The sequence below is a fragment of the Triticum dicoccoides genome, chromosome 6A (genome assembly GCF_002162155.2).
Source record: "Triticum dicoccoides isolate Atlit2015 ecotype Zavitan chromosome 6A, WEW_v2.0, whole genome shotgun sequence".
NCBI lineage: Eukaryota > Viridiplantae > Streptophyta > Magnoliopsida > Poales > Poaceae > Triticum > Triticum dicoccoides.
In genome coordinates this window covers 341,314,485-341,458,663 of record NC_041390.1, presented here as the reverse complement: position 1 = coordinate 341,458,663, position 144,179 = coordinate 341,314,485, and positions in this window count along the sequence as shown.

The window sequence follows — 144,179 nt, the reverse complement described above, 5'->3', positions numbered from 1 at the left end:
TTTTAGGAATCATGGAAACACTAGCACCCAAATCACATAAAGCATAGCATTCATGATCTTTAATCCTAATTTTAATAGTAGGTTCCCACTCATCAGGAAGTTTTATAGGAATAGAAACTTCCAATTCAAGCTTTTATTCATACGATTGCATTAAAGCATCAACGATATGTTTAGTAAAAGCTTTGTTTTGACTATAAGCATGCGGAGAATTTAGCATGGATTGCAACAAGGAAATACAATCTATCAAAGAACAATCATCATAATTAAATTCCTTGAAATCCAAGATAGTGGGTTCATTGCTATTTAAAGTTTTGACCTCTCCCATCCCACTTTTATCAATTTTTGCATTAAGATCTAAAAACTCCGAATCATTGGGACGCCTTCTAACTAAAGTTGACTCATCTCCAGTCCCGTCATTATCAAGATTCATATTGCAAAACAAAGATTTAATGGGGGACACGTCAATAACTTTTAGATCTTCATCTTTATTATCATGGAAACTAGAAGAACACGCTTTCACAAAGCAATCTTTTTTAGCACGCATCCTAGCGGTTCTTTCTTAGCACTCATCAATGGAAATTATCATAGCTTTGAGAGACTCATTGATATCATGCTTAGGTGGAATAGATCTAAGTTTCAAAGAATCAACATCAAGAGAAATTCTATCCACATTCCTAGCCAACTCATCAATATTAGACAACTTTTCTTCAATCAAAGCATTGAAACTCTTTTGCCAACTAATAAATTCTTTAATATTAGATTCAAAATTAGAGGGCGTATTATTATAATTTCCATAAGAATTGTTATAGGAATTATCATAATTATTAGAGGAATTGCTAGGAAACGGCCTAGGATTAAAATTATCTCTATGCGCGTTATTACCAAAATTGTTCCTACCAACAAAATTCACATCCACAGATTCATTATTATTCTCAACCAAGGTAGACAAAGGCATATCATTAGGATCAGAAGAAACACTCTTATTAGCAAATAATTTCATAAGTTAATCAATCTTTCCACTCAAAACATTGATTTATTCTATAGCATGCACCTTTTTATTAGTAGATCTTTCAGTATGCCATTGAGAATAATTAACCATAATATTATCTAGGAGTTTAGTAGCTTCTCCTAAAGTTATTTCCATAAAAGTGCCTCCCACAGCCGAGTCTAAAAGATTTCTAGAAGCAAAATTCAATCCGGCATAACAAAATTGTATAATCTTCCAAAGATTCAAACCATGTGTAGGGCAATTACATATCATTAATTTCATCCTCTCCCAAGCTTGTGCAACATGTTCATGATCAAGTTGCTTAAAATTCATAATATCATTTCTAAGAGTGATGATCTTAGCGGTAAGAAAATACTTACAGATAAAAGCATCTTTGCACTTATTCGATGAATCGATACTATTTTTAGGCAAAGACGAAAACCAAGTTTTAGCACAATCTCTAAGAGAAAAGGGGAATAGCTTTAGTTTAACAATGTCATTATCCACATCTTTCTTCTTTTGCATATCACACAAATCAACAAAGTCGTTTAGATGGGTAGCGGCATCTTCACTAGGAAGGTCGGAAAACGGATCTTTCATGACAAGATTCAGCAAAGCAGCATTAATTTCACAAGATTCAGCATCGGTAAGAGGAGCAATCGAAGTGAAAATCACACAATTTAGTATTGTTTTGAGCCATCGTGACAAGCAAGCAATCCAACACACAAGCAAACAAGAAACAAGCAAAAAGAGACGAACTAGAGAAGAGAAGGGGAACGGAAGAAGAGTGCGATTAAAACGGAAAGGGTGAAGTGGGGGAGAGGAAAACAAGAGGCAAATGGCAAATAATGTAATGTGAGGGATAAGACTTTGTGATGGGTACTTGGTATGTCTTGACTTGTGCGTAGACTCCCCGGCAACGGCGCCAGAAGTCCTTCTTGCTACCTCTTGAGCACTGCATTGGTTTTCCCTTGAAGAGGAAAGGGTGATGCAGCAAAGTAGCGTAAGTATTTCCCTCATTTTTTGAGAACCAAGGTATCAATCCAGTAGGAGGCCACACGCAAGTCCCTCGTACCTACACAAAAAATAAGAACCTCCCAACCAACGCGATAAAGGGGTTGTCAATCCCTTCACTGTCACTTACGAGAGTGAGATCTGATAGAGATGATAAGATAATATTGTTGGTATTTTTATGATAAAGATTAAAAGTAAAGATTGCAAAATAGAAGGTAATAGAAATAGCTTGTTGACGGAAGATTAATATAATGGAGAATAGACCCGGGGGCCATAGGTTTCACTAGTGGCTTCTCTCAAGATAGCGTAAGTATTACGGTGGGTGAACAAATTACTATCGAGCAATTGATAGAAAAGCAAATAATTACGAGAATATCTAGGCATGATCATGTATATAGGCATCATGTCCGTGACAAGTAGACCGACTCCTGCCTGCATCTACTACTATTACTCCACACATCGACCGCTATCCAGCATGCATCTAGAGTATTATGTTCATAAGAACAGAGTAACACAAGGTAAGATGACATGATGTAGAGGGATAAACTCAAGCAATATGATATAAACCCCATATTTTTATCCTCGATGGCAACAATACAATACGTGTCGTTTCCCTGTCTGTCACTGGGATCGAGCACCACAAGATTGAACCCAAAGCTAAGCACTTCTCCTATTGCAAGAAAGATCAATATAGTAGAACAAACCAAACTGATAATTTGAAGAGACTTGCAAAGATAACCAATCATACATAAAAGATATCAGAGAAGAATCAAGTATTTTTCATAGATAGACTTGATAATAAACCCACAATTCATCGGATCTCGACAAACACACTGCAAAAAGAGTTACATCGAATAGATCTCCAAGAAGATCGTGGAGAACTTTGTATTGAGATCCAAAGAGAGAGAAGAAGCCATCTAGCTAATAACTATGGACCAGAAGGTCTGAAGTGAACTACTCACGCATCATCGGAGGGGCCATGGAGTTGATGTAGAGGCACTCCATGATCAATGCCCCCTCTGGTGGAGCTTCGAAAAAGGCCCCAAGATGGGATCTCTTGGGTACATAAGGTTGCGGCGGTGGAAATAGGGTTTCGTGTTTCTCCTGGATGTTTTCAGGGTATCTGAGTATACATAGGAGTAAGAAGTAGGTCGGTTGAGCCACGAGGGGCCCATGAGGGGGGAGGGCGCGCCCCCTGCCTCGTGTCCTCCTCGTTTGTTTCTTGATGTCTACTCCAAGTCCTCTGGATCACGTTTGTTCCAAAAATCACGTTCCCGAAGGTTTCATTCCATTTGGACTCCGTTTGATATTCCTTTTCTACGAAACACTGAAAAAGGCAAAAAAAATAGCATTTTCACTAGGCCTTCGGTTAATAGGTTAGTCCCGAAAATAATATAAAAGTGTATAATAATGCCCATTAAACATCCAAAACAGAATATATAATAGCATGGAACAATAAAAAATTATAGATATGTTGGGGACGTATCAGGTTCTGGTAACACAGATCTCACTTGAGGTTGGGTGTGTGTGTGGCTCCAACCCCGCTGGTTCTGCGGCCTCCGTGGCGGGGTTGAGCCTCCCGTCCTTGGATGGCGTGATCTGCTCCGGATCTAGAGCCGAAGCAGTTGCAGTTTCTATCTCCTGGGTGTGGTTTGATGATAGATTTAAGTCATGTTCATCGTGGTGACAGGGAGCGGCTACTACCGCGGTCTCGAATCCGTCGAAGATAAAGTCTCCATGGATGTCCGTGACATAGTTCAAGCTTCCAAATCTGACCTGATGCCAAGGGGCGTAGCTATCGATCTGCTCTAGATGGCCAGGCGAGTTCGTCCGTAGTTCTGTCCGGGGAGGAAAGTTTCTCCTTGGGCAATGTTGTTGTAGATGATTGACGGGGCCATCGAACCTCTTGACGACGACACAGCAGAACTCTCAATGAAAGCACCAATGTCGGTGTCAAAACCGGCGGATCTCGGGTAGGGGGTCCTGAACCGTGCATCTGAGGTTGATGGTAACAGGAGACAAGGAACACAATGTTTACCCAGGTTCGGGCCCTCTCAATGGAGGTAAAACCCTATGTCCTGCTAGATTAATATTGATGAGTATGAGGGTTACAAGAGTTGATCTACCATGAGATCGTAATGGCTAAAACCCTAGAAGTCTAGCCTATATGAGTATGAGTATGATTCTCTGCCTCTATGGACTAAGCCCTCCGGTGTATATAGACACCGGGGGGGCTAGGGTTGTACAAAGTCGGTTACAGAGAAAGGAATCTTCATATTGGGACACTAAGCTTGCCTTCCACGACAAGGAGAGTCCCATCTAGACACGGGTGAGAGTCTTCGGTCTTGCATCTTCAGAGTCCATCAGTTCAGCCCACGTACCATAGTTCGGACGCCCGAGGACCCCCTAATCTAGGACTCCCTCAATGAGCACACCATTCAACCACTTCCTGTGATTGCACTGTGCAACACGACTCCTCCTGATAACTTGCATCCAAATGAAACTTGAAAGACGGCCATGGTGAAAGTGCAACTATCCCTGGGTGGTTTTGGTAATTCCTAACAGCATATAGCTCATTGAACTGATGCTATTTGAAGATGATCATTTTAGAAAGTTCAATGATTGGCATGGCATGGACTAGGAATGTGGACCCCTCAAAATGCTAAGGACACATATTGGCTCAAGCTCAAGACACTACATTTTCATTTTAGTGATCCAAGATCGCATTGAGTCCATAGGAAAAGCCAATACTATTAAAAGGGGATGAGGTGTCTCTTAATGGCTTGCTTGCTCGAAATGTTTAGTGATATGCTCCAAAAGCCCTCAACCACTTTCTTATATCCACATATGTCCCAAACCAAAAGTGAAACTCGGCCCCACCAAAATTATCTATCCGGCACGGCCGAGTTCATTTGACATAGCCACTGCCAGAAACCCTAGTCACTTCGGTCTCACAGATAGGGATATCAATCTCACCGAGATGGGATTGTAAACTCTCTGTTTCCCTTCGTAACGTTTTGGTCCAACCGAGATGAGCGATCGGTCCCACCGAGTTCGCAATGCAAACTCTTTGTTTCCCTTCCTTAACATTTTGGTCTAACTAAAATGAGCTATTTCGTCCCACCGAGTTTGCCTGACCAACTCTCTATTTGCCTATTACAAAAATCGGTCTCACCGAGTTTATGTGATCAGTCTCACCGAGATTACGTTATGCTCTAACACTAATGAAATCAGTCCCACCGAGTTGACATGTCGGTCCGATCGAAAATCCTAACGTTCACATTTTGAACTAAATCGGTCTGACCGAGTTTTATGATTCGGTCGCACCGAGTTTGGTAAATTGTGTGCAATGGTTAGATTTTGTGTGGAGGCTATAAATACCCCTCTACACACTCTTCATTCATGGAGAGGGCCATCAGAATGTGCCTACACTTCCAGCATACATTTTCTGAGAGAGAACCACCTACTCATGTGTTGAGACCAAGATATTCCATTCCAACCACAAGAATCTTAATCTCTAGCCTTCGCCAAGTTGCTTTCCACTCAAATCATCTTTCTACCAAATCCAAATCCGTGAGAGAGAGTTGAGTGTTGGGGAGACTATCATTTGAAGCACAAGAGCAAGGAGTTCATTATCAACACACCATCTTTTGCCTTTTAGAGAGTGGTGTCTCCTAGATTGATTAGGTGTCACTTGGGAGCCTCCGTCAAGATTGTGGAGTTGAACCAAGGAGTTTTTACGGGCAAGGAGATCGCCTACTTCGTGAAGATCTACCCTAGTGAGGCAAGTCCTTCATGGGTGATGGCCATGGTGGGATAGACAAGGTTGCTTTTTCATGGACACTTCGTGGGTGGAGCCCTCCGTGGATTCGCGCAGCCGTTACCCTTCATGGGATGAAGTCTCCATCAACGTGGATGTACGATAGAAATAGCTATAGGAACCACGCCAAAAATCTCCGTGTCTACATTACGTTTGCTCCCTCCAAACTCCTCCCTTTACCTTCATGTGCAATGATTTACATTCCGCTGCTATACTCTTAGAATTGCATGTGTAGGTTGATTGCTTGACTCGTACTAAGTTGCCAAAATCTACCAAGACTTAAAATTGGGAAAAGGATAGATTTTTATTTTGTCAAGTAGTCTAATCACGCCCCTCTAGACATACTTTCGATCCTAGAAGTGGTATCAGAGCTTTGGTCTCCATTTTCCTTGATTTCGATTGCTTTGGTGATCATAGCCTTGGTTTCACAACCTAGGAGAGTATGGCATCTAGAGAGGGAATTTACCACTTTAGAGGTCCTTACTTTGATGGTACTAATTTTTCTAGTTGGAAGCATAAGATGAAAATGCATATACTTGGAAAAAAAAACCGCCGTTTGGGTTATTGTGTGTATTGGCTTGCAAGGTGAATTCTTTGATTGGAGAGAACCAAACCATGAAGCTACCGTGGAAGAGTTTAAGATGTTGCAATACAACGCTCAAGCTTGCGATATCCTCTTCAATGGATTGTGCCCCGAAGGATTCAAAAAAATCAGCCGTCTTGAGAATGCAAAGGAAATTTGGGATACTTTGATTGATATGCATGAAGGTACCAACTCCATCAAGGAATCCAAATTGGATGCACTTCAAAGTCAACTTGACAAGTTAAAAATGAAGGATGGTGAAGGTGTCGCTAAAATGTACTCTAGGCTTGCTCTCATCACAAATGAGATTGTCGGCTTAGGAAGTGAAGAGATGACCGATAGATTCATCATCAAGAAGATCCTAAGAGCCTTGGATGGAAAATATGATACCGTGTGCACATTGATCCAAATGATGCCCAATTACAAAGATCTCAAGACAACGGAAGTGATTGGAAGAATTGTTGCTCATGAGATGTCACTCAAGGATAAAGAAGAGCTTCACAATAAGTCTAGTGGTGGTTAAAAAGCCTCATGTGATGCTCCTACATCATCAAGGGAGAAACAAACCTGCAATGAGGAATTGAGCCTAATGGTGAAGAACTTCAACAAGTTCTACAAGAGTAGAAACAAGGAAAGAAGTTCCAAGTCAAGGTCCTACAATGACAAAAGATCTTTGAGTCATGAGCGTTATTGCTATAATTGTGGAAGACCCAGACACTACTCAAATGACTATACGACCCCTACAAAAGAAGAGAAGATTCACCCAAGAGGAGAAGTAGAAGAGAAGAATCACCTCTAAGAGAGAGAAGGAGTAGAGATGATCGTTATGAACGAAGAACATCTCAGAGAAGCAAGGATTCGGAAAGGAAGGAGAAGTCATCAAGGAGCTACACAAAACGAAGACATCAAGCTCATGTTGGTGAACGGGTATCCGGTTCCGACTCTGACAATCACTCCGAGAGAAGTTATCACTCTGACTCTGAATATACTCAAGATGAAGGTGTTGCCGGTCTAGCACTTGTGTCAACCAACTCCTATTACATATTTGACTCAACAAATGAAGGAATTGGAAGATGCTTCATGGCTAAAGGCCCAAAGGTATCACACCCCGAGTATGTTGATTTCAATAGTGATGAAGATGATTTGCTAGGTGATGATGATTTACTTGTTGACAACTCTAGTGATGAAAACTATGATGGAATTGCTATTAATCATGCTAATCAAGATAAAATGAATGGTGATGATAAGAAGGAGATTGAGCATCTAACTAAAGAACTAAACACTCTTAAGTTAGCTCATGAAACTACCTTGGAAGACCATCGAGAACTTTTAAAGACTCATGAGAAGCTATGCTTTGAAAAGCTCAACCTTGAGCAATATCATGGGTTCTTAAAAGCAATCAATGACGATCTTCACAAGAAAAGTTCTTCTTACATTGCCAAGCATTTACTCTTGTCTACTTACATGCCACAAGTAAAAACTAGCAACAAGAGTAAGAAAGATTCTTCCTCTAGTAGTAACAATAATCATGTTAAATCCAATATTGTTGCTTCTAGTAGTTCTATTGATTCCACTAATGATTCTCTTAGCCAAGTTACACTTGAGCTAGAAAATAGCTTATTAAACAGAATTATAGAGGAAGGTGTTACAAGAGCCTTGTCGGGAGTAAGCAATTTGAGGAAATTCTACACAAGGAAGGAAGGCACCGGAAGAATCAAGGTGTTGGTTTTGAACAAAAGTTCAATGACAATGGAGTTGAGTGGGAAGAAGATCAATACCCTAAGACGAAGTTTGTTCCTCAACAAGAGAAGTATGATCCGACTTCTTTCAAGGGGACACAAGCTCAAGATGATCTTCCACCACAAGATCACAAGCAAAAAGGCAAGGACAAGCTTCAAGAGGAGATTGATGCATTTGAAAAATCTCCCAAGGCCTTGGTCAAGTGGGTTCCCAAGACTACACCAAGTTCTACCTCATCAAGTACGACTACAACTCCAAGGATTCCCATCAAGATGATGTGGATCCCAAAGAAGAAGAACTAGAGAGTTCTTGAGTGTGACTCTGCCAACATACTTCACTCATATCATTTTGGCGAGGACAAGTGCAAACAACTTCCACATCTTGCACTAGTTCAAGGAGTCACAAACCCTCTTGTTGGTAATACAAGGGACAAGGTAACCTAATGCTTTCATGGACATCATCTTGTGTGAAATTCATTCTATGTCCATGGATATGTTTGTTTGTTCCTTGTGGGACTAACCATGTAGGTATTGGAAGTGCAACTCACTACAATGGATTTCTCCAAATGATCTACATCAACTTTGAGCATCCACATGTTCAACAACTACATGAAGTCATCATCGACAAAACCCAAGGTTAGTTCATCCCTCTTAGGGGGATATCACATCTAGGGGGAGCTTTACTCTAAAAATTGAGCTAAATCAACTCTAATGGTGTGAACACAACAATGCTTTATGTAAAAGTGGTAACCCCACTTGTGCTTAAATGATGAGTATGACCTATGATCAAATGTTCTCATTTGACTCTTCAGTCAATATATAGTCATTGACAATTGCTTGATAGATGCTAGAGTATTTGTGCATGCTTTGCCACATATTTCATTTGCCATTTTATTGTGTGAGCATGTTGATTGCATATTTTACTCATTCGAGGACATCCATTTGTTGCTTTGATTGTTTGGTGCTTTTTCTTTTGCCAAATGGATGGACAAGAATGCCTAAGAACTTCCACTAGCTATCTATGCTTTTCTCGTCTCAAACTCTATTCATGCTACATCACAAAGTTTGATCAAGTCAGATTCGAACCACTCTGTGTGAGGAGCACTCGGAGTCCCGATTCGTCATAGACTTAAACTTCCAAAACCTCTCTGTGCATTTCGGTCTGACCGATCCATCCACTTCGGTCACACCGAGTTCACTGAGTTGATCTAGGTTTTCAATCTCGGTGCAACCGATTAGAACTTTTCGGTCACATCGAGTTGTAGTAACCGCTTGCGATTCTGCCTCTCGGTGCCACCGAGTTGTTCCACTTGGTCACACCGACAGGGTGAGGATATATATACCAACGGGTGAGATTTTGGAAATTTCTTCAAAACCCCTCAGCCCGCGCGTGTCCTGCTCTTCCGCCTCAGGTCTCCGGATCGTCTTCTCATCACCAGTGATCTCCCACCGCTAGTTTCCATCACCGTCAACGGATTTCAACGCTGTCGTTGCCACCGTAGCAAACTCACTGCCGAACTAGGGTATGAGTTTGACCCCTTGTGCATTATTTTTACCTCCGATTCTAAGCACAAGGTCAATGTCATGTTTCTTAGCACATTTGAGATCATCCCGTCCAGCAGAACATCCCATAGATTAGATTTGATTCAAAAATTTAGGGTTAGGTTTCACCCGAACTCATCTCGGACCGACCGAGTTGTAGAAATCGGTCTAACCGATTTGGCTTAGGCCATAGCACTTGCACTTTTTGGTCTGACCAAAAGTTCCAAATCGGTGTGACCGAGTTCAACTCTCAGTGAAACCCTAGCAATCTCGGAGTCACCAAAATATGTCTCGGTCTGACCAATTTCACTAGTTTAGACTCCAAAAGTTGCTTCAGTGTCACCAAGTTTAACAAATCGGTAGCTCCAAAATTCTTTCTGGGAAAACTAAAACTAACTTTTTGACACATTTGTGTTGCAAAACCTCTGCACTTTGTGATGCTCATCCACTCTACCTCATCTATATCTATTCACAGGGTCTGCTGTCAGTTTGCTTTGCCAGTATGTCTGATCAGAGTGATAGCCAGAACAAGTCAGAAGAGCAAGTGAACATTAGTGAGGGCACTAGTCCCTCTAGCAGCTATGATGATGGTAGAAGGAGCACTCCAAGCAATTTGCCCAAAGCAGCTACTAGGCAGAGAAAGAAGAGGAATTCTAACTCAAAGGATGAGGAATATGTGGCTGCTAAGGAGGAAGTGAGCTCCAATAATAAAGTGTTGAAGAAGGAATATGGAACTGTTGCTGCAACAAAACCTGGTTTGCACAAGAAGGCACCATCCAAGAGGATTCCCATGTCAAAATCCAGAGCCACCACTCATGAGACCTCTAAGTTAACTGAAGAGGCTGCTGGTGAAGGCAGGAAAAGGAAAGAGCGGGTCAAGAAGACCATTGCCAAAGTTATTGGCAGATCATCTATGATGAGAGATCCAGCTGAAGATGACGAAGAGGAATAGTATGCTGCACCAGCATCCAAGTCTCAAAAGCTGATGGGGGATGCCATCAAGTCTGGGGCTGCCCCTTCCAAGCCCAAGACTGCCCCCAAAGCTTCTGCTCAAGATTCAAAGACTTCAAAGCCCAAGAGGAGCACAAGGAACATTCTAGCTGCTGAAAAGAACAAGGACCCGGTGCCTGAGATGGATGAAGAAGAAGATGTTGAAGCCCAAGTGCTTAGGAAGCTCAAACCAAAAATTCTAGATCATGATGACAGCCATCCAGTGGAAGAACATATGAGCATCAAGAAGGATGCAGGTCTCAGACTTTGGAGACAAAGTGACCCTTATGTTGTGAGGAGAAAGACTGATGTGGACTACAGGTTCCATACCAAAGAGCAGCAACATTTCTATGAAACCATATTGCTTGACAAGAAGCCCATAGTTTCTGATATGAAATGGGCTGATTTGGAGTACATCGATGAGAATAGGGATCATTTTCTAGGAGTGCATGAAAGTTTCAAGTCTTGTGGAGTAGATGACTTTGTGGGTCAGAAACTCACTAAGTGGAATGATGAAGATATTATGCAACTCTACTCCATAGCACACTTCTATCCAGATGGAAGAATAGTTTGGATGTTTGAAGGTACAAGGTACCAATCTACTGTTGATGAGTGGGCCAAATTGATCAATGCCCCTGAAGAGCATGAAGATGACTTGGATCTCTATGCCAAGAAGAAGAAAGACCAAAACTCAATGGTGAACATATACAAGGGGATTCCAGACAAAGCTTTGGAAACTCATAAGATTTGGTCTATTCACTATTTGTTGTCTGGATTAGCTACAATCAACACCATTCTAAGGCATACTTTATTGCCAAAATTTGGAGATCACAAGATGATGAGAGGCCATTCATTTAACTTGCTACAACTATTTGATGTGCCCCAAAAGTTTAAAGTTGTGAGCCTGATTGTGGAAACAATCAAGTGGACAGCTGCAGATCAGAAGAGATCTTGTGGGTATGCTCCACATATTCAGGTGCTCATCAACTCCAAGATGGGCACATGCACATGTCTTTTGGAGAATGAGCATCTACCCTCGAGACCAAATTTTCAGGACAACACGGTTGTCATGAATGAAGAATAATCCACTTCTGTGAAAGCAGAAGAAAAGAGAGAGAAGGCAAAATCTAGGAAGGTTGCAAAGATGCCAAGTGTAGAAGAGGCATATCAAGTGTTCCTAAAGTCAAAACAAGATCAGCCTGCTTATCTAATTCAAGCAAATTCGAGGATTGAGAAGGTCTTGGCCACCCTGACTCTAAATCAGGAGAGCTTGGAGAGGATAATTGAGACAAAGTTCTATGACCTTGATCTTAAAGTGACTGAGATACAGACATCTGTTGAGCAGCTCCAAGAAGAAGCTGAGGAGAGGAAAGGGCAGGCTACCACAGATGCTTTTCAAAGAGTGCCCAGAGGTTAGAGGTCTGCTGTAGTGCCCATGGCTGACACCAGAGCTACCACATCAGCACCAGTAGCCACAGCTTCAATGCCACCTCCAGTTGCCACTCCACTGGCTCCAACAACTTCTACAGATGCTTTCATCCTTGGAGTCCTCTCAACACTACCTTCTGAAGATCAAGCCTAGAGAGACACATAGCACTATGCATTTTCAAACTTTTTGGTAACTTGTTGCCAAAGGGGGAGAAATGTATAGATCATAGGTTTCGAGAGAGTGTGTTTTTGCTTCGTGTTTTTGCTTCTTTTATCTCTCTTTCTATTTGGTTGATACTCTTGTGTGTGCTTGTTTGATACTTTATGTCTGTGTGTGGGATATTTGTATGATCATGTGTTTGATCATATTCTACCTTAATGCTTGCTTGGATGATATTATCTTTTATATCTCTTGTATGATCATTCACTTTGCTTGGTGATGAGTGCATGTTTTTACTTTCGATCATTTTGAGCGCTCCACCAAGATGTATGTGACATGGAAGAGTAACCCATGATCCTAATCGGTTGTGCATTTGCATTCAAAAGAAAAATTTTAATAATGCACAAATTTAGGGGGAGCTCTTGCTTATCACATACTTCTCAAAGCGATGATGCATTTAAAACTTATTATCATTTGTCGAAGCTTTGATCTATATGTTGTCATCAATTACCAAAAAGGGGGAGATTGAAAGTGCAACTGTCCCTGGGTGGTTTTGGTAATTCCTAACAACATATAGCTCATTGAACTAATGCTACTTCAAGATGATCATTTCAGAAAGTTCAATGATTGGCATGGCATGGACTAGGAATGTGGACCCCTCAAAATACTAAGGACACATATTGGCTCAAGCTCAAGACTCTACATTTTCATTTTAGTGATCCAAGATCACATTGAGTCCATAGGAAAAGCCAATACTATTAAAAGGGGAGGAGGTGTCGCTTAATGGCTTGCTTGCTCAAAATGCTTAGTGATATGCTCCAAAATCCCTTAACCACTTTCTCATATCCACATATGTCCCAAACCAAAAGTCAAACTCGACCCCACCGAAATTATCTATCCGGCACTACCGAGTTCATTTGACATAGCCACTGCTAGAAACCCTAGTCACTTTGGTCTCACCAATAGGGATCTCGGTCTCAGTGAGATGGGATTGCAAACTCTCCGTTTCCCTTCGTAACGTTTCGGTCCAACCGAGATGAGCGATCGGTCCCACCGAGTTCTCAATGCAAACTCTCTGTTTCCCTTTCGTAACATCTCAGTCTCACTGAAATGAGCGATTCGGTCCCACCGAGTTTGCCTAACCAACTCTCTATTTGCCTATTACAGAAATCGGTCCCATCGAGTTTATGTGATCGGTCTCACCGAGATTACATTATGCCCTAACCCGAATGAAATCGGTCCACCGAGTTGACATGTCGGTCCCACCGACAATCCTAACGTTCACATTTTGAACTAAATCGGTTTGAACAAGTTTTATGATTCGATCCCACCGAGTTTAGTAAATTGTGTGTAATGGTTAGATTTTGTGTGGAGGCTATAAATACCCCTCCACCCACTCTTCATTCATGGAGAGAGCCATCAGAACGTGCCTACGCTTCCAGCATACATTTTCTGAGAGAGAGAACCACCTACTTATGTGTTGAGACCAAGATATTCCATTCCAACCACAAGAATCTTAATATCTAGCCTTCCCCAAGTTGCTTTCCACTCAAATCATCTTTCTACCAAATCCAAATCTGTGAGAGAGAGTTGAGTGTTGGGCAGACTATCATTTGAAGAACAGAAGAAAGGAGTTCATCATCAACACACCATCTATTACCTTTTGGAGAGTGGTGTCTCCTAGATTGGTTAGGTGCCACTTGGGAGCCTCCGTCAAGATTGTGGAGTTGAACCAATGAGTTTGTACGGGCACGGAGATCGCCTACTTCGTGAAGATCTACCCTAGTGAGGCAAGTCCTTCGTGGGCGATGGCCATGGTGGGATATACAAGGTTGCTTCTTCGTGGACCCTTCGTGGGTGGAGCCCTCCGTGAACTCGCCCATCCGTTACCCTTCGTGGGTTGAAGTCTCCATCGACATGGATGTACGATAGCACCACCTATCAGAACCACGCCAAAAATCTCCGTGTCTGCATTGCGTTTGCTCCCTCCAAACTCCTCCCTTTACCTTCATGTGCAATGATTTACATTCCGCTGCTACACTCTTAGAATTGCATGTGTAGGTTGATTGCTTGACTTGTGCTAAGTTTCTAAAATCTGCCAAGACTAAAATTGGGAAAAGGCTAGATTTTTATTTGGTCAAGTAGTCTAATCACCCCCCCCCTCTCTAGACATACTTTCGATCCTACACATGGTCTAGGCCTGAACATGTGTCTGATGCATCTGTTCCTCACTCGCACATGTGACGCACACTCATATGGCATAGCTCCACGCACGACAAGGGTACTGGACCACATGTTTGTTCCTCCATACCAAGGAGCATCCTTGAGTTTCCATTGTAAGAGACAGTAAACATTTACATCTTGCTGGTTCCCAGCCTCCAATTACAATTTGCCAAATAAGCATGAGGCACTACCACACAAATACTTGCGCTGAGTGCCCCCCCTTATATATGTCAACATAGGTGGAAGTCATCCGGTGTTGTACTAAATTATCTTCATCTACTTTCAGATATGTTGGACCAGAACCAACTTCAAAGTAATCCCAGAATTTTTGAAACTCCTCGGTTGATATAAGATGTTGACACTCACAAGTTCCTGAAGCTTCACTGCTAGACATATGTAGTTTCATAGTGCTGAAATTGCCATTCCTACTGGCTCCCAGTTGTTGCACCATATAGCAGGAATACATATGTAGTGTCATAGTTGTAACGCCCCAAGACCGGAGCTGCAGATGCCTTCCTTGTTTTTCCGAGTTTCGCCGTGGGTTTCATTTGTGCTTGCTCTTTTATTTTTTGCATTGCATCATGTCATCATGCCATCACTCTGTGCAACTCAAATAAATAAACCGTATGGATATTTAATCCATTTAAATCGAGGGAATTCACTTGTGATTTATCTTTATAACATATTAAAGCCTCTCAATACTATTAGGGAGCTATGATAAAAATTATTCCTTTATTTTGGAATTCACCTTCACACACTTGCAAAATCCCAATGCTTTAGTCATCACGACTCTTGGCCTCTAACTTTGCCATATGTCCTTTCGTCATTTTCCGGAGCTCCACCTAAATTCTCAACATTTTTGGGCACTTTGAAAAACATGTCCCAGTTCAAACCTTTTGAATTAAATTCAAAGGAATTTGAATTTAATCTTTCAAACTTGACCTTTTCTACTTTCCCAGACCGTGCACATTTTTCCGAGTCCATGGAAATTATCCCCGTGCCCAAATTCTTCCTCTAACCTTCTCTTCTCTCTTTTCCCTTCTCTTATTTTCTTTGTTTTTGTAAAGGGAAAGAGATGGGAGAGAGAAGAGCCCGGCTGGGCCTCCCAGCCCAGCTGCAACCTGCCAAGCCGGCTCCATCCGTGCTGGTCCATTTGGCCCAAGGCCTCCCGCAGCGCACTGCAAATCTAGGCCTCCCACGCCCCTCAAAAAAAAAAAATCTAGGCCTCCCACTCGATCCCCTGCGCCCGTCCTCCTCATTCCCTCGCGCCGCCAGGGAACCGCTCTTCCCGATCCCCTTTCTCCCTCTCGATTCTTTCCCTCGCTCGCTACCTCTCCTCTCCCTCTCTCTGGCACCCGCGCCCGATCCATCACCTTCCATCGCGCGCCACCGCCTGGAGTTTCACCGCCGCCAAGCGCTGCCAGCTCCTCCTCCACCTCGACCTCCTCCCTGAGCTGGAGCCTCTCCTCCGTCCCTCTGTGCCGCCTCCCTTGCAGCGCCCATCTCCTCGAGCTGCTTCATCGCCAGCGTGCCCCCGTTGCCCGGTCGCCGGACCTCACCGGCGCCGTCCTCCGAGCGCCACCCCTGCCCCGTGCTCTACCTCCTCCCTCTGCTCCATGTCCGCTGCACCACCCTGGGTCTCCGTCGGTGTTGGCCTCTTGCGTCGCCGGTCTGCCTCCCCATCCTTGCCAGAGCAAGCTCACCGTCCGCCACCTCACGCCCAAGGACACACCATCCTCGACCTCCTCCTAGCACCCGCCGACCACCTCTGCTCCGTTCCCTCCACTGCACCGCGGCCGGCCCTGCCTCCTTGTCGAGATGCCGGAGCGGTAGTCGCCCGAGCTCTCCCTCGAGCGTGCCTCGCTCCATCGATTCTTCTGCCCGAGCCCCATTGCCTACTATCACGGGATCGTCAAGATGCAGGTCAACCCCGTCAAGATCCGGCTAGCCTCCGCTGCCCTTGCCCTTTCCCGGCCGGTTCTGACCCCGGCGACCCATCCCCGTCGGAGTTGACGTCCACCACCAAGTACCACGACGTACGGTGCCCGAACGTCAACAGCAACGGCGCCAAGTTCCACCACCGACCACCGTTTTGGATACGTCAAGACCCGGACTGACAAGTAACCCAACGTCATGTGTACAACGACCGTCGCCGAAGACCCGGGTAGCAAAAACATCAAGTACCTATGACCGAAGAACGTCAAGTACCTCTCCGAAAAAACGAACATGTACCACTACGTACGGAGGCATCGGATCCGTCGAGTCCAACAACAAATGTGTACAACTATCGGTGACCCCGAACGACTACGAAACGTGAACCTCTACTTCCCCTCCAAAACGTGTCCCACTACCGTCGCCGTGATCGTGAGAACCTCTACCGTCGAACCTAGAGCATGCGAGAACGACTACTTCCTCTACTTCCTCTGCGAACCCGAACCGCTTCAAGAATGCACCTGGAAGGTATAACCGCCGAGACGATGAACCGTGGACGAAAGCATGTGTTGTACGAGATGCATGTTTAGTTGTGTGTTTTCGCCCGTGAACGTTAGTGGTTCCTCCTTGTTGCCATGCCGTCGCTGACTCGTGGGAACCCTATAACCGGGATCACCCCACCCTCTTTTGCACGCTCCCGCCACACTTTCTTTTGCACCGACGTCTCAATGAGTTGTCGGAACCGGAACGTTGCCGTGGCACCGTTTCGTTATCATCATCGTGGCACCCCTTTCTTTCTACCACGGTGACAAATGCTTCTTAATGCTCTTGTCAACTTTTAATAAAAACTGCATAAACTTGAACATGTCATCCGCATCATGTTAACAACTTTAAGATGTTTAAAATTGTTGTTTGCTTCAAATTGCTAAATAACATTGGGGATTTTCCGGAATTTTATTTGTTATTTCTGGCCTCATTTAAACTTGCCTAGATAGGTAGTTTTCATTTGCTCCACCCTCTTGCCATGTTAACCAACATTTAATATTGTTGAGTACCTAACCAGGAGTGAACTAAATAATTGATGTGGTGTTCCGTCAATATGCAACTCGTTGCATATTGGGCTCCACTTAACTTGTAGTTTTGTTTGTGCACTTTGCCATACCATGCCTCATTAAACCGGACATGCATCATACTCGGTTGTGCATCATGCCATGTTTATGTGTTGGTTGTTTACTATGTTGTGTGCTTCTTTCCGGTGTTGCTTCTTCGGGTTGGGTCCGATAATGTCGCGTTTGTGAGGATTCGTTCGACTACGTCTGTTTGTCTTCATCTTGGACTCGTTCTTCTTCCTTGCGGGATCTAACCCACCTTGCATGCTAGTTGCTCGCTCTTTTGATATGCCTATGCTGCAATACCTACCACTTGCTACATCATGCCTCCCATATTGCTAAGCCAAGCCTCTAACCCACCTTGTCCTAGCAAACCATTGTTTGGCTATGTTACCGCTTTGCTCAGCCCCTCTTATAGTGTTGTTAGTTGCAGGTGAAGATTGGAGTTTATTCCAGGTTGGAACATGATTATTGTTGGGATATCACAATATATCTTATTTACCTAATGCATCCATATACTTGGTAAAGGGTCGAAGGCTCGGCCGTATGCCTGGTGTTTTGTTCCACTCTTGCCACCCTAGTTTCCGTCATACCGGTGTTATGTTCCTTGATTTTGCGTTCCTTACACGGTTTGGTTATAATGGGAACCCCTTGACAGTTCGCCTTGAATAAAACTCCTCCAGCAAGGCTCAACATTGGTTTTACCATTTTCCACCTAGCCTTTTCTTTCCCTTGGGTTCTGCAGACTCAAGGGTCATCTTTATTTAAACCCCTGGGCCAGTGCTCCTCTGAGTGTTGGTCCAAACTAGAGCACTGTGCAGGGTCATCCGTTGGCAACTTGGGTTACATCGGCTCCTGTACGCTTAGCTTATCCGGTGTGCCCTAAGAACAAGATATGTGCAGCTCCTATCGGGATTTGTTGGCATAGCGGGTGGTCTTGCTGGACTTGTTTTACCATTGTCGAAATGTCTTGTAACCGGGATTCCGAGCCTGATCTGGTCTTCCTGGGAGAAGGAATATCTTTCGTTGACCGTGAGAGCTTGTGATGGGCTAAGTTGGGACACCCCTGTAGGGATTTGAACTTTCAAAAGTCATGCCCGCGGTTATGGGCAGATGGGAATTTGTTAATGTCCAGTTGTAGAAAACCTGAAACTTATCTTAATTAAAATGCATCAACCGCGTGTGTAGCCGTGATGGTCCCTTCTCGGCGGGGTCCGGGAAGTGAACACGGTGTTGGAGTTATGCTTGACATAAGTTGATCTAGGATCACTTCTTGATCATAGTTTATCAAACGTGCTTTGCCTTCTCTTCTCGCCCTCTTTTGCGTATCTTAGCCCCCATATATGCTAGTGCTTGCTGCAGCTCCACCTCATACCTTTTCCCTACCTATAAGCTTAAATAGTCTTGATCGCAAGGGTGTGAGATTGCTGAGTCCCCGTGACTCACAGATACTTCCAAAACCAGCTTGCAGGTGCCGATGATATCGTGCAAGTGACGCAACAGAGCTCAAGGAGGAGCTCAATGAAGATTGTGTTTGTTATGTTGTTCCGTTTCCAGTTGATCAGGAGTGGAGCCCAGTTGGGACGATCGGGGATCTGTGTAGCATTTGGGGTAGTCTTCTTTTATTTTGGTTCCGTAGTCAGATCTTGATTGTATCTAGATGATGTAATGCTATATTCATGTATTGTGTGAAGTGGCGATTGTAAGCCAACTCTGTACCTCTTTTCCTTATTCCTTACATGGGTTGTGTGAAGATTACATCACTTGCGACATTGCTTACAATGCGGTTATGCCTCTAAGTCGTGCACACGTGGGAGATATATCCGCATCGTGGGCGTTACAAGTTGGTAATCAGAGCCTTCCCCGACTTAGGAGCCCCCTGCTTGATCGAATCGCTGGCGTTGTTGAGTCTACAAAAATGTTTTGAGTCTTTTAGGATTATATATATGAGAGAGTAAGATTCTTTTTACTCCTCGGTCCCTTCGTCGCTCTGGTGAGGCATCCTGACGTAGAGTTTTGACTCTTCTCTTCTCAAATTTCACTAAAAAAAATTAGGATCATGCGGGTATCTTGGAATCGTTCCGATGGTTTCGTTACGAGAACATTGTTCTTGGTGCCTCCTGGCATTTAGGGGTTGTGGCAGTGTCCTGGGGAGTTGAGCTCTGAGGTGTTGTCGTCACAATTTTATCGTTGCAGTTCTGTAATACCTGAGTTTCGCCGACATCGAAAATCTCTTTTATGCAGTTGTTGGTGAGATAACCTCGATGCCACCAAGTACTGGGGCGGGAGTTCGGGAGTATTGCCATAACTCGTATGACGGATGCTTTTCGAAGGTTAAGGTAAATGATTTCCGAAGGTTTTTGGTTATGTGTTGAAGGATGGATACAGATGGATGTAGGATTTGCTAGTTTTGGGTGAGATATTATGCTTCCCCTGTATCCCCAACACCTGATTGGATAAACCGGAAAGTTTCAGGAGTTTATAAGTGGGAATTCAAGTAGCTACTAGGATATCTTTCCGACAGATGTATGATATGAAATTGGGGTTCGACGTCTAGTGGTCCGGCTATCCACGATTGGTTTTACAGTGGTCTCGTTGTGTCTTAAAGAGTCCTTGGCTATGCTGACTCAGGGACGCTTCGTATGTGATGTGCACTGCCTTGTACATGATGGTGATTTACGATCGAGCCCGTGTAGGCCCCACCATGAAAACTTCAGACGAAATCTCAATCATATGTTTGTTCCAGCTTATTCTGCAAGTCAATCCTTTGTTTTGTTTTCAGTTGTGGTATTCGAGTTGCTTCGAAGTCAAATGTTGATTCCATACCTTTCCTAAATGGTGTTCTCATATTCCTATGTGAATACTAATCCTTCTGGATCATCGAGATTGTCATGTTAATTCTTTTTCAACCAGTGTGCTTCTCTTCAAGCGAATCCGTTCATTTTCAACATCTGCAAGATTCAATCTCAGCCTTCTCAATGGTGTTACCTTCATCCGTTCCAAGTTGACTTTATTTTTCCCACCCTCCCATCCCTTTTTATTCAAGGACTCAGATGTCTTAATCAAGTATCCATTTTGGTCATGTGAAGTCTCTCCATTCTTTTCCGTCAATATTCTTATCCGGTGATTCTCAAGAAGATGCTAACGGAGCTTCAAGTTCATCATTCTTCGTTTCTTTTGTCTTCTCCGGTGGATTCATTTCAAGCTTTGTATTGAGCATAGTCTTTTCATTTTGCCCAATGCTTTTCGTATGACCGGTGCTCCTCATAATCATTCCCCGCTTGCTATTCAATTGTTCCGGAGTGCTGAGGATATCTCGAAGATTCATGTTTCCACTACGCATTCGATCAACCTATTCCGAGGTTGTTATCTCATGCAAGCCATTTATTTCAACCGGTGCAATCTCTCTTTTCAAGCAATCGTTCAACGGTGTTTCTTTTGAGTGGGCCCTAACCCACAGGTCTTTTTCCAATATCTTACCTGACTCTTCTAATTCTACCGGAGTTATTCTCAAATTCATTTCAAAGTTTGACGTAAGAATGAATTATCATTAGTCATATGTGTTTCTCCAAGATCTTTCAAATTCTTTTCATCGTTGGTTCAACCTTTCTAAATCCCGGAGTATCTCAACAGTTCTTGGTGGTGTTTCTCCTCGTCATTCTTGGATTTTGAAGACCGAAGAAGAGTTTTTCCTCCATATCTTATCTATTCTCTCAAAGATTCATGGTTCTAGCTTGATGTCATCCTCTCATAATTGTTTTCGATTGTGAGAATTCTTTTCACCTATCCAGAGCATTTCATGAGTTTTTTTCGTTTCTTTCCTCCGAAGGCCATCACTTCAGAAGAATTATTCATTCTAGCTTTCAGCTCTCATTATCCATCTTACCGGTGCATCGTTCAAATATTCTCTAATCAGTTCGTGATCTATTCGTTTCACTTGTATCTAAATTCTCTCAAGTATCTTCGTTCATTTCATAATTCTTCCCGGTGTTTCTTTATCTTTTCTTCGTTCATTTTCAGTTCTTACCGATGGTTCGTTCAAGATTTCTCTTCCTTATTTATCTTATCAATTCATTCTTTGGTTCAAAGCCTACCGGTGGTTCGTTGAAGCCTTTTCTCAAGTTGCGCCATATCTATCTTAATCCTTTCTACGAGAATAAGTAGTGTGCCAAATCCATTGTTTGACATCAATTTAATTGGTGAAGGATAAGCATAATGTAATTCTTATTCTTGTTTCATTGAGTAAATTCAATTCCTTATTCTGGAGGTTCATCATATCACATTCTTGGTTCGAGAGGCTTATCTTTTCTTTTCCAAGAGTTCCAAGCTCTCGCAATTATATCACCATGGAGATTCATCTAAATCATTGCAAGGATTCACCTTGTGTTTTCAACTTCTCTTTCCTTTCGCTTGATCATTCTTTTGTTACCGGAGTTCTTCATGGAGGCTCTACATGATGGTTCATAAAGGATTTAATTCCTTCTCGAAGTGTTCATCAAGATTCTTTTTAGAGGAGCTCAAGCATTCTTAATCTTGCAATCCGGAGTGCAATTCTTTCTTCCGTATCATTGGAGGTGGTATTATGCCATTCTTGATAATTTGAATTCATGTTTCATGATTCACATGTTGTTAAGAATGAGGTATTTTAAATCCATCAACCTCTTCATTGGAGTTATCTCGTGTCATATTTCACCTAAAGCCTTCCGTAAGGATTGTTGCTATTTATGGTGCTGATAAATGACCCAAGTTCTTCTTTTATCCTCCCGGTGAAATAAGTTTCTCGTCTCCTTGTTCATATCAATCCAAGCTATTGTTCCCGTTAGTGGCAGAATTTCACCTCATAGTTTTGATATGTTCTCCATAAGCCCACTACAACCTTGTTCTTTTCGTTGTTGGTTTTCCAACAATTCTGTTCGACCTTTCTCCTAAAGATGCTTTCAAGCTCATTCGAGGTAGAAGATTTTGTTCCCCTCTGTCCATTCCATTCCATTCTTTTATTTCTTCCGGAGGCATTATGATGTGCTCTCTTCGACCCAGCATCTTCTTTTGTCAAGATTATGTTCCTTTCCTTTACTTATCCATTTAACCGGAGTGTTGTGCCCTCTGCTCAAGTTCTTTTCTACTTATCTAGTTTTTGCCTCCCTTCTCAACAGGAGTGTTGTCCGAATTTGTTCTTCATTGTTCCTCTTTCTTAACGGAGTGCTCTCAACTTTGTTCTTCTCCGTTGCATTCTTTCTTTCAATTTGTTCAACATCTCAAGGTTCATTGGCTTCACTCGTTTGTCAAAGAAGCAACTTAGTTTTACCTCTTCTCTTTCTCTTCCGTTTTTCCCTCCGGTGCCATCCTAGATCTCGGGACGAGATCCTCTCATAGTGGTGGAGTGTTGTAACGCCCCAAGACTGGAGCTGCAGATGCCTTCCTTGTTTTTCCGAGTTTCACCGTGGGTTTCATTTGTTCTTGCTCTTTTATTTTTTGCATTGCATCATGTCATCATGCCATCACACTATGCAACTCAAATAAATAAACCGTATGGATCTTTGATCCATTTAAATCAAGGGAATTCACTTGTGATTTCTCTTTATAACATATTAAAGCCCCTCAATACTATTAGGGAGCTATGATAAAAATTATTCCTTTATTTTGGCATTCACCTTCACACACTTGCAAAATCCCAATGCTTTAGTCATCACGACTCTTGGCCTCTAACTTTGCCATATGTCCTTTCGTCATTTTCCGGAGCTCCACCTAAATTCTCAACATTTTTGGGAACTTTGAAAAAACTGTCCCAGTTCAAACCTTTTGAATTAAATTCAAAGGAATTTGAATTTAATCTTTCAAACTTGACCTTTTCTATTTTCCCAGACCGTGCACATTTTTCCGAGTCCGTGGAAATTATCCCCGTGCCCAAATTCTTCCTCTAACCTTCTCTTCTCTCTTTTCCCTTCTTATTTTCTTTGTTTTTGTAAAGAGAAATAGATGGGAGAGAGAAGAGCCCGGCTGGGCCTCCCAACCCAGCTGCAACCTGCCAAGCCGGCTCCATCCGTGCTGGCCCATTTGGCCCAAGGCCTCCCGCAACCCACTGCAAACCCTAGGCCTCCCGCTTGATCCCCTGCGCCCGTCCTCCTCATTCCCTCGTGCCGCCAGGGAACCGCTCTTCCCGATCCCCTTTATCCCTCTCGATTCTTTCCCTCGCTCGCTACCTCTCCTCTCCCTCTCTCTGGAACCCGCGCTCGATCCCATCACCTTCCATCGCGCGCCACCGCCTGGAGTTTCACCGCCGCCAAGCGCCGCCAGCTCCTCCTCCACCTCGACCTCCTCCCTGAGCTGGAGCCTGTCCTCCGTCCCTCTGCGCCGCCTCCCTTGCAGCGCCCATATCCTCGAGTTGCTTCATCGCTAGCGCGCCCCTGTTGCCCGGTCGCCGGACCTCGCCAGCGCCACTCCTGCCCCACGCTGTACTTCCTCCCTCTGCTCCACGTCCGCTGCGCCACCCTGGGTCTCCATCGGCGTTGGCCTCCTGCATCGCCGTTCTGCCTCCCCATCCTTGCCGGAGCAAGCTCGCGGTCCGCCACCTCGTGCCCAAGGACGCACCATCCTCGACCTCCTCCTAGCACCCGCCGACCACCTCTGCTCCATTCCCTCCACTACACCGCAGTCGGCCCTGCCTCCTTGTCGGGCTGCCGGAGCGGTAGTAGCTCGAGCTCTCCCTCGAGCGTGCCTCGCTCCATCGATTCTTCTGCCCGAGCCCCATTGCCTACTGTCACGGGATCGTCGAGATGCAGGTTAACCCCATCAAGATCCGGCTAGCCTCCGTTGCCCTTGCCCGTTCCCGGCTGGTTCTGACCCCCGTGACCCATCCCCGTCAGAGTTCACATCCACCACCAAGTACCACGACGTACGGTGCCCGAACGTCCACCACAACGGTGCCAAGTTCCACCATCGACGACCGTTTTGGATAAGTCAAGACCCGGACCGACAAGTACCCCAACGTCATGTGTACAACGACCGTCGCTGAAGACCCAGGTTGCAAAAACGTTAAGTACCTATGACTGAAGAACGCCAAGTACCTCTCCGAAAAAACGAACATGTACCACTACCTCCGGAGGCATCGGATTCGTCAAGTCCAACAACGAATGTGTACAACTATCGGCGCCCCCGAACGACTACGAAACATGAACCTCTACTTCCCCTCCAAAACTTGTCCCACTACCGTCGCCATGATCGCGAGAACCTCTACCGTCGAACCTAGAGCATGCGAGAACGACTACTTCCTCTACTTCCTTTACGAACCCGAACCGCTCCGAGAATGCACCTGGAAGGTATAACCGCCGAGACGATGACCCGTGGACGAAAGCACGTGTTGTATGAGATGCATGTTTAGTTGTTGTTTTCACCCATGAATGTTAGTGGTTCCTCCTCGTTGCCATGTCGTCGTTGACTCATGGGAACCTCGTAACCGGGATCACCCCACCATCTTTTGCACGCTCCCGCCACACTTTCTTTTGCACCGACGTCTCAATGAGTTGTCGAAACCGGAACGTTGCCGTGGTACTGTTTCATTATCGTCGCCATGGCACCCCTTTCTTTCTACCACGGTGACAAATGCTTCTTAATGCTCTTGTCAACTTTTAATAAAAATTGCACAAACTTGAACATGTCATCCGCATCATGTTAACAACTTTAAGATGTTTAAAATTGTTGTTTGCTTCAAATTGCTAAATAACATATGGGGATTTTTCGGAATTGTTGTTTGTTATTTCCGGCCTCATTTAAACTTGCCTAGATAGGTAGTTTTCATTTGCTCCACCCTCTTTCCATGTTAACCAACATTTAATATTGTTGAGTACCTAACCGGGAGTGAACTAAATAATTTATGTGGTGTTCCGTCAATATGCAACTCGTTGCATATTGGGCTCCACTTAACTTGTAGTTTTGTTTGTGCACTTTTCCATACCATGCCTCATTAAACCGGACATGCATCATACTTGGTTGTGCATCATGCCATGTTTATGTGTTGGTTATTTACTATGTTGTGTGCTTCTTTCCGATGTTTCTTCTTCGGGTTGGATCCGATAACGTCGTGTTTGTGAGGATTCGTTCGACTATGTCCATTTGTCTTCGTCTTGGACTCGTTCTTCTTCCTTGCGGGATCTCAGGCAATATGACCATACCCTCGAAATCACTTCTATCTTTGCTTGCTAGTTGCTCGCTCTTTTGCTATGCCTATGCTGTGATACCTACCACTTGCTACATCATGCCTCCCATATTGCTAAGCCAAGCCTCTAACCCACCTTGTCCTAGCAAACTGTTGTTTGGCTCTGTTACCGCTTTGCTCAACCCCTCTTATAGCGTTGTTAGTTGCAGGTGAAGATTGGAGTGTATTCCATGTTGGAACATGATTATTGTTGGGATATCACAATATATCTTATTTACTTAATGCACCCATATACTTGGTAAAGGGTGGAAGGCTCGGCCTTATGCCTGGTGTTTTGTTCCACTCTTGCCGCCCTAGTTTCCGTCATACCGGTGTTATGTTCCTCGATTTTGTGTTCCTTACGCGGTTGGGTTATAATGGGTACCCCTTGACAGTTTGCCTTGAATAAAACTCCTCCAGCAAGGCCCAACATTGGTTTTACCATTTGCCACCTAGACTTTTCTTTCCCTTAGGTTCTGCAGACTCAAGGGTCATCTTTATTTAAACCCCCGGGCCAGTGCTCCTCTGAGTGTTGGTCCAAACAAGAGCACCGTGCAGGGCCATCCCTTGGCAACTTGGGTTACATCGGCTCCTGTACGCTTAGCTTATCCGGTGTGCCCTAAGAACGAGATATATGCAGCTCCTATCGGGATTTGTCGGCACAACGGGTGGTCTTGCTGGACTTGTTTTACCATTGTCGAAATGTCTTGTAACCGGGATTCCGAGCCTGATCGGGTTTACCTGGGAGAAGGAATATCCTCCGTTGATCGTGAGAGCTTGTGATGGGCTAAGTTGGGACACCCCTGCAGGGATTTAAACTTTCAAAAGCCGTGCCCGCGGTTATGGGCAGATGGGAATTTGTTAATGTCCGGTTGTAGAAAACCTGAAGCTTATCTTAATTAAAATGCATCAACCGCGTGTGTAGCTGTGATGGTCCCTTCTCGGTGGGGTCCGGGAAGTGAACACGGTGTTGGAGTTATGCTTGACGTAGGTTGATCTAGGATCACTTCTTGATCATAGTTTATCGAACGTGCTTTGCCTTCTCTTCTCGCCCTCTTTTGCGTATGTTAGCCACCATATATGCTAGTGCTTGCTGCAGCTCCACCTCATACCTTTTCCCTACCTATAAGCTTAAATAGTCTTGATCGTGAGGGTGTGAGATTGCTGAGTCCCCGTGACTCACAGATACTTCCAAAACCAGCTTGCAGGTGCCGACGATATCGTGCAGGTGACGCAACAGAGCTCAAGGAGGAGCTCGATGAAGATCGTGTTCATTATGTTGTTCCGTTTCCAGTTGATCAGTAGTGGAGCCAAGTTGGGATGATCGGGGATCTATGTAGCATTTGGGGTAGTCTTCTTTTATTTTGGTTCCGTAGTCGGACCTTGATTGTATCTGGATGATGTAATGATATATTCATGTATTGTGTGAAGTGGCGATTGTAAGCCAACTCTGTACCTCTTTTCCTTATTCATTACATGGGTTGTGTGAAGATTACCTCACTTGGGACATTGCTTACAATGCGGTTATGCCTCTAAGTCATGCTCCGACATGTGGGAGATATAGCCGCATCGTGGGTGTTACAATAGTGCTCATGTTCGGAACAACTGTCATTCCACTAGTGATCAGTAGCTTATCCTGCTGAAGTGCCATCGGAGCCAAAGTGTAAGCTAGCCACTCCTCAAAGAATAAATAGTTGAAACCAATGGTTAGAAGTGTAACTTGGTTGATGCGAACAATTTCTGTACTGTACTCACAATGGCCAATGTGGGAGTGTGTTAATGTATCCCTTCTCAATGCAAAATGAAGGCATTCCTTAAATCCCTCGTGACTTGGAAATTGCCAGTGCACTGTCATGGTCACAATCTGGGTTATATAGACAGGCTCATTAGTGCTCCAGAATTTATCAACACTAAAATTGGACACCCATGTCATGGCTGCATCAAACTTGTAGTGCTTCTAGTAGGAATTCTCCTGCTTGTATATCTTGACCGATGATTCAGTGAACTCCTTTCAGAATCTGCTATCACCTTACAATAGACTTGCACCAAATTAAAGAAGTTGAACCCATATTGTTGATTGTTTGTGTTGCACCATAAGATATTGTGGTTTAGCTCTACTGGATGCCAAGACATACATCCACAACCCTCACTCTACTTAATATGAAAAGGTAACTGGGAAGGCCATTGTTGCTTGGAAAATGTGGATATATATTCCTTGTCATTGTCGGATTTAGGGTTCCGCAGACCCTTGAGAGGTTCGAACATTGGGTGCATGTGAAGAACTCGTCCTCCCCAACCTGCCTGCTCGCTGATCCCACAGCCTAGCTCGACGAACCCAATGGACAAGAGACACAAGAGTTTACCCAGGTTTGGGCCACCTTGCAGGGTAAAACCCTACTCCTTCTTTGTGGTGGATTGGCATCGAGGGGCTGAGGATGAACTAGTACAGTGGAGAACAACCTCAGGAGGAGAGGTGTTCTTGCACTTGATGAGCTGGTGGGTGTGAGGACGATCGGAATGATCGGTCCTCCTCTATGGTGGTGGTGGCTAAGTCCTATTTACAGTGGCCTTGGTCCTCTTCCGAAATGTAAGGCGGGAAGGGATCACACAACGGCCAAATTCAAAGGGAGACAACTAGTACATGCTACCTTGACAAAAGTAGTCTTCACCTACAAAAGCTCCTGGTTGTGACGCCGCGGTGGGCTCCTCGATGACCTGTGTCCTGCCGTCCTGGCGGTCTTGGTCTTGTTGCACCGGAATGGAAACCTTTAGCTGATCCCTCGGGACTCCGCGCATGCACTTGCCTCTTAGCACCTAAGAGGAAAGTGGTACTATGTGCCCACTGGCGCCCGCCTGGCCTTCTTCATCATGGCTCGCGTCATTCGAACCTCACGAGGTGCACCTTGCATTGATATCTCCGCTCCTCAGGAGCCAGACTGGGGAAGCCACCTAAGGGAGTCCTGGATTAGGGGGTGTTCGGGTAGCTGGACTATACCTTCAGCCGGACTCCTGGACTATGAAGATACAAGATTGAAGACTTCATCCCGTGTCTGGATGGGACTTTCCTTGGCGTGGAAGGCAAGCTTGGCGATGCGGATATTCGAGATCTCCTACCATTGTAACTGACTCTGTGTAACCCTAACCCTATCCGGTGTCTATATAAACCGGAGGGTCGTAGTCCGTAGGCAATCAACTCCATACACAACAATCATACCATAGGCTAGCTTCTAGGGTTTAGCCTCCTTGATCTCGTGGTAGATCTACTCTTGTACTACCCATATCATCAATATTAATCTAGCAGGAGCAGGGTATTACCTCCATCGAGAGGGCCTGAACTTGGGTAAAACAAAGTGTTCCCTGCCTCCTGTTACTATCCGGCCTTGACGCACAGTTCGGGACCCCCTACCCGAGATCCGCCGGTTTTGACACCGACATTGGTGCTTTCATTGAGAGTTCCTCTGTGTCGTCGCCTTTAGGCCCGATGGCTCCTTCGATCGTCAACAACATACGGTCCAGGGTGAGACTTTTCTCCCCGGACAGATCTTCGTCTTCGGCGGCTTCGCTCTGTGGGCCAATTCGCTCGGCCACCTGGAGCAGATCGAAAGCTATGCCCCTGGCCATCAAGTCAGGTTTGGAAGCTTAAACTACACGGCTGACATCCGCGGAGACTTGATCTTCGACGGATTCGAGCCACAGCCAAGCGCGCCGCACTGTCTCGCTGGGCATGATATAGCTCTGCCGCCGAACAGCGCCTTGGAGGCCGTGCATGCATTGGTTTCGACCATTGATTCGGAGCCTACTGCGTCGATCGAGGATCAGCGGTTGGATGCTGCCTCAGGGGCTGCGATCTCAGAGGCGATCGAGCCGAACTCCAGCCCCGCACTCCGCATGGCCCGTGACTCCGAGGAGCCGGATTCATCTCCGAACTCCGAGCCCCCCGCGCCCCTGCCGATCGAATCCGATTGGGCGCCAATAATGGAGTTCACCGCCGGGAACATATTTCAGCACTCGCCCTTCGGCGACATCCTGAATTCTCTAAAGTCTCTCTCTTTATCAGGAGTGTCCTGGCCGGACTACGGTCAGCGAGGGTGGAATACGAACGATGAGGAAATTCAAAGCCCACCCACCACCCACTTTGTAGCCACTGTCGACGATCTAACCGACATGCTTGACTTCAGCTCCGAAGACATCAATGGCATGGACGACGATGTAGGAGACGAACAAGAACCAGCACCTGTAGGGCGCTGGAAGGCCACCTCGTCATATGACATATATATGGTGGATACTCCAAAAGATGGAGATGGCAACGGAACGGCGGGGGATGACACCCCCAAGAAACAGCCAAAGCGCCGGCGTCTGCGGCGCCGCTCTAAATTCCGCCAAAGCAAAAACGGTGATTCCGGTGCGGGAGATAATACTACCCCGGATAGCGCCGAAGAACACCCACCTCAGCAAGATTCGGCACAGGAAGAGGGAGAAGCCAGCCCTCATGAGAGAGCGGCAGACCGAGAGGTCGAGGATGATAACTATACGCCTCCCTCCGAAGACGAGGCAAGCCTCGATGACGATGAATTCGTCATACCATCAGACCCTGCCAAACAAGAGCGTTTTAAACGCATGCTTTTAGCCACGGCAAGCAGCCTCAAGAAAAAGCAGCAACAGCTTAGAGCTGCCCAAGATTTGCTAGCTGACAGATGGACTGAAGTCCTTGCGGCCGAAGAGTATGAACTCGAACGCCCCTCCAAGAGTTACCCGAAGCGCAGGCCGCTACCCCGATCAGAGGAGGAAGCACCTACATCACCAGCGCATGACATGGCAGACCGGCCACCTCGCGGCCGCGACAGAGAGGCCTCTCGACCCTCCACCCAAGCCATGCCCCGACGCCGCTCAACTAAGGCATGGGAAAATGCGCCCGACCTGCGAGACATACTGGAGGATAAGGCAAGACAAACAAGATCGATCTATGGATCGCGCAGGCGCCCTACGGCATGTGACAATGATCTTCACTCCGGATACAACAAATCCGGCCGGGCCGAACACAACAGACATAGCTCTTCCAAGCTGCTTCGTGATATAGCCCAGCACAGAGGCGCCGCACACCCGCTATGCTTCATGAATGAAGTAATGGATCATAAAATCCCAGAGGGTTTCAAACCCGTAAACATCGAATCATACGATGGCACAACAGACCCGGCGGTATGGATCGAGGATTACCTCCTTCACATCCACATGGCACGCGGTGATGATCTAACGCCATCAAATACCTCCCGTTCAAACTTAAAGGACCTGCCCGGCATTGGCTTAACAGCTTGCCAGCAGACTCAATCGGTTCTTGGGAGGACCTGGAAGCCGCATTCCTCGACAACTTCCAGGGCACTTACGTGTGACCGCCGGATGCCGACGACTTAAGCCACATAATTCAGCAGCCAAAAGAATCGGCCAGACAATTCTGGACACGGTTCCTAACAAAGAAAAACCAGATAGTCGACTGTCCAGATGCAGAGGCCCTAGCAGCCTTCAAGCATTAAATCCTCGACGAGTGGCTTGCCCGGCACCTGGGACAGGAAAAGCCGAAATCTATGGCAGCCCTCACGACACTCAGGACCCGCTTTTGCGCGGGAGAAGACAGCTGGCTAGCTCACAGTAACAACTTATCAAAGAACCCTGGTAATTCGGATACCAAGGACAAAAGTGGCAGGACACGTCAGAATAAGCAAAAACGCCGCGTTAACAGCGACAGCAATGAGGACACGGCAGTCAATGCCGGATTCAAAGGCTACAAATCCGGTCAGCGGAAAAAGCCATTCAAAAAGAATACTCAGGGCCCGTCCAGTTTGGACCGAATACTCGATCGCTTGTGCCAGATACATGGCACCCCCGAAAGGCCAGCCAACCACACTAACAGGGATTGTTGGGTGTTCAAGCAGGCAGGCAAGTTAAGGGCCGAAATCAGAGACAAGGGGCTGCACAGCGATGACGAGGAGCCCAAGCCGCCGAACAACAATGGACAGAAGGGCTTTCCCCCACAAGTGCGGACGGTGAACATGATATACGCAACCCACATTCCCAAGAGGGAGCGGAAGCGTGTGCTATGGGACGTATACGCGATAGAGCCAGTCGCCCCAAAGTTCAACCCATGGTCCTCCTGCCCGATCACTTTTGATCGAAGGGACCATCCCACTAGCATCCGTCATGGCGGCTTTGCCGCATTGGTTCTCGACCCAATCATCGACGGATTTCATCTCACAAGAGTCCTCATGGACGGCGGCAGTAGCCTGAACCTGCTTTATTAGGATACAGTGCGGAAAATGGGCATAGATCCCTCGAGGATTAAGCCCACAAGAACAACCTTTAAAGGCGTTATACCAGGTGTAGAAGCCAACTGTACAGGCTCAGTAACACTTGACGTGGTCTTCGGATCCCCGGACAATTTCCGAAGCAAAGAGTTAATCTTCGATATAGTCCCGTTTCGCAGTGGCTATCATGCCCTGCTCGGACGAACCGCATTTGCAAAGTTCAATGCGGTGCCGCACTACGCATATCTCAAGCTCAAGATGCCAGGCCCTCGAGGAGTAATTACGGTCAATGGAAAAATCGAACGCTCCCTCCATACGGAGGAGCATACGGCAGCTCTCACAGCGGAGGTGCAAAGTAGCCTTCTCAGGAAATTCTCCAGTCCGGCCATTAAAAAGCCAGACACTGCCAAGCGCGCCCGGAGTAACCCACAGCAGGACCGCCTGGCACACTCTGAGCAAGCGTAGCAATGCGGCCCCAACCCCAGCTGTCGCGACATGGCGAAACCAGTACCTCGTGTACATAACTACGCCCTTGAAATACCATGGGCACAGGGGAAGGGGCACAATAACGGCACGCCCAAAATACGGCTTAAAACGTACTAGGGGGTGCCGGATTCTTTTTTTATTTTTTTTCTTACTTTCAGGACTCCATACTTCGGACGACCTGTTCGGCAATTCGACTGTCGCACAAACGATGCAAGATCCAGGGAGGCAGACAAGCCATGCCGCATTATGGAACTCCCAGGTGGTCTCTGTTACGAGCGGTATACCTATTTTAAATACAATTCCGCGGCATGCCCCTGGTCAGGACATACTGAATAGTCCAATATCTTTTGCTTACCGCACTATTTGTATCGTTCGGCTTTGATAAATAGCCTCTCTATAAACAATGCTTAGCTTTTTATCTATTTTTTGCATTACTCCCTTTTATATATGTTCATTAATGACATGTTGCACCCGTACACTGTGGTACGGCAAGTACGCCAGGGGCTTCAGTACCCTTTAATATGGTGTGAGAAGTCCGTACACTTTCACAAGTGTGGCACCCCGAACTTATAGCACTATATGCATCGGCTCCGAATCATGATTTGGGTCAATAGTTGGGTTTGCCCGGCTCCTAGGTTTTGGTGCCTTACGTTCCGCTATATCGGCTAAGGTAGCACTAGGAGAACCACTGCGATTGTGCCCCGGTTGAGCTGGGTTAAGCACCTCAGTGGAGAAAGCTAAAACTGACTGTCATGATGAGGCGAGAGACCGGTCGATGTTCGAGACGTTTTTCGAGTCCCTAAAGACTTATGCCGCTTCGAGCGAGGAGCCGGATTTGTCCGGCCAAGGCATGGATAGCGCCCCGAACTCGGTCTTCCGAACTAGGGGCTTCGCCGAAATTTAAAATTATAAAGTTCTATGGCTAAGTGAGAGTGTTCAAGCATTATAGTGCGATTTCCTAGTTCGTTGTGCTGAGCGCCTCCCTCGAAGGACCCAACTATGGGAAAAAGAGCGCTCAGGTTTATCCCGAACACCCCAGCACTAGTGGCATGGGGGCAAAAGCCGACGACTGGCCATCTCTCATTTTTTTGATAAACGGCCGCACAGAAAATAATATTTTAAATTCAACAAGCATTGCTTAAGCGCCTATGAACAAGTTTTCAGCGCAGAGGATAAAAACGAGCGAGTTTATTCAAAAATTACATCCTTGGTACATTCATCCGCCACAAGGCGGGCACCCGCAAGAACATCCTTATAGTAGTTCTTGGGCTTGCGATGCTCCTTCCCCGGCGGCGGCCCGTCCCTCACAAGCTTTTCACCGTCTAGCTTACCCCAGTGCAGCTTTGCACGGGCAAGGGCCCTACGGGCACCTTCGATGCAGACGGAACGCTTGATGACCTCGAGCCTTGGACATGCCTCCACCAGCCGCCGCACCAGCCCGAAGTAGCTCCCAGGCAGGGCCTCTCCGGGCCACAGCCGAACTATGAAGCCCTTCATGGCCTGTTCGGCCGCCTTGTGGAGATCGACCAGCTGTTTCAGCTGGTCGCTCAAGGGCACAGGGTGTCCGGCCTCAGCATACTGAGACCAGAACACCTTCTCCGTAGAGCTGCCCTCTTCAGCTCGGTAGAATGCGGCGGCGGCGGATAGGCTGCGGGGAAGATCTGTGAATGCCCGTGGAGAGCTCCGGATTCGGATAAGTAACAAGTAGTTTACTCTTATATTTCTGCTTTGCATAAAGAATGCCTTACCCGCTGCTATCTTTTTCACCTCCTCCAACTCTTGGAGGGCCTTTTGGGCTTCGGCCTTGGCAAACTTGGCAGTCTCAAGGGCCGCCACGAGCTCGGACGCTTGGGTCTTTGACTCAAGCTCCAAACTCTTATGTTTTCTCATGAGAGCCTGAAGCTCTTGCTGCACCTCGCCGACCTGAGCCCCAAGTTTCTCTCGCTCAGTGCACTCCGCGGCCGTTTTCTTTTTGGCCTCGGACAGCGCCTGCTTGAGGGTCGCCACCTCAGTCGTGGCCCCTATAATAAGCAGTGCAATCCTGTTATTTTTTGCAATCAATCCTCGAGCTGCCGCTTGGCAAGGCCGAGCTCTTGCTCGGTCCGCTCGAGGTCCTGTATTAGGACACCCACCTCCGCAGTCAGTGCGGCGGTGGATAGCAGCGAAGCCTGCATACGCATATTGACTCTTTTTGTTAGACTCCTGCGAAAATTAATAGATCCTCTATTCGGCTTTTCCTTCCGAACGCCAAACAGAGCATCAGGGGCTACTGTCTATGCGGTAATATTTTTTACATATTTTTACTTACCTCGAAGCCTGTTAGAAGGCTAGCGCAAGCTTCAGTCAGTCCGGTCTTGGCGGACTGAACCTTCTGGATCACCGTACTCATAATAGTACGGTGCTCCTCGTCGATGGAGGCGCCTTCAAGCACCTCCAGCAGATTGTCCGGCGCCTCCGGTTGGACGGAGGCTGCCGGCTCAGAAGGCTTGCTCCTCTTGGAAGGAGTTCGCCTGCCGCGGTCCGGAATTGTTGAAGATTCCGGCACGGTGTCCGGCTCAAAGCCGGACTTGGAGCCCTGGGGGGTCTTGTCCCCTTTACTCCTGGAGTCCGGGAGGTTGCCTTGCGGCTCCTCCAGGACCACCTTCTCCTGCCCCGGAGCTTGTCACGACGCCAGTTCGGTGTCGTCCGCAGTGCGGGGGGAGACAGCGGGCGGAATGGAGTTCACGTCCGATGAATCCAGGGAGCCGCTCGATGACTCGTTGAGTTCGGCCCGGGGCGGGCTGGATAATTATGATCGACATTAGGGAAAGCTGTGCAACAAAGGAACATCATGAGTTATTCTGATATCCGAACTTACGATTTTGCCGGACGCTTGGCTCTATTTGGCCACTCCTCTTTGCCCTCTTCAGCGTCGGGGGAGTAGTCCGGCGGAGGGGTCTTCCTTTTCCTAGACCCCTCAGCCTCCCTCGTTGGGGCGGCCTTCCTCTTCTCTCCTCCCTCTGCTGGGGGGGAGAGTTTTCTTCTTCCTCCTCCTCATTTTCGCGGGAGGAGGGCATCTCGGACTCGTTAGATGACGAGTCCGACGCCACCACATTACGGGCACTCTTTCGAGTCCCCGTGGCCTTCTTCATCTTGGCCTTCTTCTCCGGCACCACGTAAGGCGCCAGAACCAGCAGCTTCACTAGGAGAGCAGGGGCTGGGTCTTTGGGCAAGGGAGCCGGACATTTAATCGATCCGGACTTCGCCCGCCAAGCCTGTCAAAGGTAAGGGAGTTTAGATCCCGCATAGAGTCAAACTATGAAAAAACTTAACATCCTGTAAAAGTTGAAAATAGCTTACCTCGCTAGCGTGACGCTGCGAGCTGTATCCGCGGTCCTCGGAAGCGGATGTGGGAGCCTCGGCGCCTTTGGTTAGCACCCTCCAGACGTCTTTATATGTCGTGTCGAAGAGCCTGTTAAGGGTTCGGTGCTGCGCCGGGTCGAACTCCCACAGATTAAAATCCCGTTGTTGACACGGGAGGATCCGGCGGACGAGCATAACCTGGACTACATTGACGAGCTTGATCGGCTTGCTCACCAGGGACTGGATGCATATCTGCAGTCCGGTCAGCTCTTTTTCATCGCCCCATGACAGGCCCGTCTCTTTCTAGGACATAAGCCACGTGGGGGTCCGGATCGGAACTCGAGGGTTGCGATCCATTTCGGATCGCGCGGCTCGGTGATGTAAAACCACCACGATTGCCACCCCTTCAGGGTCTCCACGAAGGAGCCCTCGAGCCGTAGGACGTTGGCCATCTTGCCCGCCATGGCGCCTCCGCACTCCGCCTGGCTGCCGCGCACCACCTTGGGCTTGACGTTGAAGGTCTTGAGCCAGAGGCCGAAATGGGGGCGGATGCGGAGGAAAGCCTCGCACACGACGATAAACGCCGAGATGTTGAGGACGAAGTTCGGGGCCAGATCGTGGAAATCCAGGCCATAGTAAAACATGAGCCCCGGACAAATGGGTGGAGTGGAAAACCCAGTCCGCGGAGGAAGTGGGGAAGGAATACTACCCTCTCATGGGGCCTTGGGGTGGGGAGAAGCTGCCCCTCCTCGGGAAGCCAGTGCGCGATGTCTTTGGACAAGTATCCGGCCTTCCTTAGCTTTTTGACATGGCCCTCCGTGACGGAGGAGATCATCCACTTGCCCCCCACTCTGGACATTGCTGGAGAAGGTTGAGGTGGGAAGTGCGGTCTTGGGCGCTGGAGCTCGAGTGTGCAGGAGATGGATAGGCAAAGGAGGAAGAAGGCGTAGGTAAAAAGGTGGATCCTTATCCCCTTATATGGGCGGATGTGGTTGTGCGTCCCCACCAGCCTAGTAAAACTCGCTTGTCTCCCAAGCACCGTGATAAATGGCGCGGTTAGGGTTACCCACGTCCGTATTGATGAGAATCTCGTAAAGGGGGTACACGATCTCTGCTTTGACAGGACGTGCCAAGGAAACCGCCTCGCGAAACATGCTGAGGTGGAAAAGTAAAAATGATTCGAGTAAAGGACTTGGTCGTAGTGTGATGACGCACTGCGGAATACGTCGGCAAATTTGATTTGTGTTAATATTATTCTCTCTATGGCAATATGTGGAAATTTATTTTGCAGAGCCGGACACTACTCTTGGTGTTTACAATCTTCTATCAAGGACTTGGAGGAGGAACCCGCCTTGCAATGCCGAAGACAATTTGCGCGCTGGACTCGTCGTCATTGAAGCCTGGTTCAGGGGCTACTGAGGGAGTCCTGGATTAGGGGGTGTTCGGGTAGCCGGACTATACCTTCAGCCGGACTCCTGGACTATGAAGATACAAGATTGAAGACTTCGTCCCGTGTCCGGATGGGACTTTCCTTGGCGTGGAAGGCAAGCTTGGCGATGCAGATATTCGAGATCTCCTACCATTGTAACCGACTCTGTGTAACCCTAACCCTATCCGGTGTCTATATAAACTGGAGGGTTGTAGTCCGTAGGCAATCAACTCCATACACAACAATCATACCATAGGCTAGCTTCTAGGGTTTAGCCTCCTTGATCTCGTGGTAGATCTATTCTTGTACTACCCATATCATCAATACTAATCAAGGAGGAGTAGGGTATTACCTCCATCGAGAGGGCCCGAACCTGGGTAAAACAAAGTGTTCCCTGCCTCCTGTTACCATCCGGCCTTGATGCACAGTTCGGGACCCCCTACCCGAGATCCGCCGGTTTTGACACCGACACCACCCCCCAGGGAGGTCTTGGTGTCGTCCGCCTCACGAGGCTTGGCCCCTCGCGAGGGTATTGAGTTGTCGATGCTGAGGTTGGGTCATATCGGGCCATTGACAGAGCCACGCCATGGGCTGCAGGCAGGCAAGTCTGGGTACCCCCATTCCCAGAACGTCGACAGTAGCCCCCGGGCCCAAGGCACGCTCGTACTTGGCTTTGAGGCGAAGCCAAAGGGCATTTGCGGAGCACCGCGGGCCCTAACCGCTTGGTGGCCTTGGTCGATCTGTGGTGATTAATGGGACATGGGCGCCCCCACTTCCCCATGCAGCCTTGATATTCACCGGGCTCGACGGCCACTATTACCCATGCAGCTCTGCCTTCATCACTTGTTGTGCGCTCCCTTGACTTCTCCACCTTCCCGAGAAACAGCAGCTCCTTTCAAGGATTCTATGCCTGCACCGGTCCTTCCCTGTCGCTATGGTGCCGCGGTTGAAGAAGAAGGGGAAAACCTGCGCTTCGGTCGAGCCTCCGCCAGCATTCAAGCCCGCCCTCGAGCGGTCGATGGTAGTCAATTAAGATGGGCTGGACAAGATCTGCCCAGCGCTAGCTGCCAGTTCCAATGAGTGGAAGGCGACTATGGTTTGGCTTGCTTCCCGGGCCATGGTCGATATTGCAGCCACTGAGATCCCCATCCATCTTCATGTGCTCCTGGCTAGCCTGATCCCCCCTTTCTTTGATTTCTACAACGCCATACTCTCGCATTACCAAGTCCACGCGCTGCATCTGGATCCTCAATCCATCATTCTCCTTGCCGTCTTCGCCTTCGTCTGCGAGGTCATGGTGGGCATTGCCCTTCCGTGGCCTTGTTTCATCATTTCTTCTCGCTTCACCTGGTTGACGCCCGCCGGCACTCAGGGTGCATGGCCTTTCAGGTCGTAGTGGCGAGAGCCGGCTCGGGCATCGACTTCGAGCTCTCGCCAGCTATAAGTGGATTCCGGAAGCGGTGGGTGTTCGTGGATTTTGGCGTGCTGAACTTCGTGCTCTTGCTTCCACGGGTGTCGGCCGTACCCAGCTCCGGCTGGGGACACACAAAGCTCGTCGACCATCGGCTTGCTCATGTCTGGCGCCAGCTGGCCAGGTTGAAGAGGCTCGGGGTGACGGTGCCCATGGTGGTAAAGGAGTTCGTCCAGTGCCGCCTTGCTCCGCTTTAGCGTCATTCTCGACGGATGTGGGCCTTCACTGGAACCGGGGATCACATGAGGCTCCAAGTGTCCGCGCTTCCTCCCGAGACATTGTGCACGGTGCTCGAGCTCTTGACGGGCAACCCAGTGCCAACCACGCTTCCGGAGGAGGGCTGCCTCTTGTACTGTTGCTCGAATAGGGAGGAGTTCATGAAGCAGATGCCCCTTTTTGATGAGTGGGGGCTGTGCCTGGCTAGCATTCACACTTCATAAATTATTTCTTTTATCATTTACCTACTCGAGGACGAGTAGGAATTAAGCTTGGGGATGTTGATACGTCTCCAACGTATCTATAATTTATGAAGTATTCATGCTATTATATTATCTGTTTTGGATGTTTATGGGCTTTACTAAACACTTTTATATTGTTTTTGGGACTAACCTATTAACCGGAGGCACATCCCAAATTGTTGTTTTCTTGCCTATTTCAGTGTTTCGAAGAAAAGGAATATCAAATGGAGTATAAACGGAATGAAACCTTCGGGGGAGTTATTTTTGGAATAGAAGCAATCCAAGAGACTTGGAGTAGACGTCAGGGAAGCTTCAAGGAAGCCACGAGGCAGGGAGGCATGCCCTACCCCCTGGGCGCGCCCCCACCCTCGTGGGCCCCTTGTGGCTCCCCTGACCGACTTCTTTCTCCTATATATGTCCATATACCCTAAAAACATCAGGGAGCAGAATAGATCGGGTGTTTCGCTGCCAGAAGCGTCCGTAGCCACCGAAAACCAATCTAGACCCGTTCCGGCACCCTGCCGGAGGGGGGAATCCCTCTCCGGTGGCCATCTTCATCATCTTGGTGCTCTCCATGACGAGGAGGGAGTAGTTCACCCTCGGGGCTGAGGGTATGTACCAGTAGCTATGTGTCTGATCTCTCTCTCGTGTTCTTGAGTGGGCACGATCTTGATGTATTGCGAGCTTTGCTATTATATTTGGATCTTATGATGTTTCTCCCCCTCTACTCTCTTGTGATGAATTGAGTTTTCCCTTTGAAGTTATCTTATCAGATTGAGTCTTTAAGGATTTGAGAACACTTGATGTATGTCTTGCACGTGCTTATCTGTGGTGACAATGGGATATCATGTGATCCACTTGATGTATGTTTTGGTGATCAACTTGCGAGTTCCGCGACCTCGTGAACTTATGCATAGGGGTTGGCACACGTTCTCATCTTGACTCTCCGGTAGAAACTTTGGGGCACTCTTTGAAGTTCTTTGTGTTGGCTGAATAGATGAATCTGAGATTGTGTGATGCATATCGTATAATCATACCCATGGATACTTGAGGTGACATTGGAGTATCTAGGTGACATTAGGATTTTGGTTGATTTGTGTCTTAAGGTGTTATTCTAGTACAAACTCTATGATAGATTGAACGGAAAGAATAGCTTCGTGTTATTTTACTACAGACTCTTGAATAGATCGATCAGAAAGGATAACTTTGAGGTGGTTTCATACCCTACAATAATTTCTTCGTTTGTTCTCCGCTATTATTGACTTTGGAGTGACTCTTTGTTGCATGTTGAGGGATAGTTATATGATCCAATTATGTTATTATTGTTGAGAGAACTTGCACTAGTGAAAGTATGAACCCTAGGCCTTGTTTCCTAGCATTGCAATACCGTTTGTGCTAACTTTTTTCATTAGTTACCTTGCTGTTTTTGTATTTTCAGATTACAAAAACCACTATCTACTATCCATATTGCACTTGTATCACCATCTCTTCGCCGAACTAGTGCACCTATACAATTCACCATTGTATTGGGTGTGTTGGGGACATAAGAGACTCTTTGTTATTTGGTTGCAGGGTTGCTTGAGAGAGACCATCTTCATCCTACGCCTCCCACGGATTGATAAACCTTAGGTCATCCACTTGAGGGAAGTTTGCTACTGTCCGACAAACCTCTGCACTTGGAGGCCCAACAATGTCTACAAGAAGAAGGTTGTGTAGTAGACATCAAGAAATTTTCTAGCGCCGTTGCCGGGCAGGTGGGTGCTTGAAGGTATATCTTTAGATCTTGCAATCGAATCTTTTAGTTTCTTGTTTTATCACTAGTTTAGTTTATAAAAGAAAATTTAAAAAAATGGAAGTGAGTTTGCCTCATACGCTTCATCTTCTTAATATTTTTCGTGAGAATGATGGAAAGGAAAATTGTGCTCAAGTGCTAGAAGAAGAAGTCTATAAAATGTTTGGCACTAAATCTTTGAATGATGAGCATCTTGCAATGTTGTTAGTATGAACTCCTTGAATATCCATAGTACTAATGATGATTGCACTAGTCATGATGAAAATGTCTCTTATAAGCATGTCAATTTTTGTGGAGTGCATAGAGTTTGCAAGTACACACCAAATAGGGAAGATAGATTTTGCAAGAGGCATAGGTATTTGGAAACTAAGTGGTTGCAAGAAAGTCTAAATGTTTGTACTGAAAATTTAAACTTTCTTAGCCGTACTTGTGAACTTTGCAATGAACATGGTCATTTTAAGTCTCCAATGCAAATTGTTTCATGATCGAATCGCGTCCAAGAATTGTGATGACTTGATTTCCCTTGCATATCATAATGAACTTAGTTTGCTTTTGGGTTATGAAGAAATGAAACATATAACTAAGGATCTCCAGAATTTGTCCTTGATAAAGTTCTTGATTTTGATCTAGAAGGAATTTTTATGTATTGTGCGGTGAATTGCATTGAAAATCCTTATATTGCCAATTACATAAAGACAAGAAAACAAATAGAAGATGAAGAGAATACCAACAAAATGGAAGAGACTTCCCAACATCCTCCAATTATTTCTTATGATGAATCAGGTAACGAGGAGGAGCCTCCTATTAAACCAATCTCATTAATAAGTAGCTCAAAAAGAGGGTTAAACCCACACATGATGTGAAGAAGAAAAAGAAAAGACAGAGAAGCAAAGGTAGAAAGGTATCCCTCCCAAATGATGTTGCTCCTATTACTCATTGTGATAATGATAATTGCTATACTATTGGTGCTATCCATACTATTAATGATGAGAGTGATTATGCTTATGATATGAAAAGGCCCAAGCTTGGGGATACTATGTTTTATGAGAATGACATGTTTGAGAATATATTTGCTGCAATTAATGTTTGTCCCAAGATTGGGGATGCTATGTTTAATGAAGATGATATTTCTAGCCTCCCAAGTTTTGATATGCAAATTTGTTATGATAATAGCATGCCTCCTACTTACGATGATTACATTGATGAAAGTGGGTTTGGAAGAGTGTCAACTTTAGGAAGTAATGATCGCACTATTTTGGAGGATGTTGAATCTTATTGTGATAATTATGAAACTGGATTTGGAGAGGTCATGACTTTATTTAGTAATGATTCCACTATCTTGGAAGAGGTTTCAATTGATTATGATGAGAACAAAGTTGCTACTTATGATGATTATTGTGATGATACTTATGCTATAAAAAGTAATGATGATTATATTTATAAAACTTTTCATGATTATGATTACCCCTTTTCTGAACATTACTCTTTTAATATGGAAACAATTTATAGTATTCAAGTTTCTTATGATACTCCCACTATTCCGAATGAAAAGAATTTTGCTTATGTGGAGAGTAATAAAATTTCTATGCTTGTGGCTTATGAAAAGAATGATTTATGTGATAGTTATATTATTGAATTCATTCATGATGCTACTGAAAACTATTATGAGGGAGTAATTTATGCTTGTAGGAATTGCAATAATACCAAGTTTCCTCTCTATGTGCTTAAAGTTTTCAAGTTATGCTTGTTTTGCCTTCCTATGCTAGTTGAGTATTGTTCCCCTAAGTTGCTTGATAACAAAATCCCTATGCATAGGAAGTGGATTAGACTTAAATGTGCTAGTCATATTCTTCATGATGCTCTCTTTATGTTTCAATTCTTATCTTTTATGTGAGCATCATTGAAATCATCATGCCTAGCTAGGGGCATTAAACGATAGCGCTTGTTGGGAGGCAACCCAATTTTTATTTTTGTTCCTGTTTAGTAATAAATAATTCATATAGCCTCTGTTTGGATGTGGTTTTATGCTTTTAATTAGTGTTTGTGCCAAGTAGAACCTTTGGGAAGACTTGGGTGAAGTCTTTGCGATCTTGCTGTAAAAAACAGAAACTTTAGCGCTCACGAGTTTTGCTGCCATTTTTTACTGGAGCATGCGATTAGGTTGATTCTTTTTGAAGATGATTAATAGACAAATTCTTCACGTCCACCAGTTTATTTGATAATTTTATGAGTTCCATAATTATACGTTTGATACAGATTACTACAGACTGTTCTGTTTTTGACATATTCTGTTTTTCGTGTGTTGTTTGCTTATTTTGATGAATCTATGGCCAGTAATAGAGTTTATGAACCATAGAAAAGTTGGAATACAGTTGGTTTTACACCAATATTAATTTATAATTAGTTCACAACAGTACCTAAGTGGTGATTTATTTTCTTATACTAACGGAGCTTACAAGTTTTCTGTTAGGTTTTGTGTTGTGAAGTTTTCAAGTTTTGGGTAAAGATTCGATGGACTATGGAATAAGGAATGCCAAGAGCCTAAGATTGGGGATGCCCAAGGGACCCCAAGGCATCCCAAGGCAATATTGAAGGACAGCCAAGAGCCTAAGCTTGGGGATGGCCCGGAAGGCATCCCCTCTTTCGTCTTCGTTCATCGGTAACTTTACTTGGAGCTATATTTTTATTCACCACATGATATGTGTTTTGCTTGGAGCGTCAATTTATTTTGTTAGGATTTTCTTGCTGTCATTTAGAACGATGTTTTGCATCTTTTATTTCAATAAAAGTAGCATTGATAGTCTTTACTATGCCTATTTTACAAGTATACATGTTGCTGTTTGAAAACAGAAAGTTTTCCGCTGTTGCAAAAATTCCCTAGAAAATTCAGAATGTGATAAAATGTTGAAACCTTTTGCATAATAAGATATGATAAATTTACTACAATGGTAATTTTCTTTCATAATTTTTGGATCTAGGTAAGTAGGGATCTTGCTGCATTCTTTACAGACTGTCCTATATAGGCAGATTGCTGTTATGTTTGCATTGTTTGCATATGTTTGCTTGTTTAATGATTCTATTTGAGGATATGACTATTAAATATGCAGAGGCATTTCGTATGCAATGTTTAATAATAATTTTAGTGATTTGCTATAGTAGAGTACGATAAGGTTTTTGCATTGGTATATACTAACTTATCTCACGAGTCCTTGTTGAGTTTTGTGTGCATGAAGCTTTTGAGATTTAGGCAGGCCGTGATATGAGAGGAATTAAGGAGACACAAAAGCCCAAGCTTGGGGATGCCCAAGGCATCCCAAGATAATATTTCAAGAAGTCTCAAGCATCTAAGCTTGGGGATGCCCCGGTTGGCATCCCACCTTTCTTCTTCGACCACTATCGGTTAGTATCGGTTGATCCTAAGTTTTTGCTTCTTCACATGATGAGTGCTATCCTTGAATTGTAGTTTTATTTTGTTTTGCTTGGTGTTTGAATAATATCTCAAGATCTGAAATCCTTAAATGGGAGATGCTACCTCTTGAGCACTGTGTTGGTTTTCCCTTGAAGAGGAAAGGGTGATGCAGTAAAGTAGCGTAAGTATTTCCCTCGGTTTTTGAGAACCAAGGTATCAATCCAGTAGGAGATCACGCTCGAGTCCCACGCACCAACACAAACAAATAAGAACCTCACAACCAACGTGATAAAGGGGTTGTCAATCCCTTCACGGTCACTTACGAGAGTGAGATCTGATAGATATGATAAGATAATATTTTTGGTATTTTTATGATAAAGATGCAAAGTAAAATAAACGGCAATAGAAATAGCTAAGTGTTGCAAGATTAATATGATGGAAGATAGACCCGGGGGCCATAGGTTTCACTAGTGGCTTCTCTCAAGAGCATAACTATTATGATGGGTAAACGAATTACTATCGAGCAATTGATAGAATTGAGCATAGTTATGAGAATATCTAGGTATGATCATGTATATAGGCATCACGTCCGCGACAAGTAGACCGAAACGATTCTGCATCTACTACTATTACTCCACACATCGACCTCTATCCAACATGCATCTAGAGTATTAAGTTCATAAGAACAGAGTAATGCTTTAAGTAAGATGACAAGATGTAGAGGGAATGGCCAGGACCTCCACCACAAGCTCCGCCTGCTCTGTACAACTTCCAGGAGTGGTTGGCAAATGAGGGACTGCAGGTTCAGGATGGTATTCACCCTACTGATAACATGATGGACAGCCCAGCTGCTGCATGGAATGATTCTATTTCTCTTCACAGCAGTTCTGCATCCAGCTCGGGGTCTGAGGCCTTGGTTCTTGTCCCTGTTTCCATCATGCAAGCTCTGCAGAGAAACAACTCTCTTGTTTTCAGTCCTGCTGCTTCTCAAGACCTGGTGGCTCCTCAAGGTTTCACTGACACAACTACTGGCTCTGAAACTCAATCGCACAATCTCCAGTTCAACATTCAGGTTTCAAATGCTGGTATTAACATCAATTTCTCTGCTGACAATGACTTGATCAACTCTATGCTATTGAATGAACCCTTGTCATATGTTCATGTTACCAACTTCTTGTCAAGCAGAATCATGCCCACTTTGGCCACTTTTGGGCCTTGGGCACAGGGTTATGGTATAAGGGCGGCTAGTCTGAATATCTAGCTTGTGATGACCACAACTGACAGTGGACAGATTGATGCTTCTGCTACTGTCTCCTGCTTTGATGCAACAGGTACTTATAGTTCTTCCACTCAGGTTTGGCTCATTGACAATAGTGTGTCCTCCAATGCTCAGAACAGCAATGTGACTATAACTGAATTTCCTGAGATTCAGTCCTCTGCTGACATATCTACTGCCTCACTGGTTCCTTCTGATGGCGTGGATCACTCTGACTCTGCCCTGGTATGCAGTGGATCCTTGGCCAGAGTGCCTAGGAGCAGACGCAGCAAATCCAAAGCCCCAATTCCTGTCTCACAAGTTCAACGCTATAGCCGATCCAACAAGTACGATGGATTTAAAGTGCCTCTCATCACTAACAGCAAGGCCAAGACATCAAAAGTTAAACCTAGGATCATCCCCAATGTGACATCTGCGGTGGTTATCACTGAACTGTCTGAGGATCAGGATGCCGATGTGCCACCACCACTGTCAATCTCGGAGATTCAGACGATTGGATCTCACCAGTGCGCAATCCCTCCTGAAGAGCTTACTGAAGAAATGCTCCTGGATGAGCGGGTGGGTGGTCCCTCTAATGCTTAAGTTTTACTGCTTTTCATTTTAGCTTGTAATGGTACTCCTTTCAAATTGAAACGTCCTCTGTTGGAATGTCTGGGGCCTAAACTCCGATCCTAAGCTTTTGGCACTTTCGAACGCTATTTCATCTAGTGGTTGTGCTGTGATTTGCTTGCAAGTAACTAAAAACCCCTCCTTTGATAATATGTTCCTTAAATCTTGTTGTCCTAGAAGGTTTGATAAATTTGCTTACATACCCTCTCGAGGGGCCTATGGAGGTATTGTGACCATTTGGAACAGCTCCATCTTTACTGGTACAGTAATTATTGAAGAAGAATTTGCACTAGTTATCAAATTCAAGTCTACTCAATCGGCCCAAGAATGTACTCTTGTGAATATCTATGGGCCTTGTCAAGGCGATTTATGTGTGGATTATACAAACTGGATTTTAAACCTAAATATCCCCATCACTGAAGATTGGCTACTCATTCGTGACTTCAATTATATTTGAAGCCCTACAAATCGTAATAAACCAGGAGGTAACATTAATGACATGATCACGTTCAATGATTTCATTAGATCTCAAAGCCTCATTGAACTTCCAATAAAAGGCAGAGCATATACCTGGAGTAATATGCAGGATGAGCCCTTGTTAGAACAACTTGATTGGTTCCTCACCTCTAATAACTGGACTCTTTCATACCCAAACACCATGGTTAAACCCCTAGGAAAACCTATTTCCGATCACATTCCTTGTGTCATCACTATAGAAACATCTATACCAAAAAGTAACTTGTTCAGGTTTGAGTCTTTCTGGGTGCAGCATCCTGGGTTTATGGAATTGGTTTCTGATGTTTGGACTAGACCAGTTAACTCTACAAATGCTGCCACAATTCTCTGCCGAAAATTCAAAATGCTAAGATATAAACTCAAGCACTGGAGTAAAAATATTTCGAAGCTTAACACTGCCATACAGAATTCTAACTCCACTTTGGCAGATCTTGATGCTCGAGAAAACAAAAGATCATTAACTATTCCAGAAAGCAATTTTAGGAAAATCCTGAAGAAGCACATCCTTCTGTTATTAAATTACCAGAAACAATATTTGAAGAAGCGATGTACCATCCGTTGGGTTAAATTTGGGGATGAAGACCCAAAATTCCTTAAAGCACTTGCATCCGAGAGATATAGAAGAAATGCAATCACTTCTCTTCGGCTTGATAATGGTACAACTGTGGAAGACCATGCAGGAAAAGAGGCCCTAATTTATCACGCATACAAAGAAAGGCTTGGGACCTCTGGTAATTACCAAATGAAATTCGATCTTCCCAATATCATCAAAAGAAGAGAAGATTTGGATCAACTCACAACACCTTTTTCAAGGCAAGAAATTGATGATGTCATAAAAGAAACGCCAGCTGATAGAGTGCCTGGCCCGGACGGTTTCATGGGACAATTCATTAAATCTTGCTGGCACATCATTAAGGAAGACTTCTATAGGCTGTGTGACCAGTTCCATGAAGGGACTCTAAATTTGGAAAGCATCAATGAAGGCTTCATCACTCTCATACCTAAGGTTTCTTCACCTGAAATAGTAAATGACTTTCGGCCTATCAGTCTTTTAAATTGCTATCTCAAAGTGATAACTAAGCTTCTTGCCAATCATCTACAAAAAATCATTCTAAAAATAGTTCATCGCAATCAATATGGTTTCATTAAGCGAAGAACTATATAAGATTGTCTCGCTTGGGCCTTTGAGTATATCCACCAGTGTCAAACCTCCAAGAAAAAAATCGTACTTCTCAAGCTTGATTTCGCTAAAGCTTTTGATACAATACAACATAGTGCTATGCTTCAAATTATGAAACATATGGGATTCAACGACAAATGGCTGTCTTGGATCACAAACATATTCTCCACTGGGAAATCCTCGGTACTTCTTAATGGTGTCCCAGGCAGACAATTTGTTTGCAAAAGTGGTGTCCGACAAGGAGACCCCCTGTCCCCCCCCCCTCATCTTTGTCATCGCCGCGGATCTGCTTCAAGCTGCCATTAATGATGCGTTCCGACAGGGGAAGATCAGCCTGCCTTTTAATAGGCAGGGTCAGCATGATTACCCGGTTATTCAATATGCTGATGACACAATAATTATCATGCCGGCGTGCCCAAACCAAGTACACACTATGAAAGGGATCCTCAATGCTTTTGCCATCTCCATTCGACTCAAAATAAACTTTCATAAATCAACACTTATACCAATAAACTGTGAGGATGATCTTACAAGTGAGCTAGCTGGCATTTTTGAATGTAAGATTGGAAACATGCCTTTCACTTACCTTGGTCTACCCCTTGGCACTAATAAACCCTCCATTCGAGACCTAATGCCACTGGTGTGCTCTGTTGAACGACGAATGACTTCTACTTTGGCGATGATGTCGTACGGAGCAAAGCTATCTTTGGTAAACACAGTCATCACCTCACTTACCATCTTCGCCTTATGCACGTTGAAGTTTCCCCCAAAAAATTTTGAGCTACTTGATAAGATCCGTCGGAAATGCGTCTGGACTAAGAAAACTAAGCAAGGGGAGAAATGCAACTCCTTGGTTGCCTGGGATAGGATTTGTCGCCCAAAAGATATGGAGGCCTTGGGATCATCAATTTAAAGATCCAAAGTGACGCTCTCCTACTCAAATACTTACACAAATTTTACAACCATCATGACCTACCTTGGGTTGACCTCATTTGGTCTACTTACTACTCCGACAAGATACCACATGCTTCCGACCCTTGTGGATCGTTTTGGTGGCGAGATGTTCTTAAATTAACTCCAATCTATCGTGGCATATCCAAAGTGGAGGTTTACCGTGGCGACAAAGTACTCATGTGGAAGGATCTATGGCTTGAAGATATCTTATCTGACTCTCACCCAAGGGCATTCTCCTTTGCTCGAAATGAAGATATATCCGTGCAACAATTTCTCACTATCACCTCCCTCAATGAGGCGTTCCACCTTCCTTTATCCATGCAAGCGCATGATGAGGTCAGAAATATTCAACACCTTGTTGCCCACGTCACCTTAGACAATGGGCACAACATAAAGGATGTTTGGTCTTATATCTGGGGGACAACTGAATACACTGCTAGAAGGTTCTATAAATTCTGCTTCAGAAATGTCAAAGCTCACAAAATGTACCATTGGTTGTGGAAATCCAAAGTTACAGTCAAGATAAAAGTATTTGGCTGGCTTCTCCTCTCCGATCGCCTCAATACTAGAGACATGCTCAAGCAAAGGCATTATAATGTTGGAGACGATTTAAGCTGCCTCCTCTGTGGTCATGCCCAAGAAGATGTTGATCACATGATCCTCAACTGTCCATTTAGTAAACATTGCTGGTCCACACTTGGGAGGAATCCAGAAAAACATACCACGCGACTACCCTGGTTGGAAACGGCCAAGAAAAACTGGAATAAACCTATGTTCATGGAGGCATTCCTTCAGGCATCTTGGAGTATTTGGAAGGAGAGGAATGACAAATTATTCAGAAAAATCAACCCTCCTACAACTCTTGGCTAGTTAGATTTAAAACAGACTTTGGTCTTCTTCAATATAAGGTCAAAGAAAATATGAAGGACATCATTTTCCTTTTATTAGACTCCCTTCCTTCTGACTAGTCTGCTTTTGCTAGTCTTGCCACCCCTTGCCACAAAGTGGCCAAGGTTGCCCCTTGTACACAACTTGTACAATGTAATGTAAATGTTTGAAAGGTAATATATATCATAGTGGGAGCCTCTCCCACTGTCACAGGTTTCAAAAACAGATGTAGAGGGATAAACTCATGCAATATGATATAAACCCCATCTTTTTATCCTCGATGGCAACAATACAATGCATGCCTTGTTGCCCCTGTTGTCACTGAGAAAGAATACCGCAAGATTGAACCCAAAGCTAAGCACTTCTCCCATTGCAAGAAAGATCAATCTAGTAGGCTAAACCAAACTGATAATTCAAAGAGACTTGCAAAGATAAACCAATCATACATAAAAGAATTTAGAGGAGATTCAAATATTGTTCAAAGATAATCTTGATCATAAACCCACAATTCATCGGATCTCGACAAACACACCACAAAAGAAGGTTACATCGAATAGATCTCCAAGAGAATGGAGGAGAACTTTGTATTGAGATCCAAAGAGAGAGAAGAAACCATCTAGCTAATAACTATGGACCCGAAGGTCTGAAGTAAACTACTCACACATCACCGGAGAGGCCATGGAGTTGATGTAGAGGCCCTCCATGATCAATGCCCCCTCCAGCGGAGCTCCGGAAAAGGCCCCAAGATGGGATCTCTCGGGTACAAAAGGTTGCGGCGGTCAAATTAGGTTTTCATGGTGCTCCTGGATGTTTGGGGGGTACGTGGACTTATATAGGAGGAAGAAGTAGGTCGGTGGAGCAACGAGGGGCCCACGAGGGTGGAGGGCACGCCTAGGGGGTAGGCGCGCCCCCTGCCTCATGGCCTCCTCGATTGTTTCTTGACGCCCACTCCAAGTCTCCTGGATCATGTTTGTTGAGAAAATCACGTTCCCGAAGGTTTCATTCCGTTTGGACTTCGTTTGATATTCCTTTTCTGTGAAACATTGAAATAGGCAAAACATCAATTTGGGTTGGGCCTCCGGTTAATAGGTTAGTCCCAAAAATAATATAAAAGTGTAAATAAAGCCCATTAACATCCAAAATAGATAATATAATAGCATGGAGCAATCAAAAATTATAGATACGTTGGAGACGTATCAAGCATCCCCAAGCTTAATTCCTGCTTGTCCTCGAGTAGGTAAATGATAAAAAAGAATTTTTGATGTGGAATGCTTTCTAACATATTTCTCAATGTAATTTTTCTTTATTGTGGCATGAATGTTCAGATCCGAAAGATTCAAGATAAAAGTTCAATATTGACATAAAAATAATAATACTTCAAGCATACTAACTAAGCAATCATGTCTTCTCAAAATAACATGGCCAAAGAAACTTCATCCCTACAAAATCATATAGTTTGGTCATGCTCCATTTTTGTCACACAAGAATGCTCTCATCATGCACAACCCTGATGACAAGCCAAGCAATTGTTTCACGCTTTAGTAATCTCAAACATTTTTCAACTTTCACGCAATACATGAGCGTGAGCCATGGATATAGCACTATGGGTGGAATAGAATATAATGAAGGGGGTTATGTGGAGAAGACAAAAAAGGAGAAAGTCTCACATCGACGCGGCTAATCAATGGGCTAGGAAGATTCCCATCAATTCATGTCAATGCAAGGAGTAGGGATTTCCATGCAACAGATGCACTAGAGCTATAAATGTATGGAAGCTCAACAAAAGAAACTAAGTCGATGTGCATCGAACTTGCTTGCTCACGAAGACCTAGGGCACTCGAGGAGGCCCATTGTTGGAATATACAAGCCATGTTCTATAATGAAAATTTCCCACTAGTATATGAAAATGACAAAGCAAGAGACTCTCTATCATAAAGATCATGGTGCTACTTTGAAGCACAAGTGTGGAAAAAGGATAGTAGCATTGCCCCTTTTTATTCTCCTTTTTTGGGCCTTCTTTTTATTTTTTGGCCTTTCTCTTTTTTTATTTGGGACAATGCTCTATTAATGATGATCATCACACTTCTATTTATTTACAACTCAATGATTACAACTCGATACTAGAACAAGATATGACTCTATATGAATGCCTCCAGCGGTGTACCGGGATGTGCAATGACTCATGAGTGACATGTATGAAAAATAATGAATGGTGGCTTTGCCACAAATACGATGTCAACTACATGATCATGCAAGGCAATATGACAATGATGATGCGTGTCATAATAAACGGAACGGTGGAAAGTTGCATGGCAATATATCTCGGGATGGCTATGGAAATGCCATAATAGGTAGGTATGGTGGCTGTTTTGAGGAAGATATAAGGAGGTTTATGTGTGATAGAGCATACCGTATCACGGGATTTGGATGCACCGGCGAAGTTTTCACCAACTCTCAAGGTGAGAAAGGACAATGCACGGTATCGAAGAGGCTAGCAATGATGGAAGGGTGAGAGTGCGTATAATCCATGGACTCAACATTAGTCATAAAGAACTCACATACTTATTGCAAAAATCTACAAGTCATCAAAAACCAAGTATTACGCGCATGCTCCTAGGGGGATAGATTGGTAGGAAAAGACCATCACTCGTCCCCGACCGCCACTCATAAGGAAGATAATCAAATAACACCTCATGTTTCAAATTTGTTACACAATGTTTACCATACGTGCATGTTATGGGACTTGCAAACTTCAACACAATTATTTCTAAATTTCACAACTACTCAACTAGCACAACTTTGATATCACTATCTCCATATCTCAAAACAATCATCAAGTATCAAACTTCTCTTAGTATTCAATGCACTTATATGAAAGTTTTATTATGCCTAAAAGCAAATTGCCATGTTGTTCTAAAGGACTCTCGAAATAATATAAGTGAAGCATGAGAGATCAATTATTTCTATAAAATAAAACCACCGCCGTGCTCTAAAAAATATAAGTGAAGCACTAGAGCGAAAACTATATAGCTCAAAAGATATAAGTGAAGCACTAGAGCAAAAACTATATAGCTCAAAAGATATAAGTGAAGCACATAGAGTATTCTAACAAAATTTCAAATCATGTGAGTCTCTCTCAAAAGGTGTATACAGAAAAGATGATTGTGGTAAACTAAAAGGCAAAGACTCAAATCATACAAGACGCTCCAAGCAAAACACATATCATGTGGCGAATAAAAATATAGCTGCAAGTAAAGTTACCGATGGACGAAGACGAAAGAGGGGATGCCTTCCGGGGCATCCCCAAGCTTAGGATTTTTGGTGTCCTTGAATTTTACCTTGGGGAGCCATGGGCATCCCCAAGCTTAGGCTCTTGCCACTCCTTATTCCATAATCCATCAAATCTTTACCCAAAACTTGAAAACTTCACAACACAAAACTTAAAAGAAATCTTCGTGAGCTCCGTTAGTAAAAGAAAACAAACCACCACTTCAAGGTACTGTAATGAACTCATTCTTTATTTATATTGGTATTAAACCTACTGTATTCCAACTTCTCTATGGTCTATAAACTCTTTTACCAGCCATAGATTCATCAAAATAAGCAAACAACACATGAAAAACAGAATCTGTCAAAAACAGAACAGTCTGTAGTAATCTGTAGCTAACGCAACTTATGGAACCCCAAAAATTCTAAAATAAATTGCTTAACGTGAGGAATTTATCTATTAATCATCTGTAAAAATAATTAACTAAATATCACTATCCAAATAAAAATGGCAGCAATTCTTGTGAGCGCTTAAGTTTCTATTTTTTTTACAGCAAGATCAAAAAGATTTTCCCCAAATGTTCCCAACGGTTCTACTTGGCACAAACACTAATTAAACGCAAAAAACAAAACCAAAACAGAGGCTAGATAAATTATTTATTACTAAACAGGATAAAAAAGAAGGGAATAAAAATAAAATTGGGTTGCCTCCCAACAAGCGCTATCGTTTAACGTCCCTAGCTAGGCATAAAAGCAAGGATAGATCTAGGTATTGTCATCTTTGAGTTTACTTTTCTTAGCAGAGTCATGCTTGAATCCAGGAGGTTCCTTACGCTTCCCTTCATATTCAGAAATTTTTAGATCTAAAGAATCCAACCGCTTATTGCAAAGGGTAATTAACATATTCATGCGGTGGAGATTTCTACTAACACTCTTGAGAGGTTCAAGAGATTTTTGTAAAATTTTTGTTACTCCACAAATCTTCTCAAAAACTTGTGTCTCTTATTGGATATTGTGTGGCCCCTTTTGTGGAGGTAGTGTTCCCACTATTCCCTCTAAAATTTCATGAGCAATACTGGGATCCGTTTCAAAAATATTTCCTTTGGCAACGCAATCCAAGAGTTGTCTATGGGACATATTTAATCCAACATAAAAATTGTGAAGCAAAATTCTAAAATTCACCTCTAGGGTGCAATTATGATAAGATTCCATCATCCTAAACCACGCATCTTTTAAATTTTCTCCTTGCCTTTGTTTGAAGTGAAGAACTTCAAACTCTGGAGACAAAGGGGCAGATAAAGGACTAGCCATAACGACGAAGCAAGCAAAAAGAGACGAACTAGAAAAGAAAAAGGGGGAGCTGAAAAAGAGGGCGAAGAAAACGGCTAGGGTGAAGTGGGGGAGAGGAAAATGAGAGGCAAATGGAAAATAATGTAATGCGAGGGATAAGAGTTTGTGATGGGTACTTGGTATGTCTTGACTTGTGCGTCGACTCCCCGACAACGGTGCCAGAAATGGCTCTTTGTCGGGAGTCAAATATTGACTTGACTTGGGGCAAATCTCCCTGGCAACGGCGCCAGAAATCCTTGTTGCTACCTCTTGAGCACTGCGTTGGTTTTCCCTTGAAGAGGAAAGGGTGATGCAGTAAAGTAGCATAAGTATTTCCCTCAGTTTTTGAGAACCAAGCTATCAATCCAGTAGGAGATCACGCTCGAGTCCCACGCACCTACACAAACAAATAAGAACCTCGCAACCAACGCGATAAAGGGGTTGTCAATCCCTTCACGGTCACTTACGAGAGTGACATCTGATAGATATGATAAGATAATAGTTTTAGTATTTTTATGATAAATATGCAAAGTAAAATAAATGGCAATAGAAATAGCTATGTGTTGGAAGATTATATGATTTAAGATAGACCCGGGGGGCATAGGTTTCACTAGTGGCTTCTCTCAAGAGCATAAGTATTACGGTGGGTAAACGAATTACTGTCGAGCAATTGATAGAATTGAGCATAGTTATGAGAATATCTAGGTATGATCATGTACATAGGCATCACGTCCGCGACAAGTAGACCGAAACGATTCTGCATCTACTACTATTACTCCACACATAGACCGCTATCCAGCATGCATCTAGAGTATTCAGTTCATAAGAACAGAGTAATGCTTTAAGTTAGATGACATGATGTAGAGGGATAAACTCATGCAATATGATATAAACCCCATATTTTTATCCTCGATGGCAACAATACAGTATGTGCCTTGCTACCCCTGCTGTCACTGGGAAAGGACACCGCAAGATTGAACCCAAAGCTAAGCATTTCTCCCATTACAAGAAAGATCGATCTAGTAGGCCAAACCAAACTGATAATTCGAAGAGACTTGCAAAGATAAACCAATCATACATAAAATAATTCAGAGGAGATTCAAATATTGTTCAATGATAAACTTGATCACAAACCCACAATTCATTGGATCTCGACAAACACACCGCAAAAGAAGATTACATCGAATAGATCTCCAAGAGAATCAAGGAGAACTTTGTATTGAGATCCAATGAGAGAGAAGAAGCCATCTAGCTAATGTAGCGACCAGACCTCAAACAGTCTGATCTCTGTGCTGCGGTGTCATCCCTGGATCAGTAATGCTGACACCACACAGTACTTGAAGGATTTATAATAGAGTAGCAATCACACACTTATTACATCGAGTGTCTCAATAGAGAACTTATTACAATAAATATGGCTTAAGGCCATCTAATAACGATAACAGCGGAAGGCTTAGAAGATAAGCGAGTCCATCAACTCCAACGGCATCACTGAGTATAGAACCACGACCTAAAAACTCCTTAATCGTCATCTGAAAAGTCTGCAACCTTAACGTTGCAGCCCGAAAACGGGTCAGCACATGGAATATGCTGGCAAGGTAACACATAGAGAGTAATGGAATGAAACAGCTATACTATATGCATATTTGGCTGGTGGAAAGCTCTATGGTTACAGTTTTGCATAAAGCCAATTTTTCCCTACTGCAAAGGAATAAAAATTATTTAACTATCATTGTAGTTGTTAAACATTGAGAATGGTTGACAGCATCCTCAATCCCAATTAAGCATCATCATTAAACAAAACCCAACAAAATTAATTTAGAGTAACATGTTGAGATCCAAGTACTAGATACTCAAGTTGTCCATAACCGGGGACACGGCTAACCATGATTAGTTTATACACTCTGCAGAGGTTTGCGCACTTTTCCCCACAAGACTCGATCGCCTCCGTTTGGTTTCTCGCACTACATGGTGTTTGAGAAGACGGATGACCGAGACACAGTCTTTCAGAAGCGCTAGCACCTTACAATGGATAGACCGTTACACCTACTTTCCCCTACATCTGCTAGTCTACCCTGTAAGAGTTTGCACGACTTAATCAACTATGCTAGAGCCCATAATAGCTTGTGGCTGCACACGGAAGTTTCTAGTATGAAAAATCTCATGATCCCTTTGGGCCTGGGTGGCGGTCCATAAAGAAAAACAGGCAATCCTGGAATACCCAGGTACCTCAATCCACCCAGATGTGTGTTTAAGTTGCCACCTTAGATAAACCATTAATTAACAAACTCACATCTGTCATGGATATCACTCACCCAATCCACGTCTACTAACATAGCATGGCATAATAGGCAAACGTAGAAGTAACTCCCAAAGGCTTGATAATATAACAGGTAATAGGTACTACCTCAACTACTTCCCATCCCACAATTTAATTAGATCCTAATCATGCAATGTTTGAGCATTGATCTAATGCAATAAAACTGGGTAGTAGGAGGTATGTTCAAAGTGTTACTTGCCTTGCTGATGATCCGCGAAACCTAGAGATTCGATGTAACAGGCGGCGCACTCCGGGTATTCTATCACAGAAAAACAAACAAGCATACAATAAGTATTCATCTAATGCATGGGTAAAACTCAAATAAGAGATCTAACCAGAAGGTTCAACTTAAGAACTCCGGTTTGCAAAAAGAATCAAATCAAACGAAGCAACGGAAGTCAAACGACAAAAGAAACAGGCTTCGTTTACTATTCTAGATCTAGGGCAATTTTTACAGTGGCAAAAACTTGTTTAAGTTGGTTCAACGAATAGAGGGTTTCAAGACGAAACTCCAGGCGCTTGAATTGCCTGATTCTGATAAACAAGCGAAAAGTTATACTAAAACGAAAACCAGATCAGGAATCGCGATCAGAAAAATCGCGGATTTAATCCGAGAAAAAGAAAAACGACGAACGTTCGCTAGAACGGACGAACGGACGAACGCTCAATATTTAAATAAATCAGAAAAACCGATCTATTTAAAAAAACCGAAACTAAAAAAATGAACAAAACCGTCAGAAAAACCGAACAGTTTTACGGGAAAAAAACCGGCGTCTAAAAAAACTACCTGGCAACTCCAGCGAGAAATCCGGCGGTCGGCGGTGGAGCAGCGGCAGCGGCGGTCGGCGCGGTCGGCGGCGGCGACGCAGCGGCGGTGGCTAGGGCGGGGCTGGGGCTAGGGTTTGGGGAGGCTCCGGGCTGGGCTCCCCGGCTTATAAAGCCCGATCGGGCCTAGTGTCCAGGACGGACACGACCCGTAGGTCGGTTGCGTTTTTTTTAATTATTCTGCGCAGAAAAACAAATAAAAGAAATACTAAACGGACTCCAAAATGCCCGAAATAAATTTTTCCGGGCTTCTAGAATCAAGCCGCACAAGGTGAACATTTATTTGGGGCCTAAATGCAATTTTGGAAAACGCATATTTTTCTAAATTCAAATAAAATAACAAAAAACTCCGAAATAAAATCTTATTTGATTTTATTATTAAATCCTCAATATTTCTTTATTTTGGAAAGTCATTTTATTCCCTCTCTCATATTTTTGTAATACAAATAATTGATGATAAAATAATTAAAATCAAATGATCCTATTCTGAAAATTTGAGAAAACTCAAATATGAAAATAACGGAATCCCCAACTCTCTCCGTGGGTCCTTGAGTTGCATAGAATTTCTAGGATCAAAACCAAAAGAAAAATAAAATATGATATGCAATGATGATCTAATGTATAACTTTCCAAATTGAAAATTTGGGATGTTACAAACCTACCCCCTTAAGATGAATCTCGCCCTCGAGATTCGGGTTGGCTAGAAAATAGGTGAGGGTGGTCCTTGAGCAGATCTTCCTCTCGCTCCCAGGTGGCTTCATCCTCCGTGTGGTGGCTCCACTGAACCTTACAAAACTTGATAACCTTGCTGCGGGTGACTCGGCTGGCAAACTCGAGAATCTTAACTGGTTTCTCCTCATAGGTCAAATCACTGTCCAACTGAATCTCTTCCAATGGCACTGTGTCTCTCAAGGGTATGTCAGCCATCTCCGCGTGGCACTTCTTCAGCTGAGAAACATGGAACACATCATGAACTCCTGACAATCCTACGGGCAATTCCAACTTGTAGGCCACTTCTCCCATACGTTCCAATACTCGGTATGGTCCTACAAATCGTGGCGCTAACTTTCCTTTAACACCAAAATGCTTTATTCCCCAAAGTGGGGATACTCGAATATAAACTCTGTCTCTGACTTCGTAAACTATCTCCTTGCGTTTAGAATCTGCATAGCTCTTCTGCCTGGATTGAGCTACCTTGAGTCTATCGTGAATCAATTTCACCTTCTGTTCAGACTCCTTAATCACATCAGGTCCAAACAACTGGCGGTCTCCAACTTCATCCCATGACAACGGTGTCCTGCACCTCCTTCCGTACAAGGCTTCGAAAGGGGCCATCTTTAAACTGGATTGATAGCTGTTGTTGTAAGAGAATTCTGCATACGGCAAATTCTCGTCCCAACTAGATCCATAATCTAGCGCACAAGCTCTTAGCATGTCCTCCAAAATCTGATTGACTCTCTCGGTATGTCCATCTGTCTATGGATGAAAAGCTGTGCTGAACTCTAGCCTAGTACCCAAAGTTTCATGCAACTGATTCCAGAACTTTGAGGTAAACTGGGTTCCTCTATCTGATACTATACTCCATGGAACTCCATGTAAGCATACAATCCTGGTCATGTATATCTTTGCCAACTTAGCACTGGTATAAGTGGTCTTTACCGGGATGAAATGAGCTACTTTCGTCAACCGATCAACTACAACCCAAATCAGTCATAGCCTGAACAAGTCCTGGGTAATCCCGTGATAAAATCCATGCCTAACTTATCCCACTTCCATTCGGGTTTCAGCAATGGCTATAGCAATCCTGCTGGCTTCTGATGCTCTGCCTTTACTCTCTGACATACATCACAAACTGCTACATACTCCGCAATATCTTTCTTCATTCCGGTCCACCAGAAAATATCCCTCAAATCCAAATACATCTTGGTATTTCCTGGGTGAATCGAATATGGTGAATCGTGTGCCTCTTGCAGAATCAACTTCCTGATCTCCGGGTCATTGGGCACATAAACACGGTCTTCAAACCATAGGGTGTCGTGCTCATCCTCACGAAATCCTTTAGCCTTTCCTTCGCTCATTTTCTCCTTTATAGAGGCAATCTCCTTGTCAGTCTTCTGAGATTCTCTGATTCTATCCATCAAAGTTGACTGAATCTCCAATGCTGCTACATAGCCTCTTGGAACTACTTCCAAACATAGCTCTTGAAGATTTTCGGCTAACTCCCTTGGTAATTCTCCCGTCATTAGGGTGTTGACGTGGCTCTTACGGCTTAATGCGTCAGCTACTATGTTAGCCTTTCCGGGGTGATAATGCAATCTAATATCATAATCCTTGATGAGCTCCAACCATCTCCTTTGTCTGAGGTTTAACTCCTTCTGCGTGAAAATGTATTTCAAACTCTTGTGATCCGTGTACACCTCACAATGATTTCCAATGAGGAAATGTCTCCATGTTTTCAATGCATGCACTACGGCTGCTAACTCCAAATCATGCATAGCATAATTCAATTCATGGGGTTTCAGTTGTCGTGAGGCATATGAAACAACTCTCCCTTCCTGCATAAGCACTGCTCCAAGTCCTCGACGTGAAGCGTCGCAATACACCTCATAATCCTTGGTCTGGTCTGGCAAAATCAACATTGGTGAAGTAACCAAACGTTTCTTCAACTCCTGAAAACTAGCCTCACATTCCTATGTCCATATGAACTTGGTATCCTTCTTTAACAACTCCATCATAGGTTTTGCAATCTTGGAGAAATTCTCAATAAATCTCCGGTAGTATCCTGCGAGTCCAAGAAAACTTCGGATCTCTCCAACTGTGGTTGGTGCTTCCCACTTGGTCATGGTATCAACTTTAGTGAGATCTACTGATATACCTTCTCCGGATATAACGTGTCCGAGGAATCCTACTTACTTCAACCAAAACTCACATTTGTTGAACTTGGCATACAACTGATGTTCTCTGAGCTTCTCAAGTACCAAACGCAAATGTTCCTTATGCTCCTCTTCATTCTTCGAGTAAACCAAAATATCATCAATGAACACCACGATGAACTTATCCAAAAATTCCATAAACACTTTGTTCATCATGTTCATAAAGTAGGCAGGTGCGTTAGTCAGACCAAATGACATAACGGTATACTCGTACAGCCCATACCTGGTGGTAAAAGCCGTCTTGGGTATATCCTGTTCCCGAATCTTCAACTGGTGGTATCCTGGTCGCAGATCGATCTTGGAAAATATCTTAGCTCCTTGCAATCGATCAAACAGATCATTGATCATTGGTAGTGGGCACTTGTTCTTGATCGTTACTTCATTTAACCCACGGTAGTCAACAACCATCCTTAACGATCCATCCTTTTTCTCCACTATAAGTACTGGTGATCCCCAAGGCGACGAACTTGGGCGAATGTAACCTTTATCCAGTAACTCCTTAATCTGCTTCTTAATCTCCACCAAATCCTTTGCAGGCATCCTGTATGGTCTCTTCGATATTGGCCCTGTGCCTGGCAATAGCTCAATCAAAACTCAATATCTCTATCCGGTGGCATGCCGGGCAACTCTTCTGGAAATACTTCAGGGAAATCCCTTACCACTGGTACTTCCTCCTGCACAACTCCTGTTAAACAATTTACTTGAGTCCCTTTTGGCACATGTCGGGATACATACTTGACCCTTCTCCCATCTGGGGTGGTAAGCAAAATTGTCTTACTGGCGCAATTGATGTTTCCTCCATACATCGACAGCCAATCCATACCCAGAATTACATCCAATCCTTGTGATTCCAAAATGATTAAATCCGAGGGAAACACATGCCTACCTATACTCAATGGCACTTGAAAACATCCTTGACTGGCCATATACTCCGCTCCTCGTGAGATTACTAGCATAGATGTTCTAAGAACCTTAGTGTGCAAGTTATACTTATCCACAAATCCCCTTGATATGTATGAATGTGATGCACCAGTATAAAAAATAACGAGTGCAGTAAATGACTTAACCAAAAACTTGCCGATTACTGCATCTGGCTGCTCTTCAACCTCCTCCATGTTAACGTGGTTCACCTATCCCTTGTTGAAAGGGTTCGGCTTCTTCCCAGAGCTTCCATTGCCATTCTGGCCTTCGGGACATTCATTGGCATAATGTCCGGTCTTCTGACACTTAAAGCAAGTGACTTGGCTCAGGGCTTTCTTGGCTGGGGTTGATGGGTTGGTACGGTTATGGCCGTTGCTTCCTCCATTACCATTACCATTCTTAGTGCCGTTGTGATTATGCGAGCTACCTCCTCCATGGGTATGCTGAAAATGTCCTCCCGATCTAGGGGTAAAACGTGGCTTCTGATGAGCTCCAGAATTGTACTTCCCTTGTCCATACTTCCTCTTGCGTTCTCAATTTGCTGCTGCTTGCCTTCAATCATAAGAGCACGGTCTACCAGCTCCTGGTAGTTGTTGAAGGTTGCTATCATCAACTGCATGCTCAACTCATCATTCAGTCCTTCCAGAAACTTCTCCTGCTTAGCTGCATCCGTAGCAACGTCATCTGGGGCATAACGTGCTAATTTACTAAAGTCCTCCACATACTGGCCAACTGTCCGTCCTCCTTGGCGCAAGTTGCAAAACTCATGCTTCTTCATGGCCATAGCTCCTGCTGAAACATGGGTAGTTCGAAAAGCCTGCTGAAACTGGTCCCATGTGACAGTGTCGAAAGGGAAAGTGGCTGTGAAATTCTCCCACCATGATGCTGCAGGTCCTTCAAGCTGATGTGCGGCAAACTTCACCTTCTCCGCATCTATGCATCCTGCTGTGGTCAACTCTCTAGCTGTCTTGCGGAGCCAATCATTTGCTACTATCGGCTCGGTGCTACTGGAAAACACGGGTGGATTTAGCCTAAGAAAACGGGCTAAGTGATCAACGGGTGGTGGTGGTGGTGGTGGTGGGTTGTTGTTGTTGTTCCCCTGATTCTGATTTTGGACTAGCAACTGCATCAATGTGTTCTGCTGCTGGATCAATTGGGTGAGCTCCGGTGTAAAGGTAAATCTGGGGTCACGTCTTGGAGGCATCTGAGGGTTTAGAAAAGATGAGATTTAAGAATAGAGGGGGTCTAAAGAGAAAACACTACCCATATGCACATGAGGCAAAAGCAAACAATTCACTTCATTCAATCAAACAAGGGCATACAATCGATCTAACTATCGCAAAAGTGCTCGGACTACTGTATTTACATGGTGGACTACTACTACTGATGAGGTGGTCTACTAGAAATATTCTTCGGTTGCAGACTCCATGATATCTGCTTCGGCTTCATCAATATAGTCATCATCGCTATCATCTGGGTCCGAGTCGGTGTCGTCGATGATGATGTAGTCTTACGGGCGAATCTCATTGGGTTCTTCGTCTTCATCTACTGGTGTAGGGCCTCCCATAAATATTCCGATCTTCTTGATCAGATCGTCATTCTTCTCCACCAATACTTCAATTTCTTCTTCATAATCTTCACATGTAGCCTTGAGTTCTTCCTCCAGTTCCTTGATTCTAGTCCTTGCCTTCTTCAGGTCTATCATGTCGGCGCACATCTGGTTCTCCTGTCGTCGAATATGCTGGTTTAATTCCTGGATAAAATCAGCAATTGATCTATCCTTTCTGGTGCTGATCATCTCCCAGTGCTCATCTCGGCGCCCACAAATCTGGTAGATAGTATCCTTGAGATCATTGCGGTAGACTTCTCCAATGCGTCCCATGGTGATGTGAGCTGCCATGCTCTTTCCTAGACTCCAAGTTGGTGCATAAAAAAAACTCTATGGGCTCAGTGACTGGCATGAACGTCCTTCCTAGAACTTGAACTTGAATCATCCAATGCTCCTCTTCAGGTAAAGTGGCGTTGTAGGTTCCGGTGAAGCTTGGTACTCCTATGTTCAGGTATCTAGTGACTTCCTTCAAGTGGCGTCCAAAGGGTGTATCTTCATCTGGTTGCGTGAACTTGTTCCTTGTATCCGCCATCCTAAAGAGTAGAAAAGATGAGAGGTCAAAAGAGAAGAGAGTGAATAGTGATCTAGGTATTTAGCTTAGTGGTCGTTTCCTACTGTCAGCGTGTGCTCTGATACCATCTTTGTAGCGACCAGACCTCAAACAGTCTGATCTCTGTGCTCCGGTGTCATCCCTGGATCAGTAATCCTGACACACACAGTACTTGAAGGATTTATAACAGAGTAGCAATCACACACTTATTACATCGAGTGTCTCAATAGAGAACTTATTACAATAAATATGGCTTGAGGCCATCTAATAACAATAACAGCGGAAGGCTTAGAAGATAAGCGAGTCCATCAACTCCAACGGCATCACTGAGTATAGAACCACGACCTAAAAAATCCTTAATCATCGTCTGAAAAGTCTGCAACATTAACGTTGCAGCCCGAAAACAGGTCAGCACATGGAATATGCTGGCAAGGTAACACATAGAGAGTAATGGAATGAAACAGCTATACTATATGCATATTTGGCTGGTGGAAAGCTCTATGGTTACAGTTTTGCGTAAAGCCAATTTTTCCCTACTGCAAAGGAATAAAATTTATTTAACTATCATGGTAGTTGTTAAACATTGAGAATGGTTGACAGCATCCTCAATCCCAATTAAGCATCATCATTAAACAAAACCCAACAAAATTAATTTAGAGTAACATGTTGAGATCCAAGTACTAGATACTCAAGTTGTCCATAACCGGGGACACGGCTAACCATGATTAGTTTATACACTCTGCAGAGGTTTGCGCACTTTTCCCCACAAGACTCGATCGCCTCCGTTCGGTTTCTTGCCCTACATGGTGTTTGAGAAGACAGATGACCGAGGCACAGTCTTTCAAAAGCGCTAGCACCTTACAATGGATAGACCGTTACACCTACTTTCCCCTACATCTGCTAGTCCACCCTGTAAGAGTTCGCATAACTTAATCAACTATGCTAGAGCCCATAATAGCTTGTGGCTGCACACGGAAGTTTCTAGTATGAAAATTCTCATGATCCCTTTGGGCCTGGGTGGCAGTCCATAAAGAAAACAGGCAATCCTGGAATACCCAGGTACCTCAATCCACCCAGATGTGTGTTTAAGTTGCCACCTTAGATAAACCATTAATTAACAAACTCACATCTGTCATGGATATCACTCACCCAATCCACGTCTACTAGCATAGCATGGCATTATAGGCAAACATAGAAGTAAGTCCCAAAGGCTTGATAATATAACAGGTAATAGGTACTACCTCAACTACTTCCCATCCCACAATTTAATTAGATCCTAATCATGCAATGTTTGAGCATTGATCTAATGCAATAAAACTGGGTAGTAGGAGGTATGTTCAAAGTGTTACTTGCCTTGCTGATGATCCGCGAAACCTAGAGATTCGATGTAACAGGCGGCACACTCCGGGTATTCTATCACAGACAAACAAACAAGCATACAATAAGTATTCATCTAATGCACGGGTAAAACTCAAATAAGAGATCTAACCAAAAGGTTCAACTTAAGAACTCCGGTTTGCAAAAAGAATCAAATCAAACGAAGCAACGGAAGTCAAACGGCAAAAGAAACAGGCTTCATTTACTATTCTGGATCTAGGGCAATTTTTACAATGGCAAAAACTTTTTAAGTTGGTTAAACGAATAGAGGGTTTCGAGACGAAACTCCGGGCGCTTGAATCGCCTGATTCTGATAAACGAGCGAAAAGTTATACTAAAACGAAATTCGGATCAGGAATCGCGATCAGAAAAATCGCGGATTTAATCCGAGAAAAAGAAAAACGACAAACGTTCGCTAGAACGAATGAACGGACGAACGCTCGTTATTTAAATAATCGGAAAAATTGATCTATTTAAAAAAACCGAAACTAAAAAAACGAACAAAACTGTTGGAAAAACCGAACGGTTTTTCGGAAAAAAACCGGCGTCTAAAAAAACTACCCGGCAACTCCGGCGAGAAATCCGGCAGCGGCGGTGGTCGGCGGCGGGGCGGCAGGGGCGGCGGTCGGCGGAGGTGGCGGCGGGGCGGCGGCGGCGTTCGGCGGGGCGACGGCGGGGCGGTGGCGGCGACGCAGCGGCGGCGGCAGCGGCTAGGGCGGGGCTGGGGCTAGGGTTTGGGGAGGCTCCGGGCTGGGCTCCCCGGCTTATAAAGCCCGATCGGGCCTAGTGTCCAGGTCGGACACGGCCTGTAGGTCGGTTGCATTTTTTTAAATTATTTCGCGCAGAAAGACAAATAAAAGAAATACTTAACGGACTCCAAAAATCCCGAATAAATTTTCCCGGGCTTCTAAAATCAAGCCGCACAAGGTGAACATTTATTTGGGACCTAAATGCAATTTTGAAAAACACACATTTTTCCTAAATTCAAATAAAATAATGAAAAACTCCTAAATAAAATCTTATTTGATTTTATTATTAAATCCTCAATATTTCTTTATTTTGGGAAAGTCATTTTATTCCGTCTCTCATATTTTTGTAATAGAAATAATTGATGATAAAATAATTAAAATAAATGATCATATTCTCAAAATTTGAGAAAACTCAAATATGAAAATAACGGAATCCCTAACTCTCTCCATGGGTCCTTGAGTTGCGTAGAATTTCTAGGATCAAAACCAAAAGCAAAATAAAATATATTATGCAATGATGATCTAATGTGTAACATTCCAAATTGAAAATTTGGGATGTTACAGCTAATAACTATGGACTCGAAGGTCTGAAGTAAACTACTTACACATCACCGGAGAGGCCATGGAGTTGATGTAGAGGCCCTCCGTGATCAGAGCCCCCTCCGGCGGGGCTCCGAAAAAAGGCCGCAAGGTGGGATCTCTTGGGTACAGCAGGTTGCGGCGGTGGAATTAGGTTTTTGTGGTGCTCCTGAATGTTTGGGGGTACGTGGACTTATATAGGAGAAAGAAGTAGGTCGGTGGAGCAACGAGGGGCCCACGAGGGTGGAGGGCGTGCCCAGGGGGTAGGCGCGCCCCCTGCCTCGTGGCCTCCTTGATTATTTCTTGACGCCGCTCCAAGTCTCCTGGATCATGTTTGTTGAGGAAATCACGTTCCCGAAGGTTTCATTCGGTTTGGACTTCGTTTGATATTCCTTTTCTGTGAAACACTGAAATAGGCAAAAAAACAGCAATTTGGGATGGTCCTCCGGTTAATAGGTTAGTCCCAAAAATAATATAAAAGTGTAAAATAAATCCCATTAACATCCAAAACAGGTAATATAATAGCATGGAGCAATCAAAAATTATAGATACGTTGGAGACGTATCAGGAGAGTCTTCACATAGCTAAATAATTATTTAACTACTCATTGATCTTCACTTATATCTTTTTGGAGTAGTTTGTCATTTACTCATGTGCTTCACTTATATCCTATGAGTAAATAGTTGAATGATTTGAATATCTTAAATCTGAAATTTATATATGTTTCATATACTTATTCCATGGGGAGTAATGACTTCACATATAAGAAGTAGAGGTGGTAAATTTATTCAAGGTTAGCAAACATTGTATTGGTCACTTGAACAATTCATGAAATAATATTGAAGGAATAGAGATTTCACATATAAATATACTATCTTGGACATCTTTTGTAATTGTGAGCACTCATTAAAATATGACATCTTAAAAGGTTGATGTTGGACAAGGAAGACAACGTAATGGGTTATGTTTTCTTATATACGAAATAAAGTATATTGTCATGGATCATCCAACATGTTGAGCTTGCCTTTCCCCCTCATGCTAGCCAAATTCTTTGCACCAAGTAGAGATACTACTTGTGCTTCCAAACATCCCTTAAACCAGTATTGCCATGAGAGTCCACCATACCTACCTATGGATTGAGTAAGATCCTTCAAGTAAGTTGTCATCGGTGCATGCAATAAAAATTGCTCTCTAAATATGTATGATCTATTAATGTGTAGAAAATAAGCTTTGTACGATCTTGTGATGTGGAAGTAATAAAAGCGACGGATTGCATAATAAAGGTCCTTATCACAAGTGGCAATATAAAGTGACGTTCTTCCGCATTAAGATTTTTTGCATCCAACTATAAAAGCGCATGACAACCTCTGCTTCCCTCTGTGAAGGGACTATCTTTTATTCTTGTCTTCTACCTTATGCAAGAGTCGTGGTGATCTTTGTGTTATTTTACTACAAACTCTTGAATAGATAGTTCAGAAAGGATAACTTTGAGGTGGTTTAGTACCCTACAATAATCTCTTCGTTTGTTCTCCGCTATTAGTGACTTTGGAGTGACTCTTTGTTGCATGTTGAGGGATAGTTATATGATCCAATTATGCTATTATTGTTGAGAGAACTTGCACTAGTGAAAGTATGAACCCTAGGACTTGTTTCCTAGCATTGCAATACCGTTTGTGCTCACTTTTATCATTAGTTACCTTGCTGTTTTTATATTTTTAGATTACAAAAACCATTATCTACTATCCATATTGCACTTGTATCACCATCTCTTCGCCGAACTAGTGCACCTATACAATTTACCATTGTAGTGGGTGTGTTGGGGACACAAGAGACTCTTTGTTATTTGGTTGCAGGGTTTCTTGAGAGAGACCATCTTCATCCTACGCCTCCCATGGATTGATAAACCTTAGGTCATCCACTTGAGGGAAATTTGCTACTGTCCTACAAACCTCTGCACTTGGAGGCCCAACAACGTCTACAAGAAGAAGGTTGTGCAGTAGACATTAGAAGTACATAGCCACAGACGAGTGAGTACCTTATCTTTGTGATTTCTTGCGTGTTGCGTCCTTTCCTGACAATGGCTCTTCCGGGTCCCTTTGGCTACAGTGGTGAGGCCTCCCGCGGCGCGGCCTCCACCGGACCTTAGCTCACTCCTGGTCTTGAGCCCCCCATGTCTGACCACTACGCGAGGCACGGGGCCTGTCCAAGAGGCGGACGTGCCGATGGGGGGTCTTGATCCTCCTTTCCTAGCGTCCTTCCTTCACGATCCGGCCTGGGGTGCAGAAGGCGTGCAAGGGCTCCTCCATTGGTCATCACTGGTGGCTGGGCAACCCCAGCACTGGCTTCATCTTCGGGTGGCAAGGCCGTGCCACCCAGCACCTCCTCCGAGGCCCGAAAGGTGGCGGGGAAGGCACCGACATCCAGCCCCCTACCAGGGGCAGGCGGGCCACCTCAAGCTTCCCCAACAACCATCAGCGTGGAGGATGGGCTTGGCCGTGCGCTGGAGCTCGTGTGCGGGCGCGGTGCTGTACCCCACGAGCTATTCCAGGAGGCGATGGGTCCGCTGAGCTGGCTCGGAGAAGAGCTTGTTGACGTTGATGCTCATCTTGAGATGGAGGACCTTTTCCTGACGCACGAGTGGCACCAATTGAAGGTCGCCATCAACCTTGGGCATCTTCAGCATGAGCACGCCAACGCAAAGGCCGTGGCGTCCTGTGCGACCGCACGAGAGTCCTACGCCCGGGCCTTGGAGGAGGCCAGAGCGGCCGACCATCACCGTGAAGCTGCCAAGGAGCGTGAGCGGGAGCTCCAGGCCTCGAACGCTGCCCTTGAGCAGCGCATTGAAGCGCATAGGGTCGTCTTGGCCTCTTCACCAGGGGGAGCATCTTCCAAAGAGAAGGAGACCAAGAAACGCGAGGAGGCACTGGCGCTGGAGGCCTTGGAGCACACCCTGGAGCTTGAGCGGTTGGAGGTGAGGGAGCGCCAGGTGGCCACGGCTAAGGACATCATCACCGCGTGGGAAGCCAAGATCCACGAGGAGGTCGATCGGAGGGCGGCGAAGGCTTGCGTGGATCTTGCCGACGAGTGTCACCTGAAGCTAGAGCTCTTGGAAGCCAAGGTTAAGGGCAGGACCCCTGCCCTTAAGGCAAAGTTGAACGAGGCGGGGCAGCACGAGAGGGCCGCCAAGGTAGCTCAGGCTTTGGCCCAGGCTGACTTGGCCTCCACACGCACCGACTTGCTCTCACTCTAGGGGCAGATCGATGGTGTCACGTCCCCCTCGAAGAAGAATGTGAATGTGGCGTGCCGTCGGCGGACGCTGCAGTGCGAGCATGCTTCTATGCTCCAGGCCCTCAGGGTGAGGGCCAACCGAGCCTTGAGCACCATCTACGAGGAGAGCGCCCCTCACCCGCGTGAGGAAGATTATGTTGGCCACCTCTGCTTCTTCACCAAGGTCGTGACCCGCCTGGACGACTGGGCCGGGAGGGCTCGTGAGCTCATTGAGGAAAGGAGCCGGGGCCTCCTTGGGTGCGCATTCTCACACATCTTCAGTCACCTCTAGAACCTCGACCCCCACTTCGATTTTGATGATGCCATAGCCCCCGTGCCCGAGGTTATCTGGGACAGCCTAGCGTACTAGGTGGACGATGATGTGGATGCTCTGGTCATAGAGTTCTCCCCCGAGGATGACGCGGCGGTGATCGTGGCAGATGAAGATGGCATGGATGACGATGATGAAGATGACGTTAGTGGCAGCCTAGGTACCACGGACAAAGGCGACCAGGACGGTACTAGAGGTAGCACGCCCAGTTAGGCCTACGTTCCTTCGCTTTGACTTGTACGCAAAAACTCGGACACGGCCCCGCAGGGCATGAGAGCATTTTGGAGGGGGAGCCCCTTGTAATGTATAAACCAACATCCTGTCTTTCTAAAGTAGGACTTGAAATGTGCTATCGCGAGCTTGTGAGCCCCTGAGCAGGGTTGTTGTTGAGACTTATCTTGATTTTAGTAGGCCTTGAGCAGGTCCTGAGGTCACAGATGTGCCTTCCTTCTGAGGCGAGCTCTTTGAGGCTCGCGAGGTTGTAGGTCTCTCGAGGGGCCTGCTGGCTCTCCCAAGAGAGCCTCGCGAGGAACGAATGTCGTACTACGGCAGGGTATGCGCGCTATGATCCTGTGGTGATTGCATCCTTGGACTGGGGGCTTGCCGTCAGCTGGGCCAACCCGAGCGTGCTTGGCGTGCCATACCACGCCAAGCCCCCGCTCGCGAGGCACTCACTGGGGGGAGCAGGTGTGAGCCCCTTAGAAAAACATGCAACGAGAAAGCGAGAAACTGACACAAATCAAGAGAAAATTCCCCACGTTTTTTGATAAACATGAAGAACTTCAAATCTTAGTCCAAAGGGCGGTGAATCGAGTTACAGAAGAAGGGATGAAAGCAAACAGCCGCGTCCGACACCTAGCTAGTATTCTTGTCTTCTCACTAGCGCGGAGCTAAGTACTTTCACTGGATGTGAGCATACTCATTGGGGGACAGTGTCGACGGCCAGCGCAAAGCATGGTGCTTCCAATTGGAGGTGGGTGGGTGATACGTCTCCATCATATCTATAATTTTTTATTGTACCATGCCAATATTATACAACTCTCATATACGTTTGGCAAATTTTTATACTATTTTTGGTACTAACATATTGATCTAGTGCCTAGTTCCAGTTCCTATTTGTTGCATGTTTTTTGTTTCGCAGAAAATCCATATCAAACGAAGTCCAAACGGGATAAAAACTTACGGAGATTTTTTGGAATATATGTGATTTTTGGGAAGAAGAATGAACGTGAGACGATGTCCGAGGGGGCCATGAGGCAGGGGGCGCGCCCCTGACCCTTGTGGCCACCCCGTAAGGCGGTTGGTTCCCTTCTCTCACCGCAAGAAAGCCAATATCCGGATACAAATCGTGTTAAAATTTCAGCCCAATCGGAGTTACGGATCTCCGGGAATATAAGAAATGGTGAAAGGCCAGAATCTGGAACACAGAAATAGAGAGAGACCGAGAGAAAGATCCAATCTCGGAGGGGCTCTCACCCCTCCGCCGCCATGGAAGCCATGGACCAGGGGGTAAACCCTTCTCCCATCTAGGGAGAAGGTTAAGGAAGAAGAAGAAGAAGGGGGGCTCTCTCCCCCTCTCTCCCGATGGCGCCGGAACGCCGCCGGGGCCATCATCGTGATAATGATCTACACCAACACCTCAGTCATCTTCACCAACATCTTCATAACCTTCCCCCATCTATCTACAGTGGTCCACACTCCCGCAACCCGTTGTACCCTCTACTTGAACATGGTGCTTTATGCTTCATATTATTATCCAATGATGTGTTGCCACACTCCCGCAAGTCTGAGTAGATTTTTGTTGTCCTATCAGTAATTGGTGAATTGCTATGATTGGTTTAATTTGTTTGTGGTTATGTTGCTGTCCTTTGGTGCCCATCATATGAGCGCGCGCGTGGATCACACCATAGGGTTAGTTGTATGTTGCTAGGACTATGTATTGGAGGGCAAGAGTGACAGAAGCTTCAACCTAGCATAGAAATTGATGCATACGGGATTGAATGGGGACCAATATATCTTAATGCTATGGTTGGATTTTACCTTAATGAACATTAGTAGTTGCGGATGCTTGCTAATAGTTCCAATCATAAGTGCATAGAATTCCAAGTCAGGGATGACATGCTAGCAGTGGCCTCTCCCACATAATACTTGCTATCGGTCTAGTAACGTAGTCAATTGCTTAGGGACAATTTTGCCAATCCTACCACCACTTTTCCACACTCGCTATACTAACTTTATTACTTCTGTACCTAAAACATCCCCTAGTTTTTATTTAGGTGCTCTTTATATTCTTGCAAACCTATCCCGTTACACCTACAAAGTACTTCTAGTTTTATACTTGTTCTAGGTAAAGCAAACATTAAGCGTGCGTAGAGTTGTATCGGTGGTCGATAGAAGTTGAGGGAATATTTGTTCTACCTTTAGATCCTCGTTCGGTTCGACACTCTTACTTATCGCAAGAGGCTACAATTGATCCCCTATACTTGTGGGTTATCAAGACCTTTTTCTGGCGCCGTTGACGGGGAGTTATAGCGTGGGGTGAATATTCTCGTGTGTGCTTGTTTGCTTTATCACTAAGTAGTTTTTATTTTGTGCTCTTGTTTTCTACCTTTAGTTATGGGTAGGAAACGCAGAATACCAAAAAAATTAGTGGTACCTACTGAACCAATGGTTGAAGAACCACTCAAAATCTATCACACTACTAAAGCTTTTTACTTGGATCATCTTCGATCCCTATGTGCTCGGGCTGAAACCCCAACTAGCTTAGTTGAGGGCAATCTTTAGATGAGCATGCTTGTTATGTGTGACACTGCATATCTAAAAAAGGGAAACTTCTACTGGATCAAATTCATCGTTTGCAGTGCTATGCTTGGAATTTATGTGAAATATATGATTGTACTTGTTGTTCTAAAGACCCTAAGAAACACCTTCCTTACCAATGTGAGTTTTGTGATAATGGAATCGTATCTTCGTATAGTAAGGGTGTTTATAATTACTATGATGTTTAACAAATTGAAGAATTTGTTGCTTTTAGGGTACTTGTGAAATTGCTTCTTTTATTGAAGAGTGTGATACTACTCTCTACAAATGTGAAAATTTGGCCATACTTAAATATTGCTATGATAATTATGCTTCTAATCCTTATATTAAACCATATACTGAGGACTCCTTCGCTGTCCAAGAAGAGACTAATATTTTGCAGGAGTCTATGGAATAAGAAATTAATGACATTGTGGTCTCATTGGATGAAAAATATGAGGAGGAGAGCGAAGAACAAAAAGAGGAAGAGTGGATTGATCACCCGTTCCCACCATCTAATGAGAGTAACTCTTTATCCCATACATTGTTTAATTTCCCTTTGAATTTACCGAAGGATGAATGTTATGATGACTGTTATGATCCTGTTGATTCTTTTAAAATATCCCTTTTTGATGTTGCTTGTAGCCAAGATGCCAATATGAATTATGCTTATGGAGATGAACTTGCTATAGTTCCTTATGTTAAATTTGAAATTGTTGCTATTGCACCCATGCATGATAGTCCTATTATCTTTTTGAATTCTCCCGACTACACGATATCGGAGAAGTTTTCCCTTATTAAGGATTGTATTGATGGGTCGTGTTTTACTATTACACATGATGATTTTGATAGATATAATATGCATGTGCTTGCTGCTCCTACTTGCAATTATTATGAGAGAGGAACTACATCTCCGCCTCTCCATGTTTCCAATATGATAAAATTGCAAGAAACTGTTTATACTATGCATTGGCCTTTACTATGTGTGCATGAATTGTTCTTTTATGACATGCCAATGCATAGGAAGAGAGTTAGACTTCGTTGTTGCATGATATATGTCACTTTGTGCTCACTACTAAATCACAAATCATTGTTAATTAAAATTGGCTTTGATATACCTTGGGATCCGGGTGGATCCATTACTTGAGCACTATATGCCTAGCTTAATGGCTTTAAAGAAAGCGCTGCCAGGGAGACAACCCGGAAGTTTTAGAGAGTCATTTATTTCTGTTGTGTGCTTTTATAAAGTTTAAAAACAAAAAATTAAAGAGGGGAACCTAAAACTTTTTCAAAAAGAAAAGCGCAAGCGAGAAAGACAAGCATTGTTAAAGTGGGAGCTAGCCTTGAACTTTGTTCATGCCCATGGAAACTTTGTGACCCTTGATTATGGAAACTTTTGAACAAAAACAATTATCCCCTTGTACAAATCCATTGTATCATAAAAATAATGTGCCAAGATTTTCCTTTAGGATGTTTACATTGCTTGTTGGTTTGTGCGGTGCAAAACAGAAACTTTGGCTGTAGTGCGCGATTTTACATTTTTTATTGGAATGTCAAACAGTTATGAAACTTTTTGCACTGTCTTTCTATAAAAAAATTATTTTTACAAATTTTTCAGAATTTTTGGAGTATCAGAAGTATGGTGAATGTTTAGATTACTACAGACTATCCTGTTTAAGACAGATTCTGTTTTTGATGCATTGTTTGCTTGTTTTGATGAAACTATCAATTCCTATCAGTGAATTAAGCCATGGAAAAGTTATATTACAGTAGCTACAATGCAAAAACAAAATATTAATTGGTTTGCAATAGTACTTAGAGTAGTGATTTTCTTTATTATACTAATGGATCTTACCGAGCTTTCTGTTGAGTTTTGTGTGGATGAAGTGATCAAAGATTAAGGAGGTCTCAATATGAGGAGAAGGAGGAGAGGCAAGAGATTAAGCTTGGGGATGCCCAAGTCACCCCAAGTAAATATTCAAGAAGACTCGAGCATCTAAGCTTGGGTATGCCCCGGAAGGCATCCCATCTTTCTTCAACATGTATCGGTATGTTTTCGGTTTCATTTCGTTCATGTGATATGTGCAAAACTTGGAGCGTCTTTTGCATCTAGTTTTCAATTTTATTTCATGCACCATGCTGGTATGAGATAGTCCATGGTTGATTTATAGAATTCTATTTGCACTTCACTTATATCTTTTGGGTATGGCTTTATAAAATGCTGCATGTGCTTCGCTTATATCATTTGAAGTTTGGATTGCCTGTTTCCCTACACATAGAAAACCGCCATTTGTAGAATGCTCTTTTGCTTCACTTATATATGTTAGAGCGTGGGCTTATCTTTTGTATAAATAATTAAACTCTCTTGGTTCACTTATATCTATTTAGAGAGAGGACAGGAATTGGTCATTCACATGGTTAGTCATAAAATCCTACATAAAACTTGTAGATCACTGAATATGATATGTTTGATTCCTTGCAATAGTTTTGCGATATAAAGATGGTGATATTAGATTCATGCTAGTGGGTAATTGTGGATTGTAGAAATATTTTTGTGAAGTTTGTGGTTCCCGTAGCATGCACGTATGGTGAACCGTTATGTGATGAAGTCGGAGCATGATTTATTTATTGATTGTCTTCCTTATGAGTGGCGGTCGGGGACGAGCGATGGTCTTTTCCTACCAATATATCCCCCTAGGAGCATGCACGTAGTACTTTGTTTCGATAGCTAATAGACTTTTGCAATAAATATATGAGTTCTTTATGACTAATGTTGAGTCCATGGATTATACGCACTCTCACCCTTCCATCATTGCTAGCATCCTCGATACCATGCATTGCTCCTTCTCACCTTGAGAGTTAGTGCAAACTTCGTCGGTGCATCCAAACCCCATGATATGATACGCTCTATCACACATAAGCCTCCTTATATCTTCCTCAAAATAGCCACCATACCTACCTATCATGGCATTTCCATAGCCATTCCGAGATATATTGCCATGCAACTTCCATCATCTTCATATACATGACTTGAGCATCATTGTCATATTGCTTTACATGATCGTAAGATAGCTAGCATGATGTTCTCATGGCTTGTCCATTTTTTGATGCCATTGCTACGCTAGATCATTGCACATCTTCGTACACCGCCGGAGGCATTCATATAGAGTTATATATTTGTTCTAGATATCGAGTTGTAATATTGAGTTGTAAGTAAATAAAAGTGTGATGATCATCATTATTAGAGCATTGTACCATGTGAGGAAAGGATGATGGAAGCTATGATTCCCTCACAAGTTGGGATGAGTCTCCGGACTTTATGAAAAATAAAATAGGCCAAAGAAGCACAGATAAAAATAAAAGAAGCCAAAGAAGCCGACCAAAAAATGAGAGAAAAAGAGAGAAGGGGCAACGCTACTATCCTTTTACCACACTTGTGCTTCAAAGTAGCACCATGTTCTTCATAGAGAGAGTCTCCTACGTTGTCACTTTCAGATACTAGTGGGAATTTTTCATTATAGAACTTGGTTTGTATATTCCGATGATGGGCTTCCTCAAATGCCCGAGGTCTTCATGAGCAAACAAGTTGGATGCACACCCACTTAATTTTCAGTTTGAGCTTTCATACACTTATAGCTCTAGTGCATCCGTTGCATGGCAATCCCTACTCCTCGCATTGACATCGATTGATGGGCATCTCCATAGCCCATTAATTTTCCTAGATGATGTGGGACTTTCTCCATTTTTTGTCTTCTCCACACAACCTCCACCATCATATTCTATTCCAGCTATAGTGCTATATCCATGGCTCACGCTCATGTATTGCGTGAAAGTTGAAAAGGTTTGAGAACATCAAAAGTATGAAATAATTGCTTGGCTTGTCATCGGGGTTGTGCATGATTTGAATATTGTGTGTGGTGAAGATGGAGCATAGCCAAACCATATAGTTTTGTAGGGGTAACTTTCTTTGGCCATGTTATTTTGAAAAGACATGATTGCTTTATTAGTATGCTTGAAGTATTATTGTCTTAAGGAGTCACTCGTGTCTTAATATTCATGCCATGATTAGATTACATGATCAAGATTATGCTAGGTAGCTTTCCACATCAAAAAATATCTTTTTTTTCATTTACCTACTCGAGGACGAGCAGGAATTAAGCTTGGGGTTGCTAATACGTCTCCGTCTTATCTACAATTTTTTATTGTTCCATGCCAATATTATACAACTTTCATATACTTTTGGCAACTTTTTATACTATTTTTGGGACTAACATATTGATCCAGTGCCAGTTCCTGTTTGTTTCATGTTTTTTGTTTCATAGAAAATCCATATCAAACGGAGTCCAAACGGGATAAAAACTTACTAAGATTTTTTTTTGGAATATATGTGATTTTTGGGAAGAAGAATCAACATGAGACGATGCCCGAGGGGACCACGAGGCAGGGGCGCACCCCAGGGGGGTGGGCGCGCCCCTGACCCTCGTGGCCATCGAGTAAGGAGGTTGGTGACCTTCTTTTGCTGCAAGAAAGCCAATATCCAGATACAAATCGTGTTAAAATTTCAGCCCAATCGGAGTTACGAATCTCCGGGAATATAAGAAACGGTGAAAGGCCAGAATCTGGAATGTAGAAACAGAGAGAGACAGAGAGACATATCCAATCTCGGAGGGGCTCTCGCTCCTCCGCCATGATGGAAGCCATGGACCAGGGGGTGAACCCTTCTCCCATCTAGGGAGAAGGTCAAGGAAGAAGAAGAAGGGGGCCCTCTCCCCCTCTCTCCCGGTGGCACCGGAACGCCGTCGGGGCCATCATCGCGATAACGATCTACACCAACACCTCCGTCATCTTCTCCAACATCTTCATCACGTTCCCTCGTCTATCTACAGCGGTCCACTATCCCGCAACCCACTGTACTCTCTACTTGAACATGGTGCTTTATGCTTCATATTGTTATCCAATGATGTGTTGCCATCCTATGATGTCTGAGTAGATTTTCATTGTCCTATCGGTAATTGGTGAATTGCTATGATTGGTTTAATTTGCTTTTGGTTATGTTGTTGTCCTTTGGTGCCCATCATATGAGCGCGCGCGTGGATCACACCATAGGGTTAGATGTATGTTGATAGGACTATGTATTGGAGGGCAAGAGTGACAGAAGCTTCAACCTAGCATAGAAATTGATGCGTATAGGATTGAAGGGGGGCCAATATATCTTAATGCTATGGATGGGTTTTACCTTGATGAACGTTAGTAGTTGCGGATGCTTTCTAATAGTTCCAATCATAAGTGCATAGAATTCCAAGTCAGGGATGACATGCTAGCAGTGGCCTCTGCTACATAAAACTTGCTATCGGTCTAGTAATGTAGTCAATTGCTTAGGGTTTGACCTTTAGGGAATATTTGTTCTACCTTTAGCTCCTCGTTGGGTTCGACAATCTTACTTATCGAAAGAGGCTGCAATTAATCCCCTATACTTGTGGGTTATCAGCGGGAGCCCCCGTGAGGCCTGAGGGCGGCACTAAGGAGACACCAGGGCGTGTACAACCCCACAAATTTTTACGTGAGAGTGTCACGAGCGGAGACCCTCACAGGCGTGTGCCTTGCTTCATGTCGCCTGTCGAGGGCCCCGCCCTACGCCTCCCCCGACCACCGTTTGGGCATACGGAAACCAGGACAAGATCAAGGGGCAAGGGGGACGCTGGCAGCGCCCTCGGCGACCGTGGGCCCTCTACCGGGGGGTAAGGGCTCGCCGACACCTTCCCCGGCAGGGGACCTACCTCCGTGCAACGCCTTGCTCCATGCGGCGCGGGGGAGGCCCTGGCTCCGGGCCCCTCCCACGCAGCCCCCAGTGCACCTCTCATGCAGAGGGCGGAGCCATCGCCCTGGGGTCTCTGGCCACTGATATAGCCTAGTTCATCTGTTGTCCATGGTTAGCGTAAGCATGCTCCTGAGATACTAGTTGTATCCAACGGTTATTATCGTTGAAGGGGTCAGCGAAGCTTCCTGGCGCCTCATGGAAAGCATCAGCCTCTTGCATCCCTTCTGCCCAGCCTGGCTCGCGGAACGAGACGAGGCCTTCCCCTAGCGTGCACTCTTGGTCCATCATGGTGGGTATGTAGGCGTCCGAAGCCGCCGCGCCAGGGCTGTCACGCGGGTGCCCACGCCATGGGCCACTAGGCCCGGCATCTGGCACTGATGGCCGTAGGGTGGCATCCTGGCACGGCTCCTGTCGGTGTACTAGAGTAGGGGTACCTTAGTATCCCGAACTTGTGCACGGGCAGTCGCAGCATCCCGCGGCAAGGCTTGCCGGGTGACCGCCAAGGTCCTCCGTGGTTCCTTTGAAGCCATTCAAGGACAAAGTATCCAAGCCAAGGAGACAAGACCCCGGCAAGAGGAGCTTGCCGGGAAGGCCAACCAAGGCATCTCAAGGAACTTGCCGCGACGCGCCACGCGTCCCGGCAAGGCCCGGTGAGCGACAAGCTCCCGGACGCGACAAGACAACGACCGCGGCAAGGCGCTTGCCGCGACAAGCCACCACTCTGTGCCCACGCTCCAGCACATCCACCAATGTGTCGCTCTGGGACCCTTCCAGGCGTACGTGGCGGGAGGCTATGCAGCTAGCGGTGCGCGGTGGCAAGCGGCACTAACAAGATTGCCATCGTGGCGAGCGGTGGCGTCCCTGACGGTCCCTTTTGCACTATTTAGACGACACAGACGGGCATTTAATGCCCTTGTCCCCTGCCGTCAGGGTTAGGTATGATACACTGTAGCAGGTAGTTGTACCAACCGCAACACCTTTCCATTTTTACCCTTGTCTATGTTGCCACTTGTCGGTGACCCCTTGAGCATATAAAAGGAGGCCCATGCAACGTAGAGGGAGGAGGAGAACACTCAGGCTCGGTCTCGTTAGCTGCTGAGGGGTACTGTAGCACTCCGCGCTCCCGAGCAAGAACTCAATACAAACCGCAAAGCAGGAGTAGGGTTTTACGCATCCGTGCGGCCCGAACCTGGGTAAACTGCTCGTGTGCTTCGCCTCGATCCGCTCTTCGTGCGACCCTCGCCCCCGCTGAACTGAAAGGGACTCGGTCCGCCGGTCCCATAGGTGCTCGTGGATTAGTCCCCCGGCATCTCTGGCGCGCCAGGTAGGGGCGTCGAGGTTGTGTGAACCAGATCCGGCGTTCACACGAGCTAGATCTTCATCATCTTCATCGACATGCCGCCGAAGAAGAAGGCTTCGGAGGCGGCTGCTCCGTTCGCGCCGAACCCACCACCGCCGGAGCAAACGGCTGATGGGGCAGACGCCGGCAGAAGAACGGGCGTCGACGAGAGAGCTCACGGTGCTGCCAGGTCCAAGGACAAGGCTGCGCTGCCCATCGGCAGCATAGCCGGCTCCCACAACGACCGGGCACACTCCAAGACCTCGGCGTCCGTACATGCACCGCGCCCATCTCAGGAGGCGCGGGACCAGCAGCGTCATGGTGCTCACAGTACCATCCGTTTGCTGGACCAAGATCGAGCTGGTGGATCTCGGAGTGCTCAAGACCAGCATGCACGCCAACATGCTGGCACGAGCGAGGCACGGTCTCCTGGACGGGATACTGCTCCTTCTAACATAGTTAGAAGTCCGAGCATATCCCGCTCCTCGCACCATTCGCCACCGCCACCCGCCACTCCAGCAGAAGCTTTGGCGCGAGCTCAACTGCTCCTGGACTAGCCTCCAACGGCAGACAAGATCGACGACTGGAGGGCCACCATTCAGAGTCTCATCGGCTTCGCCAACGGCGACACTCAACGGCAGCCGAGCACGTCGCAGCCGCGGCAAGTCAGCCAGGCATGAGCCGGTGGCGACAAGACCGGTGGGGGTGCAACCACTGTGCACTCTCCGCCCCGAAGGCCAAGATCGTCGACTCGCCGGATCCACCTCAACAGCGACTCCACCGCGTCATCAGATCCACGAGCTCGTCGCGATCAGCGCCGAGTTCTTCATGAACGACAGCAAGAAGACGCTCGTACTCGCATCGAGCGCCAAAGTGAAGCGCGACGTCAATCGAACCAGCGCGCTGGGCCCTCTGTCGACATGCATGCGCCAGGGGAACCAGGCGACTTGCCGTACGCGGTAGGTTGCCCTACATTTACTCGTGAGCTGCGGCAAGTCCAGTGGCCCAGCACGAAGAATTTCAAGCCAGACGTACCAGAGAAGTACGACGGCAAGTCGCATCCGTCGGAGTTCCTCAGCAGCTACACCATTGCGGTGCAGGCTGCCGGGGGGCGGGACGACAAGATCCTTGCCAACTACTTCCCGCTGGTGCTCAAGCCCAACGTCAGGTCCTGGCTCATGCACTTGCCGAACGACTCCATATCCTCCTGGGCAGACCTATGCCATCAGTTTGTCGGCGCCTTTACAGGCGGCCACAAACCCCATGGCCAAGAGAGTGACCTTCATCTGCTCGCCCAGAAGGAAGGAGAGCCCCTACGCAAGTACATTCAGAGATTCAGCCGTGTACAGCACAACATTCCAGATGTCCACCCTGCCGCGGTCATCAGCGCGTTCCATCAGAACGTGTGTAACCGCAGGATGCGGGAGGAGATGGCGATGTGCAAGATCAGAGACGGCAGTGAGCTGTATGCCCTGGCTGACAAGTGTGCACGTGCTGAGGAAGGAAGGAAACTCCCCGGAGAGAATACAGGAGCAGGAGGATCTGACAGCGAGGATGCTGCCCCGGCAAAGAAAAACCGGCGGCGGAACAACAGGAAGAAGAAGGGCAAAGATGTGCTAGTCATTGAGCAGTCCGGCAACGAAGGTGGCGCCAAGAAAGCCAAAACTGGTAGCTCCGGCAAGGAGATTGCCGCAAGCACCAACTGCCAGACTGTGGCGGTCGCTGACAAGCAGGACGGTACCGACAAGCAGTACTGCAAGATCCACCGCACCAAGGGCCATGACCTCCAGAGCTGCAAGAAGGTCGAACAACTTGTCCAGCAGCAAAAGGCTGAATACGAGCGACGTGACAAGGAGAAGGCCCAAGGAGGCGCTGGATAATCCCACAAGAAGCGCGCCGGCCGGGGAGGATGCCGCGGCAAGGCCAAGCAGCGGCAAGGAGACAGACCTCCCCGCGGCCGCGACAAGGATGAAGACGACGACGACGATGAAGACATGGATGATGTCGAGACCAGTGAGCAGGAGTTCCAGAAAGCCATAGAGGTCTTGTGCATTGACGGCGGTGATTCTCTGCATACTTCGCACCGCCAACTCAAGCAGTGGGTGCGGGAAGTCAATGCGGCAGAACCGCCTGTCGAGTCACGCAAGCTTCTGAAATGGTCCAGCACGCCTATCATCTTTGATATTGAGGACCACCCTGATCGCACAACTGTGGTCGGGTGCTTGCCGATGTTGGTTTCACCAACTATCCGCAACCTCAAAGTCACTAAGATGCTAGTTGACGGCGGGGCCGGCTTGAACCTGATCTCCTCCGCTGTACTCCAGAAACTCCAGATCCCTGATAGCGAGCTTGAAGAGACCGGCACATTCCAAGGAATCAAACCGGGAAGGAGCAAGCCGAAGGGGAAGGTCACGTTGCCAGTAACATTTGGCAGCGAGGTGAACTTCACGACTGAGAGGGTCACTTTTGACGTTGCCGATTTTCCATTGCCTTACAATGGGATACTCGGCCGTCCAGCACTCGCCAAGTTCATGGCAGCCTCTCACTACGCATACAACATGCTGAAGATGCCAGGCCCGATAAGCGTCATCTCTGTCCCTGGCGACAAGAAGGATGCTCTTATCTGCGCCGACAAGATCTACCGGGAAGCGGCAGCCGCAACAGATCGTAAGTCACCTGCCGTTGAAGCTCCCGGGGGGAAGAAGAAGACCAAGTCCCGCAAGAGTTCTGATGCCCACTCCGGCAAGCGCACCTCTTCGGAGTGCTGCGCTGCCGTCGAGGACGCACCATCGAGCTTCACCGGCAAGTGTAAGAAGACAATGGCAGCTCCGCCAGAGACCAAGAAGGTGTCCGCCAAGGAGGACGGCACTGGTGGTACCTTCACCATCGGTGCCACTCTCGACCCTAAATAGGAAAGCGCGCTCATTGCTTTCCTGCAGGCGAATGTCGACGTGTTTGCGTGGCAACCGTCTGACATCCCCGGTGTTCCCAGGAAAGTAATTGAGCACCATCTTGCCATTTGTCCTCATGCACGGCCCGTCAAGCAAAAGGTCAGGAAGCAAGCAGTGGAGCGCCAAGAATTCATCGCAGAAGAGATCAAGAAGTTGGAAGCAGCAGGCCTTGTCAGAGGAGTGCTCCATCCTACGTGGTTGGCCAATCCTGTAGTCGTGCGCAAGGCGAACGGGAAATGGAGAATTTGTATCGACTTTACCGATGTTAACAAAGCTTGTCCCAAAGACCCATTTCCTTTGCCGCGCATTGACCAGATTGTTGACTCCACGGCCGGATGTGATTTGCTTTCATTTCTTGACGCATACTCAGGATACCATCAGATCTTCATGGCAGAAGAGGATGAGGAGAAGACCGCATTCATCACTCCATGTGGCACGTACTGTTTCATACGGATGCCTTTTGGTTTAAAAAATGCTGGTTCAACATTTGCAAGGGTAGTCCATGTCGCTCTTGAGCCACAAATACACAGAAATGTGGAAGCCTACATGGATGACATAGTGGTCAAGAGCAAGGACAAGGCAACTCTGATTCAAGATTTAGACGAGACCTTTGCAAATCTGCGCAAGATCAGCCTCAAGCTCAACCCCGAGAAGTGTGTGTTTGGAGTCCCCTCCGGCAAGCTTCTCGGGTTCTTCGTGTCTCAGCGGGGAATCGAAGCCAATCCCGACAAGATCAAGGCCATTGAGCAGATTGAAGCACCAAAGCGCGTCAAGGATGTACAAAGACTTGTCGGTTGCGTGGCTGCTCTCAGCAGGTTTATCTCTAGGTCTGCTGAGCGCGCCCTGCCGTTTTTCAAAATATTGAAAAAGGCAGGTCCAATGAAATGGACTCCGGAAGCGGAGGCTGCGCTGCAAGACTTGAAGAGATACCTGTCCTCTACTCCAATACTTGTCGCACCTAAGCCACAAGAGAAGTTGCTGCTGTATATAGCGGCAACCAATCAAGTGGTTAGTGCTGCGTTAGTAGCAGAGAGGGAGGCAGATGACGAGCCAGCAACCATGGCAGGCGCATCAAGCGACAAGCAGGGGGCTTCCTCGACAAGCTCTGGTCCCGACAAGGATGGATCTGCGCAGACGCGCGAGGAGATACAGAAGAGAATGGTGTAGCGCCCAGTTTACTTTGTCAGTTCCCTTCTGCAGGGGGCCAGGTCAAGGTACTCTGGTGTGCAGAAATTGCTTTTCGGCCTTCTCATGGCCTCGAGAAAGCTGCGCCATTACTTCCAAGCACATGAGATCACAGTTGTCACTCGTTTTCCGCTGAAGAGGATACTACAGAATCTAGAAGCAACAGGCAGGATTGTTGAGTGGGCACTGGAACTATCAAGCTTTGGCCTCAAGTTTGAGAGTACTTCAACTATCCAAAGCAGAGCATTGGCAGAATTCATAGCAGAATGGACGCCAACACTGGATGAAGAAATTCCAGAAACGAGCATCCCCGTCGAGGAAACAAGCAAAGAGTGGCTGATGTACTTTGATGGTGCCTTTTTGCTGCAAGGCGCCGGCGCTGGCGTGCTGCTTGTCGCACCCACCGAAGAGCACCTCAAGTACGTAGTCCAGATGCACTTTCCCAAGGAGCAAGCAACAAACAATACTGCAGAGTATGAAGGCTTGCTTGCCGGTCTCAGGATCGCGGCAGACCTTGGGATCAAGAAGCTCATTGTCAGGGGTGACTCGCAGCTTGTCGTCCGCCAAGTGAACAAGAGCTATCAGAGTCCGTTGATGGAAGCCTACGTCGACGAAGTGAGAAAGCTAGAAGAGCACTTTGACGGCCTGCAGATGGAGCATGTTCCAAGAGCTTAGAACGCCATTGCCGATGGCCTATCAAAGTGCGCTGCACTTAAGTTACCTATGGAACCAGGAATCTTTGTGCTCAAGCTGACTCAACCGTCTGTAACGCCATCAACTGGACAGAGCAAGAAGAGGAAGTTGATTTCTGGTGACTATTTTCCGGCAGAGCTTCCCGAAGCCGCCGCCAAGAAGGTCCCCAAGATCAACGCCAAGAGCGCTGAGGAGCAGTCTGCTCCGGCAAGCCCTAGGGTTTGTTCCGTTGAAGCAGAAGCTCCCGACAAGTTTTGCTCCGGCAAGCTTGCCGGGGAACGTCAAGCTTCGGCAGAGCTGCAAGTTCTCGCCATAGAAGCGGACGTTCCCTCAGCAACAGATTTGCCTTGCGCTGAGGAGCAATCTGCTTCGGCAAGCCCTAGGGTTTGTTCCATTGAAGCAGAAGCTCCCGACAAGTTTTGCTCCGGCAAGCTTGCCGGGGAACGTCAAGCTCCGGCGGAGCCACAGGTTCTCGCCGTAGAAGCGGATGTTCCCGCAGCAGCAGAATTGCCTTTAGTCCTTGTTATCGAGCCACAAGCTCCAGCATGGGCACAGCAGATTGTCTATTTCCTTCAGACAGGAGAACTTCTCGAAGAGCAAGAAGAAGCGGAAAGAGTAGCCCGGCAGTCAAGGATGTACCAGTTTGTCGACAACACACTGTACAGAAGAAGACTCAAGGTGTGAAATTGAAGTGTATTCACTGGGAAGATGGACAAAAGCTGTTGGCAGAGATACATGGAGGCATATGTGGTCACCACATTGGCGCAAGAGCACTTGCCGGCAAAGCATTCCGGCAAGGTTTCTTTTGGCCGACAGCCCTCCAGGATGCAACTGCACAAGTAACCAAGTGTGAAGCGTGCCAGTTCCATTCCAAGCAGATACACCAACCAGCTCAAGCTCTCCAGACGATCCCTTTATCCTGGCCATTTTCGGTCTGGGGGCTCGACATCCTTGGCCCCTTTCCCCGAGAAGTCGGGGGCTTTGACTACTTGTACGTTGCAATCGACAAGTTCACAAAGTGGCTGGAAGTGGAACCAGTGAGGAAGGTGACAGCACAATCAGCAGTCAAGTTCTTCAGGTCGATTGTTTGCCGCTTCGGGATCCCTAACAGGATAATCACCGACAACGGTACGCAATTCACGAGCCGCACCTTCATGCAGTACGTCCAAGATCTTGGCGCCAAGGTCTGCTTCGCTTCTGTTGCTCACCCGAGAAGCAACGGTCAAGCGGAGAGGGCAAATGCTGAAGTGCTGCGTGGGCTCAAGACCAGAACTTTCGACAGGCTGCACAAGTGCGGAAGAAACTGGATCGAGGAGCTGCCGGTGGTTCTTTGGTCGATCAGGACGACGCCAAATCGAGCCACTGGCCAGACACCTTTCGCTCTAGTCTATGGAGCAGAGGCAGTTCTCCCCACGGAACTCGTATACGGGTCACCTTGAGTGCTCGCTTATGATGAGCTTGAGCAAGAGTAGCTGCGACAAGATGACGCGCTACTCCTTGAGGAAGACCGTCTTCAGGCTGCTGTATGAGCTGCTCGCTACCAGCAAGCTTTGCGCCGCTACCATAGCCGCAAAGTTAACGCCAGAAGTCTCGAGGAAGGCGACCTTGTTCTTCGGCATGTTCAGTCCGCCAAGAATTCCAACAAGTTGACGCCAAAGTGGGAAGGCCCTTACCGGGTGAAACGAGTCACTAGGCCTGGCGCCGTCCGCCTTGAGACCGAAGATAGCATTCCGGTGAGCAATTCCTGGAACATTGAGCATCTTCGTAAGTTTTACCCGTAAGGCGCGGTTGCCGGAACATGTTCCAGCAACCACCTTTTGTACAAGTCTTGGTGCTGTTGCATGTAATCCTTTGTACAAAGCCGGGCGCAGACCCTGTGCATAAGTAAAGCTCATGTGCTCCACACATCTTGTTAATTTCATGCTTTCTATTTATTGCATATGTGATCTGACACTTTGTGCAGCACCTACTCCCCGATAAGCAATAACGAGCCGTAAGGCTCCATATCTTTATTTTCTCTTCTTTCTTTTTTCTCAAGGAAAGGAAGGTTCCCTCGCCCACAAGTTTGCCGGGGGGAAAGGAGAAGATAGTGGTATGGACCAGGCGTCGTTCAAGAAAGTTTCGCCTTACCGGGAAGCAAACAACAGAAAAGCTAAGTTGCCAAAGTTTGAGCAATCAGATTTTTAAAATTTTTAAGTTATCTCCCTTGAACGACCGCACTTTGTATGGAAAACCTGTGCGCGGAGGAACCAACTCGTAGCTAGTTGCGCCCTTATTTTGTTTCGAGTCCGCTCAACAACTTAAGTGAGCTGCGACTAGTTGCGACAAGGTTTCTTGTCGGTAATGGCACCGCCAGCAGGCTGCTGACGTCCCGCACTCAGCGCTCGCGGCTAAGGTGCCTGCACCGGCAAGTTCCCTAAAAGCGTAGGGCAAAAACATACAAAGGGAGGAATCAAGTAAAGGGAATAACGTTGCAATCATTACACCGGAATAGAGTTATATTACAAGGTAGCTTGTCGCGACTCTAACCGATTGTTCTCATAACATGACCAACAGCGACAAGAAAAGAAGAAAACGGGCGGCCTAGTCTACGCGATCGCCCTCAATCCTCTTGATCCCGCTCACCTTATCCACAATGGGTGCGACAAGGGTCTTGAGCGCCTCCAGATCAGCATCCGGCGGCAGGGTCTTGAGGACGTTGGTGAGGTTGAGGCCCGGGTTGCGGAAGGCCACCTTCATCAACACCTTTTGAAGAGCTCCCGTGCAGATCTTGCGCGACTCGTCGGCCAGCTGCTTTGGGATCTTCTCCCGGAGCCGCTGGAGGGCCGTCGCCATGCCTTTGAAGAACAAGATGAGCTTGGTGCTGGGTTGGAGGTTCTCGTCGGAGGGATACCCGAGATCCTCCATCCCCAGCTGCGCCAGCTCCCTGTCAATGTCTGCGGCAACATTCACGAGACCCTCCGTCCAGTGCTCCACATTCTCCCTAAAAGCATTCTGGGCGGCGGCAGCACTCGCCAGCAGCGCCTTGTCGGCCTTGATCTCCTCCTTCAAGGCCGCCTCCTGCTCCCTGGCACCGTCCAGCGTCTTGGTCAAAGTGGTCAGCTTCAACTCAAGATCTGCGTTGGAGTCCTTGGCGGCGCTAAGCTCTTTGCCCTTCTCGGCGAGACGAACCTGTAGCTCTGAGTTGCTGTGGGCGTCCTTCTCCCGCTCATGCTTGAGCGCGGCAAGCTCTTCACCACTCGCCTTGAGATCGGCCTCCAGCTGCGCCACCTTTGTCTCCAGCTTCTTCTTGGCGGCCTCGGCAACAGCGGCAGCATCCTCTGCTTGCTTAAGGGCTCCGCCGAATTGTTGCTCACGCGCAGCAAGCTCCTCCTCGTGGCTGTCGAGGTTAACTTTCCGCTGCGCCAGCTCGCCCTCCTGCGCAGACAGATTCTCAGCGGCAAGCCGTTGTTGCTCTTCAACTTCGGCCTTCTCGAGGAAGAAGGCCTTCTGCTCTTCGGCGAGTTGCTTCCGCTCCTCCGCCAGGGACCGGAGAGTTTCCTGGTTGAGACCCCGGAGCTCCTCCGCGCGCTTCTCGATGTCCGCTCCCGCCTTCGCGACAAGCGCCTCACGGGATTCCAGCTTGGCTTGCCGCGTGCGGTAGAGCGACAAAAGCTTCCGCAGCAGCCGCTCCTCCTCAGGCTCGCCGCTGCTGCTGCTCGGCGCGTCAACCAGCGTCAGCCCAGCGGAGGCGAGCACCTCTCCGTCGAAGCTCTCTCCCTCGACCGGCGCGCTGGAGCTTGACGCCCAAGGGAGGTTGATGAAGACGCCATCGCCGGCCTTCAAGTAGACGCCTGGCTGGGGCTCTTCGGAGCCTGGCGCTGCGGCAGCGGCGGACGGGTCGGCGGTCGACGTAGCGCCTGGCGCTCCTGTGGCCTCAGGGCCGTCAGTGCGATCGCCAGACCCCCCGCCTGTTTCTGCGGCGGCAGCTTTGGCGGCCTCTGCGCCGGCGAGATCGCCAGCACCGGCTGCTTTTTCGGTGGCAGCGGCGTCGTCGGTGGCAACCTCGGTCTCCATCGGCTCCGCAGCAGATGGGTCTGACGGCCGGAAAGGGAGAAGAGTCAAGCAAATATCCAAGAAAAGAGAAAAAGATCAAAAGAAGAAGAACCCAAGGGAAGTTTTGAAGCGAGAGGAGTACCTGCACCGGGTTCTGCAGTCGTGGTCTCCGCCGCCGGAGGGCCGCTGGTGCTGTCCCTTGCCGGAGAATTCTCCCTTGCCGGAGGACTCTCCCTTGGCACTTCGGGGGCGGCCTCCGGGCGCTCCTGGTGGGGCTGCTCTGCTCCTACACAAACCAACAGTCAGATGGCAGCAAAGAAAGAGTATCCATGCGCGCCTAACAGCGGAAAGTGAACCATATACTTACGCTGGGGGCTGCTCTGGAGAACAGTTGCCGGGTCCTGCAAGGTCGGTTCGTCCTCGATGACAATCACCGGGACCTTGGCTCTCTTCGCTGCTCTCTAGGCCAGAGTCCTAAAAAGGAATAAGTTCAGAGTAAAGCAAGTGAGATACAAGACAAAACAGCAAGAATTGAAGAACTACAAGTACAACAAGAGAATCTTACTCTTCTTCTTCCTCGTCGGAGCTGAACACGGAAAAGTCGAAGTCTGGCTCAAGTCCGGCGTGAGGAGGCGGAGGAGTGGTTTCCCTTGGCCGCTTGGCGGGAACAGTGGTGATGGTATGAGACGACCCTGCTCCAGTTGCCGCAGCAGCGTGAGGTGCTCCCGCAGCAACAGTGCTTGCCACGGTGGAGCGTGTCATGCGGCGCGGCGGCTGTTCACTTGCCCGCTGCCCCACTACGTCCCCGGCCTTGCGGAGACGCCTTCTTGGTGGAGATGGAGGTTCTGCTTGCAGCGAGCTGCCTGAAGATGAGGAGGAAGAGGAGTTGATCTCCAGCGAGCCGCTCGCATCCTCGGCGGGCTCGCTCGACTCGACGCCATGCCCGGCAAGCTCTTTCTTGCCGGCGGGCTCCCCTCGCTCAGCATGGCTTGCCTCCTCTGCTGCATCTGCCTCCTCCACGGTGAATCCAAATTCGCCCGCGGCTGCGGCCGCCGCCGCCTCTTCCAGCCTAGTGGCGATGCGCATCGGTGGTGTCGCGGGTGAGGCTATCCTTTTCATCGGACCGGACCGGCACTTCTACCAAGCCATCAAAGAACTCCTGCACGACGTCGTCTGCAGGCTCTTGCTAAGTTGGGACAATTCCATGCGAATCGCACAGCGGCATCATTGCACGGATGCGGTCGAGCGCGGAGTTGTTGCACAGCGAAATGACACCCCCCGGCAACCTGAACACTTCGGGATGTTGAGGGTCGTACTTGAACAGCTCCTGGAGCATCGCGTTGAGCTCCAGAACAGTGAAGTTGAAGTTGAGGCCCGGACGCAGCCTCATGATATCCGCCGCATTCTTGAATTCCCAGGTGGGTCTCCCCCGTTCCTGCAAGGGGGCGATGGGGTGGCGAAGAAAATCTGCGCCAACAGCGCCTACAGTGAGCCCGGCAAGCCTGAGGCGTAGGATCCGGGTGACGGCAATCTTCAGCCTATTGTCTTCCGGGGCCACGTCACTCCAATCGCTGCCGCGTGCTACTGGGGCTTGGCGCCGGGCGGTAAACGTCTGCGGGTTCTCCTCGACAATCCAGCACCAGTCTGCTCTCCATTCCTCCCACTTGCCCCAGAACTCTCCTTCCAGATAAGTTTCCTTCTTGCCGGCCCTCGAGATCCAGGCGATTCCGCCGGATAAAGGCTCTCCTCTCTCTACTCGGGGCATAAAGAAGTGGCGAAAAAGGGCTACATTGGGATGGACTCCGACAAAGTTTTCGCAGAGATGTGCGAAAACTGCCATGGTCAGAACGACATTGGGGGTGAAATCAAGGAGGTGGAACCCGTAGGTGTTCATAATATCGCAGAAGAACTCAGAGAAGGGCGGGCAGAGCCCGCAGTAGAAGAACAAGGCGAAGAAAGGATATCCATTTGGAGCCGTTTTCCAAGCGGCGGCTGGAAGTACCTTCGTGCGCGGGTGCGCTCGCATCTCCGTCGACCAGAAGAGGTAGTAATTCTCCCTCAGCTCCCTCGCGGCGAGCTTGGGGGGGGGGAGATTGCCCGCTCCTTTCGCAGCACCGCAAGCCGCTGCGCCTCGGTCGACTTCACAACCTTCCCCTTGTCGGCTCTCGGAGCCATGGCGGAAGTGGTGGAGGAGGTCGACAGCGTTGGTGGTGCTGGTGGCGATGGGGGGCGGGGCGCTGCTCTCTTTCAGCTTTGGGAAGACGAGGGAGCGGCGGAGATTTCCGAGATTGGAGTAGAAACCGGCGAATGGGCGAACTACCCCTATTTCCCCTGCTTATAAAGAGGGAGGGGGCAGACGTTCCGCCTTTCCGAATAAAGAAACCACCCACGATCTCTCCCACGACGCCGCATTCAATGCGTGCAGTTCGGGGAGGGTGCGGTGGATACGGGGAGAGATACGGCGTAACCTAGGCCGCGCGTGCCCGTGCCCTGTTTTGGGCCTGGCCCAACAGCGCTCGGCACCGTTTATGGCCCAGGCCTGGGGGCTCCTATTGGTGTACTAGAGTAGGGGTACCTTAGTATCCCGAACTTGTGCACGGGCAGTCGCAGCATCCCGCGGCAAGGCTTTCCGGGTGATCGCCAAGGTCCTCCGTGGTTCCTTTGAAGCCATTCAAGGACAAAGTATCCAAGCCAAGGAGACAGGACACCGGCAAGAGGAGCTTGCCGGGAAGGCCAACCAAGGCATCTCAAGGAACTTGCCGTGACACGCCACGCGTCCCGGCAAGGCCCGGTGAGCGACAAGCTCCCGGACGCGACAAGACAACGACCACGGCAAGGCGCTTGCCGCGACAAGCCACCACTCTGTGCCCACGCTCCAGCATATCCACCAACGTGTCGCTCTGGGACCCTTCCAGGCGTACGTGGCAGGAGGCTGTGCAGCTAGCGGTGCGCAGTGGCAACCGGCACTGACAAGATTGCCATCGTGGCGAGCGGTGGCGTCCCTGACGGTCCCTTTTGCACTATTTAGATGACGCAGACGGCATTTAATGCCCTTGTCCCCTGCCGTGAGGGTTAGGTATGATACACTATAGCAGGTAGTTGTACCAACTGCAACACCTTTCCATTTTTACCCTTGTCTACGTTGCCACATGTCGGTGACCCCTTGAGCATATAAAAGGAGGCCCATGCGCAACATAGAGGGAGGAGGAGAACACTCAGGCTCGGTCTCGTTAGCTGCTGAGGGGTACTGTAGCACTCCGCGCTCCCGAGCAAGAACTCAATACAAACCGCAAAGCAGGAGTAGGGTTTTACGCATCCGTGTGGCCCGAACCTGGGTAAACTGCTCGTGTGCTTCGCCTCGATCCGCTCTTCGTGCGACCCTCGCCCCCGCCGAACCGAAAGGGACTCGGTCCGCCGGTCCCATAGGTGCTCGTGGATTAGTCCCCCGGCAGCTCCGCTGGGGACCGCTAGAGCTTGCCTCGCCTGGGGGCGGTGCGGTCGTGGTAGGATGAGCGGCGCTGCGGGCCATGTTGACGCAGATGAATTCCCAGGCGCACCGGGGGTGCGCGGGCACGGCGGGGCCCGGTGCACGCCCCCGCCGCAACCTGAGGCGTAGGCAGGGAATAGAAGGGTGTCGCACCTCTGCAGGCGGCGTCTAGCAGCTCGGCGACCCGCTCCAGCAGGGCGTCATAGCCACCCTCCGCCAACTTGCAGCGTAGCAGCTCTTGCGCTACGATGAGTGCGGTTCGCATGTTTACCTGCTCCCAATAGGTGTGTGGTGTTGTCGCCGCGGCGTAGCCCGAGGATTGTGTGGTGGCACGCGTACGCCGCGATGCGAGGGCGGACGGCGCCGGCCTGCGCCGCCCGCGTCCGGCGGTGTTAGGCGGTGCACGGGCCGCCTGGAGTGTGGAGTGGAGGTCTTCTTCGGTGGACGGCACTGCTCGGACGGGCCAAGCATCCCAGTGCTCAGCATGAGCCCTCGGATCGTCAGCCATCGGAGCTGTGGGGCGATGGTGGGCCGACTGGAAGAAGAGAGGCTCCGACGCACCCCCTACCTGGCATGCCAAATGTTGGATTCAGTGTTCCACATACCCTTTAGAGGTTCAAACACTGGGGTGCGTGCGAAGAACTCGTCCTCCCCAACATGCCTACTCGCCGATCCCACGTCCTAGCTCGCCGAACCTAATGGACAAGAGACACAGCAGTTTACCCAGGTTCGGGCCACCTTACGGTGTAAAACCCTACTCCTACTTTGTGGTGGATTGGCCTCGAGGGGCTGAGGATGAACTAGTACAGTGGAGAACAACCTCCGGATGAGAGGTGTTCTTGTGCTCAATCAGCTGGTGGGTGTGAGGATGATCTTAATGATCCGTCCTCCTCTATGGTGGTGGGTAAGTCCTATTTATAGTGGCCTTGGTCCTCTTCCCAAGTGTAAGGCGGGAAGGGATCCCACAAAGGCCAAATTCAAAGGCAGACAACTAGTACATGCTATCCTAATGAAAGTAGTCTTCGCCCGCAAAATCTCCTGGTTGTGACGCCGCGGTGGGCTCCTCGAACCTCTGTGCTGGCGGTCCTGGTCTTGTTGCACCAGAATGTAAACCTTTAGCCGATCCCTCGGGACTCCGCGCCTGCACTTGCCTCCTTAGCACCAAAGAGGAAACTGGTACTCTGCGCCCGCTGGTGCCCGCCTGGCCTTGTTCGTCATGGCTCACGTCATCCGAACCTCGCAAGCTGCACCTTGCATTGATATCTCCTCTCCTCGGGAGCCAGCCTGGGGAAGCCACCCCCCATGGAGGTCTTGGTGTCGTCCGCCTTGCAAGGCTTGGCCCCTCGCAAGGGTCTTGAGTTGTCGATGCTGAGGCTGGGCCATACCGGGCCGTTGACTGAGCCACGACGTGGGCCGCAGGCAGGCAAGTCTGGGTACCCCCATTCCCAGAACACCGACAGTCATGTATTTTGGTTCCACTCCAGGAAACAGTAACTACTTTCAGACATCCTAAAACTGCTTCAGTTGCCCCACAATTTGTTACATTGATTCTTGAATCCAACCATACATGAACCCTTGTGCCTGCAAAGCTTGTAAACTCCCAATCATGCACTACGTCCTCATTCCAAGAAGGCCATGGCTGCAAATCCACAAAATTACAAACAAAGTCCCCAACCGAGTGTGAACCATCCATCCTTGCAATTACCTGCTCCTTCTTGGCTGATGGTCAGGTGGTCACCAGACATAGCTAGAGTTATTGGTGAAACAGCTACCAGTGATGCCACAGAACAGGACAATGACTTCCTCCGTATTTCACACATGAACAAGTGGCGGCTATGGTTGTGGCTCGGTTCCCCTCTGCAATGGTGGCTCGAGCAAGACTTTGCTCTCTACCAGAAGATGAATGCCATGTGACCCATGGCCTGTGTGTGTAGTGGGCATCCGGTGCAGCAGGGGACCTGCAGGGTCGAGGTATGCAATGCTGGCTAATACTCCCTCCGTCCCAAAATAAGTGTCTCAACTTTGTACTAAACATAGTACAAAGTTGTACTAAGCTTGAGACACTTATTTTGGGATGTAGGGAGTATGTAGGTCGGTGCAATATTACTCTGTAAGAATAGGCTCCACTCGACTGCCATTGTGGGTGGAGAATTGTGCCGAACGCCTTACGTGCGCCAGTGCGCCTGCCTGATGGATAGCATCCGGCTGCAGCGAGAGGCTCGACAAGCAACCACAGGGACCGATTGAGCAGGATGTGCGACCAGTGGAATGGGGGGTGGAGAAGAAACACTGGCGGTGAGGACGATGACGCCGTGATTTGCATCGCCCACTGCCATAGAAGCGATCCCGAGGGAAACTATGGAGGGTGTTGATGGAGGCATGAGTTCCGCGATGGCGTCGTCGGACGTGGCGCCCGGCTCCTTGGCTGCGCTCTCCTACGGGCAACCCAGTGACGGTGGATCATGGGTGGTCGTTGACATGCTGTCAGGGGTGGCCTCCACCCAAATGTACTTGCCAGTGTAGGAAGACGCTAGGGCGGACATGACGGCGACGTGGTTGGTGGTGTCGAGGGAGAGCTGGTGGTGGACTGTAGGCTCGGGCAGAGGACCGAGGATGCAGTCGAATTGAGTCGCGAGGTAGCACGGCGAGCTCAGCCGGCATGCCCTCGATCTTCTCTATCCATGACGCGAGATACCAGATCATCTGCTCCTTGGTGGACATGGACGCCAACTCCAGTGGTAAGACGGAGGGCATGGCGTCGTTGCCGGTGGAAAGGAGGAATCGAATGTGGAAGAAAAATGAGGAAAATTGGGGATGGAAGGGTGGTGGCCTGGCTCTGTATACCAGATGTTAGGGATGCACTACGGATCTCTCGATTACTCACTACACATAGAGGATTTGATTACATAATAGCCATTACAAGGAACTGAGAAAGAGGAAGGGAGAGAACTGGAGGTAGGAGAAGAGCCACCGCCGCCCGGTTTCGTTTATCCACTGGATACATAGCTCGTGGCCTCCTCCAAGGTATATGTAGCTTGCAACCAGGCCATTGTGTCGGGCTGGCGACGGTCCTGTAGGTGGGTTGGTTAGGAAAGGGCCGTGACACGATCAGTGGCAGAGAGCAACAAGAAAAAATAGAAAATAAAGAAGGATAGTGTGCGTGGGTTGTTATCTGCATGAATGGGTCGGCCTGCCATCATTGTGCTGGTGTTGCGCCTCTCTCAGCCTCACGTTGGGCAGAAAATAGAGATGAGCAACGCTGGGAGCCTAAACGAATAGTATACTCTGGGGAAATATATATTGTGCAGGAGGTGTATTTGGCGAAAAATAAAATACCATATGACTTTCTAAAAATACCGCAACACACAGTAAAATAGTATATTGTAACGCCCACGATGCGGCTATATCTCCCACGTGTCGAGGTACGACTTAGAGGCATAACCGCATTGTGGTTTTGTCGCAAGAAGGGTCATATTCACACAATCCCATGTAATGAATAAGAAAGGGATAAATAGAGTTGGCTTACAATCGCCACGTCACACAATATTCAAATAATTCATACATCATCAGAGTACACTCATAGACCGACTACGGTCAAATCCAAATGAAAAGAAGATAAACCCAACTGCTAGATCCCCGATCGTCCCAACTGGGCACCACTACTAATCATCAGGAAACGACACGTAGTAACGACCAAGGTCCTTGTCGAACTCCCACTTGAGTTCGGTAGAATCGCCTACACTGGTATCATCGGCACTTGCAACTATTTTCGTAGTATCTGTGAGTCATGAGGACTCAGCAATCTTAAAACCCACGAGATCAAGAATATTTAAGCTTATGGGTAGGATATGGTAATGAGGTGGAGTTGCAGCAAGCGCTAAGCAAAGTATGGTGGCTAACCTATGAATGCAAGAGTAAGATGAGAAGCTACATAACGGTCATGAAGCTAGAAGTGATCAAGAAGTGATCCTGACTACTTACGATCAAACATAACCCACAACATGTTCACTTCCCGGACTCCGCCGAAAAGAGACCATCACGGCTACACACGCGGTTGATTCATTTTAATTAAGTCAAGTGTCAAGTTATCTACAACCAGATATTAACAAAATGCCATCTGCCATATAACTGCGGGCACGGCTCTCAAAAGTTTATACCCTGCAGGGGTGTCCCAACTTAACCCATCACAAGCTCTCACAATCAACGAAGGATATTCCTTCTCCCAAAAAGACCTGATCAGCCTCGGAATCCCGGTTACAAGACATTTCGACAATGGTAAAACAAGACCAGCAAGACCGCCCGAATGTGCCTACAAATCCTGATAGGAGCTGAACATATCGCATTCTCAGGGCACACCGGATGAGACATCCTATGAGTAAAACCAACTTTCGAGTTTCCATGAGGTGGCCCCGCAGTCTACTCATTTCGGACCAACACTCAGAGGAGCACTGGCCGGGGGGTTAAATAAAGATCACCTTCGGGTTTGCAACTCCCTAGGGAGAAGGTTAGGTGGTTGTTAGCCAAATGTAAAACCAAGTTTGGGCCTTGCTGGAGGAGCTTTATTCAAAGCAAACTGTCAAGGGGGTCCCATAACCCCAACCGCGTAAGGAACGCAAAATCAAGGAACATAACATCGGTATGATAGAAACTAGGGCGGAAAGAGAGGAACAAAACACCGAGCAAAAGGCCAAGCCTTCCACCCTTTGCCAAGTATATAGATGCATTAATTAAAATAAGAGATAATGTGATATCCCAACATATCCATGTTCCAACATGGAACAACCTGCAAGGCACCTGCAACTAGCAACGCTATAAGAGGGGCTGAGCAAAAGCGGTTACTTAGCCAAACAACGGTTTGCTAGGAAGGTGGGTTAGAGGCTTGATATGGCAATATGGGAGGCATGATATAACAAGTGGTAGGTAGCGCGACATAGCGATAGAACGAACAACTAGCAAGCAAAGATAGAAGTGATATCAATGGTAATGGTCATCTTGCCTGCAAAGTTCTCAGAGTTGTCAAAAGCTTGCTCCTCGTTAGCATACTCAACAGGTTCCTCATACACGAACTCGTCGCCCGACTCTACCTAAAGCAAGAACACAAGCAACGGAACAACAATCAATCATGGTGCGATGCACAAGCAACATGATGCAAGACATGCCATGGAATGCAAGATATAATGTGCAATGCATATGGGTACTCCGGAAGGGAAAGGATGATCAAGGCATCAACTTGGCAAGCCAAGCATGCCGCTGGAAAGAGTGAGTGATTTCGGTCAAAGATACAAGGATCACTGGAAACGGATGCATGGTTTGCTAATGACAAGCAAAACAAGAATGATGCAAATCTGCGATTAGCAGCATCATAGCACTTAAGACGCAACAAAAAACTATACTACATCACTCCAACAAGACAACAAAGCACATGGTATTAAAGTACAAGTGAAGCTCTACAAATCATGAACAGTGAGCTCCTGCTAGAACTCACTAGAACAAGCTCAAAATAGCATGGCAAAAATGCAAATGATAACAGATTCGCAGACTTCGTGAAAGTACTAAACATGTCAAAACAGCATCATGTAGCAATGTTTAGAGCTAGCAAACAACATGCTACAGGAGCATATCATGGCAAATAAAGGCATGGCATGCTAGTACTAAAGACGTAGAACAAAACTCCCTTACTGAACTTTAACCAAAGATGCATAGAAAATATGATAGCACCCATGCAAACATGGCAAGTTATATGATCAGTTTCAGACAGTAGAAAAACAGAGCATGGCAGGAATAGATTCATGATAGCAACTTTGCAAGCTCAGTCCACTCACCACAATGCATTTCATGGCATAAAAAGGTAACCAACAGTAAGTAGACATGTTCAAGAAGCTAAGAATGGCAAGAGAAACTTCATAGGGTACATGTATCACTAGAAACACACATGGCAAAGTTGAACTTCATGTTAACAATGTGCCAGGAATAATATTTAGCAAAAGTAGAGCTTGGTAAAAACAAGCTAGGGTACTCCATAATTGCAACTAGAGGCATGAATGGATAGAGAAATACCACATCTTCAAAACACTCTTACTGAGCTACCTCAAAATATTCATGGATCTACTGGTAGCAACATGGCAACATAGCATCAAAATGTAACAGGAAATGACAGCAAAATAACTAAGTGTCTGAAATCAGCAACATCACATAGCCTACTTTGCATGCTTGTGCTAGTCACCACATAACTCATAAAAATACTAGGCTTGCACCACTGTAAATATGGCATGAATATGCTCATAAAACATGTAGACATGATGCACAAAAGATGCACACACAAAATGCACCGAAAAAGACAAAACAGCAAGTTATGATAAGTTCCAACAGTTTATATATATAGCACTCTTGCAACAGGGATTAACATGGCAATACGAACTCTAATATGAATGCAACCACCACCATCACGAAGAGCACAAAGAGTAAACTTTTATATATAACACATGTTCATACGATGCACGGTTTATGAGATACAACAGCCACAAGATGCATATATGAAGAAAACACAGACAGTTTAAAAACACTTGGAGAAAAAACTGGGTGCTCACATCATGGGCCAGGCCCGTCGTGGGGTACAAGCAAACCGGGCCGAGGAGCGGGCTGCAACCCATGAGAGGGTCAACGGCGGGCGGGTGACTCGATCGGGGCATCCAGATCCGCAAGGTGGCGGTGACGATGGGAGTGAACGACAGCGGCACCGGTAGGCGCTTCGGCGATGGGAGGGGCGGCCATGGATGGATGACGACGGGCACCGGGCGGGGCCGCCGCGGATCCAAGCACGGGGTGGCCGGTGACGTTTGGGGGAGGCAGCACCGACATAGCTCCGGGCAGCTGCGGCGGGGAGCTCCGGCGAGGAGCTGCGGGCGCAGGCGACTCCGGGTGGCGGTTGGCGTGTGCGGGTGCGGAGCGGCGGAGGCAAGCGGGCTGAAGTGAGGCGGCGCAACACGGAAGTTGAGGCAGCGGCTGGAGGCACGGACGGCGAGAGGGTGGCGATTCCGGCGACGGCGGGTGGTTGCACCAGTAAGGCCGCGGCGCGCGGGCCTGGGCGGGCCGTGATGGCGGGGAGAGGAGCGTGGTGAGTAGGCGAGGGCGGCGGTGCGGACATGTCCGGCAGGGTACGGACGCGTCCGGTGGCGCGAGGATGAAGATAACTAGGGTTTCGCTAGAAATTTCGGAGGGGGTGTTTATATAGGTAGAGGGAGCTAGGAGAGTCCGAATGAGGTGCGGTTTTCGCCCACACGATCATGATCCAACGACGGAGAGCATGGAGGGGGTTTAGATGGGTTTGTGGGTTGATTTGAAGGGGTGTTGGGCTGCAACGAGGGGCTTTTGCGATTACCCGGTTAACCGTTGGGGCACCAAACGACCTCCAAATGGAACGAAATTTGACAGGCGGCCTACCGTTGATGTACCAAGGCCACTCGACAAATCTAGACCCATTCCAAGAATGTTTTACTCCTGCTCACGAAACGAGATTTGAGGGGTGCAACAGGTGCATGTGGGAGTGTCGGATCGCGAAACGGACAACGGGGAAAAAGACCGGATGCATGAGACGAACATGAATGCAAATGAGATGCACATGATGACATGAGATGAAATGCATGACACGGACAAAATGAAAAACAAAGACAAAACCCAACCACGAAGGATATATCATATCACATAGCCGAAAATGGCAAGAGATGGAGTTGCAATTATGGAAAGTTACATCCGGGGTGTTACATATATCTATGTTAGAAAACAGTGAATAATTTTTCAAGGAAAAATGTTAAACATAAAATACATATAATATTTTTTAAACATTGTTTTCACACTGATAAAATGTTGCATCAATTGTTTTTGAACTCCTAAGAAATATTCAAATAACATTTCAAGAATTTCCAACTCTTTTTAACATTGAATGAGTCATATTTCCTTCTCTCATATGAATTAATTTATGAGTTAGAATTGTTTCAAATTTGAAAATCCAAATAAAGAATATTCAATTGTTTTATTTTTAAAAAATTAGGAAGTCATGTCATCCTCTGTCATATCCAAGTTGAAACACTTTTGAATATTCTCAAAATTCAAAATAAGATCCAAAGGAATATTCGGTAAAGTCATTTTATTCCCTCTCATTTGAATATTCATTTTAACACAAAAAGTTTCAAATCCTAGTCAAGATTTAGTAAGAAAATTTTAATTAATCCTATTCAAATAATTAACATTCCAAAATTCAAAATTTTGGGATGTTACACTTAATTCTGCAATGTGTATCCATTGTGGAGTACCGGGTTGGCTTCAATGTGGAAGAAACCGAGAGCTTTAAGCCTACTAGAGGATTAAGGCAGGGAGATCCCCTCTCTCCCTACTTATTCTTGTTATGTACAGAAGGTCTGACTGCCCTCTTGGCCCACACGGGAGCTGAAGAAATGTCACGCCGAGATGGCGGATATCCCACTAAGAGATACCGTCCCACTCGAAGCGATTCAGTTAAAGGATGACCTAACATATGAGGAGAAGCCAGTCAAGATTCTCGATTATGCCAGCAGAGTTACTCCCAGCAAGGTTATCAAGTTTTGCAAAGTTCAGTGGAACCACCACTCAGAGGATGAAGCCACCTGGGAGAGAGAAGAAGATTTGCTCAAGGACCACCCTCACCTATTTTCTAGCCAACCCGAATCTCGAGGGCGAGATTCATCTTAAGGGGGGTAGGTTTGTAACATCCCAAGTTTTCAATTTGGAATGTTATACACTAGACCATCATGCATAACATATTTTTCTTGCATTTTTGCCCGATCCTAGAAATTTCACGCAACTCAAGGACCCTCGGAGAGAGTTGGAGATTTCGTTATTTTCATATTTGAGTTCTCTCAAATTTTGAGAAGAGGATCATTTGATTTATTTATTTTGTCTTCAATAATTTTTCCGATATCAAAATAATCAAAATATGAGAGAGGGAATAATATGACTTTCCCAAAATTTAGGAAAAATGAAGATCTAATAAATAGATCAATTTTGTTTGCCGGAGTTTTATTTGCATTTTATTTGGATAGGGAAAAATGCGCGTTTTCGAAAATTGCATTTTAGGTCCGGAGTAAAGTTCATTTTGTTCGGCTCATTTTTAGGAGTCGGGGAAAATTTACTTTAGATTTTTCGGAGTTCGTTTAGATCTTTTTTGTTTTATTTTCTGCGCGTTGAACCGTTTAAAAAAAAGAGCAGCGCCGGCCAGCCGGGCCAAGGCCCAACCAGCCAGCCGCCGCTGCGCCCCAGCCCCTGCGCGCATGCGCCAGGAGGCCGCCGCCTCGCCTCTGGCTCAAGCCGAGTCCCAGCAGGACTTAGGCCGTCCCTTTCCCTGTTTCGTTTTCTTTTTCATCTAGGATTCCTATTCCTAGTCTAATTTCTTGTCCCCTACCCCAAGTCTCCTCACCCCTCCCCAATATAAATACCCAAGCACCCCCCCCCTCTAAATCATCAAACCCAAAGCCTAGAGCTCCACCCCACACCCGCCACCGCCGCACCTAGCCGCCGCCGCCGCCCTACGCCGCCGCCGCCGGAGCCCCTCGCCGGAGACCTCGCCGGAGGTTGCCCCGCGTCTCTTTTCCTCGGATCATTTTCTTCTAATCGTTTCGATTCTTTTCTTCTCTTCCGATTCGTTTTCTTTCCGGTTCTTTTCTAAACCGTTCCGGTTTTCTAGATCGGTTTTTCGTTTCGGTCTTTTTCTCCGAAAACCCTAGATCGGTATTCGTTCTTCTTTCGGACCGTTTGTCTCAATGAACGTGATCACCGATTTTTCCCTGGTTAACAACGCCCGTTCGTTTAGTCGTTCTTCGTTTTCTTTTCATCGGATTTATTCCGCGATCGTGATCTCAGATCCGATCTTCGTTCTAGTTTATCATCTCGCTCGTTTATCGGAATCAGGTGATTCAAGCGCCTGGAGTTTCGTCTCGAAACCGCCGTTCCGTCTAATCAACTTAAACAAGTTTTTGCCCCGGTAAAATTTGACCTAGTTTCAACTTGCTAGAACCGAGTTGTTTTCTTTCGCCATTTGTTTCTTTGTTCGGTTCTTTCTTTCTGTGCAACCGGAGTTCTTAAGTTGAACTACCTGGTTCATTCTCTTGTTCGAGTTTTACCTGTGCATTAGATGAGTACTTATTGTGTGCTTGTTGTTTGTCTGTGATAGATTACCCGGATTGCGCCGCCTGTTACTTCGAAACCCTAGGTCTCGCGGATCATCAGCAAGGCAAGTAACACTTTGATCATACCTTTTCTACAACCCATGTTTTATTGCATTAGATCAATCCTCTCACATTGCATGATTAGGATCTAATTAAATTGTGGGATGGGAAGTAGATGAGGTAGTACCTATTACCTGTATTATTATCAAACCCTTGGGAGTTACTTCTACGTTTGCTTATTACGCCATGCTATGCTAGTAGACGTGGATTGGGTCAGTGATATCCATGACAGATGTGAGTTTATAAATTTTTAATGGTTTATCTAAGGTGGCAACTTAAACACACATCTGGGTGGATTGAGGCACCTGATGTCTATCAGGACTTGCCTATTTTTTCGGACCGCCACCTAGGCTCAAAGGGATCATAAGATCTTTCATGCTAGAAACTTTCGTGTGCAGCCACATGCCATTATGGGCTCTGGCATAGTTGACTAAGTTGTGCGAACTCTTACGGGGTGGACTAGCAGATGTAGGGGTTGTAGGTGGTACGGTCTACCCCACATGTAAGGTGCTAGCGCTTGTGAAAGACTGTGTCTCGATCATCCGCTTCTCAAACACCATGTAGTGCGAGAAATCCAACGGAGGCGATCGAGTCTTGTGGGAAAAGTGCGCAAACCTCTGCAGAGTGTACAAACTAATCATGATTAGCCGTGTCCCCGGTTATGGACAACTTGAGTATCTAGTACTTGAATATCATTGTGAATCTCAACATGTTACTTCTAAATAATGTTGTTGGGTTTTAATTATTTTTAATTGGGATTTAGAATGCTGCCAAGCATTCTCAATGTTTCACAACCACCATGATAGTTAAATAAATTTATTCCTTTCCAGTAGGGAAAAATTGGCTTTACGCAAAACTGTAACCATAGAGCTTTCTTCCAGCCATATATGCATATAGTATAGTTGTTTCATTCCATTACTCTCTATGTGTTACATTGCCAGCATATTCCATGTGCTGACCCGTTTTCGGGCTGCAACGTTAATGTTGCGGACTTTTCAGACGACGATTGAGGTGTTTTTAGGTCGTGGTTCTATACTCAGTGATGCCGCTGGAGTTGATGGACCCATTTATCTTCCAAGTCTTCCGCTGTTATCTTTATAATATGGCCTTAAGCCATATTTATTGTAATAAGTTCTTTTTGAGCCATCGATGTAATAAGTGTGTGATTGCAACTCTGCTGTAAAGCCTCGATGTACTGTGTGGTGTCAGCATTACTGATCCAGGGATGACACCGTAGCATAGTAGACGTGATCCATTCGGGTCAGGTCGCTACAGAGATGGTATTAGAGCACACGTTGACTGTAGGACACGACCACTAAGTTAAAGCCATAGATCATCACTCTCTTCTCATTTTCTAACTCCTCATCTTTTCTACTCTTTTAGGATGACGAACGTGAAGATTAGGTACGCCCAACCAGATGAAGACACACCTTTTGGATTTCACTTGAAAGAAGTCACCAAGTACCTGAATATTGGATTACCAAGTTTCACGGGAACCTTCAACGCCACTCTGCCTGAAGAGGAGCGCTGGAAGATTCAAGCTCATGTTCTGGGAAGAACATTCGCGCCAATCACGAAGCCCATAGATAGTGTTTTCAATGCACCAACCTGGAGTCTGGGAAGGAGCATGGCAGCTCATATCACCATAGGACGCATTGGAGAAGTTTATCAAGAAGACCTCAAGGACACCATCTACCAGATTTGTGGACGCCGAGATGAACAATGGGAGTTAGTCAGCACCAAGAAGAATAGATCCATTGCATCTTTCATCCAGGAGTTAAACCAGCACATTCGACGCCACGAGAACCAGATGTGCAATGACATGATAGAGTTGAAGAATGCGAAGGCAAGGATCATCGAGCTAGAAGGAGAACTAAAGTCTACACGCAAGGACTACATGGATGAGATCGTAGCTCTAGCGAGGCACAATAACGATCGTAGCTCTAGCAAGGCACAATAACTACTATACCTAATACTCGCGCTACTACTAGGCTTTTCCCTAGTAGTGAGTACAAGCTATCCCCACATATGCAATGTCCATCTATAAAATTCCTAAAAAAATTGCAAAGGAATCATTGACGCGATGGACCATTTCTGGTGGGTTGATGAGGACAATCAGAAGAGGATGCATTGGATGGCCTAGTGGAAGATGTGTGTCCCAAAAAATCAAGGAGGTATGGGCTTCAGAGATATACACTATTTCAACCTAGCATTGTTAGCTAAACAAGCGTGACGTCTTGTAGATAATCCTGATTCTTTATGTGCTACTATTTGAGAGCTAAGTATTTCCCTTACGGTGATTTGGTGAATGCAACTTTAAAAAAGGATGCGCCCTTACTTGGAAAAGTATTATGGCAGGAGTCAACTCTCTGAAACATGGTTATATATGGCGAGTTGGGATGGGCAAAATATTGATATTTAAGAAGACGCTTGGATTCCAAACTATAAAAATAGAAAATTATTACTCCTAGAGTAGGGCATCTCCTATCTAGGGTTTTAGATCTTATTGATCCAGTCACAAGTTCTTGGGATGAAGATTTGGTGAGACAAACATTGTGGCCAATTGATGCTCAAAGAGTCCTTGCCATTCCGCTTTCGCTGCATAATATGTCGGATTTCATTGCTTGGAGCTACACAAAGAATGGTGTGTTCTCTGTTTGGTCAGCTTATGTCATGGGAAACCACGGCCACCTATGGGGCCATGAGCCCCTTTTGGTTCGGTGGGGGGACGAGCACGTTGCACAAAGAGCGGAGAGCGTTGCGCAGCACGGCAAAGATCACACGGGAAGTTTTACCCAGGTTCGGGCCACCGCGAGGCGTAAAACCCTACTCCTGCTTTGGTGGATTGATGGTGGATTGTGGCGGAAACGCAGCGGTCTTAGCCCGGCAGGGTTTCCTCGGGGTGAGAGCAGCTACGCGCGTACGAGTGTACAGGGTCCGAATCCTCTCTATGGTTGCCATGGGCCTCCTTTTATAGATCAAGGGGTCACCACAGTGGCAAATCAGTCATTGTGTACTGATTAGATAGAAGACAGTGCTATAATACCTAACTCTGCAGACAGGGTAGAGCGCATTAAATGCGCCGCTTAGTGTCACATCAAGGCCTGCCCAAAAATCCTTACCGGGCTACTCAGCCAACTTCTCTCCTGTCTGCATGACACGTCGCTGGACGGGTGTCATTTGGAGGTGATTTCCATAGGAAGTGGCTGCCATGTGGCAAGAAATAGCCACTTAGTCACTTGGGGGCTTGAGACCGCACCGATCGATGACTTGCGTTGCTGTGAGGTGGTGCGGTGGAGCCTTGGCGGGGTAGCTTGCCAAAGTAACATAAGTATTTCCCTTAGTTTTTGAGAACCAAGGTATCAATCCAGTAGGAGACTACACGCAAGTCGCCTAGTACCTGCACAAACAATCAAGAACCTTGCAACCAACACGATAAAGGGGTTGTCATTCCCTTCACGGCCACTTGCAAAAGTGAGATCTGATAAAGATAACAAGATAAATATTTTTGGTATTTTTGTTATAAAGATTGGAAAATAAAGATTGCAAAATAAATAGTAAACTAGAACTATAGATCGCAAACTTATATGATGTAAAGTAGACCCGGGGGGCATAGGTTTCACTAGTAGCTTCTCTCATGATAGCATATATTGATAGAAAACACATAGTTATGATGATATATAAGGCAATGATCATGAATATAGGCATCACGTCCATGTCAAGTAGACCGAAACGATTCTGCATCTACTACTATTACTCCACACATCGACCGCTATCCAACATGCATCTAGAGTATTAAGTTCATAAGAACGGAGTAACGCATTAGGCAAGATGACATGATGTAGAGGGATAAACTCGAGCAATATGATATAAAACCCATATTTTTATCCTCGATGGCAACAATACAATACGTGCCTTACTGCCCCTGCTGTCACTGGGAAAGGACACCGCAAGATTGAACCGAAAGCTAAGCACTTCTCCCATTGCAAGAAAGATCAATCTAGTAGGCCAAACTAAACCGATAATTCGAAGAGACTTGCAAAGATATCAAATCATGCATATAAGAATTCAGAGAAGAACCAAATAATATTCATAGATAATCAAATTCATAAACCCACAATTCATCGGATCTTGGCAAACACACCGCAAAAGAGTATTACATCGAATAGATCTCCAAGAACATCGAGGAGAACTTTTATTGAGAACCAAAGAGAGAGAAGAAGCCATCTAGCTAATAACTATGGACCCGTAGGTCTATGGTAAACTACTCACACATCATCGAGGAGGCTATGGTGTTGATGTAGAAGCCCTCTGTGATCGAATCCCCCTCCGGAAGATCGCAGGAAAAGGCCCCAAGATGGGATATGACAGGTACAAAAGGTTGCGGTGGTGGAAAAGTGGTTTCGTGGCTCTCCTGGATGTTTTTCGGGTACATGGGTATATATAGGCAAAAGAAGTACGTCGGTGGAGCTCCGTAGGGCCCATGAGGGTGGGGCACGCCTTCCCTCCTGGGCGCGCCCCTGCCTCATGGAAGCTTCACAGACTTCCAGACTTGTACTCCAAGTCTCCTGGGTTGCATTTGTTACAAGAAAGATCCTCGCGAAGGTTTCGTTCCGTTTGGATTCCGATTGATATTCCTTTTTTGTGAAACACTGAAATAGGCCAAAAAACAGCAATTTGCACTAGGCCTTTGGTTAATAGGTCAGTCCCAAAAATCATATAAAAGTGCACATTAAAGCCCATTAAACATCCAAAACAGATAATATAATAGCATGGAACAATCAAAAATTATAGATACATTGGAGACGTATCAAGCATCCCCAAGCTTAATTCCTGCTCGTCCTTGAGTAGGTAAATGATAAAAAATAGAATTTTTTATGTGGAATGCTACCTAACATAATTTTCAATGTAATTTTCTTTATTGTGGCATGAATATTCAGATCCGAAAGATTCAAGACAAAAGTTTAATACTGACATAAAAATAATAATACTTCAAGCATATTAACCAAGCAATTATGTCTTCTCAAAATAACATAGCCAAAGAAAGCTCATCCCTACAAAATCATATAGTTTGGCCATGCTTCATTTTCGTCACACAAAATTCTCCCATCATGCACAACCCCGATGACAAGCCAAGCAATTGTTTCATACTTTAGTATTCTCAAACTTTTTTCTTCTTTCACGCAATACATGAGCGCGAGCCATGGACATAGTACTATGGGTGGAATAGAATATGATGATGGAGGTTGTGTGGAGAAGACAAAAACGAGAAAGTCTCACATTGACGCGGCTAATCAACGGGCTATGGAGATGTCCATCAATTGATGTCAATGCGAGGAGTAGGGATTGCTATGCAACGGATGCACTAGAGCTATACATGTATGAAAGCTCAACAAAAGAAACTAAGTGGGTGTGCATCCAACTTGCTTTCTCACGAAGACCTAGGGCATTTTAGGAAGCCCATTGTTGGAATATACAAGCCAAGATCTATAATGAAAAATTCCCACTAATATATGAAAGTGACAAAATAAGAGACTCTCTCTCATGAAGATCATGGTGCTACTTTGAAGCACAAGTGTGGAAAAAGGATAGTAACATTGCCCCTTCTCTCTTTTTCTGTCATTTTTTTGGGCCTTCTCTTTTTCTTGGCCTTTCTCTCCTTTTTTTTATTTCCTCACAGGACAATGCTCTAATATGATGATCATCACACTTATATTTATTTACAACTCAAAAATTATAAATCGATACTAGAACAAAATATGACTCTATATGAATGCCCCCGGAGGTGTACCGAGATGTGCAATGATTCAAGAGTGACATGTATAAAAATTATGAGCAGTAGCTTTGCCACAAATACGATGTAAACTATATGATCATGCAAGGCCATATGACAATGATGGAGCATGTCATAAAAAATTGAATGGTGGAAAGTTGCATGGCAATATATCTCGGAATGGCTATGGAAATGCAATAATAGGTAGGTATGGTGGCTGTTTTGATGAAGATATAAGGAGGTTTATGTGTGAAAGAGCGTATCATATCACGGGGTTTGGATGCACCGGCGAAGTTTGCACCAACTCTCAAGGTGAGAAAGGGCAATGCACGGTACCAAAGAGGCTAGCGATGATGGTAGGGTGAGAGTGTGTATAATCCATGGACTCAACATTAGTCATAAAGAACTCACATACTTATTGCAAAAATATACAAGTCATCAAAACCAAGCACTACGCACTTGCTCCTAGGGGGATAGATTGGTAGGTGATACGTCTCCAACGTATCTATAATTTTTGATTGCTCCATGCTATATTATCTACTGTTTTGGGCAATATTGGGCTTTATTTTCCACTTTTATATTATTTTTGGGACTAAGCTATTAACCGGAGGCCCAGCCCAGATTTGCTTTTTTATGCCTATTTCAGTGTTTTGAAGAAAAGGAATATCAAACGGAGTCGAAACGGAACGAAATCAACTGGAGAAGCTATTTTTGGAACGAAAGCCACCGGATAGACTTGGACTCCACGTCAGGAGATACGGGAGGTGCTCACGAGGGTTGGGGGTGCCCCCCCCTAGGGCGCGCCCCCTGCCTCATGGGGCCCCCGTGGCTCCTCCGACGTACTTCCTGCACCCATATATATCACCGTACCCTAAAACTTCCAGAATAGAGAATAGATCTGTAGTTCCGCCGCCAGAAGCCTCCATAGCCACCGAAAACCAATCTAGACCCGTTCCGGCACCCTGTCGGAGGGGGCAATCCTTCTCCGGTGGCCATCTTCATCATCCCGGTGCTCTCCATGACGAGGAGGGAGTAGTTTTCCCTCGGGGCTGAGGGTATGTACCAGTAGCTATGTGTTTGATCTCTCTCTCTCGTGTTCTTGAGATGATATGATCTTGATGTATCGCGAGCTTTGCTATTATATTTGGATCCTATGATGTTTCTTCCCCCCTCTACTCTCTTGTAATGAATTGAGTTTCCCTTTTGAAGTAATCTTATCGGATTGAGTCTTTAAAGATTTGAGAACACTTGATGTATGTCTTGCCATGGATATCTGTGGTGACAATGGGATATCACGTGATTCACTTGATGTATGTTTTGGTGATCAACTTGCGGGTTCCGCCCATGAACCTATGCATAGGGGTTGGCACACGTTTTCGTCGTGATTCTCCGGTAGAACTTTGGGGCACTCTTTGAGGTCCTTTCTGTTGGTTGAATAGATGAATCTAAGATTGTGTGATGCATATCGTATAATCATGCCCACGGATACTTGAGGTGACATTGGAGTATCTAGGTGACATTAGGGTTTTGATTGATTTGTGTCTTAAGGTGTTATTCTAGTACGAACTCTAGGGCTGTTTGTGACACTTATAGGAATAGCCCAACGGATTGATTGGAAAGAATAACTTTGAGGTGGTTTTGTACCCTACCATAATCTCTTCGTTCATTCTCCAGTATTAGTGACTTTGGAGTGACTCTTTGTTGCATGTTGAGGGATAGTTATGTGATCCAATTATGTTAGTATTGTTGAGGGAACTTACACTAGCGAAAGTATGAACCCTAGGCCTTGTTTCCTAGCATTGCAATACCGTTTACGCTCACTTTTATCATTTGCTACCTTCCAGTTTTTATTATTTCAGATTACAAATACCTTCATCTACTATCCATATACCACTTGTTTCACCATCTCTTCGCCGAACTAGTGCACCTATACAATTTACCATTGTATTGGGTGTGTTGCGGACACAAGAGACTCTTTGTTATTTGGTTGCAGGGTTTCTTGAGAGAGACCATCTTCATCCTACGCCTCCTACGGATTGATAAACCTTAGGTCATCCACTTGGGGGAAATTTGCTACTGTCCTACAAACCTGTGCACTTGGAGGCCCAACAACGTCTACAAGAAGAAGGTTGTGTAGTAGACATCAAGCTCTTTTCTGGCGCCGTTGCTGGGGAGGTGAGTGCTTGAAGGTATATATTTAGATCTTGCAATCGAGTCTTTTAATTTCTTGTTTTATCACTAGTTTAGTTTATAAAAGAAAACTATAAAAAATGGAATTAAGTTTGCCTCATGCGCTCACCTTTTTAATATCTTTCGTGAGTATGATGGAAAGGATAATTGTGCCCAAGTGCTAGAAGAAGAAATCTATAAAATGTTTGGCACTAAATATTTGAATGATGAGCATGATTGCAATGTTGTTAGTACGAATTCTTTGAATATCCATCATGCTAATGATGATTGCACTAGTTATGATGAAAATGCCTCCTATAAACATGTCAATTTATTTGAGAATTTTATGTGTTCTAGAAGTATACGTTTGATCCAGATTACTACAGACTGTTCTGTTTTTGACCGATTTTGTTTTTCATGTGTTGTTTACTTATTTTGATGAATCTATGGCTAGTAAAAGAGTTTATAAACCATAGAGAAGTTGGAATACATTAGGTTTAACACCAATATAAATAAAGAATGAGTTCATTACAGTACCTTGAAGTGGTGATTTATTTTCTTATACTAACGGAGCTTACGAGTTTTCTGTTAAGTTTTGTGTTGTGAAGTTTTCAAGTTTTGGGTAAGGATTTGATGGACTATGGAATAAGGAGTGGCAAGAGCCTAAGCTTGGGGATGCCCAAGGCACCCCAAGGTAATATTCAAGGATAGCCAAGAGCCTAAGCTTGGGGATGCCCCGGATGGCATCCCCTCTTTCGTCTTCGTTCATCGGTAACTTTACTTGGAGCTATATTTTTATTCGCCACATGATATGTGTTTTGCTTGGAGTGTAAATTTATTTTGTTAGGATTTGCTTGTTGTTATTTATAACATTGTCTTACATCTTTTATTTCAATAAAAGTGGCATTGATAGCCTTTACTATGCCTATGTTACAAGTATACATGTTGCTGTTTGAAAACAGAAAGTTTACCGATGTTGCAATAATTCCCTAGAAAAGTAAGAATGTGATAAAATGTTGAAACCTTTTTAATATTAAGCTCTGATAAATTTACTACAGTGGTAATTTTCTTTCATAATTTTTGGAGTTAGGGAAGTATGGATGTTGCAGCATTCTTTACAGACTATCCTGTTTAGGCAGATTGCTGTTATGTTTGCATTGTTTGCATATGTTTGCTTCTTTAATGATTCTATTTGAGGATAGGACTATTAAATATGCAGAGACATTTATTATGAAATTTTGAATAATAAATTTAGTGATTTTCTACAGTAGAGTATAATAAGGTGTTGGCAATGGTTTATACTAACTTATCTCACGAGTCCTTGTTGAGTTTTGTGTGGATGAAGCTTTTGAGATTTAGGGAGACCATGATATGAGAGGAATTAATGAGACACAAAAGATCAAGCTTGGGGATGCCCAAGGCACCCCAAGATAACATTTCAAGAAGTCTCAAGCATCTAAGCTTGGGGATGCCCCGGTTGGCATCCCGCCTTTCTTCTTCAACAACTATCGGTTAGTATCGGTTGATCCTAAGTTTTTGCTTCTTCACATGATGTTTGCTATTCTTAGATTTCATTTTATTTTTATTTGCTTGCTGTTTGAATAAAATACCAAAGATATGAAATTCTTAAATGTTAGAGAGTCTTCACATAGTTGCATAATTATTCGACTACTCATTGATCTTCACTTATATCTTTCGGAGTAGTTTGTCATTTGCTCTAGTGCTTCACTTATATCTTTTAGAGCATGGTGGTAGTTTTATTTTGAAGAAATATATGAACTCTCATGCTTCACTTAGATTATTTTGAGAGTCTTAAATAGCATGCTAATTTGCTTAAAATCCTAATATGCTAGGTATTCAAGAATAATAAAATTCTCTTATGAGTGTGTTGAATACTAAGAGAAGTTTGATACTTGATGATTGTTTTGAGATATGAGGATGGTAATATTAGAGTCATGCTAGTTGAGTAGTTGTGAATTTAAGAAATACTTGTGTTGAAGTTTGTGATTCCCGTAGCATGCACGATGGTGAACCGTTATGTGATGAAGTCGGAGCATGATTTACTTATTGATTGCCTTCCTTATGAGTGGCGGTCGGGGACGAGCGATGGTCTTTTCCTACCAATCTATTCCCCTAGGAGCACGCGCGTAGTACTTTGTTTTGATAACTAATAGATTTTTGCAATAAGTATATGAGTTCTTTATGACTAATGTCGAGTCCATGGATTATACGCACTCTCACCCTTGCACCATTTCTAGCCTCTCCAGTACCGCGCAACTTTCGCCGGTACCATAAACCCACCATATACCTTCCTCAAAACAGCCACCATACCTACCTATTATGGCATTTCCATAGCCATTCCGAGATATATTGCCATGCAACTTTCCACTGTTCCGTTTATTATGACACACTCCATCATTTTCATATTGCTTAGCATGATCATGTAGTTGACATCATATTTGTGGCAAAGCCACCATTCATAATTCTTTCATACATGTCACTCATGAGTCATTGCATATCCCGGTACACCGCCGGAGGCATTCATATGGAGTCATACTTTGTTCTATTATCGAGTTGTATCATTGAGTTGTAAATAAATAGAAGTGTGATGATCATCATTCAATAGAGCATTGTCCCAAAAAAAGAGAAAGGCCATAAAAAAGACCAAATAAAAAAAGGGAAGGCCAAATAAAAAAAGGGGGACAATGCTACTATCCTTTTATCACACTTGTGCTTCAAAGTAGCACCATGATCTTCATGATAGAGAGTCTCCTATGTTGTCACTTTCATATACTAGTGGGAATCTTTCATTATAGAACTTGGCTTGTATATTTCAATGATTGGCTTCCTCAAAATGCCCTAGGTCTTCGTGAGCAAGCGAGTTGGATGCACACCCACTTAGTTTCTTTTGAGCTTTCACAAATTTATAGCTCTAGTGCATCTGTTGCATGGCAATCCCTACTCACTCACATTGATATCTATTGATGGGCATCTCCATAGCCCGTTGATACGCCTAGTCGATGTGAGACTATCTTCTCCCTCTTTGTCTTCTCCACAACCACCACTCTATTCCACCTATCGTGCTATGTCCATGGCTCATTCTCATGTATTGCGTGAAGATTGAAAAAGTTTGAGAACATCAAAAGTATGAAACAATTGCTTGGCTTGTCATCGAGGTTGTGCATAATTTAAATACTTTGTGTGGTGAAGATAGAGCATAACCAAACTATATGGTTTTGTAGGGATAGCTTTCTTTAGCCATGTTATTTTGAGAAGACATAATTGCTTAGTTGGTATGCTTGAAGTATTATTATTTTTATGTCAATATGAACTTTTGTCTTGAATCTTATGGATCTGAATATTCATACCACAACTAAGAAGAATTAAATTGAAATTATGCCAACTAGCATTCCACACCAAAAATTATCTTTTTTTATCATTTACCTACTCAAGGACGAGCAGGAATTAAGCTTGGGGATGCTTGATACGTCTCCAACGTATCTATAATTTTTGATTGCTCCATGCTATATTATCTATTGTTTTGGGAAATATTGGGATTTATTTTCCACTTCTATAATATTTTTGGGACTAACCTATTAACCAGAGGCCCAACCTAGATTTGCTGTTTTATGCCTATTTCAGTGTTTCGAAGAAAAGGAATATCAAACGGAGTCGAAACTGAACGAAATCAACTGGAGAAGTTATTTTTGGAATGAAAGCCACCGGATAGACTTGGACTCCACGTTAGGAGATACAGGAGGTGCTCACGAGGGTGGGGGGCGCCCTCCCCCTAGGACGCGCCCCCTGCCTCATGGGGCCCCCGTGGCTCCTCCGACGTACTTCCTGCACCCATATATATTGTCGTACCCTAAAACTTCTAGAACAGAGAATAGATCGGAGTTCCGCCGCCAGAAGCCTTCGTAGCCACCGAAAACCAATCTAGACCCATTCTGGCACCGTGCCGGAGGGGGAAATCCTTCTCCGGTGGCCATCTTCATCAACCCGGTGCTCTCCATGATGAGGAGGGAGTAGTTCTCCCTCGGGGCTGAGGGTATGTACCAGTAGCTATGTGTTTGATCTCTCTCTCTCTCGTGTTCTTGAGATGATACGATCTTGATGTATCGCGAGCTTTGCTATTATATTTGGATCCTATGATGTTTCTTCCCCCCTCTACTCTCTTGTAATGAATTGAGTTTCCCCTTTGAAGTAATCTTATCGGATTGAGTCTTTAAAGATTTGAGAACACTTGATGTATGTCTTGTCGTGGATATCTGTGGTGACAATGGGATATCACGTGATTCACTTGATATATGTTTTGGTGATCAACTTGCAGGTTCCGCCCATGAACCTATGCATAGGGGTTGGCACACGTTTTCGTCGTGATTCTCCGGTAGAACTTTGGGGCACTCTTTGAGGTCCTTTATGTTGGTTGAATAGATGAATCTGAGATTGTGTGATGCATATCGTATAATCATGCCCATGGATACTTGAGGTGACATTGGAGTATCTAGGTGATATTAGGGTTTTTATTGATTTGTGTCTTAAGGTGTTATTCTAGTATGAACTCTAGGGCTGTTTGTGACACTTATAGGAATAGCCCAACAGATTGATTGGAAAGAATAACTTTGAGGTGGTTTCGTACCCTACCATAATCTCTTCGTTCGTTCTCCGCTATTAGTGACTTTGGAGTGACTCTTTGTTGCATGTTGAGGGATAGTTATGTGATCCAATTATGTTAGTATTCTTGAGGGAACTTACACTAGCGAAAGTATGAACCCTAGGCCTTGTTTCCTAGCATTGCAATACCGTTTACGCTCACTTTTATCATTTGCTACCTTGCTGTTTTTATTATTTCAAATTACAAATACCTTTATCTACTATCCATATACCACTTGTTTCACCATCTCTTCGCCGAACTAGTGCACCTATACAATTTACCATTGTATTGGTGTGTTGGGGACACAAGAGACTCTTTGTTATTTGGTTGCAGGGTTGCTTGAGAGAGACCATCTTCATCCTACGCCTCCTAAGATTGATAAAACTTAGGTCATCCACTTGAGGGAAATTTGCTACTGTCCTACAAACCTCTGCACTTGAAGGCCCAACAACGTCTACAAGAAGAAGGTTGTGTAGTAGACATCAGTAGGAAAAGACCATCGCTTGTCCCTGACCGCCACTCATAAGGAAGGCAATCAAAGAACACATCATGCTTCAAATTTTTCACACAACGGTTACCATACGTGCATGCTACGGGACTTGCAAACGTCAACACAAGTATTTCTCAATTTCACAATTACTTAACTAGCATGACTCTAATATCACCATCTTCATATCTCAAAACAATCATCAAGTATCAAACTTCTCATAGTATTCAATGCACTCTATATGGAAGTTTTTATTATACCCATCTTGGATGCCTATCATATTAGACTAATTTTATAGCCAAAGCAAATTACCATGCTATTCTAAAAGACTCTCGAAATAATATAAGTGAATCATGAGAGATCAATAATTTCTATAAAATAAAACCACCACCGTGCTCTAAAAAGATATAAGTGAAGCACTAGAGCAAAATTATCTAGCTCAAAAGATATAAGTGAAGCACATAGAGTATTCTAATAAATTCCGATTCATGTGTGCCTCTCCCAAAAGGTGTGTACAGCAAGGATGATTGTGTTAAACTAAAAAGCAAAGACTCAAATCATACAAGACGCTCCAATCAAAACACATATCATGTGGTGAATAAAAATATAGCCTCAAGTAAAGTTACCGATAGACGAAGACGAAAGAGGGGATGCCTTCCGGGGCATCCCCAAGCTTAGGCTTTTGGTTGTCCTTGAATTTTACCTTGGGGTACCTTGGGCATCCCCAAGCATAGGCTCTTACTACGCCTTATTCTAAAGTCCATCTAATATTTACCCAAAAACTTGAAAACTTCACAACACAAAACTTAAACAGAAAATCTCATGAGCTCCGTTAGTATAAGAAAATAAATCACCACTTTAAGTTACTGTAATGGACTCATTATTTATTTATATTGGTGTTAAACCTACTGTATTCCAACTTATCTATGGTTTATACCCCCCCCCCCGCGCGCGCCCCCCGATACTAGCCATACATTCATCAAAATAAGCAAACAACACACGAAAAACAGAATTTGTCAAAAACAGAACAATATGTGGAAATCTGGAGGTTTCGAATACTTCTGTAACTCCAAAAATTCTGAAAAATTAGGACGACATAAATAATTTGTATATTGATGTACTTCAGTTGGAATTGGTATTTTATCGCTCTCTGATAAAAAATGTAAATTATTCTCGTGAGCGCATACTTTCTGTTTTTTTCAGCAAGATCAAACAACAATCACCCAAGAAGATCCTAAAGGCTTTACTTGGCACAAACACTAATTAAAACATAAAAAACACAATCATAACAGAGGATAGATGATTTACTTATTACTAAACAGGAACAAAAAGCAAGGAACAAAAATAAAATTGGGTTGCCTCCCAACAAGCGCTATCGTTTAACGCCCCTAGCTAGGCATAAAAAAGAATAGATCTAGGTATTGTCATCTTTGGTATGCAACCCCTAAGTGGCTCTCATAATATATTCATAAGGTAATTTAATTTTCTTTCTAGGAAAGCGTTCCATGCCTTTCCTTAATGGAAATTGGAATCTAATATTTCCTTCTTTCATATCAATAATTGCACCAATCGTTCCAAGGAAAGGTCTGCCAAGAATAATGGGACATGTAGGATTGCAATCTATATCAAGAACAATGAAATATATGGGCACATAATTCCTATTTGCAACAATAAGAACATCATTAATTCTTCCCATAGGTTTCTTAATGGTGGAATCCGCAAGATGCAAATTTAAATAACAGTCATCAAATTCACGGAAACCTAACACATCACACAAAGTTTTTGGAATCGTGGAAACACTAGCACCCAAATCACATAAAGCATAGCATTCATCTTAATTTTAATAGTAGGTTCCCACTCATCATAAAGTTTTCTAGGGATAGAAACTTCTAGTTCAAGTTTTTGTTCATAAGATTGCATGAAAGCATCAACGATATGTTTAGTAAAGGCCTTATTTTCATCATAAGCATGAGGAGAATTTAACACGGATTGCAACAAGAAAATACAATCTATCAAAGAGTAATTATCATAATTAAATTGCTAAATCCAAAATAGTGGGTTCATTGCTATGTAAAGTTTTGACCTCTTCAATCCCACTTTTATTAATTCTAGCATCAAGATCTAAAAACTCTGAATCATTGGGACGCCTTTTAACTAAAATTGACTCATCTCTAGTCCCATATTTATCAAGATTCATAATGGAAAACAAATATTTAATAGGAGACACATCAATCACTTTTAGATCTTCATCATTATTATCATGAAAACTGGAAGAACACGCTTTCACAAAGCAATCTTTTTAGCACGCATCCTAGTGGTTCTTTATTTGCACTCATCAATGGAAATTCTCATGGGTTTGAGAGACTCATTTATGTCATGCTTAGGTGGAATAGATCTAAGTTTCAAAGAACCAACATCAAGAGAAATTATATCCACGTTCCTAGCCAACTCATCAATCTTAAGCAATTTTCCTTCAATCAAAGCATTGAAATTCTTTTGCGAATTCATAAATTCTTTAACACTAGTCTCAAAATCAGAGGGCATATTATTAAAATTTCCATAAGATTTGTTGTAGGAATTACCATAATTATTAGAGGAATTAATAGGAAAAGGCCTAGAATTAAATTTTCCTCTATACGCGTTGTTACCAAAATTGTTCCTACCAACAAAATTCACATCCATAGATTCAGTATTATTATCAATCAAAGCGAACAAAGGCATATCATTAGGATCAGAAGAAATACTCTTATTAGCAAACAATCTCATAAGTTCATCCATCTTTCCACTCAAAACATTAATCTCTTCAATAGCATGAACTTTTTTACTAGTGGATCTTTCGGTGTGCCATTGAGAATAATTAACCATAATATTGTCTAGGAGTTTAGTAGCTTCTCCTAAAGTGATTTCCATAAAAGTGCCTCTCGCGGCCGAATCTAAAAGATTTCTAGAAGAAAAATTCAATCCAGCATAAAAAAATTGTATAATCATCCATAAATTCAAACCATGTGTAGGGCAATTACGTATCATTAATTTCATCCTCTCCCAAGCTTGTGCAACATGCTCATGATCAAGTTTCTTAAAATTCATAATATCATTTCTAACAGAGATGGTCTTAGCGGGAGGAAAATACTTAGAGATAAAAGCATCTCTGCACTTATTCCATGAATCAGTACTATTTTTAGGCAAAGAAGAGAACCAAGTTTTAGCACGATCTTTAAGAGAAAACGAAAATAGCTTCAATTTAACAATATCATTATCCACATCTTTCTTATTTTGCATATCACACAAATCAACAAAGTTGTTTAGATGGGTAGCGACATCTTCACTAGGAAGGCCGGAAAATTGATCTCCCATGACAAGATTCAACAAAGCAACATTAATTTCAAAAGATTCAGCATCGGTAATAGGAGCAATCGGAGTGCTAATAAAATCATTGTTGTTGGTATTGGAAAAGTCACAAAATTTAGTATTATCTTGAGCCATCGTGACAAACATATCAATCCAACACACAAGCAAACAAGAAGCAAGGCAAAGAGGCGAACGAAAAAGGGAGAATAAAACGGCAAAGGTGAAGTGGGGGAGAGGAAAACGTGAGGCGAATGGCAAATAATGTATTGCGATGGATAAGAGTTTATGATGGGTACTTGGTATGTCTTGACTTGAGCGTAGATCTCCCCGGCAATGGCACCAGAAATCCTTCTTGCTACCTCTTGAGCATGCATTGGTTTTTCCTTGAAGAGGAAAGGGTGATGAAACAAAGTAACGTAAGTATTTCCCTCAATTTTTGAGAACCAAGGTATCAATCCAGTAGGAGACTACACGCAAGTCGCCTAGTACCTGCACAAACAATCAAGAACCTTGCAACCAATGCGATAAAGGGGTTGTCAATCCCATCATGGCTACTTGCAAAAGTGAGATCTGATAAAGATAATAAGATAAATATTTTTGGTATTTTTGTTGTATAGATTGGAAAATAAATATTGTAAAATAAATAGTAAACTAGAGCTATAGATCGGAAACTTATATGATGTAAAGTAGACCCGGGGGCCATAGGTTTCACTAGTGGCTTCTCTCATGATAGCATATATTACGGTGGGTGAACAAATTACAGCCGAGCAATTGATAGAAAAGCGCGTAGTAATCCCTACTCACTCACATTAATATTTATTGATGGGCATCTCCATAGCCCGTTGATACGCCTAGTTGATGTGAGACTATCTTCTCCATTTTCTCTTCTCCACAACCACCATTCTATTCCACCTATAGTGCTATGTCCATGGCTCACGCTCATGTATTGCGTGAAGATTGAAAAAGTTTGAGAACATCAAAAGTATGAAACAATTGCGTGGATTTTCATCGGGGTTGTGCATGATTTAAATATTTTGTGTGATGAAGATAGAGCATAGCTAGACTATATGATTTTGTAGGGATAGCTTTCTTTGGCCATGTTATTTTGAGAAGACATAATTGCTTGGTTAGTATGCTTGAAGTATTATTGTTTTTATGTCAATATTAAACTTTTTCTTGAATCTTTAGGATCAGAATATTCATGCCGCAATAAAGAAAATTACATTGAAAATTATGTTAGGAAGCATTCCACATCAAAAATTATGTTTTTATCATTTACCTACTCGAGAACTAGCAGGAATTCAGCTTGGGGATGCTTGATACGTCTCCAACGTATCTATAATTTTTTATTGTTCCATGCTATTATATTATCTGTTTTGGATGTTTAATGGGCTTTAATATGCGCTTTTATATTTTTTTGGGACTAACCTATTAACCGAAGGTCCAGTGCAAATTGTTGTTTTTTTGCCTATTTCAGTGTTTCGCAGAAAAGGAATATCAAACGGAATGAAACCTTTCCGAGGATCTTTTTTGGAACAAACACAATCCAGGAGACTTTGAGTGGAGGTCAAGGAAGAAACGAGGCGGCCATGAGGTAGGGCGGCACGCCCAGGGGTAGGCGCACCCCCCACCCTCATGGGTCCCTCGTAGCTCCACCGACCTACTTCTTTCACCTATACATACTCGTATACCCTGAAAACATCTAGGGGAGTCACGAAACCACTTTTCCACCGCCGCAACCTTCTGTACCCGTGAGATCCCATCTGGGGACCTTTTCCGCCGATTTGCCGGAGGGGGATTCGATCACGGAGGCCTTCTACATCAACACCATAGCCTCTCTGATGATGTGTGAGTAGTTTACCATAGACCTTCTGGTCCATAGTTATTAGATAGATGGCTTCTTCTCTCTCTTTGGTTCTCAATACAAATTTCTCCTTGATGTTCTTGGAGATCTATTCGATGTAATTCATTTTGCGGTGTGTTTGCCGAGATCCGATGAATTGTGGGTTTATGATCAAGTTTATCTATGAACAATATTTGATTCTTCTCTAAATTCTTATATGGATGATTTGATATCTTCGCAAGTCTCTTCGAATTTTCGGTTTAGTTTGGCCTACTAGATTGATCTTTCTTGCAATGGGAGAAGTGCTTAGCTTTGGGTTCAATCTTGCGGTGCTCGATCCCAGTGATAGAAAGGGAACCGACATGTATTATATTGTTTCCATCGAGGATAAAAAGATGGGGTTCATATCATATTGCTTGAGTTTATCCCTCTACATCATGTCATGTTGCCTAATGCATTACTCTGTTCTTATGAACTTAATACTCTAGATGCATGCTGGATAGTGATACGTCCATTTTGCATCATGCTTTTGTATCGATATTTATTGCATTATGGGCTGTTATTACACATTATGTCACAATACTTATGCCTATTATCTCTTATTTTACAAGGTTTACATAAAGAGGGAGAATGCCAGCAGCTGGGATTCTGGGCTAGAAAAGGAGCAAATATTAGAGACCTATTCTGCACAGCTCCAAAAGTCCTGAAACTTCACGGAAGACATTTTCAGAATATATAATAAATACTCAGCGGAAGAAATTCACCAGGGGGCCACACCCTGCCCACGAGGGTGGGGGGCGCGCCCTACCCCCCTGGGTGCACCCCCCCTACCTCGTGGGCCCCTGGTGGCCCTTCGGTGGCCATCTTCTGCTATATGAAGTCTTTCAATGGGAAACAAATCATAAGCCATCTTCTCGGACAAAACTCCGCCGCCACGAGGTGGAACCTTGGCGGAACCAATCTAGGGCTCTGGCGGAGCTGTTCTGCCGGGGAAACTTCCCTCTCGGAGGGGGAAATCATCGCCATCGTCATCACCAACGCTCCTCTCATCGGGAGAGGGCAATCTCCATCATCATCTTCATCAGCACCATATCCTCTCAAAACCCTAGTTCATCTCTTGTATCCCATTCTTGTCTACAAGTCCGGGATTGGTGCTAGTAGGTTGCTAGTAGTGTTAATTACTCCTTGTAGTTGATGCAGTTGGTTTAATTGGTGGAAGATCATATGTTCAGATCCTATATGCATATTAATACCCCTCTGATTATGAACATGTTTATGCTTTGTGAGTAGTTACTTTTGCTCCTGAGGACATGGGAGAAGTCTTGCTATTAGTAGTCATGTGAATTTGGTATTCGTTCGACATTTTGATGAGATGTATGTTGTCTCTCCTCTAGTGGTGTTATGTGAACGTCGACTACATGACACTTAACCATTGTTTGGGCCTAGAGGAAGGCATTGGGGAGTAATAAGTAGATGATGGGTTGCTAGAGTGACAGAAGCTTAAACCCTAGTTTATGTGTTGCTTCGTAAGGGGCTGATTTGGATCCATATGTTTCATGCTATGGTTAGGTTTACCTTAATACTTTTGTTGTAGTTCCGGATGCTTGCAATAGAGGTTAATCATAAGTGGGATGCTTGTCCAAGTAAGGGCAGTACCCAAGCACCAGTCCACCCACATACTAAATTATCAAAGTACCGAACGCGAATCATATAAGCGTGATGAAAACTAGCTTGACGATATTCCCATGTGTCCTCGGGAGCGCTTTTCTCTATATAAGAGTTTGTCCAGGCTTGTCCTTTGCTACAAAAAGGATTGGGACACCTTTCTGCACTTTATTTACTTTTGTTACTTGTTGCTCGTTACAAATTATCCTATCACAAAACTATCTGTTACCACTTATTTCAGTACTTGCAGAGAATACCTTGCTGGAAACCGCTTATCATTTCCTTCTGCTCCTCGTTGGGTTCGACACTCTTACTTATCGAAAGGGCTATGATAGATCCCCTATACTTGTGGATCATCAAGACTCTTTTCTGGCGCCGTTGCCGGGGAGTTAAGCACCTTTGGTAGGTGGAATTTGGTAAGGAAAAATTTGTATAGTGTGCTGAAATTTACTGTCACTTGTTACTATGGGAAGTAATCCTCTGAGGGGCTTGTTCGGGGTATCTTCACCCCGACCAGTAGAGCAAAGAGTTGCTCCTCAACCTACTGAACCTACTGAAAATGAAAATGTTTGCTTTGAAATTCCTTCGGGTATGATAGAAAAACTGCTAGCTAATCCTTTTTTAGGAGATGGAACAAAACATCTTGATGAGCATCTAATATATGTGGATGAAGTTTGTGGATTATTTAAGCTTGCAGGTGTACCCAGAGATGTTGTTAAGAAGAAGGTCTTCCCTTTATCTTTGAAGGGAGATGCATCGACATGGTATAGGCTATGTGATGATATGGGGTCTTGGAATTACAAACGATTGAAATTGGAATTTCATCAGAAGTTTTATCCTATGCATCTTGTTCATCGTGATCGCAATTATATATATATAATTTTTGGCCTCGCGAAGGAGAAAGCATCGCTCAAGCTTGGGGGAGGCTTAAATAAATGTTATATTCATGCCCCAATCATGAGCTCTCAAGAGAAATGATTATTCAAAATTTATATGCTCGGCTTTCTGATAGAAATCGCACCATGCTTGATACTTCTTGCGCTGGCTCTTTTATGATGAAGACTATTGAATACAAATGGGATTTATTGGAAAGAATCAAATGCAACTCTGAAGATTGGGACCTCGACAAAGGTAAGGAGTCAGGTATGACACCTAGTTTTGATTGTGTTAAATCTTTTATGAATACCGATATTTTTCGTAAATTTAGCACTAAATATGGACTTGACTCTGAGATAGTAGCTTCTTTCTGTGAATCTTTTGCTACTTATATTGATATCCCCAAGGAGAAGTGGTTTAAATATAATCCTCCCATAGAAGTAAAAGTAGCTGCACCTATTAAAGTTGAAGAAAAGATTGTCACTTATAATGATCCTATTGTTCCTACTACATATGTTGAGAAACCACCTTTTCATGTTAGGATAAAGGATCATGCTAAAGCTTCAACTGTGGTTCGTAAAAGCAATATTAAAACATATACACCTCCTGAGCAAGTTAAAGTTGAACCTAATATTGCTATTGTTAAATATCTCTTGTCTGATAATATTGATGGGCATGTTATTTATTTCTGTGATGAAACTGCTAGAATTGCTAAACCCTGTGCTAAAGATAAACCTAGACCTGTGGTAGGCATGCCTGTTATTTCTGTTAAAATAGGATATCATTGTTATCATGGCTTATGTGATATGGGTGCTAGTGCTAGCGCAATACCTCATTCCTTATACAAAGAAATTATGCATGATATTGCACCTGCTGAGATAGAAGATATTGATGTCACAATTAAACTTGCCAATAGAGATACTATTTCACCAATGGGAATTGTTAGAGATGTTGAAGTCTTGTGTGGGAAAACTAAATATCCTGCTGATTTTCTTGTCCTTGGTTCCCCACAAGATATCTTTTGTCCCATTATATTTGGTAGTCCCTTCCTGAACACTGTTAATGCTACAATAGATTGCAAAAGGGATGTTGTTACTATTGGTTTAGATGATATGACTCATGAATTTAATTTCTCTAAATTTAGTATACAACACCGTGAAGAAGAATTACCTAGTAAGGATGAAATTATTGGTCTTGCTTCTATTACCGTACCTCCTAGTGATCCTTTAGAACAATATTTGCTAGACCATGAAAGTGACATGTTTATGAATGAAAGAAGGGAAATAGATGAAATATTCTTTAAACAGGAACCTATTCTGAAAAACAATTTTCCTGTTGAAATCCTAGGGGATTCTCCTCCACCCAAGGGTGATCCCGTGTTTGAGCTTAAACCGTTACCTGATACTCTTAAATATGCTTATCTTGATGAGAAAAAGATATATCATGTTATTATTAGTGCTAACCTTTCAGAGCATGAGGAAGAGAGATTATTGAAAACTCTGAAGAAGCACCGTGCTGCTATTGGGTATACTCTTGATTATCTTAAGGGCATTAGTCCCACTCTATGCCAACATAAAATTAATTTGGAAGAAGATGCTAAACCAGTTCGTGATCATCAACGATGGCTGAATCCTAAAATTAAAGAAGTGGTAAGAAAGGAAATACTAAAGCTCCTTGAGGCAGGTATAATCTATCCCGTTGCTGATAGTTAGTGGGTAAGTCCTGTCCATTGTGTCCCTAAGAAGGGAGGTATTACTGTTGTTCCTAATGATAAAGATGAATTGATTCCTCAAATAATTATTACAGGTTATAGGATGGTAATTGATTTCCACAAATTAAATAAGGCAACTAAAAAGGATCATTACCCCTTACCTTTTATCGATCAAATGCTAGAAAGATTATCCAAACATACACATTTTTGCTTTCTAGATGGTTATTCTGGTTTCTCTCAAATACCTTGTCAGCCTAAGATCAATCAAAGACTACTTTTACATGCCCTTTTGGTACTTTTGCTTATAGACATATGCCTTTTGGTCTATGTAATGCACCTGCTACCTTTCAAAGATGCATGATGGCTATATTCTCTGACTTTTGTGAAAAGATTTGTGAGGTTTTCATGGACGATTTCTCCGTCTATGGATCTTCTTTTGATGATTGCTTGAGCAACCTTGATCGAGTTTTGCAGAGATGTGAAGAAACTAATCTTGTCTTGAATTGGGAAAAGTGCCACTTTATGGTTAATGAAGGTATTTTCTTGGGGCACAGAGTTTCTGAAAGAGGTATTGAAGTTGATAAAGCCAAGGTTGATGCTATTGAAAAGATGCCATGTCCCAAGGACATCAAAGGTACAAGAAGTTTCCTTGGTCATGCCGGATTTTATAGGAGGTTCATTAAGGACTTCTCAAAAATTTCTCGGGCTCTAACTAATTTATTACAAAAAGATATACCATTTGTTTTTTATGATGATTGTGTAGAAGCATTTGAAATACTTAAGAAAGCATTAATCTTTGCACCTATTGTTCAGCCACCTGATTGGAATTTACCCTTTGAAATTATGTGTGATGCTAGTGATTATGGTGTAGGTGCTATTCTAGGGTAAAGAGTTGATAAGAAATTAAATGTTATTCAATATGCTAGTAAAACCCTAGACAATGCTCAAAGAAATTATGCTACTACTGAAAAGGAATTCCTAGCAATTGTATTTGCTTGTGATAAGTTTAGGCCTTATATTGTTGATTCTAAAGTAACTATTCACACTGATCATGCTGCTATTAAGTATCTCATGGAAAAGAAAGATGCTAAACCTAGACTTATTAGATGGATTCTCTTGCTACAAGAATTTGACTTACATATTGTTGATAGAAAGGGAGCCCATTGCAGACAACTTGTCTAGGTTACAAAATGTGCTTGATGACCCACTACCTATTGATGATAGATTTCCTAATGAGCAATTAAATGTCATAAATGCTTCTCATACTGCTCCATGGTATGCTGATTATGCTAATTACATTGTTGCTAAGTTTATACCACCTAGTTTCACATACCAGCAAAAGAAAAAGTTCTTCTATGATTTGAGGGATTACTTTTGGGATGACCCACATCTTTATAAAGAAGGAGTAGGTGATGTTATTAGACGTTGTGTACCTGAGCATGAATAGGAACAGATCCTACGCAAGTGTCACTCCGAAGCTTATGGAGGACACCATGCTGGAGATAGAACTGCACATATGGTATTGCAATCTGGTTTTTATTGGCCTACTCTCTTCAAGGATGCCCGTAAGTTTGTCTTATCTTGTGATGAATGTCAAAGAATTGGTAATATTAGTAGACATCAAGAAATGCCTATGAAGTATTCACTCGTTATTGAACCATTTGATGTTCGGGGCTTTGATTATATGGGACCTTTTCCTTCCTCTAATGGATATACACATATTTTAGTTGTTGTTGATTACATTACTAAGTGGGTAGAAGCTATTCCAACTAGTAGTGCTGATCATAACACTTCTATTAAAATGCTTAAAGAAGTTATTTTTCCAAGATTTGGAGCCCCTAGATATTTAATGACTTATGGTGGTTCACATTTTATTCATGGTGCTTTCCGTAAAATGCTTGCTAAATATGATGTTAATCATAGAATTACATCTCCTTATCACCCACAGTCTAGTGGTCAAGTAGAATTGAGTAATAGAGAGCTAAAATTAATTTTGCAAAAGATTGTTAATAGATCTAGAAAAAATTGGTCCAAGAAACTTGATGATGCATTATGGGCCTATAGAACTGCATATAAAGATCCTATGGGTATGTCTCCGTATAAAATGGTTTATGGAAAAGCATGTCACTTACCTCTCGAACTAGAACACAAGGCATATTGGGCTATTAAAGAACTCAATTATGATTTCAAACTTGCCGGTGAGAAGAGGTTATTTGATATTAGCTCACTTGATGAATGGAGAACCCAAGCCTATGAAAATGCCAAGTTGTTTAAAGAAAAAGTTAAAAGATGGCATGACAAAAGAATACAAAAGCGTGAGTTTAATGTAGGTGATTATGTATTGCTATACAACTCTCGTTTATGATTTTTTGCAGGAAAACTTCTCTCTAAATGGGAAGGTCCTTATGTTATCAAGGAGGTCTATTGTTCCGGTGCCCTAAAAATCAACAACTTCGAAGGCACAAATCCGAAGGTGGTGAACGGTCAAAGAATCAAACATTATATCTCAGGTAAACCCATAAATGTTGAAACCTATGTTATTGAAACCGTAACCTCGGAGGAATACATAAGGGACACTTTCTAGAACATTTCAGACTCCGAAAAGGAATAGGTATGTGGTACGGTAAGTAAATCGACTCCAAAACAGTTTTTAAGGCAATATTTCTCCGTTTTGGAATATTTAGAAAAATAGAAAAATAAGAAGCAGTCCGGGAAGGACATGAGGACTCCACGAGGGTGGAGGGCGCGCCCTACCCCCTGGGTGCGCCCCCCTACCTCGTGGGCACCTCGTGTGCTCTCCGGACTCCGTTTTCGTAAATGACAAGTATTTTGGTCGGTAAAAATTCATTATATAATCTCCCGGAGGTTTTGACTCTAGTATCACGCAAAAATCTCATGTTTTTGCTTCGAGCTGTTTTTCTGACAGATCTAGGTCGTCATGTCGTCTTCAAGCGCCCCCAAGGACCAATTCTTCGAGAAGGTCATCAACCCCTACCTCGCAGAAGTGCTGCAACACCCTCAAACCATTGAGATGCGTGAGGGGTTGTTGCACATCCACGATGCTGAGGGACCAAGGAAGACTGGAAGCACGGAGGCAAGGCTCGAGGCATTGGAGCAAGAAGTTTTCAAGTGTCAGGAGATGGTGGAGCGTGGACTCGATTCCAATCACATCATGATCACGGAGTTCACCAACAACCACAAGATGGATGTCAAGGACATTGGCGAGGCGATCTTCAAGCTTCATTAGAAAAACGAGCACCTCCAAGCCCAGATCTATGACCTGCAAAATCAAAACTGTGAGTATGAATATAGATTCAAGAGGATGAGTTTGGCTGCAGATTTGAGGTTCCAGGAGACTCGGTCATCCTTCATGATGGTGAGAGTATGCCTTGGAAGAAGGACGACAAGCCTACGCCATTAACAAAATCACCACCGTCTCCACCAACAAAGAAGAATTGAGTATCTGGTATGGGCGCTCCCCTTGGCAACTGCCAAGCTTGGGGGAGTGCCCCGGTATCGTCTCACCATCACTTTTATCTTTACCGTTTTTCTTAGTTCGATCCTTTTAGTAATATCTTGATCTAGTAGCATAAAAGTTCTTAGTGTGATCTATTTGTGAGTTTTGCTTTATAATCCTTCTATGTAATCGAGTCCGTGAGCTATATAATAAAGATTAGTGTTGATTCAAGGGCTTGATTCTTTTTCCATGATCCTAAGTGAATAAAAGAAAAGAGAAGAAATAAAAAGAAACAAAGAGATCATATGGATCTCATGGAGAGTAATGAGCTCACATAGAAAGAGTATGATGAATAAAAGTTGTTGAGAGTTGACAAACCTAGTTTTGGTCATCGTTGCAATTAATAGGAAGTAATAAAGAAAGAGAGTCTTCACATATAGATATACTATCTTGGACATCTTTTATGATTGTGAGCACTTATTAAAATATGACATGCTAAAGAGGTTATGTTAGACAAGGAAGACAATGTAATGGGTTATGTTTTCTTACATCTGAGATAAATTATATTGTCATGGATCATCCAACATGCTTGAGCTTGCCTTTCCCCTCGTGCTAGCCAAATTCATCGCACCAAGTAGAGATACTACTTGTGCTTCCAAATACCCTTAAACCAGTTTTGCCATCAGAGTCCATCGTACCTACCTATGGATTGAGTAAGGTCCTCTAAGTAAGTTGTCATCGGTGCAAGCAATAAAAATTGCTCTCTAAATATGTATGACTTATTAGTGTGGGAGAAATAAGCTTTATAAGATCATGTGATATGGAAGAAATAAAAGTGACAGACTGCATAATAAAGGTCCATATCACAAGTGGCAATATAAAGTGACATTCTTTCGCATTGAGATTTTATGCATCCAACTATAAAAGCTAATGACAACCTCTGCTTCCCTCTGCGAAGGGCCTATCTTTTACTTTTATCTCCTACCCTGCATAAGAGTTATGGTGATCTTCACCTTTCCTTTTTGCATTTTATCCTTTGGCAAGCACAGTATGTTGGAAAGATCCTGCTATATATGGCTAATTGGATGTGAGTTTTCATGAACTATTACTGTTGACATTACCCTTGAGATAAGACGTTGGGAGGCAAAACTATAAGCCCCTATCTTTCTCTGTGTTCGATTGAAACTCCATACCCATAAGTATTGCGTGAGTGTCAACAATTGTGAAAGACTATATGATAATTGAGTATGTGGACTTGCTGAAAAGCTCTTATATATTGACTCTTTCCTATGTTATGATAAATTGCAATTGCTCCAATGACTGAGATTATAGTTTGTTAGTTTTCAATGAAGTTTACTATTCATACTTGAAATTGTGATTGAATTATTACTCTAGCATAAGAAATTATATGACAAGAATTATATAAGTTGCTGTTCTAAGAATGATCATGATGCCCTCATGTCCGTATTTTATTTTTATCAACACCTTTATCTCTAAACATGTGGACATATTTTTCGATTTCGGCTTTCTCTTGAGGACAAGCGAGGTCTAAGCTTGGGGGAGTTGATACGTCCATTTTGCATCATGCTTTTATATCGATATTTATTGCATTATGGGCTATTATTACACATTATGTCACAATACTTATGCCTATTCTCTCTTATTTTACAAGGTTTACATAAAGAGGGAGAATGCCGGCAGCTGGGATTCTGGGCTGGAAAAGGAGCAAATATTAGAGACCTATTCTGCACAGCTCCCAAAGTCCTGAAACTTCATGGAAGAAATTTCCAGAATATATAAAAAATACTCAGTGGAAGAAATTCACCAGGGGGGCCACACCCTGCCCACGAGGGTGGGGGCGTGCCCTACCCCCCTGGGCGCGCCCCCCTACCTTGTGGGCCCCCTGGTGGCCCTCCGGTGGCCATCTTCTGCTATATGAAGTCTTTCGATGGGAAAAAACATAAGCCATCTTCTCGGACGAAACTCCCCCGCCACGAGGCGGAACCTTGGCGGAACCAATCTAGGGCTGTGGCGGAGCTGTTTTGCCAGGGAAACTTCCCTCCCGGAGGGGGAAATCATCACCATCGTCATGACCAACGCTCCTCTCATCGGGAGAGGGCAATCTCCATCAACATCTTCATCAGCACCATCTCCTCTCAAAACCCTAGTTCATCTCTTGTATCCAATTCTTGTCTCCAAGTCCGAGATTGGTGCTAGTAGGTTGCTAGTAGTGTTAATTACTCCTTGTAGTTGATGCTAGCTGGTTTAATTGGTGGAAGATCATATGTTCAGATCCTATATGCATATTAATACCCCTATGATTATGAACATGTTTATGCTTTGTGAGTAGTTACTTTTGTTCCTGAGGACATGGGAGAAGTCTTGCTATTAGTAGTCATGTGAATTTGGTATCCATTCGATATTTTGATGAGATGTATGTTGTCTCTCCTCTAATGGTGTCATGTGAACGTCGACTACATGACACTTCACCGTTGTTTGGGCCTAGAGGAAGGCCTTGGGGAGTAATAAGTAGATGATGGGTTGTTAGAGTGACAGAATCTTAAACCCTAGTTTATGTGTTGCTTCGTAAGGGGCTAATTTGGATCCATATGTTTCATGCTATGGTTAGGTTTACCTTAATACTTTTGTTGTAGTTGCGGATGCTTGCAATAGAGGTTAATCATAAGTGGGATGCTTGTCCAAGTAAGGGCAGTACCCAAGCACCGGTCCACCCACATACTAAATTATCAAAGTACCGAACACGAATCATATAAGCGTGATGAAAACTAGCTTGACGATATTCCCATGTGTCCTCGGGAGCGCTTTTCTCTATATAAGAGTTTGTCCAGGCTTGTCCTTTGCTACAAAAAGAATTGGGCCACCTTGCTGCACTTTATTTACTTTTGTTTCTTGTTGCTCGTTACAAATTATCCTATCACAAAACTATCTGTTACCACTTATTTTAGTACTTGCAGAGAATACCTTGCTGGAAACCGCTTATCATTTCCTTCTGCTCCTCGTTGGGTTCGACACTCTTACTTATCGAAAGGACTACGATAGATGCCCTATACTTGTGGGTCATCAGATAGCAGTCGATGTGTGGAGTAATAGTAGTAGATGCAGAAACGTTTCGGTCTACTTGACACGGACATGATGCCTATGTTTATGATCATGCCTAGATATTCTCATAACTATGCGCTTTTCTATCAATTGCTCAGCAGTAATTTGTTCACCCACTGTAATATTTGCTATCTTGAGAGAAGCCACTAGTGAAACCTAAGGCCCCCGGGTCTACTTTGCATCATATAAGTTCCCGATCTACAATTCTAGTTTACTATTTATTTTGCAATCTTTACTTTTCAATCTATACAACAAAAATACCAAAAATATTGATCTTATTATCTTTATCGGATCTCACTTTCGTAAGTGACCATGAAGGGATTGACAACCCCTTTATCGCGTTGGTTGCGAGGTTCTTGTTTGTTTGTGCAGGTACTAGGCTACTTGCGTGTAGTCTCCTACTGGATTGATACCTTGGTTCTCAAAAACTAAGGGAAATACTTACGCTACTTTGTTGCATCACCCTTTCCTCTTCAAGGGAAAAGTAATGCATGCTCAAGAGGTAGCAGGCGACAGGGACACCTCGACGGCCACCTCACCGGCGTCGGGCGAAAAGGCCGCGATAAACCTCTTTTTGGCCATTGGCTCCTCGAGCTCCCTGGCACACAGGCAGAGGTTGAGGATGGAGGCACCGGCGATGGCGGCGACCTACCAATGGTTTTGAGGGTGGTGTGTGTCTGTGTGAACGGAGGTTTTGGGGAGTTTGTGGTGTGTGGGGGGCAAGGTGGTGTCTGAGGAAATACTGCGGCAACTGAAAATTTTACTAGGAGGGAGTAACAAGGTGGGGCTACTAAAAATTTGGATCAAGGGAGAGCAGATATTTTTGAGATTGCGAGGGATGCAAAGGCGGGAGTAAAATGCCGGGGCTACTAAAAATTTGAATCAAGGAACTGAAGCAGAGTGGGAGTAACAGACATTGCACACGGTCCGCACATACTAATCATGTGTTATCAAACATTAAAACCTTTCAGGCGGTAGATATTTTCGAGATTACGAGGCAGTAATATTTTTGAGATTGCGAGGGATGCAGAGGCGGCAGTATTTGGGGAGCAAGCTAGTGTGCTTGACACGCCGGCTGTGGACTGTAGCCGACGCACCTTCTCGCGTAAGCCATTGGCATACTTTACACCAACGGCGCTCCAGGATATTTTGTACTACATCTCACACGGTTGGTGATAATAAACTGTGTGGGATCTACTTGATTTTTCATCATGATTTGAATTACATAATGGGGTGACAGCGGCAATGAATGGTGTTTGAATTGCTAGACCTTTTTATCTGCAGTGAACATGCAACTATATGTGTGTCGTAAAAGAATTGGAATTATTCACGGTTCGTTTGGACATTTTATACATTAAACTGGTTTTCTAGCCATTTCAGGTGCACAATTCAAAATTAAACTACATGCGGTGCATATAAATTGGTTGAAAATCAAATCTGTGTCCTTTGGTGCATCCTTCGGTCCCATGCAAGAAATGGGAATGAATTTCAAACACAAGGGCACTGTTGATTGCCAGCAAAACGTTGATATACCTGGGTTTAAATTCTAGTGAATCCAAAACTCGTCTGAAATTCTTGAAACTTGGCATGGTATCATGGAGCGGCATCAACATGCAGTGGTAAAGATTTTGTCCCATTTGGGGCAGGTTTGGGTATAAGCTTCTCATGAACCAGAGCTTCTCACAACAAGCCAGATGGTTTCGGTAGGGAACGTGCCACCTTCGGGGACAAAACGATATTCGTTGCCTCTCATTGCTTTCAAAAAATTTCTAGTGTCAACATAGAACAACAGGAGTGTTGTGTTAAGTTTTGGAATTTTTCGGGGTTCGTTTGGACATTTTTATACATTAACTGGGTTTTCTAGGCATTTTATGTGCATAATTCAAATTTGTAATACATGAACATGCTCCAGTGCATATAAATTGGTTCAAAAATCAAATATGTGCCTTGAGTGCATGCTTAGTTCCCATGCAAGAAATGGGAATGAATTTCAATCACCAGGGCACTGTTGATTGCCGGCAAAACGTTGAGATACCAGGTTTTTAAATTCTAGTAAATCCAAAACTCGCCTGAAATTCATGAAACTTGGAATGGTATCATGGAGCGGCATCAACATGCCATGGTAAAAAAAAATTCCCATTTGGGGCAGGTTTGTGTATAAGCTTGTCACAAACAAGAGCTTCTCACAACAAGCCTGATGGTTTCGGTAGGGAACGTGCCACCTTTGGGGACGAAAATATATCCGTTGCCTCTTATTGCTTTCAAAAAATTCTAGTGTCAACATAGAACAACAGGAGTGTTGTGTTAAGCTTTGATTTTTTTTTCAGGGTTCGTTTGGACATTTTTATACATTAACTGGGTTTTCTAGGCATTTTATGTGCATAATTCAAATTTGAAATACATGCACATGCTCTAGTGCATATAAAATGGTTGAAAAATCAAATGTGTGTCCTTGGGTGCATGCTTATGTCCCATGCAAGAAATGGGAATGCATTTCAAACACCAGGGCACTGTTGATTGCCGGCAAATTAAACGTTGAGTTAAATTCTAGTAAATACAAAACTCGTCTTAAATTCATAAAACTTGGCATGGTATCATGGAGCAGCATCAACATGCAGCGGTAAAAAACTTTGTCCCATTTGGGGCAGGTTTGTGTATAAGCTTCTTATGAACCAGAGTTTCTCACAACAAAGTTTGATGGTTTCGGTAGGGAATGTGCCACATTTGGGGACGAAATGATATCCATGGCCTCTTATTGCTTTCAAAAATTTTATAGTGTCAACATAGAACAACATGAGTGTTGTGTTAATTTTGGAATTTTTTGGGGTTCATTTGGACACTTTTATACATTAACTGGGTTTTCTAGGCATTTTATGTGCATAATTCCAATTTGAAATACATGTACATGCTCCCGTGCATATAAAATGGTTGAAAAATCAAATATGTGTCCTTGGGTGCATGCTTAGGTCCCATGCAAGAAATGGGAATGAATTTCAAACACCAGGGCACTGTTGATTGCCAGCAAAACATTGAGATACCTGGTTTTTCAATTCTAGTCAATCCAAAAATTGTGTGAAATTCATGAAACTTGGCATGGTATCATGGAGCGGCACCCGACATGCCGTGGTAAAAAATTTGTCCCATTTGGGGCAGGTTTGTGTATAAGCTTGTCACAAACAAGAGCTTCTCACAACATGCCTCATGGTTTCGGTAGGGAACATGCCACCTTTGGGGAAGAAACGATATTCATTGCCTCTTATTGCTTTCAAAAAAATTCTAGTGTCAACATAGAAGAACATGAGTGTTGTGTTAAGTTTTGGAATTTTTCGGGGTTCGGTTGGACATTTTTATACAATTTTCTAGGCATTTTATGTGCATAATTCAAATTTGAAAGACATGCACATGCCCCCATGCATATAAAATGGTTGAAAAAATAAAACTGTGTCCTTGGGTGCATGCTTAGGTCCCATGCAAGAAATGGGAATGAATTACAAACACCAGGGAACTGGTGATTGCCTTCAAAATGTTGAGATATTTTGTTTTTAAATTCTAGTAAATCCAAAACTTGTCTGAAATTCATGAAACTTGGCATGGTATCATGGAGCGGCACCCGACATGCCGTGGTAAAAATTTTGTCCCATTTGGGGCAGATTTGGGTATAAGTTTCTCACAAACCAGAGTTTCTCACAACAAAGCTTGATGGTTTCGGTAGGGAACGTGCCACCTTTGGCAACGAAACAATATCCGTTGCCTCTTATTGCTTTCAAAAAAATTCTAGTGTCAACATAGAACAATAGGAGTGTTGTGTTAACTTTTGGAATTTTTTGGGGTTTGTTTGGACATTTTAATACATTAACTAGGTTTTCTAGGCATTTTATGTGCATAAACCAAATTTGTAATACATGCACATGCTCCCGTGCATATAAAATGGTTGAAAAATCAAATATGTGTCCTTGGGTGCATGCTTAGGTCCCATGCAAGAAATAGGCATGAATTTCAAACACCGGGGCACTGTTGATTGCAGGCAAAACATTGAGATACCTGGTTTTCATATTCTAGTAAATCCAAAACTCATCTGAATTCATGAAACTTGTCATGGTATTATAGAGCGGCACCCGACATGCCGTGGTAAATTTTGTGTCCCATTTGGGGAAGGTTTGGGTATAAGTTTCTCATAAACCAGAGCTTCTCACAACAAGCCTGATGGTGTTGGTAGGGAATGTGCCACCTTTGGGGACAAAACGATAACCATTGCCTCTCATTGCTTTCTAAAAAATTCTAGTGTCAACATAGAACAACATGAGTGTTGTGTTACATTTTGGAATTTTTCGGGGTTCGTTTGAACATTTTTATACATTAACTGGGCTTTCTAGGCATTTTATGTGCATAATTCAAATTTGAAATACATGCACATGCTCTAGTGCATATAAATTGGTTGAAAAATCAAATATGTGCCTTGGCTGCATGCTTAGTCCGCATGCAAGAAATGGGAATGAATTTCAAACACCAGGGCACTGTTGATTGCCGGCAAAACATTGAGATAGCTGGTTTTTAAATTCTAGTAAATCCAAAACTCGTTTGAAATTCATGAAACTTGGCATGGTATCATGGAGTGGCATCAACATGCCACGGTAAAAAATATATCCCATTTGGGGCAGGTTTGTGTATAAGCTTCTCACAAACCAGAGCTTCTCACAACAAGCCTGATGGTTTCGATAGGGAACGTGCCACCTTTGGGGACGAAACGATATCCGTTGCCTCTTATTGCTTTCAAAACATTTCTAGTATCAACATAGAACAACATGAGTGTTGTGTTAAGTTTTGGATTTTTTCGGGGTGCGTTTGGACATTTTTATACATTAACTGGGTTTTCTAGGCATTTTATGTGCATAATTCAAATTTGAAATACATGCACATGCTCCAGTGCTTATAAAATGGTTGAAAAATCAAATGTGTGTCCTTGGGTGCATGCTTAGGTCCCATGCAAGAAATGGGAATGCATTTCAAACACCGGGGCACTATTGATTGCCGGCAAATTAAACGTTGAGTTAAATTCTAGTAAATCCAAAACTCGTCTGAAATTCATGAAACTTGGCATGGTATCATGGAGCAACATCAACATGCAGTGGTAAAAACTTTGTCCCATTTGGGGCAGGTTTTTGTATAAGCTTCTTATAAACCAGAGCTTCTCACAACAAGTGTGATGGTTTCGGTAGGGAACGTGCCACATTTGGGGATGAAACGATATCCATGGCGTCTTATTGCTTTCAAAAAATTTCTAGTGTCAACATAGAACAACAGGAGTGTTGTGTTAATTTTGGAATTTTTGGGGGTTCATTTGGACATTTTTATACATTAACTGGGTTTTCTAGGCATTTTGTGTGCATAATTCTAATTTGAAATACATGCACACGCTCCCGTGCATATAAAATGGTTAAAAAATCAAATATGTGTCCTTGGGTGCATGCTTAGGTCCCATGCAAGAAATGGGAATGAATTTAAAACACCAAGGCACTGTCGATTGCTAGCAAAACGTTGAGATACCTGGTTTTTAAATTCTAGTCAATCCAAAACTCGTGTGAAATTCATGAAACTTGGCATGGTATCATGGAGCGGCACCTGACATGATGTGGTAAAAATTTTGTCCCATTTGGGGCAGGTTTGGGTATAAGCTTCTCACGAACCAGAGCTTCTCACAACAAAGCCTGATGGTTTTGGTAGGTAATGTGCCACCTTTGGGGACGAAATGATATTCATTGCCTCTTATTGCTTTCAAAAAAATTCTTGTGTCAACACAGAAGATCAGGAGTGTTGTGTTAAGTTTTGAAATTTTTCGGGGTTCGTTTGGACATTTTTATACATTTTACTAGGCATTTTATGTGCATAATTCAAATTTAAAATACATGCACATGCTCCCGTGCATATAAAATGGTTGGAAAATAAATTTGTGTCCTTGGGTGCATGCTTAGGTCCCATGCAAGAAATGGGAATGAATTACAAACACCAGGGAACTGTTGATTGCCGGCAAAACGTTGAGATGTTTTGTTTTTAAATTCTAGTAAATCCAAAACTCGTCTGAAATTCATGAAACTTGGCATGGTATCATGGAGCGGCACCCGACATGCCGTGGTAAAAATTTTGTCCCATTTGGGGCAGATTTTGGTATAAGTTTCTCACAAACCAGAGTTTCTCACAACAAAGTTTGATGGTTTCGGTAGGGAACGTGCCACCTTTGGCGACGAAACGATATCCGTTGCCTCTTATTGCTTTCAAAAAAATATAGTGTCAACATAGAACAATAGGAGTGTTGTGTTAAGTTTTGGAATTTTTCGGGGTTCATTTGGACAGTTTTATACATTAAGTGGGTTTTCTAGGCATTTTATGTGCATAAATCAAATTTGTAATACATGCACATGCTCCCGTGCATATAAAATGGTTGAAAAATCAAATGTGTGTCCTTGGGTGCATGCTTAGGTCCCATGCAAGAAATATGAATGAATTTCAAACACCAGGGCACTATTGATTGCAGGCAAAACATTGAGATACCTGGTTTTTAAATTCTAGTAAATCCAAAACTCATCTTAAATTCATGAAACTTGTCATGGTATTATGGAGCAGCACCCGACATGCCGTGGTAAATTTTGGTCCATTGGGGCAGGTTTGGGTATAAGTTTCTCACAAACCAGAGCTTCTCACAACAAGCCTGATGGTTTCGGTAGGGAACGTGCCACCTTTGGGGACAAAACGATATCTGTTGCCTCTCATTGCTTTCAAAAAACGATATCCTGCCGGGACGGTCCTGATGTTTGCTTCCTGGGTAACCTTGATCTTGCCAGGCTCGCCTGTCCGGCAAGAGAGGTCCTCCCTTAGTGGTGTCTTGTACTTTTAGCTTGACTTGGTCTTCTTGATCTACACTTTGATTCTTCAAAGAGCTGATCCCGTGTGCTTAGTATGGTCCTTGATGTTGTAATCTTGATCTTGGGCCTGTGCACGGTCTAGGCAACAAACCAAGGGTTCGTTGCACCGACAGGAGCCCCCGAACCTGGGTCGAACGCGCTGTCGGGCATCGTCGGGGTAGGCCCTAAACAGTGCACATGTGAGAGGGCAGTTGCTGCTTGTCCTTTGAGATTTTATTTGCTTCTTCATTAACCTGAGCCCAGGTCAGTTTCCGGTTTTCCCGTGTGTCGCATAATGGCAACTACAGCGAGGCCACCTTTGTAATGGTCTGTGAATGACTTTAACGCACGGGTGAGTAACTGCCAATTCACTCTTCCCACCACGCCCTTATCCTCGGCCACATATGCTGCATGCATTGAGTGGGGTAGGTAACAGAGGCGCGTGGAGCGGGAGAGCGTCAAGGTGGGGCCCCGGTCTTCATAGATTGGTGGAAAAGGACGGCGGTTACCCGCCGAGGGATCGGCTCCCAGCCCCAGCCCACTGCTACCTCTTGAGCATGCGTTGGTTTTCCCTTGGAGAGGAAAGGGTGATGCAGCAAAGTAACATAAGTATTACCCCTCAGTTTTTGAGAACCAAGGTATCAATCTAGTAGGAGACTACACGCAAGTCACCTAGTACCTGCATAAACAATCAAGAACCTTGCAACCAACGCGATAAAGGGGTTGTCAATCCCTTCACGGCCACTTGCAAAAGTAAGATCTGATAAAGATAATAAGATAAATATTTTTGGTATTTTTGTTGTAAAGATTGGAAAATAAAGATTGCAAAATAAATAGTAAACTAGAACTATAGATCGCGAACTTATATGATGTAAAGTAGACCCGGGGGGCATAGGTTTCACTAGTAGCTTCTCTCATGATAGCATATATTACAGTGGGTGAACAAATTACTGCCGAGCAATTGATAGAAAAGCGCATAGTTATGATGATATATAAGGCAATGATCATGAATATAGGCATCACGTCTGTGTCAAGTAGACCGAAACGATTCTGCATCTACTACTATTACTCCACACATCGACCGCTATCCAGCATGCATCTAGAGTATTAAGTTCATAAGAACGGAGTAACGCATTAGGCAAGATGACATGATGTAGAGGGATAAACTCGAGCAATATGATATAAAACCCATCTTTTTATCCTCGATGGCAACAATACAATACGTGCCTTACTGCCCCTGCTGTCACTGGGAAAGGACACCGCAAGATTGAACCGAAAGCTAAGCACTTCTCTCGTTGCAAGAAAGATCAATCTAGTAGGCCAAACTAAACCGATAATTCGAAGAGACTTGCAAAGATATCAAATCATGGATATAAGAATTCAGAGAAGAACCAAATAATATTCATAGATAATCAAATTCATAAACCCACAATTCATCGGATCTCGGCAAACACACCGCAAATGAGTATTACATCGAATAGATCTCCAAGAACATCGAGGAGAACTTTGTATTGAGAACCTAAGAGAGAGAAGAAGCCATCTAGCTAATAACTATGGACCCGTAGGTCTGTGGTAAACTACTCACACATCATTGGGGAGGCTATGGTGTTGATGTAGAAGCCCTCCGTGATCGAATCCCCCTCCGGAAGATAGCAGGAAAAGGCCCCAAGATGGGATATGACAGGTACAAAAGGTTGCGGCAGTGGAAAAGTGGTTTCGTGGCTCTCCTGGATGTTTTTCGGGTACATGGGTATATATAGGCAAAAGAAGTACATCGGTGGAGCTCTGTAGGGCCCACGAGGGTGGGGCACGCCTACCCTCCTGGGCGCGCCCCCTGCCTCATGGAAGCTTCACGGACTTCCAGACTTGTACTCCAAGTCTCCTGGGTTGCATTTGTTCCAAGAAAGATCCTCGCGAAGGTTTTGTTCCATTTGGATTCCGATTGATATTACTTTTTTGTGAAACACTGAAATAGGCCAAAAAAACAGCAATTTGCACTGGGCCTTTGGTTAATAGGCCAGTCCCAAAAATAATATAAAAGTGCACATTAAATCCCATTAAACATCCAAAACAAATAATATAATAGCATGGAACAATCAAAAATTATAGATACATTGGAGACGTATCAAGCATCCCCAAGCTTAATTCCTGCTCGTCCTCGAGTAGGTAACTGATAAAAATAGAATTTTTTATGTGCAATGCTACCTAACATAATTTTCAATGTAATTTTCTTTATTGTGGCATGAATATTCAGATCCGAAAGATTCAAGACAAAAGTTTAATACTGACATAAAAATAATAATACTTCAAGCATATTAACCAAGCAATTATGTCTTCTCAAAATAACATAGCCAAAGAAAGCTCATCCCTACAAAATCATATAGTTTGGCCATGCTTCATTTTTGTCACACAAAATGCTCCCATCATGCACAACCCCGATGACAAGCCAAGCAATTGTTTCATACTTTAGTATTCTCAAACTTTTTTCTTCTTTCACGCAATACATGAGCGCGAGCCATGGACATAGTACTATGGGTGGAATAGAATATGATGATGGAGGTTGTGTGGAGAAGACAAAAACGAGAAAGTCTCACATTGACGCGGCTAATCAACGGGCTATGGAGATGTCCATCAATTGATGTCAATGCGAGGAGTAGGGATTGCTACGCAACGGATGAACTAGAGCTATAAATGTATGAAAGCTCAACAAAAGAAACTAAGTGGGTGTGCATCCAACTTGCTTGCTCACGAAGACCTAGGGCATTTTAGGAATCCCATTGTTGGAATATACAAGCCAAGATCTATAATGAAAAATTCCCACTAATATATGAAAGTGACAAAATAAGAGACTCTCTCTCATGAAGATCATGGTGCTACTTTGAAGCACAAGTGTGGAAAAAGGATAGTAACATTGCCCCTTCTCTCTTTTTCTGTCATTTTTTGGGCCATCTCTTTTTCTTGGCCTTTCTCTCCTTTTTTTATTTCCTCACAGGACAATGCTCTAATATGATGATCATCACACTTCTATTTATTTACAACTCAAAAATTATAAATCGATACTAGAACAAAATATGACTCTATATGAATGCCCCCCAGAGGTGTACCGGGATGTGCAATGATTCAAGAGTGACATGTATAAAAATTATGAGCAGTGGCTTTGCCACAAATATGATGTAAACTACATGATCATGCAAGGCCATATGACAATGATGGAGCGTGTCACAAAAAATTGAATGGTGGAAAGTTGCATGGCAATATATCTCGGAATGGCTATGGAAATGCAATAATAGGTAGGTATGGTGGCTGTTTTGATGAAGATATAAGGAGGTTTATGTGTGAAAGAGCGTATCATATCACGGGGTTTGGATGCACCGGCGAAGTTTGCACCAACTCTCGAGGTGAGAAAGGGCAATGCACGGTACCGAAGAGGCTAGCAATGATGGTAGGGTGAGAATGCGTATAATCCATGGACTCAACATTAGTCATAAAGAACTCACATACTTATTGCAAAAATATACAAGTCATCAAAACCAAGCACTACGCGCTTGCTCCTAGGGGGATAGATTGGTAGGTGATACGTCTCCAACGTATCTATAATTTTTGATTGCTCCATGCTATATTATCTACTGTTTTGGGAAATATTGGGCTTTATTTTCCACTTTTATATTATTTTTGGGACTAAGCTATTAACCGGAGGCCCAGCCCAGATTTGTTGTTTTATGCATATTTCAGTGTTTCGAAGAAAAGGAATACCAAACGGAGTCGAAACGGAACGAAATCAACTGGAGAAGCTATTTTTGGAACAAAAGCCACCGGATAGACTTGGACTCCACGTTAGGAGATACGGGAGGTGCTCACGAGGGTGGGGGGCGCCCCCCCCCCCTAGGGCGCACCCCCTGCCTCGTGGGGCCCCCGTGGCTCCTCCGACGTACTTCATGCACCCATATATATCGTCGTACCCTAAAACTTCCAGAACAGAGAATAGATCGGAGTTCCGCCGCCAGAAGCCTCCGTAGCCACCGAAAACCAATCTAGACCCGTTCCGGCACCATGCCGGAGGGGCAATCCTTCTCCGGTGGCCATCTTCATCATCCTGGTGCTCTCCATGACGAGGAGGGAGTAGTTCTCCCTCGGGGCTGAGGGTATGTACCAGTAGCTATGTGTTTGATCTCTCTCTCTCTCTCGTGTTCTTGAGATGATACAATCTTGATGTATCGCGAGCTTTGCTATTATATTTGGATCCTATGATGTTTCTTCCCCCCTCTACTCTCTTGTAATGAATTGAGTCTCCCCTTTGAAGTAATCTTATCGGATTGAGTCTTTAAAGATTTGAGAACACTTGATGTATGTCTTGTCGTGGATATCTGTGGTGACAATGGGATATCACGTGATTCACTTGATGTATGTTTTGGTGATCAACTTGCGGGTTCTGCCCATGAACCTATGCATAGGGGTTGGCACACATTTTCGTCGTGATTCTCCGCTAGAACTTTGGGGCACTCTTTGAGGTCCTTTGTGTTGGTTGAATAGATGAATCTGAGATTGTGTGATGCATATCGTATAATCATGCCCACGGGTACTTGAGGTGACATTGGAGTATCTAGTTGACATTAGGGTTTTGATTGATTTGTGTATTAAGGTGTTATTCTAGTACAAACTCTAGGGCTGTTTGTGACACTTATAGGAATAGCCCAACGGATTGATTGGAAAGAATAACTTTGAGGTGGTTTCGTACCCTACCATAATCTCTTCGTTCGTTCTCCGCTATTAGTGACTTTGGAGTGACTCTTTGTTGCATGTTGAGGGATAGTTATGTGATCCAATTATGTTAATATTGTTGAGGGAACTTACACTAGCGAAAGTATGAACCCTAGGCCTTGTTTCCTAGCATTGCAATACCGTTCATGCTCACTTTTATCATTTGCTACCTTGCTGTTTTTATTATTTCAGATTACAAATACATTTATCTACTATCCATATACCACTTGTTTCACCATCTCTTCGCCGAACTAGTGCACCTATACAATTTACCATTGTATTGGGTGTGTTGGGGACACAAGAGACTCTTTGTTATTTGGTTGCAGGGTTGCTTGAGAGAGACCATCTTCATCCTACGCCTCCTACGGATTGATAAAACTTAGGTCATCCACTTGAGGGAAATTTGCTACTGTCCTACAAACCTCTGCACTTGAAGGCCCAACAACGTCTACAAGAAGAAGGTTGTGTAGTAGACATCAGTAGGAAAAGACCATCGCTTGTCCCCGACCGCCACTCATAAGGAAGGCAATCAAAGAACACCTCATGCTTCAAATTTGTCACACAACGGTTACCATACGTGCATGCTACGGGACTTGCAAACGTCAACACAAGTATTTCTAAATTTCACAATTACTTAACTAGCATGACTCTAATATCACCATCTTCATATCTCAAAACAATCATCAAGTATCAAACTTCTCATAGTATTCAATGCACTCTATATGGAAGTTTTTATTATACCCATCTTGGATGCCTATCATATTAGACTAATTTTATAGCCAAAGCAAATTACCATGCTATTCTAAAAGACTCTCGAAATAATATAAGTGAATCATGAGAGATCAATAATTTCTATAAAATAAAACCACCACCGTGCTCTAAAAAGATATAAGTGAAGCACTAGAGCAAAATTATCTAGCTCAAAAGATATAAGTGAAGCACATAGAGTATTCTAATAAATTCCGATTCATGTG